The sequence below is a fragment of the Lissotriton vulgaris genome, chromosome 5 (genome assembly GCF_964263255.1).
Source record: "Lissotriton vulgaris chromosome 5, aLisVul1.2, whole genome shotgun sequence".
In the NCBI taxonomy this organism is placed as follows: domain Eukaryota; kingdom Metazoa; phylum Chordata; class Amphibia; order Caudata; family Salamandridae; genus Lissotriton; species Lissotriton vulgaris.
Genome location: NC_141693.1, coordinates 1,446,118,172 through 1,446,262,350, shown reverse-complemented (window position 1 = coordinate 1,446,262,350; position 144,179 = coordinate 1,446,118,172). Strand labels below are relative to the sequence as shown.

Genomic DNA, 144,179 nt, shown 5'->3' with positions numbered 1-144,179 from the left:
CAAATAGGAGGGTATGTTCTAATCAAGAGTGGTTTCTATTACTCATAAGCCAGTGATTGATTCCTATGAGCCTAACTTGTGTATTTGTTTTGAATAGGGAGCTGATAACTCGTGATAGTACTTGGTGCTAGAATAAGAGGAGAGCGGTGGCTTCAAAAGGCACAGGTGAATATTTAGATTAGTTAGGGTAGCGAGAATGAAATGAGAGTAGGATTATTGAATGTGTTGTAATCCTGTGTGTTCTCTCATTTCAGCTATCCCTTCCCAGCTGTCCCCTACCTTCCCCTCCTGTTTGTTATTTTACTCATATTTTCCCTTACCTGATCACTCGAACACCCTGTGTTATACTAGGGGTGTTGGTGCGGTCTGGAGGTGGAACGCATATTGCATCAATCGAATCCTGCGGAGCTCAACCCTGACAGTATGTCTAGAACCAGAGCTTCAATTCAAGACCTATGTAAGATGCATGGTCTTAAAGATGTGTGGAGGTGCCTATATCCAGACGCTCCTGATTACACATACTATTCAGCGCCACACAAGCTATGTACTCGTCTAGATATGGCTCTTGTATCAGACCTCTTGCTGAGTACTGCATCAATAGCAATCTTTCCTCGTATAACATCTGATCATAATCCCATTATGGCAGATATTACTATCACATTGGATCGCAAACCCCCTAGACCTTTCACGTTTCCCAGGAAATTAATATCTGACCAGGTCTACATTACACAGTTAAAACATCATATAATTGAATTTACAGATTTTAATAGAAATACTGCACCGTGTCTAATAGTGTGGGATGCATGTAAAGCAAGCATCCGGGGGTTTACGCAATCTTACGTCTTGAAACAAAATTCTGAAAGACGTAAGAATGATGAGGCCTTGATGACTGATATCGCAGGTGAAGAGATGCGATTGGCTCTGGCTCTGTGAGACAACTTACCCACGTTGGAGATCTGTGCACAGCTTAGCCAACTAAAATGTAAGACTAAAGAGAAACTACTTAAAAAAAGTAGTGCTCAGAAACATAAATATAAATTTATCAACTACGAGGTTGGAGATAAAATAGGCAAAAGTTTAGCATTTAAGGTTGCAGAAGCTAAGGCTGACTCCACGATTACTCAAATAACAGGTCTTGGTAACAAGAAATACACTCAACTTATTCATATCGTCCAACAATTTGCCAAATATTATGAATCTCTTTATACCCCTGAAGACACGCCGAACAGTCTTTTAATCGATGAATATCTAAGGGAGAATCATGCTAATCAGCTAATGGCGGCAGAAATCGCTTCTTTTGCAACTGGGATAACTAAAAAATGAACTTAGGTTAGCTATATCATCACTGCCCTCAGGGAAAGCCACAGGGGAAGACACTATTCCACTAGAAATTTATAAATTATGCACAGACGAACTAATACCTCTTCTTTTAGAAATCATATTACACATTGGGATAACAGGTTCGGCCCATAACTCATGGAACAAAGCTAAAATAATATTTTTTCATAAAAAGGGAAAACTCAAGGAAGAGATGGGGTCATATAGACCCTTATCTTTGATCAATACAGACGCTAACATTTATGCAAAATGTTTGGCCAATAGACTTGCTCCATTTATGCCGAGAATTATAAATAAACAACAACATGGGTTTATAACAGGGAGGGACACGCCGGCACATGTTAACACCGCAATTACAGCATTTGATACAGCAGAGATAGAAAACACCCCACTGGCTATGATTATGCTCGACGCCGAAAAGGCATTTGATCGGGTGGGGTGGGGCTATCTCTGGCAGACACTGGGATCTATGGGTTTTGAAGGGCGCTCTATGACAAACCAACAGCGCACATTAGCTATGGAGGGCTTATCTCGCCATGCTTCCCAATTCTGAGGGGCACTCGTCAAGGGTGTCCTTTGTCTCCATTACTATTTGCTTTATCACTTGAACCTTTTTTTTTAAAAGCTTTGGATGCCCAACCAAAAATAACTCCATTTCTGACTGGCCCGCATACTCTAAAAATTACTGCATATGCAGATGACATTGCCATCTATTCCTCTGAAATAGTCGAGACTTTAAAGGCCATCAATCTTGAAGCACAAAACTTCGGCAGAGTATCAGGTTACAAATTAAATATACATAAAACTCAAATAGTAACCAACTTTAAACCCCCGACACCAGTTCCTGAAATCTGCAAGGTTGCGACTTACCTCGGAGTCAAAATCATATCAAATATCAAAGAACTTAACAACATCAACTATAATGAGCTGACTAAAACAACCATTGCGACTTTAAAAAAATGGCATCAACTCCCATTAAACTTAATAGGTAGAATAAACCTGATCAAAATGAAAATTATACCCAAATACCTATATCTGTTTAGGTCAATTCCCTTGGCACTGAATAGGCTTTTTTTTAAGCAACTAGATAGTATATTCCGAAACTTTATATGGGGATACAAGAAAGCTAGGAGGTCATTAAAATTACTGAAAAATCAGACTGACCTAGGCGGTCTTAACGTCCTAGACTTAAAATTATATTTCTGGGCTTCATTCGTTAAACGGCTACGATCATTATTAAATAATGACAACACACTTTATTACCACCAATTATTGCTAAAGAATGACTCGAACCAATTCCTATATCACATAACCGACCCAAACTACTACAAACAAGTTAAATTTAAGACGGCACGAGACATAATCAGAGTCTGGAAAGACATTCTCGCTTATTGTAAAACCACCATCTACCATTCCCAGCTTAAATTATGGGATAACCCAGGGCTGCCGGACATATTTAGGGATGGTTTAATACGTGGATGGCAACTGAAAGGCATAACATGTCTTAGTGATCTGTATAATTCTTTAGGTATGTTAGATTTCTCCACCCTTAAGTGCCTATATGGTTTGTCGGAAATACATAGATTTAAATACATACAAATACACGACTTCTTGGTGCGCAAAAATAAAATCAATAGCGTATCTAGCGGGGGCATATGGGACTGCATAAACTCTAGGAAAGAGAAGGCAATTATTAGCCTGGCTTACAAATGTTTTATAAGCTTTAGCTCCGACGATAGAGAGTCAATTGCCAATAAATGGAACTTGAAACTTGGAACAAGTATTACAGGGAAACAAATAATCAAATCTTATACTGATATACACAACTCTGTGCGATCGTCCAGTCTCGTCCAGTCTCAGACTGCAACAATATAGAACTACCTATCTACTCTATTATACGCCAGAAAAGATCTCGAAATGGTCTAGTAGTAACATCCAAGGTGATAAGACCAAGTGTCCAAAATGTGCGGCATACGCGGCGGATCTAACGCATATGCTGTTCTCATGCCCAATGATCGGGAAATATTGGGAGGAGGTGGGAAAAATCCTAAATACAAAAAATATCCTAAGCTCCTCTATAACGGCGCCCATGGTGTTACTTGGTATACATATAATAAAAACCACCACGCCCATTACTGGCAGCGATATTAATCGCTGGTGCTAGATTAATCTTGGCAAGGGACTGGATCAACAGCAATACTCCAAAAGCTACAGAATGGTGGTACTTAGTTACAGAAATTAAAATAATGGAGAAGACTCTAGCGGAACTAAGAGGGACACGCTCATTAAAGAAATTTGAGAAAATCTGGGGGGATCTGGAATGAATGCAATCAAAGGAATTATCAGGTTTTGAGAAAGGGAAAATTATTGTTAGAATTTAATTTTTGTCTCACTGTACACTCTGTCGGCTTATACGAATCTTTCTACCCGCCTACTAACATCTGGACTATATCGGATCTAGGCGGTAAAATATTTTGGGCAAGGGTTTTATATTTTAATTCCTATGTAATAACAAACACTAACTCCAATGTAAGATGTATGCTGAACCAAGTTTACTAATTACAAAGTGTAATATTTGTATATATTATTGTCTTATACCAACAGGAAATAAAAAAAAAGAAAAAAAAAAGAAATGCATCATTAACCGCAAATAGGCATATTATATGGGACATTTAAGCACTGATTAATACCCTATACAGGGCTTTATTTAAGTGGGCCGGGTCCTGCCAGTGCTCAGCACCGGCTGTTCTGAAAAGCAGGTGCGGATACAGGTCTCTATTGGGCTCTCCAATTTTGCCCTCACGGTCTGCGTGAAAAACAAGCATTTGCAATGCAATAAATAGGTGCTATTGGCATTGTAAACGACAGTGCTTTTTATTCATGTTTTGAAAACCGGCAAGCGGTGCCTAAACACACACTTTGTACTCATAATCATTGCTTATGAGAAGTAGGGCTGGCAGTAAAAGAGGTGCAGTTACTGCCAGCCTTGCTTCTTATAAGCAACAACTATAGTTACTTGCTGTGTCCATTTTTACATATCTTCCATTTATCAGCATTCCCAAAGTTATCACCAGAGTCAACCAAAGTAGAAGAAAAAAAACACCCAACAGATTCCATGGTGAAACCAGATAAATCTTTTCCAGGTGACAAAAAAGTTCTATCGCTTGTTCTTTGAAAGTTCTTTTAGCTAGCATCGTTTCAGGTTCACTGGGACCCTCAGAAAACGTATCAAAGTTAATGAAATAGCCAGAGGCAGTTCTGTCAATTGTTGGGATTGCATCAGGATCCGTTGAAATCGCTGGAACCACAGGATCACTTGTTACATTTGTATAGTCAGATGCTATTTCATTGTAGACAGGCGTTGCTTGACGAGCTGTTATTTGGGTTTCAAGAGGTACAAGTTCCATAGCTTTGTTGCTTAGTCCTTTATTTCGCGCTGCAGATTCTTCAAAGGTGATGAGTCTCTAAGTTTGAACCTCTTGGATAGTAGCCAGATTAGACGCTTTGCTACATCAGCGGAGTCCACTGGGCCTACTGCTTATGATCGGCCACATGATGTGGTTGTACCAGGTCGATTGACACGAACCTGTTCTCCTTTTTACCAGCAAGGGGCGGCAGTAATACTGTTCTTGATCCATGGATTTCTAGGACAGGTACTGGTTGTCTGTAAGAAGGCCCAAATTCCTTCTTGTCCGTGATCTTTTCTCTGACCTGATCACCAAGCTTTGGGATCCAGACAGGCATTGCTGGGACGGTCGGTTTCTCTTCAGTGGTGGTTGGCTTCAGGAACACGTTACTTTGTTTTGTTCTTATTTCATTTAAATCCTGTAAAACAGCCAAACGGTCTTTGATATCAAAGGGTTTTTGCTCTACCACTGAAGTCTGACAATCGAGGTCCGCTACTAACATTCTGGTCCCAAAAAGAACTTCATATGGAGTGATACCCCCTAGAGAACTTCTTGGCAGATTGTTAAGACTACGTTGGACACTTATTAGATGTTTGACCCACCCGTCACCCGAACCTAATACCCTTGCTGTTATAGATTGCCTAATGTCCCGTTTTTTTCTCTCCACAACCAAATTTTCCTAAGGATGGAATGGACTAGAGTACCGCAATGCAACGCCCAGATTGGCCATGGCCTCCTTGTAAGCTCGAGAGCTAAACACAGGACCCTGGTTAGAATGTAGTGTGCTGACTGCGTATGTGCCAATAAAGAGTCACAAATCTTTTATAACAGTTCGAGCGTCAGCCGAGCGCTGAGGCCACATCCAAATGAATCTTGAACACGTATCCACTGCGACCATGATATATTTATAGTTACCATCCCTCTGTAAGGGAGCACATTGGTCCAGGTAAACGCAAGCTAATGGTTTATCTGAAATTAACAGGGGCGTCTGCGCAGGACGTTTCACTATAGAGACTTTCATCTTTAGGCATATATTCACATTCCAAAACATAGTTTCAGGCTTGTTTCCTAGTGCGCGGCCACCAGTTTCTCTGTTTTAATAATGATGCTGTGGCGGAAACACCTGCATGTGCTGCTAAAATTAGTCCTAATCTATGTTCCTTGTTTGGAATTACTCTATCCCCCACTCCAGGGATTCGATCAAACGGAACATTGTTCGCATCAGTTAAATATGAGTATTTGAGTGAAAAGCCTTTTGGTAATGTTTTACCACTGTCTTTGCTTGTGGCACTGACAGCTAGCATTATTTCGCCGTCTATTTTAAGTATTGTACGAGTGATTGCAGCTACAGAAGCCATTTGCACAGCTGCCTTCGCGGCTTCGTCAACCAATGAATTCCCTTCAACGTGAACACCATCATGTTGATGACTCAGCATATGCATCACATGAGTATTTTGTAGTTCTTGTTGTAACTGAACTACGTGTTTCCAAAGCAATTTATGCTTGATTGGGCCACCTTTTGCATCTTTGTAACCGTTTTCAATCCAGTTCTGCAAGTATTCATTGTAAGATTGAACACAATGTTACGAATCGCACAGTATGAGGGTGGGGAATTCGCAGTCCGTATTCTCAAGCGCCATCTTAAATGCTTGTAGTTAAGCTCGCTGAGCTGTACAATCTCCTATTGATTGAGTTTTAGTGACCATTGGTCAGAATATTCCTTCACGCCAGCAACTTTTAACTATCGCGCATGCAGCACTATATGCTTGTTTGCCCCCCGTAGCCGGGTGTGCTGATCCTTCAGAATAAATTATACATTCATACTGCCCCAAAGGCAGAATTTCAGTAGGCAGAGGACATTCTTGTTCATATTGCAGAAATTCTTGTGTTTTCAAATAAGGATCAAAATCGTATTCGACGTCTGTCGCAGTAAGAGAATTAACCCATTGTATCCATCTTGTGTGTAAAGCTTTAGCATTTGGAATGCTCGCTTTTGTCACTGCTTCTAAGGCCGGTACAGGTGTAACAACCATTATGTGCTACTGTGCGAGGGCTCTCTCTTTTTGCTACCGCAGTTTGAACTGCTGTCAGAATTTTTTCTGTAGAAGTGAATTTCATTTCAGCTTGTGTATACAAATGTGATTTGTAAGCTATTGGTACTTTTTCACCATTGTTAAAAGTTAAGTATGTGCATCCGCATTTTCCTGGAATGATCCGGATCACTAAGTTGCGTACATTTACGCGTGTTTGCAAATGTTTCGTCGCTAACATGTCTGTTTGCAATGAATGCAAAATTTCAGTGTGTTTTTGTGTCCAATTATTTGTTTTAAAATCAGGTTTGATTAATTTGTAGTGTGTAATTTAGAATGTAAGTTCTTCTGAAGTTTAGGAAACCTAGAAACGACTGTAGGTTTTTCAGCGTTTTTGGAGGTTGAAACAGCGCACACTTTTCTAGAAAGTTTGCTGCCAGGCTTTTGCCTTCACTTGATAATTCATATCCTAGAAAAAGGATGTTGAGATGGACAATTCTCAATTTTTTAAAACTTAATTTGTACCCCCCAGTATAATGGTGTTCACCCTGTTCAAGTGTCCAACTCATCATCTGTTAGATAGATGTTATCGACATGTAACAATGCTTCATCATCATAAGTTTGTAGTAACTCGGTTACCCTCGCTGAGAATAACCCAGGACTATTCTTGAATCCCTGAGGGAGACGACAGAAGTGACGCTGTGTCCCCATGATTGAGAAAGCGGTCAAATTCCTATTTTCTGGTGCAATGTTTTGACAGAAGAAACCGTTAGAAATATCTAAAGTGGATTTATATTTTTTACGCGCAATATTTTTCATTAATGCTGCACTGTGTGCATTTTGTACTGCAAAAGTGCAACAAGAGTTTAGATGTCTGTAATCCAAAACTAGACAATATGTATTGTCTGGTTTGGAGACAGTAAACAAAGGATTGTTCATTGACGAGGTGCATGTTTCAATCACCCCTTGGTATTCAAGTTGATCTAAGATCTCCCTGACCTCTTTTTTAGCTTCTTGCTTAACTGGATACTGCCGTGGTGCAGTTGGTTGATTTTTTTAACTGTATTTTATGGTGAGGAGAATTCTCATCCCATCCTACATGATTTTTTGTATAATGCAGGAGCTTGGGCATAAGTATATTTTAAATGAATTGGAATGTGGTTGGAGAAGGCTGGCATAATGATGTCTTCACCATGTGAGCACTCCCTGACAAATTCTGGTGGCCAGTCTTGTTCAGCGAGAAAAATATCATAGCCCTGAGAGAGTCGCTCCCAAAAGAGTGCTCTCACTTTTCTTGGTATGTCTCCCTCCATCCGGAGTGTTACTTCATATAACTTATGTGGAGAACTAACTCTGGTATCTGCAGTTTCAACTTGAATGTACTCATTCGAGTCTACTGTCTCCAGATGATCCTTCAAGTTCTTGCGAGCTATGGTGACTCCTGCTGCGCTGTCCAACATTGTCTGAGCCCATTCCCGTTCTTGAGTTGTGTCCTCAAGATCCTCTGCATGTCTGATTTTTAGACCTGCTACCTTCTTTTTGGTGAATTGAGGTTTATTGTTTTTCTGAACGTGCTGTTTGTCTTTGGACTTCACGCCTTCTAACTTGTTTTCTAACCGTCCTCTTCGTTCGGATTTCTGTGACGAAGTCTGAAAGGTACGAGAGGAACGTGTATCAGTATCTTGATATCTATCAGGTTTTCTCAAATTATCCCTATTCCTGAGGTTATACCTCCTTTCAGAGGGCTCCTTTTGAGGAGACCTACCCCTGGAATGAGAACGCTTCTCTTTAGAAGTTTGTTTAGTGTTTTCCCACTTCTTTTTAGAAGGAGTAGCAGTGTTTTTAGTAAAGACCTTTTCAGGACTTTCAGACAGTTGTGGTTTCACTGGTTTTCCACCTAAACTGTCTCTGCCTAATTCTTCATAGGATTTTTCAATTCTTCTGGCTAGTTCTTGAGGTTGCTCAGTTACATCGAATTCCCTTAATTTCTGGTGTATTGCCACGGATGCTGCTTCACCTTTTATATTAGCTAATATTATCGTTGAGATCTGTTTGAAATCGCTCTGTAATTTCATATCTAGATTGAAAGCAGGCTCTGCCCCGTATTCATTTTCAATCTGTTTCAGGACGGTATTACCACCATCGACAGAACACCATGTGTTTTAGTGTAGATTGCAGCAAAGACTGTACCCCAAGTTCCGCAGTCTTACAGATGTGGTATGATCCCCATTGTCCAAATTCGGTGTTTCTCATGAGGGGTAGTATTAGGAAATACTGCTTCGCTCTAAGTAATTTTTTGAGCTATCCAGAATGAATTTGTTCCCTTTTGCGGGCAATTTACCAACGACTGAATGTAAAGTCTGAGGTGTAATTGTATTTGTGTTCCCCTGGTGAGGGGGATGTTGTGGAATCGTTATTTCAGGCTGGACTGTAAGAGTCCGCATGACAAATTGAACCAATTGTCTATAGATGTTAATTAGCTCTGTGAGTTGAGCTCATAGTTCCACATCTATCATTTCATTAATTTCAGGATGTGGTGTATATCCGGCCATGTTTCTCCTGGTGTACCTAGTGGACCGATTTATATGTTTTAGGGCGCCTTTAAACCAGAGCGCATGCTCTTGGTATGTTAGTGGAATTTCAATATCCTCGAAGGGAATCTATTCCGTTGGTGGTTCATCTTCTTTGTAGAAGTGAAACACTTGTGTTCTTTGAACTACTTCAGGGAAGATTATCCATGAATAGAATACCTCTGTCTGGTGTTATTCATGTGCCTCTATCACAAAAACGACCCTATCACCTCTTGCTGATAGGCCATTTTTCATAGGTTTTATAGTGATTGCTTTCCTTAAATTTGGAGGAATGATTTTAGCATCCTCATCGGATTCTTGGAAACCTGTATGTCTACTGCTTGTACGGCGTCGTCGCCTGTAGCTCCACCGGCCTCGGTGTTGTTGCCGTTATTCGACGTTGTTTAATGAAAGTTGCAGAGCAAGTTTCAAGGAAACAAAGATAAGGTGCACAATATTTTGGAGCACTGTATCCTTCAACGTTGAACAAACCAAAAAGCTAATACATAGGATTTTTTGTTCTACTCAGCTATGGCGGATATTATCCCTTTACCCACTCCAGACGTCTATTGGAATATTGCGGAAAAAAGGGGTCGCTGAGAAAAGCACGACTGAGTTACTTTAGTGGCTAACGTTAAATTAGTGCCTTACCAAATGTTGGGCGCCATATAGTGTAGTTCCTATATTCCCAATAGTCTCTGCGCATTGGAATAATATATCCTATAGAGATGACGTAGGACTTAGGTCTTAGGTCAGTAGGTCTCTATCAAATATACTAAACTTAATTGTGAGTGCCAGGTAGCTCAGAGGTCACTAGAAACTTTCTCGAATACACAAGAAGGGATTCGTTTCTGACAACTGCATAAACATGACAACTTTGTTTCCCTAGGACTGGAATAACTATCTTCAGAGTTGTGGAAACAATAGATAAGTATTTCACTCAGTCAATCGTGCATGCTTCGTTTCTACAGAGGGTGCACAGAAATAGAGAGACCGGCGTTTCAATAAAAAAGGGTTTATTGAACGGTCTTCTTTCTCATGCAAGAGAGGTGAAATGCTACAATAATTAGGGCAGAATGCAAAAGTATAATGCGTACGGCGTAAACAGTAATATGAAATAATACTGTAAGAGCACTGCATGGTTTCTAAGCCATAAAAAAATACATACATAAATAACATAGGCTGAAATACTCAACTGGTGCTTCTAAAATATGCCTACCCCAATGTACCTAACCTAAGTCTAGTACGAGGGAAGAAGTAAGTATGGTCTTTTAGCATAGGTTTAGTTTTGCCAAGAATTTGCAGAAGGTTTCTCTAGGTTCTAATCAGCTCCATACCTTTAGAATGAAGGAGTGTGGTATCTCTGTCTCAGACTCAATTTCCCAACACCCCGCTAGGGGAGTCAGAAACACTGGAGCTGGAATCTCGGCAGAGGAGGGCAGCTTCCTGATCAGTGCGTCAGCTGGAGAGTCGGCTTCCTTCGGCACTTGCTGTAGTGAGCTGCGTCGGGCAAGTAGGTTGTCAAACTGCATTGAACCACATCGTGCTTTTGCCATAGCAAGTGAAGGTATATTTATACCTTGAAGGTGTTTAGGAATGCCAGAATTGACGTAAAGTCGGGCATATGAACGTCATGAATGAACCCCTAAGGAATAGATGTTCATTGTAAAATAACTGAGTTATTGGAGAAATCAATATTCAAGCAAGGGGAAGTCCCTAACGGCTTTAAGCTGGTTTTCTAAGAAATCGTTGTGACGTAGATGAACGGATGCAAGTATTTGGGTAGCACTGGCTATGCCTAAATAAGGGCTTGATTTCTATGCCTATATAAGGGCAACATGAATTGTACCTATATAAGGGCATGAATCGGGAAAATTCATTCGGAATCTAAAACGCCATACAACACTCCCCTACCTGTTGGAAAAATGCCATGGCCCATCCGTGCAATAAATACTGCCTGAAGTGCTTAGAGTGCACTTTGGCTGTGGCCTTACTGTGGGCGGAGTTCCAAGTGCAAAAAAAAACCTCTGCTGTGCCACGCGGAGCTCCGCAAGTGCCAGAGTGTGTTGAATAAATGCCGTTCGCGGTGATTGTCAGTGCCAGATGCTTGTCCGCACAATGCAATCATCGTAAACGGCACCATGCACAGCGCAAGTGGGTGCTGGCTTCCCTTTCTGCCGCTCAAGTCGATTTTTACTCGAGAGGCAGCTTTCTCAACGAGAACGGACAGTTTCTCAATGTGAGCGGTCGCGACCATACACAACCACTCGTTGAGAAATCTGACCCCTCGCATTGAGAAAGCTCACCGGGAAGTTGATTTTCCGCACTCGCCAACTTGATGTTGACGATTGCGAATGAGCAAAAATCTCGCGGTAGGTGGATTTTCCTTGCTTGCGCTCGCAAACTTGAGGTTGACGAACGCGAGCGAGGAAGAGCGGAGCGGAGTTCACTGTCCAGGGTTATGACCCATGGCTATTTCTGCATTAAATGTTGGGATCCACCAGGCCCACGCACTGCAGGAACGTAGCATGCACCAGTCCTCTCCCCCTGCCCACCTGCTACTCACAGAATCAAAACTATAAGTGCGCAGATGAACCTGAAAAGAGGGTGCTATATGATAAGACACCAAGTCTTCCACCCTGTAGATCACGATAGGACACCGCTCCCCTCTCCATGCCTCTGCACCTGTAGAACACCAAAAGGGAACACACACTTCACAGTATATGTACTACTGTATTCAATCCACGTCAATAACCATGTCCTGCCATGACATCCACAACTTCTTACCATTGGTTATTGCAGTCTCAGCTTCGTGGAATCACCAAGGAGCATGTACAGGTAATAAAAAGTAACCGTTCACCACGTAGGTCAGCACCCCAGAAAAGCAATCGTGAATAAACAGGTGGGAAAAACGGGCACCCAGGAAACAGAATGTCCCAAAAAAAAACCCTCTATGGATAGCAGCAGGTTTCAATGTGCAGGGGACAGACAGCCTACCACTCGGTACACCGAGTAGCCCAGTATCCGTAAACAAGACTGCAAGCGGAATGACCCAAAACGTCACTTCCGCGTGCAACGAGGCAGATAGAGAAGCAAGTGAGGACGCGCGTAACCGGAGCTGAACGCTCTGAATGTACCAACGCGTATCCCCGCCCGACCTCGGCCCTTAACAATAATGCCACAAATGCGAACGGGAGCCCCCGAACACCAAGGCATCCACGGGTACTGGGAAAAACAATGGAGGGAAGGAAAAAGGCGGGAGTGAATGGAAAATTCTAACCTGACTAACTAACCTTACCGGAGGGTAAGGAAAACAGGACAGGGGTCAAGGGATCCAGAACAGGAACAGCAAAGAATCCCTCACGAGCCCGTGAGGGATATAAGGAAGGTCCGAAATTCAGCACGGTCAGCCAAACACAGCAACCAGGAAACAGGAGCCCATACAGAAGGCAATAACGAGCAAAGAAGTAAAGGTAGGACCATCTTTTATCCTACTGCCCGCAGTCATGTGATGCCAGTACATGGTTACTGAAAGAGGACTAGCCCCCAATTCCTAACATTAAACTCTCTGTTCTAGTGCCCCTCAGTCATGCATTGAAAGGCATTTATTAAAAGTTATAGTTTTTTTTAATCAACTGAAACATTCATGTCCCCCTACTCAAAGCTTTTAGCGTCCTACTTGTGGCTTAGATTCATAATACACTTGAAGTACCATTATAGTATACTAAATTGAACTGTTTTTGTACACTGTACATCTTGAACACGTGTTTGAAGGTGCCCTCTTCTGTGATGATAAATAAAGGAGGCTCAGGGAAATAAAGATTTGGCTAGTATGATAAGAAATCAGCACCCATCCAAAAAGTATTATCTTTAAAGTTTCAAATGTCCACAGTACATATAAAAATGCACAATCTTGTGAAAAAAGGTCCGAATTCTTGCAGATTTTCCTATTCAAATTCTTTATAATAGTGTTTCAACACAAGAAAAATCTAAGAACACAAATGGATTTCCTTCTTAGCCAGCCAGCCAACGCGTTTCGTCTCTGACAATGAGACTTCTTCAGGCTTCAATGTAAATTGGTAATCATAAATCAGTACATCATGGTAGATTTCCTCAAAAACAGCCTATTATGGTAATTTCTCTTTGTCCTGACGAGAAGTGTTCCAGAAGACAGAACCCATACACAGTCAGGATTCCCTGCCTATTAGATAGTTGTATTTCTTACACTGAAAATAAATGCCATATTAGCATTAGTATCATGACTTTACTCATTGAACTGAGATGGTGAGTTTTTTTGAATCATGTAGTCAATAGACACATTCGAAATTAGAAAAACTACCTGTTTTTGCCGTGCTTAATCTTGATAGTCTTAAAAAAGGTATGGTGATCACTTCTAATTATAAGCCACAGGTGAAAGCAGGTGCAATTTGTTTTACCTCAACCCTTGTTTTTTCACATAAAGATTTGGCTAGGATCACACAATTTGGTCAAGCATGGAAGCCAAGATTATTCCCAGGTTTTCTAGTTTCACATTGTGCAATTAAGCCAATATATGGGTATCTCATTCTCTTGTTTTGCATTACAGATTAATGCTTTATCTTTCATACTTGTCATATGATGTTACAGCCTGGGCAAGTGGCAAAAGCCAAATGAAAGGTAGGCTTGTTATGGGATGCGAGGGTCCAAGAAGATGTTGAACTGAACCAGGAATCTGGCTCAAGCCTTCAATGGCTTTCCACCTCTATCCAGCTCCTATAAGGTGGCCCTGGGCCTTCAGAAGCAGGGCTCAATTGTCCTCAGACCCTCTGAGTTCCCCACACCCCATCGTGGGGAAATACCCAAAGAGGTAAATTGTCAATCTGCCCCTTCTACCACATACAGGAGTCACTTTTTTTCTTTCATATGCCCTTAATTTCACTCTTCCTGCCTGCTCTATACCTCTGCCTCTCTCTGCCTTGTCCAGTAGTGTAGCCAGTGTATCGTGGGCCCTAGTGCGGGAAGTAAATAAACACCCAGGCTGCTACTTGCATTTTAAAATACAACAATAAACAGGGTTTAGTGAGCCCACGGTGCCACTGTACCTGCTGCAACAATGGAAGCTATGCTCCTGCACACTTTTCTCCCGCTCTCTAATTTCACCTTTAGGGAATCCTTTACTGTGATTGACTACACATCTCTAGCCTCTGGTTTGGTTTTTAAGACATTTTGTTTGTAGACCTACAAACAGAACAGCTCATAATTATGTGTCAACTACACCCCTACTTAAACCGTGAAAGCAGTGTTGGGGGAGAGGGTCAAGATGCCACTGCCTAGATGCACTATATAATTGAATGACATTGTGCTTTGTACAAATTCCTTAAAGTTACAATGGTAACCTGTATCTGGTGAAAGGATTAAGATACCCCTCTGTCGCACTTGGGTGGATGCATCGTGCATTTGCGGGTGCCTGTAATGGGTGCACTCCTTTGGATCGCTTGTCATCACTGCTGGTTGGACTCAAGATTATTTGCCATGGCTAGCTGTATACCGTTCAGGCCTGTGGGTATTTATTTGTCAATCTGGGGGTTTATAGAGCTATACCATGACTGCCATTCTCGAGCATGTGGTGGATCCTAAGGTAACCTGCTCAATCACTCACAACAATAAATGTATTTAATTTTCATGTATTCCATCTCGTTCTCCCCTCCTTGCTATTAAATATCTACTTGCAACGACCTAATAAACCATGAGAGCTTCACTCTGATCACTCCTGCACAATACTGAAACACTTCTCAAGCCGGCCACACTGCGCTGCACCACTCTTATAACTAGTCCTCAACAGGATAATTTAGGAAACCATAGGCAGATAAAATGCACGATAGTGCATTGTGACTGGGAAAGACTTCAGACAAATGGATCATTTGATAGAAAACAAATCCACAGGAGACGGTATTGGACAAACATACCTCAGACAGTTTACGTATCCATGAACCATACAGAGATGTACACAGCTCAACAAGCCTACAAAATGCAAATGTGGAATGCCTTGGATTGAGGGACAGAATAGAAATGGGTCCCATATAACACATAATCACTTCATTGCCTATACAGCACTGCACCCTCATTTGGCCATTCATAATTGAAAATTATTATTTTAAATGCAATATGCGACACATGGCAACTGGAGTTGGAATAGTAAATTATACTATTCCAAAGTCCAGCACCCCCTAAGGCAAGTCGTTGTAACAACTTGCAATGTAAATGGAATGCGACGTTCAGACGCATTCGTTATTCTACCCGCATTGTTAAGGAACGCGTGGAAAATGAATATGTGGTTGAATCATACAACCGTATCAGCACCCCCATGGAAGTTGAATAAGAAAGAAAAATGTATGCTTACCTAAATCTTGAAAATCCTGTGAATAAAGACCTTGTTGACATTGAAAAGAATCAAGGTCATCTCAGCAGCAATGCTACTGATCTGAATAGGGATAAACCATCCAAATCATTTCTTAAATCTTATCCATGAAGTAAATTTGGCAGCTGTGAGAGGGCATTCAGCTTGGACTGGCACAAAACTCAACCATGGCTAGAGTACTCTGTTAGTCTAGATGCTTGCTTTTGTTTTCCATGTTGTGTGATTACTAATGGGAAAAATGATAAGGATACAGTTTTTACTGTAACTTGTTTCTGTAACTGGTAAAGTGTGTTAGCATCTAGTACCAGTTTTTCTAAACATGTGGCCAGTCAAACACACACACACACACATATACTGGCATCTAAGAGAGGGGAAAGAGGAGATATAATAGCCTTTATATTAGATACAAAATAATAGAAAATAATCGATATTAATTAAAAAGCATTGGAGAAGTCATTCAGTTTCTTGTTGTTAATGAGATTCCGGTGAGTAGCTGCACAGAAGATGCTTTTGATTCAACAAGTGGTTTATTTTTAAAGCTGTTCCCATACACTGAAAAAAGATAAAAAGCTAGCCGGAATTATACACTATATTCCCCTAAATGCAAAATATACATCTAAATGTACCCAAAACAAAGTAATCGATACTATAACTGGCATGGTTCTCTTACAAGTCAAAAAGTAGTACAAAAGTTGTGATTCAAAAGGTTTTTCTATTAAAAATGATTGCACCCATGATAAATATAAGATTGAGAATCTGTACCTCATGGTGTGTTTTGTGAGCAATGCTAAACCGGAGGACCATTTAATTGGTCTTTTACAGATGGAACAATCAGATGCTGAATATATAACTGAGCAGATTTTAAGCCACTTAGTAGTCTGTGATTTCAAACCAGAAGTCTTTTAAAGTCAGTGATATATTGGAGCATCTGTGATGAGTGGATGCAATAGGGGTGTTCAAGCTGTGATTCAGAGAAGATAAAATACATATTTCCTTGAATACACTGTTACAATCATCAGTTTCATGTTATGTTATGTTAAGGAAATTTGTAGAGCGCATGGCTGTCCTGGCAAAGGGACGCCCCAGCGCTAAATGTCAGAGGTGAGGATGCGAGAGGGACTGACGATCATTGAAAGAGCTAGGTCTTCCCTGCCTTTCTAAAGGATAGAAGTTTAGGAATGTTTCTGATGGAAAGAGGCAGAGAGTTCCAAAGAGTTGGTGCAAGCACCTTAAATGAGCGTCTGCCTGCTGTGGATCTACGGAACTGGGGCAAGCGTGTCAAATGAAGGTCAGCCGAGCGTATGGCACGAGTCGGAGTGTAAGGGTGGCCAGGTCACTCAGAATCGCAAGATCTGTACTTTCAAGAATTTTATGCATAACGCAAAGCGCTTTGAACTGGATTCTTCATTCTATAGGCAGCCACTTAAGGTGGCGTAGCAGAACAGAAACTGAACTATACCTAGGCAGGGCAAACAACATGCGGGCTGCCGCATTCATAGTACGCTGCAGCCTGTTAATCACAGATTTATTTGAACCAAGCAGCAGATTGTTGTAGTAGTCCAGCCTGGCCAAAACCGTAGCTTGAACGACCAGCTGGTGGGTATGGGGGTCAAACAAACCCATTATGGGTTTGAGACCGCGCGGCAGGCCGAAACAAGTCCCAGCCATGGACTTAGTGTGACCTCCAAAGGATAGGGCGTTGTCGACTCGTATGCCAAGGTTTTTTGCAACGACTTTTGGCACAGGAGGGGTGTCCAACTTCGGAGGCCACCACTTGTTGCCCCAGAGATGAGAGCCTCTACCTAGTAGGAGGATTTCGGATTTTGAAGAATTCAACTGGAGACAGTTTGCCTCCATCCAGACTTCTATGGCGGTCAGGTCCTCCTGGAACTTAGCAGCGTCCAGGCTAGGGTCCTTGGTAAAGGATCGTATCAGCTGTGTGTCAACCGCATATGACACCAGCGAGATATTGCGGGTTTTGGCCAGCACAGCCAACGGCCAAAAATATACCTGGTCGGACTCAGTGCTGATCCCTGAGGGACGCCACAGAGTGACAAATGAGTCTGAGAGTGAAATGGAGGGGAAATAACTTGAAAGGACCTATTGGACAGGAAAGATATGAACCAAGCGAGGGCTTTGCCGGTGATACCGATCTCCTCAAACCGGAGGAGCAGGATGTTGTGCGAGACCGTATCAAAGGCGGCACTTAGATCTAGCAGGATAACTGCGGATGTTCTGCCCTCATCCATGGATGCTCTAAGTTGCCCCATTACTGCCAATAGGGCTTACTCTGTGCTGTGACTCGACTGGAAGCCATTTTGCAAGGGGTCTAGTATGGAGTGAGATTCCAAATATTGCGTTAGAATGGTATTCACATGGTACTCCATGAACGTAAGCAGAGAGATCGGACAATAGTTCTCCAGCCTGAAGGCATCTAACGATGGCTTCTTTCGTAATGTAATGACTTTTGCGTGCTACTAGGATTGCAGGAACTCTGCTGATGATAGGCAGAGGTTGATGAGTTCCAAACTGCTGGGAAGAAGGCAGTCTTGGAGTTTAACAAAAAGTTCCGGTTTGAGGGGGTCTTCTAGAGACCCAGATTTATCTTGATGAACCAGGCCTTGAGGCCAACAGCCAAGATAGATGGGGACGCAGAGAGGGAATGGATCTCGCTGCCAGTGAGATCTCCCCTCATCGGGAATATGGCATCACTCTTCGGGTGTAAGCTATAGTAGATGCCCACCACTTTATTGATGAAATAGGTTGCCAAAGTTTCACATTGAGCATTATTAATATTATTTTCAGATGTCAGCAGAGATTTCATCATATCCTTTAACAAGGAGAAAATAGTTTTCGAGGGGTTATTGCTGGTGTTGATTTTGTTGGCAAAATATGTGGCACAAGCTTTCCGTATCCGTTTATGATAGACTTTCCTGGCCGTCTTATATTCAAGTTTATCAGTGGGACTATAAGCGTGTCTCCAAGTTTGTCTTGTTGTCATACATGACATCCAAAATTCACCAAGGGCAAAGCAATTATTTGATCTTTGTAATATGCTGTACAATTTCTTTCATCTTCATTATGTGAGTCAACAATGTAATAGACCGACATTCAAACGTCTTCTTGAAATTTGATGGACTAGCCATTATGAGAATACAAAATGTGTGGTTGAAAACATTGGCAAAATCTCTGATCTTATATCATATATATATATATATATATCATTATGACAATGCTACATCTGAGTTGAAGGCAGAAGTTGTGGTTTATTATCTCATATTCAAAGAGAAAATGTTCATGTTATTGGAATTTTTTTTACAAGATCTACTTTTAGCTTTAAAACCTGCTAATGCTGTGTTTAAAACACAACAAACAAATTTGTCTTATGCAGTAGAAGTTGTATAGTCCACACTTAGTGCCCTGAGAGCAATGCATGCAGATCCAATGTTTTCTACCAAGTACTGTTCTTCTGATGTGTTAGACGAAACTACACATGTTAATCATGGATCAAACAGGAGAAGGACTCTCAACTGCCAATTTGCAGATTCATTGGTACGGTCAACAGTTGGACAATCTGCAGATGAAACTTCCTTTTCTCAGCAGCAAGTGCTTAGGCAGCCCATCTTGAACATTTTGTTCAGAGCAATAGCTGAAATGGAGACCAGATTCCCCCATAAGAACATTAAAACTATCTAAGCCATTTCTATCTTGGTTCCCACATCACCTCATTTTCTTGATGTGAACAATTGTGCACCCATTCTAGACCTAAATAATGTAATCGAAGCTACTCTAGTAGCAGAACTAATGGTTGCAAAACCATTGTTACAAGAAAAAGTCACAAATGGTGCAGATGTTGCCACCATTTGTGAACAGGTGCATGATTATGCTGACGCTTTTCCAGTACATTATGAAATGTATGTATCTGCTCTGGTTACAAGGGTTTCAACCACAGCCTGTGTGGAGCACCTTTTCAACCCTATCTTGTGTCCCCACACCTTTCCGACACACAATGAATCATGATCAGAAACAGAATTTGACTATTTAAGCACATGAGGAGTTCATGGCAAACCTATGTATGGATGAGTTTGTAAGGGAATTTTTTAAAGAACAACAAAAGGTTACCTCTATGACTGCAACGGCTAATTCTGCAATTGTCAGGCATGAAAACTGTTGGCAGTTTTCAAAAATACTCCTTTCTCTTTTTTCAAATGTGTTACTGTTTTTCACGAATTTGTATCTATGAAAGTACATCGCAAAAGAATGACCGTCACCAAACCAATGTACCCCACCACCACCCTCAACGCCTGGACCCCGATCAGCACAGAAGACACCACCCACATCATGAACACCATCCACTCTGGCTCTCCCTATGACCCATGCCCCCATCACATCTACAACAAAGTAGACATTGCACCCCACCTCCGGAACATCCTCAACAACTCCTTCGTGTCAGTCACCTTCCCTGAAATCTGGAAGCACGCAGAGATCAACGCCCTTCTGAAAAAACCTACAGCAGACCCTAAGGACCTCAAGAACTTCCGCCCCATCTCTCTTCTTCCCTTCCCGGCGAAAGTCATCGAGAAGATCGTCAACAAACAACTGACAGCATTCCTCGAGGCAAACAAATAGCTTGACCCTTCCCAGTCCGGATTCCGAGCCAACCACAGCACCGAGACCGCCCTAATCGAAGCCATCGACGACATCAGGACCCTGTTGGACAACGGGGAAACAACCGCTCTCATCCTCCTAGACCTCTCAGCCGCCTTTAATACCGTCTGCCACCGCACCCTAACAACCCGCCTCTACAACACTGGGACCCAAGGAAGAGCCCTGGACTAGATCACCTTGTTCCTCTCCAACAGAACCCAGAGAGTCCGTTCTGCTCCACGGCGTACCCAAATGCTCCTCGTTCAGCCCAACCCTCTACAACATCTACATGAGCTCCCTCGCTGGCATCGCGCGCAAACACAACCTCAACATCATCTCCTACGCCGAAGACACCCAACTTATACTCTCCCTCACCAAAGACCCAGCCACTGCCAAGACTAACCTCCAGGAAGGAATGAAAGACGTCGCAGAATGGATGAAGCTCAGTCGACTGAAACTGAACTCAGACAAGACAGAGGTCCTCATCCTCGGACAACTCATGGTGGCCCACAGCACTGGGCACCGCACCGACACCCACTGACCACGCACGCAACCTGGGATTCATCCTGGACTCCTCCCTCACGATGACCAAACAAGTCAACGCCATCTCATCCTCATGCTTCAATACCCTGTGCATGCTCCGAAAGATCTTCCGGTGCATCCCCACCGAAACCATAAAGACGGTCACGGAGGCCCTCGTCACCAGCCAACTGGACTGCGGGAATGCCCTCTACACTGGAACCACGGCCAAACTTCAGAAACGACTTCAGTGCATACAGAACACCTCCGCAAGACTCATCCTTGACATCCCTCGCCACAGCCACACATCAGCCCACCTGAGACTGGCTCCCCGTCAGCAAGAGGTTCACATTCAGGCTCCTCACCCATGCACACAAAGCTCTCCACGACATAGGCTCCGAATACCTCAACAACCGCCTATCATTCTACAATCCTACCCTCCAGCTCCGCTCCGCCAGCCTCACCCTCGCCACCGTCCCGCGGATTCGCAGAACCAGATCCTTCTCCTACCTAGCTGCCAAGACATGGAACTCCCTCCCTGCACACCTACAGCTGACCCAGGACCATCTCACCTTCAGGAAACACCTCAAGACCTGGCTTTTCGAGCAGTAGCTGGCCCCCCCTCCCTTCAGCTCTTTGAGACCCTCGCGGGTGAGTAGCGCGCTCTATGAATGTATTGATTGATTGATTGATCTCGTCTCTGCAAACAGACTCGGCGAGAATTAACCAGTCTCCCAACAAATCATGATACTCAGCATAAATAGGAGGCCTGCTTATTTCCCAAAATAACAATTTGTTACAAATACATTGAATAACAACTATGATGCACAATTAGAATGTACAATAAGTATACAAGTTGAAATCACATACAATCACTAGTGCGCAGGATGCACGGGACAGGGGTGGGTTTCAAAGTGGGATAAGCTCCTTTGAAGGCATTGTGCCTACTTCTTGGGTGACGTAACAGATATCATGACACCTGGAGCTGGGCCTGGGATCATGGTACCTTTTTGTTGGGGTTGCGAGCCCAGTCCAGTTGCCAGTACCCCCAAAGCAAGGAACGAGGTGAGTCTTTGGTCATGGTTGTCCTCAGCAAAGGGGGTAAGGGGGAGACAGCGCACTATCCCGGCATCTCTGGCCTGCCCTCAGTTACAGGGGCAACGCGTCTATGGAAAAGGAGAGGTGCGCCTGGAGCCACAACTTCAGGGGATGCGCTGAACTCGATCAGTGCAGGCAGGGAATTCTCCAGCTGCAATGAAGTTGAAAGGTGGGATTTTCACCAGTGCCGCTCATGGGTGACTGGATCTCCTACAAAATGCAGTTTGCAAATTGGAACCAGGCTGGGCTGATTATCAGATTCGTTCTGACCCATGATCCCAGTCAGCTGCTGGACTTGCAGATATCGGAGTATACTGCAGCGGAAGGGAGAGGAAACCTTTGATGGCCCTGAGGTGTCTGGAACAGGGGGCAAGCAAACAAGCCCTTAGAGAATAGTTGGGGGAACAAACGGAGCAGAAGGCAAGCAGGACAGCACATCAAGTCAATTTGCAGAGTGACCATACCATCACCAGCCCAGCAGGAAACAGGCCTGCACAACAAGGCAAGTGGTCAAAATGGCGGTTCCTCCTGGCAGCACAGCAGTTCTCTGCAATGTGCAGAATGTAAAGCCAGCAGAGTCTGCTTACAAGTCCCATGCAATGTCTAAAATCGTGGGGTCAGAGCCCCAATACTTATACTCAAAAACAGCTTTGATGAAAGAGTGGCTTCAAAGGATTCCTTAGAAGTGCACAACAATCCCTTTCAGCCCAGCCCTGGCTCCAGATGATCAGTAGGCGATAAATCAGCCCTTTGTGTGACAGCAGGACACAGCCTCTCCCTCTCAAAGCCCAGGATGACTATCAGTATGCAGATGAATTCAGATGTATCCAGTGTCACACCCAGCCCTTCCTGTGCTGTGGCTGTCTGGAAAGTATGAACCAAGTGTAACTGTAACCTAGCTCAGACGTGTCAGGTTGCAAAGCACAATGAGTCATAAGCAGAGAGAAATTCCCACTTTTGGAAAGTAAGAACAAGAAAGGCTTGGGTCCTCTCACTACCTGGCTTGGACACTTTAATATTGTCAAACAAACAAAATGACCAGGTAGGCTGTTACTACCAAGTTGAATAGAATCTTAGACATACTGTTCTAAAGTCTGAGGGATTTATTTCACTTTTTAAGAAAAAAATGGTACCATTCATTTCATCTCATGAGATGGACAACACATCATTTGGATTAGGTGTAAAATATTACACAGATAATACACAAACACATTAAAGCAACATATTTGTGATAAGACATAGTATGAAATGATCAAAACAATGACGAACATACATAAACACTCATAAACAGTGCGAATGACCAGTCCTTATTTGTAAGCTAGCACTAGGCGGACACTGTCTTGTTCAGCAATAAGGATTGCGCTTAATGTCCTGCCCGTGTCATGAGTAGAAGGCTTACACATTTATAACAGGTGTTGTCTGAAGGGCGGAACAACAATTCAAACTGATCGTCCATTCTTTGGCTCTGTTATGTGTTGTCCATTCCTTGGCTCCGTTATGTTAAAATTGCATTCAATAAGATTGGTCTGGGAAATTATTATGACAATCCTGAAAGCATACCCGCTAATATAAAAACCAATCATAAAAAATGCTTATTACAAAGAATTAGGAATGCTTTTAGTTTATAGGCAGCCAAAAGGCCAGGAATTGTATCTATCTTATACCACCCAGACACAATCACGCTTCCTTATGACTAGGTTTCGTTTCTGCACAGTGCACTTTCTTCTGGCCTTTCCTAACCAAGTGAGCTGGTGTGAGAGACTGACTCCCTGTCCATGTAATATTTTAGCCCAACAAAGCACAATGCACTTTATGCTCTTTTGCACATTATATAAGGATATAAGGGTCCGTTTTATTAGGACAAATTTGAAGGAAATTTGTCCTAGTTCGCATCAAGAGGGTTTTATTATTTATTATCTTTGTCCTCGGTTGCCATCTGTAGTGATGTGCCTACTTTTATCAAAACTGCATTATCAATTAGGAAACGTTATGAACTGTGTTGGGAAATCCGGTTAATGCGATTGAAGGGTTTAAATCCATGCAGTTATTTTCGGATAGTGATAGAATACGCTGAAAGCTTAAGATCATGTTTTAATTTTTATTGTGAAATCTAAATATTTATCCACCCCAAATGTTGTATTGGAAAATTTTAAAGATGTTTTATGTACGATGCTTACTTTTATGATTCAATAATTCGAATAAAGTTTATTTGATGGTGATGACTGATTCCCTTAAGGCACACCCTGTGCTAGTTCACCCGTACTCTAGAGCCAACGCGTTTCAAAACACAACTTGCTAGGGAGTTCTCCTCAGGACTAGGACTAGGTCTCGAGAAACTGATTGTTGGCGTTGAATGAATAAAAAGTTGTAAAATCAGTGAAGTGATGATGCCACTGTTCGAATGGTGACTCTTCAAGGTACCTGCAGGCAATCTCAGTGAAATGTCGGGGTTCAAGGTGGCTAAAAGTTTAGCATCTACAACTACATGAGTTGGAAACAGAATTCCTTCTCCTCTTATCTAGAACTAATTTCATCCAAAAGAGAACTGAATAAAAGCAATTCAGTATGTGGGCTTTCAGGAAATGCGAGTCCTAATTGGAGTCTGGAAGAGGGTTAATCCATCACAAATGTGAGGGCTATTTCATTTGTGGTGTTACAAGTGCAAGAGATGTGGCCTCATGGCCAGAGTTACTGACTTTGGACCTGGACATCCTGGTGTCAACTCAAGATCCTGTGTTTCTCGGCTACTCACTTAATATCCCAGTGCCAAAAGAAAGGAAAAAATAATCTATCCTTGCGTCATTTATTCTGGTGATCTGGTGCTCATGAAATGGTTGTGTGATGGAACCATGAATGCGTTTACCACGCATGCCACGTCCATGTGTTCTCAACCACTAAAGTCTTAACCACATATATGCCTTTACCACGCATGCCTGTACAACAAAATGTGTGTTGTTAAGGCATGTATGGCAAAGACATATTTGTGGTTAAGAACTTGAAAGGTAAGTCTTACCCTTGACCCCTTCCCTGAGTCTTAAAATTACCCCCTCCCTCCTGAAAACCAATCCCCTCCACTGAGCCCTAAAAACTTCCCTGCCTCTAGTCCTAAAAATGGCCCCGCCCTTCCCTAAGCCTTAAAAACTACTGTGATCCCTGCCCCCGCCCTGAGCACCAAAATGGCCCCTAAGACCCTGCCCTGACACCTAAAACTACCGCCATCCCTCCTAAAAACAAATCCCCTCCCCAGCCCTAAAAACTTCCCTGCCACCAGCCCTAAAAACGACCCTACCCTCGCCTAAGCCCTAAAAAGTACTCTGACTCCCCCCTGAGCCCTAAAAACTTCACCGACCCTAACCCAGCCCTGAAAACAACCCAACACCCCCAGTCCTGAAAACTACCCAGACCCCCCCACCGTGAAAACTGGCCAACCCCCCAGCCCTGAAAACTACCCCGACCCCTCCAACCCTGGAAACTATCCTGACCCCTCCAGCCCTTTAAAACTTACCTGACTCCCCCAGCCCTGAAAACTACTCCCCAACCCATACAAACTACCCAGCCCCGCTTATCTAACCACGTCCCCTGGTTCCCCCGATCCTTCCTGCTACCTGCACATGCTTGGTTAAGGCAAGCGTGGTAGCGCTTGCGTTGTCGGAACACAGATGGCTGAGCCCACGGTGTTCCGTCTGTTTCCCCATGTAATGTGCTATGATCCATTCTAGCCAGATTCACACTATATAAAACCGCAAAAAAGTATATGCTAATGCATATAACAATATATATCAATATATTTATTTATTTATAGAGTTTTATATAGCGCTGGCTAGACGCATCGGTATCAGAGCGCTTTACATAAGATCAGCAAAGTTACAACAAAAATAAAAATTTCACGTTACATCAAATATATGAGACACATTACCGGGAGATAAGGAGAGACCAGTAGAGAGGAAAGCGGGAGAGGGGGAGTGAGAAGGGAGGTAAAGAGGGGGAAGACGGAATAAGAGACAGAGGTAAAGTCAGCCCAAAGACCGAATGGGTAGGTGACGGCCTGGGAGGTAATCCAAGGCCAGTCTCCCCTATAGCTCTCAAAGAAGCTCCGACGGGTATTGGTCAGACAGGTGGATAGAAAGGAGACAAGGCAAAAATACGATGAGGGGGAGGTTGGGTGAGACACGGAGTAAGGAAGAAACTGGGTAGGTGACGGTCAGGGGGTGAACCAAGTCTGATCTCCTCATTAGCTGAACTGAGCAGCTCCACCGGATATTAGACAGCCGTCAAATTTGTGATGGAGAGCCTGTCCCCCAAACTCTAAATCAGGCTCTTAACTGTGAAACTTGCATTAAGAATGTAGCCAAAGCTGTATTTTCCTACTCATGCTTCTCATAAACTGCTAAGCAGTTTATTCCTACAACTAAATGATAAAAAATTACTGTGTAATTCCTTGTAGTCTCGGACCTGGACTATGACAGTGCACTTCTCACTTGATTGGTAAAAAAAAGAGTTTTGTTTCATTAAGGCTTTCTTCATCCTAGAGCCAAGCTTGTCTCTAACTCTGGCAAACATGACCATATCTCTCTGGTCTACATCTTGTTAAAGTGACTCCAGATTAAAGCAAGATGCATTCATATAACTGACTGTTTAATACACAAGGCACTAATACTTCTGTCAAGAAACAAATCAAATTATAGCCTACAGTGGAAACGGTTTAAGAACAAATGCCGCAATGCCATATTTTATTTTAGGTATGCATCTAAGATCTGGAGCTGCCTACCAGTATCATTTGACTGCTCAACTCTTTCAGCCTTTTTAAGTGTTCGCTGAAATCGCAACTTCTCGAAAAATGCTTTTATACAGATACTTTCAATTCTGCTTTTGGTGTATCGGTTGCCCTTCTCAGTTATCTATCTACACACAGGTACCTTTCAAAACCAAGGAACAGTTACCGTCTCAGGGGATGGAACTCTACCAAACTACTGTGATCACACGCCTTGTGGTTCGGGATGCAGCTGACACTACGACGTCACACCGTATGCCACATTTAGCGATATGTGGTGTAATTGTGTATGATGTTTGTGTTGCAAGAGCCCATCTAAACCCTTAGGCGTGGCGCCACTGCACCTCAAGTTATACATTTAGTGTGACAATAAATATGGCTGTATTTTTACTATCTTAATGAGGCCACTGGGGCTCATACTATTTGCATTATGGCCCTTGGTAACTTCGCTACGCAGCTGCCATTAGTAGGCATTCATATCCACATTATCGAAACTCGTTGGTAAAATATTTTCTCAAACATGAGCAACAACCATTAGCATTGGCAATGTTTTTTTTTCCTGCCCAATGAGAAAGGAAATCGAAACTTCTGCAGCAGTCCGTTTCTTTAGAGAAAACGCGTAAGTTTCGTTTCTTCTGCAAGAAAGAAGTCTGGGAAACGCGTTGGGGATCTGGATGATGAGGAACGGGAGAGCCCAGCGGAGGACAGCGAGCGAAGGCTGCGGGAGAGCAGGAAGGTAAGCGGAGACAGCAGCGAATGCTCGCGAGAGGTGGGATGGGGTCAAGGGACGGGAGCTCTAGGCAGAAGGAAGGAGGAACCAACAAGGGCGCCGGCAAGTTCGTTTCTTGCGTCCCGACGCAAAAGTGACATTTTACCGCCTGGAGTCAGTTTTCGTGATATGGTCGGGTATTTCAAAACCGCCAACGCCAGTTCAATATGACAAAATAAAGTGAGGTGAGCACTGTAGTGTCTTGGTGTGGACACGTTCTAGTGTTCCTGTGAAATGTAATACAATCTACACCCACCCACCACAGACGTCATGGTGTCACATGACGCTGCCAATAAAAGAGGCTGAGCGCACGTGCTCAGGACCTTTCCTACCACTCTATCCTGGTGTCCGTGTCGTCCTTGCTGCACCCACCATGAGGGCCCAGGGCCCACACTTTCAATCATTACAATGGCGACGAGGTCGGTAGTGCAACCCTCTTCACTGGATTCTTGTAGGTGACGTTCATGGGATGGTGTTTAGAGACCTTTCCTACCACTCTATCCTGGTGTCCGTGTCGTCCTTGCTGCACCCACCATGAGGGCCCAGGGCCCACACTTTCAATCATTACAATGGCGACGAGGTCGGTAGTGCAACCCTCGCGTGCCACTACCAAGACACTACAAGCACCGCTTGGGGAGGGAGGGCAGAGTGAGGCAGGTGAGGTTAGCATCTTATTGAGAGATCGAGATGTTACGTTTGGGGGGGGGGGGACGATCGACGAGTAGAGAGATGCAGTGTCATGTAGGCAGTAATAGTATTAATCATTTTTTGGATGCCACAGAAATTAGGTAAAAACTGTGCTAAACCTATAAATAAGTAAGCCAAAATAGGCACTAATATGGCATAATATGACAAGTATGTACACGAGACTACATAAGTTAGTGCAGAGGCGCAACTAGAGCCAAATTTTGGGGGGGGGGGGGCTAAGAAAAAATGTCGGGGGGGGGGGGGGCTGAACCTTTAATCAGTAGGCAGAGTGAAGCTGCAGGGGCTGTTAGAAGGGGTAAAACAACTGCAAGGCCTAATTAACATTCAAGTGGTCTTTTAAAGACCTGTGAAACATTCGGGTGCGGCTCTGTGTGTGCCAGGAATCTGTCTCATCCCGGAGTGCCACACACGGCGGGGGGGGGGGGGAGGGGTGGGGGGGGGGGGGTTGGGGGGTAAATAACAGGACAGCAGCTACATATTCCATAACATAACATGAAATAACAAAACAGGTAGCAGCTACATATTATATAACAAGAAATGACATGACAGCAGCTACATTACATTACATAAAATAAAATCACTAGGAGGATGTTTGGGTCTATCAACCGTGCTGGTGTGTGATGCTGCAGTGGTCTCCTGGATTTAGTGATCTCCTAGATTTTGTTACAGGTGCAGTGGCACCAAGACCCACATTTTTTTTAAAGAGTCCTCTGCACTCCAGTTATGGATATTTTTACTACTCGGCCATAGAAGGTAACAGAGGGCCCATATCCTACTGTGGACACATTCGAGAAAATGCTAAAATGCATCTTTTTTAATATTTAAGCCACTTGCTATCTCCCCCAGCTCACAGCGCCCGGTCACTTCTTATGGAGCAGCTGTTGCAATCTACAAGACTGTTCCAGTCATTCAATCCCATGAGTGACTCTACAACATATACATTTCCTTTTCTGCTATCTGTATCTCTTCTTGGTGGGACTCTTCAACTCGTTGACTCCCTCCCTTTGTTCTCCCTGACCCCTGCCTTTTGTGGATCCTGTCTTTTTCTGGATCGCTAATTTATCCTGGTATTGAATGTGTTATCTTTCTTTAATTAATGTGATTTTTCTTTTGCCGTTTGTTACCCCTCTGTTGACCTTCCAGTTCGGACCCGCCTCCTAGCCCCCTGTCCCTTGTTGCCTTTGACTAAGCACTCCTTCTCCCCTTGTTGGGAAAAGATCCAATATTTTTACCCTGGAGTCTGAGACCCTACTGAGAGAGTCCACGGCGTCTACAGAGCCACGCACAATTGAGATATGGTATGGCACCCCTAGGCAAGCACTCCCTCTCCACTTGTTGGGCAAGGATCCAGTAGGTTGAGGTCAGGGGCGGCTCTAGACTCATGGCGGCCCTGGGCAGGGGAGGTAGGGGGCCCCGGAAGTGGGGGTCCGGGTGGGGCAGAGCGCGGAGGCCAGTGAAGAGGGGCAGGAGGTGGTCAGGGTGTTTGGAAGTGGAACAGAGCCGGAGGCCGCCAAATCCCTGCCAGGGGCCGCCACGCAAATATGTATCCATCCTTAGAGGATTATTATATTAAGGATATATATTGGCGTGGTGGCCCTTGGGGTTTGGCGGCCCTGTGCAGGTGCACAGCTTGCACATGCCTAAGGCCGCCCCTGTTGGAGTCTCAGAGACCTCTCTGAGAGTCAACTGCGTAAAGGGAGCCTCACGCAGCGGAGATGTGGGAATGATACCACTTCCCCTGTTTTCAAAGCTTACTGGACCTTGGACGTAGCTTTTACTCGTCCACCAGTTTGTGCCCTCCTTCACCCTCCCTCTCCTCTTCCATGCTCTGCCTCTCACCCTCCCTCACCACTTTCCCTCTTTCATTTTATGTCTACTCCCTCTGCTCCTATTCCTTCTACCCTGAATCTCTCCCCTTGCCTGCACCACCACCTTGCCCCCTGTCCCTTGTGCCCTTTGACTAAGCACTCCTTCTCCCCTTGTTGGGGAAAGATCCAATATGTATACTCTGGAGTCTCAAGTGATCCTCTGAGAGAGTCCACAGCGCCAAGGGAGCCACTCACAGTTGAGGTATGGTATGGCGCCCCTTGCCAAAGCACTCCCTCTCCCCTTTTTGGGGAAGGATCCAGTAGGTAGGCCTTGGAGGGATAAACTCAGACCATATAACATAACACCCAGACCAACGCTGCCTTATCTACAATAAATCCCACTTCATCTACTTCAGTAAAGCCAAACCCTTGCACGGCACCAAATCATTTTCCCCCAAATGGATGATCAACACATCCGGGTAAATGTTACCCCTAACTAATTCATTCAACCTGGGAATCAACTCGTGCCACCACATACCCCCTTTCCCAAACCAAGAACACGTAAACAATTCTGCAGCAAGGCCAAGACTCAAACCCTTCCCTTTATCCAATTTGTGACACTCCGCCCATTTCACGAAGGAATGGCCAACAATCCAAATGGATAACTCAGTGGACGCCAGGCCCGCCCCCATACCTGCAAAGACACGTATGTGAGAAACCAGAAATCAAACCTATCAGTTCCCCTCCCCCAGTTGCTGTAACTGAATATATCTTTTAAAACACTTCGAACTCCAACCCCCCAGCCTCATAATCTGTTCCCTCCCACAGCCCGCTTGGCCGCTTCAGTGGTTGCCCTTGTGCGGAAAGAATGGGTACTGAAATCGCTCGGCGTTCTCCTATGGACAATAACGCACGCCGCATAACCCACAGCAGCTGTGCCGCTGTCACTCGAAGGCCTGATCTCCTACTAAAAACCGCCCCGGAGCCTGGCACCCGCCACCAACATAAAGTCCTACCCCACCGCACTGGACACACATTCCTGTCATCCGCTGCATCCAGAAAGACCTACCTGACTGCTCCCCTCTGATCTGTCTTAGATTGGGTAATCAGCAACGCCACCCGCTCCTCCCCCAGCTCCACATTGTCCCACTGCACCCCTTGTTCCCCTTGCGCACCAACAGCTCCGACACCCGAAATGCCCCAAAATACATCCAGGACATCCAATAGGCAAGCAACAGTACCTCCTCTCGTGATTTGCATACCTGATGCACTGCCTGTATCAAATGGACCAACATGAATCATCCGAGGCTGAAGGCCCCTTTCCCTCACCCAGCCCTCCAGGATGCGTCCGCCTAGCTCCCCTGCCGATGGGGCGTAGCCCCACCATAACTTACCCATAAAAGCGATACCTGACAATTTGCCCGCTATGGTGACCCTTGATAAGTCTCTGTCAGAGTGATAAAATTGACTGGACCACTTCCTCCTCCCTCGCCCATCTCTCTGTTTGTCCCTGAGGCCCCCCCTCCAGCCATGCCTGTATATACGCCTTCCGTGTCGATGGTGCCAAGGATCCTACCACCAGGTCAAGCATCCTTTATCGCCTACTGACCACATCCCTGCTGGAACCGCCGTCTTGCCTTCGTCCGCATCTGTGACTAGCCCATGGAACCTCTCCCACTGTCAACGAGACAAAGCGTCTGCTATGTCATTGTCCACACCTGGCACATGTCTGGCTTGAAACAAAATGTCGTGTTTCAGACAGCGCAAGACAACCACTCTCATTATTTAAAAAACCTGTGCATCCCTTGCAGATTGCCTATTCACCACCTGCACCACTGATATGTTATCAACCATGAAATCACTTTCTTGTGCGCCAACTCATGACCCCAACTGTCACAGCCACCACCAGCGGAAAGAGCTCTGAAAAGGCGATACTTCTCCCCCGTTCTTCCATTGTACCGGCCACTCCTCCGCACACCACCTCTCATCCCTGTAGGGCCCAAAACCATGAGCCACCGCTGCATCCGAGTATATCATGACCTCCCACTCCCACTCCTTCGGTGTTGCCATGGGAATGCCATTAAAATCCTCCAGAAATGTTCTCCACATCCGCAAATCTGCCTTTGTCCCTGCGGACGGGCATATGTGATGGTGCGGCAATGTCAAGGCTGCCAGAGACCTCCCCAACCTCCCACAGAAAGTCTGTCCTGTCCTGACCACCTTACATGCGAAGTTCAAATGTCCATGCAGTACCTGCACCTCCCTGACCGTTACCTTTTTCTTGGCCAGTATGTCATCAATCAAAATCAACATGTGCAGCATTTTGTCCCCCTGGAGGCGTGCCTCCATCGCCTACGAATTCAGTTCAATGGCAAGAAATGACAACACCGTGCTGGGACCGTGCGTCTTCTCTGGTGCCAGGAGCACACCCAAGTGGCCCATGAGCTCTTGAAAACATGCCAGTTGTAACTGACAGTCCGTTGAACCAGTCTGGCCCAACAGGAAGAAGTCATCCACGTAGTGTGTCACCGTCTCTTTACCTGTGTGCCAAGTGAAAACCCATTGCAAAAATGTACTGAAGCGCTCGAACAAAGCACAGGAGATCAAGAATCCCATTGGCAGCACCTTGTTAACAAAGAAAAGCCCTTCAAACTTTATACCTAGCAGCTGGAAATCATCAGGATGCATCGGCATTAAGCGCAAAGCTGACTTAATGCCACATTTCGCCATCAAACGCACCCTTCCCTACTGATGCCACCAACTCCCGGTCTACGTCCACGGAGGAATACAACACTTGTCAATTCATTCGCAATGAAGTCGTTCACCAACCAACCCTCCGGCCAGGGGAGATGTTGTATGAGCCAGAATTGCCATGGCTCCATTTTGTTTGCAAATGGCTCCATTTTAGGCACAATCCCTGTTGGTGAAATGATCAAATCCTGAATGGTGGGAAACCCACATGGTCCTTCCATGCACCCTTTGTCGACTTCCTTGAACAGTTTATCCCGCACCACCCCTCTGTGTGTTTTGGCTGATTTCAAATTCTCGGCCTACCTGGCGGTGTGAGGACACTCATACCTAATCCGAAAACCCTCACGGAAACCTACTCTCAACAGTTCTGCGTCCTCCATGAAGGGGTAGGCTGCCAAAAACAGTTCCAAGCATTCCTGCCTAATGGGCGTAGGAGCCTTGGGCTCCCCTGCCACCCCTATTTCCAGTGGTCTGGGGAGGCCCGTGGTTGAACTGCTGTCCCTGTCCACTGAAGCCTGGCCCGTGTCATTGCACCAATGGATGTTTGCCAGCACACTTTGAGCATTTGTGCCTGAACTTGCAATATTCTCTGGCACATGTAACCTTGTTAAAGTCCCAACATGCCCCCTGGACATTTCTTGTTCCTTTTGCTGCGTATACCACCCCCCCGGGTGGGGCGGATTTGAAAAGGGTGGTAAACCAGAGGGAGGCCGCTGCCGTATACGTCGTTTTGCCGAACTTCACGCCCCCATCGTCTGCTGATACAGGTCCGTATCTATCTCCCCCCCTCTTACCTCCGTGTCCCAAGCCATTCTAGCCCTGAACTCCTCAACATATTGTGACTAAGCACATCCACCGTAAGTCAGTTGCACCCGCCACATCACATCGATGTATTTGAAAAGTGTCACTGACCTGTCTGGGTACTTTTCACAGTACACAATGGCGACTATCAGAAAAGCTGCCGACCAATTCTCAATGGTCATGGGCACCCTGGGCTCCTGGCCAGTTCTAACTCTTCCTCCTTCGACCCTTCCTTTGCCCTCAACTCTCTATGCAGCAGCTTTAACATGTACACATATTCCCCTTTCCCAATCTTTTCTTTAGTGGACAACATCAGATGCGCGCCCAGTGGCTTAGTTACTCCCATATATCGGAGGTGCTTGATTTTGACCTTGTGGCTCTCCTTTGTCCCGTCCACCTGTGCCCCTTGGTCCCCTTTGTCCTCTGCATCTGTAGCCTTTTTGGACCTGTCTACCAGGTCACCCAGCCCACTGTCAGTCGCCTTTGACTTCGTCTCGAACCCGGGAACCCCGGTCACCTCTGGCCCAATCCCTGTGTCCCTGACATAACGCCCTTTGCGCAAGCGCACATTTCCCTCTTCCCCTTGGGCATCCGACCCCCTTGAAACAGTCCCCGCTTTGTACCGTGCCCCATATCCCTCCTCAAAATCCTTACCTGGCGTCAAGGTCGGCATCCTCACCGGATCCCGCAGACTAACCAGTTGTGCAGGAGGGGGCACCATTCCATGAGTCCCGGCACGCCTGTCATCCAAGGCCATCTGAAAAAAAATAGCACAACATTATTCGCATCCCCCCTGTCACCCCCATGCTCCCCTTCAACCCATATGCTCTCCCCCTCTTCATAGCTGTTCTCATCATAATCCAACTGCACCTGGTGCCCAACCCGGACTCCCACGTGCTTGACTGTGCCGCTTCTCTTCCGCTGCGTTTCAAGGCCTCCACACCCCGGCCTGTACCACCGTGGCCAAACACCTCTTTCCCCTTCATACACATGCCTCTGCCCCTCCACCCCGGAGGCCGCATCGATCCACCAGGGGTTGGGGACCGCTGCATGCGCTTCCATCCTCGAATTTACGTTCTCTTGCAAGTCCCACGTTTGGGGTCTGACTGCCTCCATGGGAAAATGCCTACCCATCATACTGGCGCCACGGAGCCGCATGTGACTCACCAGAGGACCTGGCCTGGTGCCCCTTCAAAGGAAAACTAAGGTCCAGCGTGCCAGGTTAATTCCCTAACCTGAACCTGGCAAATAAGCACACCACCGCCCGTACCCTCCCCCCCACCTCCGTATCTCCAACCCCCTCTTCGTGCCCCCACCCACCGAATGGCACCCATGCCGCGCCGCCCCCCAGGCCACCCATCCCACTGGAAACGCGTCCAGAGCCCAGCTCCCACACAGCCCCCCTCAACTCCTCTGTCGCTCCACTCCAGGACTTCCACCAACCTGCTACCTGCGTGGCCCGCCTCTCCCCCACCCCCCCAGGGCTGTGTGGCCCTTATCCTGAGCCTCCCCAACCCCCATAACCGGAGGGACCCTGTCCCCTGCACAGCCCCTTGCCTCTGACCAGCAGTGCCTGAGCCCCTCCGGTGCCCTGTCCAGCCACCCTCCCAATTCAAAGTATGGCATCAGCCCCCACGTGGACCCCCTGCTCCCTCAAAGGCCACCCTTGTCTGCCTGCTTACCCTCCAGCCCCTGTCTTCATGGCGTTCCGGGGTCCCCTGCTCCTGCCACCTTTGCCCACAGGGATCTGTTTCCCACCGCTCTCCCCGCAGGTGAGAGCCCCCGAAGGGCCCGACCCATCCCCCTTCCATCTCTTGGCCGGACAGCTACGCGGGGCCCATTCCCCCCCCCTGCTCCCACCTCCCTGTATGCCAGCCCTGCTTTCTGGGAACCCCCGGCCCCCCTCCCCCTTGCTCCTCCTCCTCAGAGCTGATGTCATAGACTACCAGGTCTATGGGTGGCCCGGTAGACACTCCCGCCCCCCCACCTTTTCCTCCCTCGTGCATGGCCCTTCCTGCAACATGCACCGCCCGCCCGCCCATCTGGTAAAACAGCCCGCCCGCCCCGCCTTAAATACGAGAGGTGAACAACTGGTAGCGCCGCACCCCCGGCTTCTTCACGCGTGCCCCCCCACTCACCAACCTCTTCATCGTCTGCTTTCAGGGCCACGTCGGCAAACATGCCAGCACCGCCGCAGCCACCCCATCTGATGCCCTACGCAAAAGCCGGCTGCAACATCAGTCTTCAAGAGGTCCATGCGGCCTGCCTCTGCGAGCAGCCGCATGGCCTCCCGCACTCGTGGATCCTCCCCGCATGACATGACCAAGCAAAGAGACGCTCCTGATCCCAATGACAGCACACCACAACAAGGATGTCAAGATGCTAAGAGCAGCAAAAAACTGCCACGCCAAAAACTGCCAACCCATCAAAACTAGAAAAAACTTACCGACCACCCAGCTGCCCCAACCGGCCGACGTGTCACATTATTAAAAAGGTGACACAGCGTCCTAAAATGGCCGGTTTTAATGAAACCCACCCAATGTGTTGGCCAACTAGCCCAATTGGACTCTGGGCTGCACCATGCCCAAATTCCCCGCGGGGCAAGCTTCCCGCTCGTCGGCTGCCCCCCAAAGCCCTATTGGTAAATCTCTTTCCAAATCGCATAATGGAATTATCGACACGTTGCAAATCACAATTAGGAAAGGGCATTAAAGGGTTTTCCACCCTCAATGCGAATAGTAATGAGATGTATTAGTGGTTTGTGACCCAAATGGGAAACATGTTTTTATAGTAGCGCTGGTTCCCTTAAGCAACACAAGCTGCTTTAAAAACAAAAAGTTTTCTGTTTGTGAATATAAACATAGGAAAGGTATTCTCCTGTTCTCTGCAAGCCACGTCTGTGTTTGTAGCCGTCTAGGTGTTTGCAGAGTGCTGCAAATATATACTGACCTAATTTAATATTCATTAGGCTGGCCATTTTGTGACCTTTGAGGCTGGAAATTTTGCAATGGGTCAGATTAGTACACAGGTCACATCGCCACATCGCAAAATTACAGATTAGTCGCAAAAAGTCAGTGTAAGATTTACTACCTCTTTTTGGGACCGTCTGTTCATACAGCTTGCCCATTATCCTGTTTTTGTACTTTTATGAGTCCAGTTTTCCATTTCAAGTTAGAAATGCAGAATTACTGGTACCATAGGGCAATGTGAGAAAAAAGAAAATGCTCTACCACACCTTGCATGGACATATTGAGTTCTCTATTTACATATTAATTCGTTTGTAAACCATGTATGTCTGGAAAAGGCTTGAAACCATAGTTGTCAGTTCATTTTGAGTGTACTTGGAAGACAATCCATCAAAAATGTAAATCATATAGTTTTATATTACTTAAATCCCTTTTCAACTTCAACTGAACTATATCAGTATGTTAGACATATTACTTAATTTATTGTGTACCTTATTACTTTGATTTGTAGCCGAAAACATGGTCGGGCAAAACCCTGCTGCCTTTTATGCGAAAGAAACATTCTCCTGATTTTTATCAAGCGTTCTTTAAATTAAACGTTGTACAGCGTGAACACTTATTTTGAAACACCCACAATTTGTGCTCACTTTCTTGCACATAGCAATTTATAACTTTTTTATGTTTAAAGATTTTATTGGTTTTCAAAACAAAACATAGAAGTTGGCATAAAGAGGAGCAGCACAGACCACGTACTCGCTTTCTTAGTGTATGAAAAAGGCCACTCCATTGAAAACAGGTGCACTTAACAAAGTTCCCCCTAGGCCTTAGCCTTACAAAAGCTACACCTCACCATACACCAGATCACCTACATCATAATCCCCCTCCCGTTTACATCTTTTGTCTTGCAACTTTGTACATCCTATCCTGTTATATAACTATTGACTTTAATCCTTTAACACTTTAACCTACTTCTATTAACATCTAATAGGTATCCTAAACCATAACTTTAAATTTCTTACTTCCTCCAGGTGTAACGTTTTTGCCACTCCCCATTGTCCTGATTCACCTTTGTTCACAACAGTAATCTAAATCTATCAACATGGCTATTTAAACTGCCAACTGCCACTCAGGAAGGCTTTTCTTTCTGACCTGCCCCTCCTCTGCCAGGTATCCCTATCAGCCTCTTCAAACAAACATCTGGTGGTGTACACTCCTTATATACTTTTCAAAGGACCTCAAAAGAACTTCTTCTGTTGATCCAGAACTATTTAGGCATATATACAGCACTGCTGAGTTCTTACACAACGTCACACTCCCTTTTCCTTTACTTTGCTCTCTCTGTGATCTGCTATTTAGCAATCCAAAGTGAAGAGAATACATTGGTTATATTACAAAGTTCTTTCCTCACAATGTCACAGCTTATGCCAACCACCTCCGCATATTTTCTTAGACAAAATGGGCGTGTGTTGCCCCCTCTCGGCAGTCCGCTATCTCGAGTACAGCGCACGCTTAGGAGATTTTTCAATCTCGATAGTTGTGTCAAGAAGCATCAAATCTTTGCTGCCGAACGAGTTTACCTAAACCTATCTCTTTATATGGACCGCAAAATGATTTTGATTCACCAGAATAAACAATGAAGATTTTAACCGGGTGTGTTTAATGTACCACAAATAATAATAATAATAATAATAATAATAAAGGGGTTTGTAGAGCGCATGGCGACGCCATCCCGGCGTGTCCCCGCGCTGTGGAGAAAGAGGAGGCCGTGATTGAGGACCTGAAACTAGAGGGTATACAGGTAAGCCTTTAGTAGTTTTCTAAACTTAGTTTCAGTATCCGCTAGCCTGATGTTCACTGGAAGAGAGTTCCATTTGTTAGCCGCTAACACTCTAAAGGAGCGGCCTCCCATTCTGGCTTTTTTTACACAAGGGATTTTGAGTAGGCCAGTTCCCCTAGAGCGGAGTGTTCTGTTAGGCTCATAGGTGATGGCTAGGTCCGCCAGATAAGGAGGGGCTATGTGCGAAGTGATCCTATAGCACATTACGAGCGCTTTGAAAAGAATCCTTTTTTTATTGGTAGCCAGTGAAGAGCAGCCAGAGTAGGTTTGGAGGCTGCTCTTTTGGGTAGTCTAAGGACCAGTCGTGCTGCTGTATTTTGGAGAACCTGCAGTCTCCTGATGTTTTTTTCCGTGGTTCCTAGGAGTAGCACATTGCCGTAGTCTATGCGGGAAGTCACTAAGGCTTGGGTCATGGTTTGTCTGGCCTCTAAGGGTAGAAGGTCCAGGGTGCAATTGAGGGTCTTCAGAACCCCGAAGCATTTCCCTACTACTCTATGAATATGGCCATCGAACGAGAGTTTGGGATCAACCCAAATTCTTCGCCTCCTTACAGGGAGTAGGTACAGGACCAAGACAGGTTGGCCACCATTCTCTTGTCCAGCTTGCATCATTTCCTCCTATCACTAATACCTCAGTTTTAGAGCCATTTAGCTTCAAGCAGTGTTGGTTCATCTAGCCTGCAAGATCCTGCATACAAGCTTTGAAGTTGGCAGCTGCTGTGGTGGGAGCTTGGGATAGGGAGATAAGCAGTTGGGTATCGTCGGCGTAGGATACTAATTCAACACCGTACGATTGAACCACATCTGCCAGAGGAGCCATGTATAGGTTGAACAGGGTGGGGCTCAGGGCAGAGCCCTGAGGCACCCCCTGTTCTAAGGCTATAATAGGGCATATAATTGAAAAATAAAGGGAAGCTTAAGGTTATATAGTGAAATCCATTGTCCACTATAACACGTGATCGCTTAAGAGTGGAGAACGGTCCGCTCTTGATATGCAATTGGTTTAACCAATCTTTATTTGAGGAACATTGCTATAAAAAAGAGATCTTGTTGGGATGAAAGCCATTCTGCCCCAACCCTGAAAAATTGTTGGGAGAAATAAGTAGTAAAGCCTGAAGAAGGAGGTTGGACCTGTGCATGCCTCTGAAACGCGTCGCTTCTTGGCCTACTTTGTAATAAAAGTGTTATTAATCATATGGACTGCTATGGAACATATGACAAGGATAATTTAACTCATTGTGGAATAATTGTTTTTGATTTTTTTTTTGCACTGATTGATTTAAAAAAAATATTTTAAACATGTGATTTTAATATTGCATATTCATGTGAATATTGTATTTTAAATGCATTTTATTAATTATCGATTAATCAAAAATAATACGTTTTGAAATCAACTTAATAAACATTTTCATATTGGATTTTTGGCTACTGCGATATTGATTCGATGAGAGTTGAATGCTGTATGTGGAAAATAAATAATTTGGTGTGCTATTGAAGTATCCCAAAGGGAGCTTGTTTCAGAGCTACTAAAGTGGGGGTAACCATGCTAGAAGGATCAAACCTTCCAACAAACCCCGTCCCCTCTAAAAAGAAATTCCGGGCATCATATTTCAATTATGGATGCTCCATCCTTCCAAAACCCTCGTCCCTACAAAAAATGCTTCTTTCCCAATTAATCTTGCACATGACCTTATCAACAGCTGCAGGCTTGTTCAGCCCCTCCATTGTCTCATTGGGACAAACTCCATCCGTAGGGCGAAGCTGCCCACTGTCTCCTAATCTCTAAGAGGTATCCCTTCAACTCCTTTAACAAAACCAAGCCCTTAGTCACCACCATGTCATTCTCCCCCCCAGCGGAGCACCAAAATGTCCAGACGTGTGCCTTCTCAACAACATATTAAAAAATGTCAACAGTTCATCCCACCGGGTTTCCAACTTTTCCGTGCCATGTAACTTTAAATAGGCGATAATCAAGCCCAAGATTGTCACCTTGCCCCTTCTGTACTTTGTACCGCTCCGCCCATTTAACAAAAGAATGCCCTACTATCCAAATCAATAGCTTGACTACCTCCGGACCAGCCACAGCACCTCAAAAGAACAGTATATGTGCGATACAAGCAAAAACGTGGTACTATTAGCATCCCCCCTCTTCTAACCTCACATAACGACTAAGGCAATCTGACTACCATCAACCCAGTTGCATGATCCTACCTCTAAACCATCTCTGCCATGCAACTTCCATGGCCATCTGATCCTGAAGGAATGGGAACCATAATCTCCTGGCAGTTCCCCCAAAGCTGTCCATACTTTCCTCAGCACCCATAAAAACTGAAAGGATGTCACACCTGAACCATTTATGTGTCAGTAAACTGACCCCTGAGGTCATGCACTAAGTGCCCTCAGTTTTGTAGTCAACCTCACTTGGCATACACCCTGAACTGGGAAAGGATGCAACACTATGGCCACTGATCAGTTTTAGAATGGTGAAGGCATAGCTGTAAGCTGTCATCCGTACCTCCAACATCCTCCCAAAGTAACCCTGGACCCCCCCTTTCCACAACAGTTCAGACACCCTGAAAGCCCTGAAAAACATGCAAGACATTAGCGGTGAGAACAAAATAATTTCTACGCTGCATATGACCGGCAGGACCTCACTAGTTTGTTGAAAAATTGTCTAGACAATGGCTTCTGAACTTGGCGTTGGCAACACGAACTCTGTGCTGGCCAACCCGTTCTCTCACCCACCTCTTGAGTATCCTCCTCCCTAGTTTCCTGGCTGATGGAGTATAGTCCCATAAGTGCTTGCCCACAGAAGCAATCCCTGCCAGCTTCCCCGTAATCGTTACTCTAAACAACCTCTTATCAATCAGTGCTAGTATGTACTGCACCATGTCCTCGTCCCTGCTCCTAATCTCTGATTTCCAACAAGACCCTCTGGCTAGGAACTCCCGCCAAACCTGCATATATGACTTCCTGGTAGATTCTGCTAGAGACCCTACCACCAACTGAAGCATCCTTTCTCGCCCATGTTCCACATTTCTGCTGGCATTGTCGTCTTAATTTGGTCTGCGTCCATGACAAGCCCATGGAACCTCTCCCACTGTGAACGAGACGGAGCATCTGCAATGTCATTGTGCACCCCAGCACGTGTCTAGCCCTGAAAACTACATCATGTCTCAAGCAAGCCATCACAAAAACTCTCAACAATATGAGCACCTGCTCGTCCTGTGCAGACTGTCTATTGACCACCTGTAACACAGACATATTGTCAATTCCAAACAATACCTGCTTGTGCGCCAGTTCCTGACCCCAGAGTGTCACCGCCACTACCAGGGGGAAAAATTCCAGAAATGCGATGCTCCCGCGCGCACCCCGCTTCCATTCCAAAGGCCACGCCTCTGCGCTCCACCTGCCCCACCTGAACAATATGAAACCCAGACCTCCCAAAGCGCCGGAGTACATCTGTACATCCCAATCACAGTTCCGCGGTGCAACCATTGGAGGCCATTGAAATCATGCAAAAACCTGTGCCACATATGTAAATTTACTTTGGTGCCCACTGACAATCTGATGTGGTGATATGGCAGTGACAGGCCCGCAAGTGGCAAGTCTAGCCACTTGCAAAAAGTCATCCTTGTCCTCACTACCTGCTTGAAAAGTTGAGATGTCCGAGCAGAACCTGTACTTCCCTAACAGTTACCTTTTGCTTTCCTAGCATGACATCTAGCAATAGATGCTTATGGACTTTTTTGTCCACCGGGAAACGCGCCTCCATGGATACTGAATCTAGCTTAATGTCCAGAAATGAAAGCACTGTGCTTGGCCCTGCTGTCTTTTCCGGTGCTAGCGGTACCCTGATGTCACCCATGAGCTCTTAAAAACAAACCAACTGGAGCTGGAGGGTTGACCCTCAAAAAAATAAATCATTTATGTAGTGCGTCACTGTTCCCCACTCTGTCTTCCGTATGAAAGCTCACTGTAAAAACAAACTGAAGCGCTCAAAAAGCACACTGGATATGGAGCATTCCATTTGAAGGACTTTGTCCATATGCCAGGACCCATCAAACTATATCCCCAGCAACTGGAAGTCTTCTGGGTGCACCAGCAACAGGCTGAAAGCCGATTCTTTTTTTATCACACTTAAAATAAAAAATATTACCTTAACCCCTCTCGCCATATTGCGCTTTGCTGCTTCTGGGCACCGGCTCCCAGACTGCCCTGTGGCCAATCCTGATGCTGCATTGAAGCAGCATCGGGATTGGCCGGAGTACTGGCAACTTGCGCTCCCAGGCAGACTGGAAGCTTGTGCCTGCTCTCTCCAGCCCTAGCAACCCGGCTGGAGAGAACTTCACTGCGCATGAGGAATTAGCCAGCCTGAGACGGCCGACCAAACCCTCATGCACAGTGAAGGGAGTGCACTACCACTCCCCCACCAGCAGTGTCATCCCTTGGACTCACTCCCAAGACTCGTCTGAGTCCTGGGGGCTGGTCCAGGGGATTAAAATAAAACTATAACAAAACTGGGTTAAAACCTATTTTATTTGAGGGTGGTGACGTGGCGGCGCTCCTCTGCCCTAATGGAGGGTCCGCCAATGTTTTGCTCGCAGTTCCCTATGGAGCAGCTTCAATACTCCACGTAGTCCCCCTTCCAAATTTTTTCCTAAGTCGCCAGCATTAAGTGTGTGCACAGAGGTTTCATCGTAACCATATAAGGAAGCTTCTTAATCTTTAGCTCTTTACTCTCCTTGGCCCCCCTGCACTCTCTTATTCTCCTGCGCCCCATTCCCTCCCCTCCCCCTGTGGCATAATCGGTGCAGTCGGGTACCCCTGATCCAACACCCCAGCCGGTGTTGCCTTTACTCGCTCCACTTTTTGGACTCTTTGCTGACAGCTGTGTCTCTGTCCCCAGCCACTGTCTCTTCCATCCCCTGCCTCCACCCCAATGGACACCTTCTTCTTGTCCCCCCCCCCTCCATTTCTCCTCCCAACTAACGTCCTCATGTGGCTTCAAGGACCTACTCCACTTGCTTGCTTGCACTGGATCCAACTGAAAGGGTTCCAGATTCACTATCACCTTGTGCAGTACTCTCTATCAGCACGACACTCCTGTAATACACTACGTACAACATTAGCGGACCCCGCCCGCATGGGCGGGGTCCACCTTCAAGGGCACATCATCTATCACTTCAACTTCTTCAAGACTCCTTCCATTGTAATCCAACTGATGATGAGGGTTTAAACCTTCCCACACGCCTGTGGGTAACTTGACCTTTGCATCCAAACACCTTGATTCCGAGGCAGTAGGCCCTTTTTCTCCACTGAGGGGCACCAAAGGGCCATTATATGCTCACCTAGCTACCCCCTGCTGTTTTTCACGGCCCTGCATGGCGGCCCTCCCTCCCGGCAATGTCCTCGTCCTCCCCGCCCCCAAGCCATTCCCCTGGCCTGTTTAGGTCCTTGGCTTCTTCGCAGTGGCTCTCACACCACTCTTTGAGCCATGGGCTGCTCTCATTGCCCTCAAGCAGCCCCTAGTGCTCACCTTAGATCGCGGCTCAACAGAACACGTGACTACAGCTGCTGAAACTCCTTCTTCCTCGCGCCTTGCCAGGTGTGCTGCAGTACGCACGCTCGGCATCAAAAGATCCATGACATCTGCTTATGCCAGCAGGCGCATGGCCTACCTCGCACTCCTGTGTGCCAGCATTTAAAACATTTCTCCTGACTGACTAAGCACCGGCCACTGTGTCACTTTACCCAAAATGGTGGCTGTACTAGAAGATGGATCACCAGCCCAACCCAATACCAGCCAAATGTCCCATCTGCTAAAACCCCCGGAGGGGGGGTACACCACCCAAGGTCGGCAGCCCTCAAAACCCATTCTCCACAAGGAAGCAGAGAAAGGATCAGTCAGCACTAGGTACAGTTTCAATTGCTATGAATTACTGACTTCCTTGTCTTGAATAACACAGAGCAGTATGACATGGGAAACAAAAAAGTTATATATTATTAGAGAGCATAGAGCCAGATGCACTAGATAATGGTCACAAATAACTTTTCACAATTCATAAGCAGTGCTGAATTTTCTGAGCTGAATTATGTATAAATAATTTGATTCAGAAAATTATGAATCAGATTGCGACCTTCCTCATTAATATTCATGTGAACGGTCACAAGCTGCAACTCACTCCAATTATTGGCCATCTCCGCGATGGTTATTTTAAGCCTAAATCTCATAGGCAAAGTGTTATAATTATAAAACAATAAATTGTGATTATAAGGCTAATTATATTCAGTGTATAGTTCTTTTCTATATATCATGTCACATTAAAGGTGCTCCAAGGATGCTCCTGTTTACCTATCACTACCACTACCAGGTTAGTGCCACGAAGGCCCTTATCCCTTTGGAATCAGAATGGTGCAGAGAAAGAATATCGCGGAAGAAACATCGAATTGCACAAATATTGTGGTTAAAAATATCATGGAAAACAACAGTTGATGGACAGAATGTAGAACAATGTCATACATTCACCCCAGTACAGAGATCTGGGCCTAAATCCATCGTTTTTTTTGCACTCCACACCACCCCAGTTCAGACATGGCCATATGCATATCGGCCTTGACCCTGTGCCTCATGGGAACAGTCCAGCCCGAACTGCCAAGCCATGTCTTTTTCTGGACCGGAATCAAGCATCCTAGGACCGGTTTCTGGGCATCAGCCGTCTTCAGCCAGGATAGCTTGACTCCAGTGGTGTGGAGAGCATAGGACTCATGTCTGAGCATACCCATCCCACTCGGGGTGACAAAATGCAAAAATTATCATGGGTCAGGAAGATTGACCAAAAAACCTCATGGTCAAGAATATCAATTTTAGGTAAGTAATATTGATTTAAAAAATATCGAAGTGTTTAATACCGTTTGTAAAAATATAGTTGTTAAAAATATCGATTTTTTTTATTTTTTATTAATGTTATGTATTTTAGTATATATTATATATATGTGTGATGTTTGTGTTTTGTATAAGTATTTTGTATTTTTATTATACATGTTCAAATTGTATTAGTTATTAATTATTTTTTAAATTTAATTTAGCGTTTTTAGTTCCGTTGTAGTTTTATAGGGGAATAGGGTGAGAATTAATTTAAATATATAAAATATATTGAATCATTTTTATTTAATATTTGTTTAATTGTGATGTTAGAATGTTAAATGTGTAAATGTATTAATTAATAATTGTTTAATAATTAGTACAATTTAAATTAATTAATTATGGTAATAGTGTAATCAATTTTAGGTGTGTGTTGTGGGGTTTATAGGTGTAAATGGTGTGAAGTAACATATTTATTAATGAATTATTAATTAGCTGTTAATTAATTTTAATTAATGAATTAGTAATTAATAATGGTAATTTAAATTCATTAATTATGGTAATTGTGTAATTCATTTTACATGTGTGTTGTGGTGTTTATAGGTATAAATGGTGTGAAGTGTGTAAAGTAATTTATTTTTATTGATGAATTATTCATTAGTTGTTAATTAAAATTATTTAGTAATTAAAGTGTTGTAGATATTATAGTGTTAAAGAATGTGTACTCAATGTTATCTTTTTATTAATATATTTTAAATTCATTAATAATTATTAAGATTATTTAACTTTTTTGATTGTTTACATGTTATTAGTAATTTTTGTTTATCTGCTATACAACACTTTCTGTACTGTTGCACTCACTGGAGTGGGAATGGTAATGTTTACCCCTCCGCTATCCAGTACTTTCCCTACTGTTGCACTCACTGGAGTACGAATAGTAATTTTTACCCCTCTACTATCCAAAACTTTCCCTACTGTTTCATTCATTGGAGTGGGAATAGTAATTTTTACCCCTCCGCTATCCAATACTTTCCCTACTGTTGCACTCACTGGAGTGGGAACAGTAATTTCTACCCCTCCGCTATCCAAAACGTTCCCTACTGTTGCACTCGTTGGAGTGGGAATAGTAATTTTTCCCCTCCGCTATCCAATACTTTCCCTTCTGTTGCACTCACTGGAGTGGGAATAGTAATTTCTACCCCTCTATCTAATACTTTTCCTACTGTTGCACTCGTTGGAGTGGGTAAAGTAATTGTTCCCCTCTGCTATCCAGCACTATCCCTACTGTTGCACTCACTGCAGTGTGAATAGTAATTCTTACCCCTCTGCTATCCAACACTTTGCCTACTGTTGCACTCTTTGAAGGGGGATAGTCATTTTTACCCTTTCGCTATCTAGCACTTTCCCTACTGTTGCAATCGCTGGAGTGGGAATAGTAATTTTTACCCCTCCGCTATCCAATACTTTCCCTACTGTTGCACTCGTTGGAGTGGGAATATTAATGTTTCCCCTCCGCTATCCAATACTTTCCCTACTGTTGTACTCACTGGAGTGAGAATAGTAATTTTTACCCTTCCGCTTTCCAGCACTTTCTCGACTGTTGCAATCATTGGAGTGGGAATAGTAATTGTTACCCCTTCGCTATCCAATACTTTCCCTACTGTTGCACTCACTGGAGTGAGAATAGTAATTTTTACCCTTGCGCTATCCAGCACTTTCCCTACTGTTACAATCACTGGAGTGGGAATAGTAATTTTTACCCCTTCGCTATCCAGCACTTTCTCGACTGTTGCAATCATTGGAGTGGTAATAGTAATTGTTACCCCTCCGCTATCCAATACTTACCCTACTGTTGCACTCACTGGAGTGGGAATAGTAATTTCTACCCCTCTGCTATCCAAAACATTCCCTACTATTGCACTCGTTGGAGTCGGAATAGTAATTTTCCCCTCCGCTATCCAATACTTTCCCTACTGTTGCACTCACTGGAGTGTGAATAATAATTTGTACCCCTCTGCTATCCAACACTTTGCCTACTGTTGCACTCTTTGAAGTGGGAATAGTAATTTTTACCCTTTTGCTATCCAGCACTTTTCCTACTGTTTCAATCGCTGGAGGGGGAATAGTAATTTTTACCCGTCCGCTAACCAATACTTTCCCTACTGTTGCACTCGTTGGAGTGGGTAAAGTAATTGTTCCCCTCCGCTATCCAATACTTTCCCTACTGTTGCACTCAATGGAGTGAGAATAGTAATTTTTACCCCTCTGCTATACTATACTTTACCTACTGTTGCACTCACTGGAGTGGGAATAGTAAGTTTTTACCCCTCTGATATCCAGAACTTTCCCTACTGTTTCATTCATTGGAGTGAGAATAGTCCTGTTTACCACTCTGCTGTCCAATACTTACCATACTGTTACTCTCACTGGAGTAATTATAGTAATTTTTACCCCTCCGCTATCCAAAACGTTCCTTACTATTGCACTCGTTGGAGTGTGAATAGTAATTTTTCCCCTCCGCTATCCAATACTTTCCCTACTGTTGCACCCATTGGAGTGCGAATCGTAATTTTTACCCTTCTGCTATTCAGCACTTTCCCTACTGTTACACTCCCTGGAGTGGGAATAGTAATTTTTACCCCTTCGCTATCCAGCACTTTCCATACAGTTGCAATCACTGGAGTGGGAATAGTAATTGTTACCCCTCCGCTGTCCAATACTTTCCCTACTGTTGCACTTGTTGGAGTGGGAATATTAATTTTCCCCCTAGGCTATCCAACACTTTGCCTACTGTTGCACTCTTTGGAGTAGGAATAGTAATTTTGGCCCCTTCGCTATCCAGCACTTCCCCTACTGTTGTAATCACTGGAGTGGGAATAGTAATTTTTACCCCTCCGCTATCCAATACTTTCCCTACTTTTGCACTCACTGGAGTGAGAATAGTAATTTTTACCCTTACGCTATCCAGCTGTTTCCCTACTGTTGCACACACTGGAGTGGGAATAGTAATTTTTCGTCCCTGCAATCCAGCACTTTCCCTACAGTTGCACTCCCTGGAGTGTGAATAGTAATTTTTACCCCTCTGCTATCCAACACTTTCCCTACTGTTGCACTCACTGGAGTGGGAATAGTAATTTTTACCCCTTCGTTATCCAGCACTTTCCCTACTGTTGCAATCGCTGGAGTGGGAATAGTAATTTTTACCCCTCTGCTATCCAACACTTTGCCTACTGTTGCACTCTTTGAAGTGGGAATAGTAATTTTTACCCTTTTGCTATCCAGCACTTTCTCTACTGTTGCAATCGCTGGAGTGGGAATAGTTATTTTTACCCCTCCGCTAACCAATACTTTCCCTACTGTTGCACTCGTTGGAGTGAGAATAGTAATTGTTACCCCTCTGCTATACTATACTTTACCTACTATTGCACTCACTGGAGTGGGAATAGTAATTTTTACCCCTCTGCTATCCAGAACTTTCCCTACTGTTTCATTCATTGGAGTGGGAATAGTCATGTTTACCACTCTGCTATGCAATACGTATCCTACTGTTACTCTCACTGGAGTGAGAATAGTAATTTTTACCCCTCCGCTATCCAAACGTTCCTTACAATTGCACTCGTTGGAGTGGGAATAGTAATTTTTCCCCTCCGCTATCCAATAATTTCCCGACTGTTGCACCCATTGGAGTGAGAATAGTAATTTTTACCCTTCTGCTATTCAGCACTTTCCCTACTGTTACACTCCCTGGAGTGGGAATAGTAATTTTTACCCCTTCGCTATCCAGCACTTTCCATACTGTTGCAATCACTGGAGTGGGAATAGTAATTGTTACCCCTCCGCTGTCCAATACTTTCCCTACTGTTGCACTTGTTGGAGTGGGAATATAAATTTTTCCCCTCCGCTATCCAACACTTTGCCTACTGTTGCACTCTGTGAAGTAGGAATAGTAATTTTGGCCCCTTCGCTATCCAGCACTTTCCCTACTGTTGTAATCACTGGAGTGGGAATAGTAATTTTTTCCCCTCCGCTATTCAGTACTTTCCCTATTGTTATGTTATGTTGCGGGTTTTATAAAGCGTGCAGCTGCCCTACCAAAGGGGCGTCCCATCACTAGAAAACGAAAGATGTGAGGCTACTACCAAAAGACCAGGCCTACAGCAAAGGGAAAAGTGAGTTTTAATGGCCTTGGAGAAAGCCAGAAAGTTGTCAATGCTGCGAATGTGCGCAGGAAGAGAATTCCACAGTTTAGCAGCCAGGTTGTGGAAGGAGCGTCCCCCTGAATGCATCCTCCTTGCTCGGGGACAACCGCCAAATGCTGGCCCATAGATCGTAGAGGACAAGTGGGCGTGTAGGGAGAGAGCAAGTGCACCAGGATAACTGGGGAAGAGAAGTTAATGATTTTAAAAGCAATACATAGAAACTTAAATTTGATACGCCTCGCCACCGGCAGCCAATGTAGTCGACAGATGGCGTTGGTCGTAGGGCAAGTTCTATGGAGGCCAAGAAGAGTTCTCGCAGCTGGGATTTGAACCCTTTGTAGATGAAGGATTTCAGCCATATTCACCCCCAGGTAGAGAGAACTGGCATAGTCCAGCCTAGACAAGATGGATGCCTGGATGATAACTTGACGGACTCTGGGATCAAAAAAGCCCAACAGCTATTTGAGCCCACGTAGGACTCCATATCAGGTCCCATCAACTTTTTTAGTTTGGACCTGGAAGCTGAGAGCCGGGTCCACCCATACACCCAGGTTTTTGATCACCTGTTTGGGGGTAGGTGTGCTGCCCAAGGTTGCCGGACACCACCTCTCACTCCACAGCACGGGATCTCTCCCTAATAGCAAAATCTCAGATTTGCTAGCGTTAGGCTGGAGGCAGTTGGCAGTCATCCACCCTGCGACGGCATCAATATCTCACGGGAGTGGGAATAGTAATTTTACCACTCCGCTATCCAACACTTCCTCTACTGTTACACTCTTTGTAGTGGGAATAGTAATTTTTACCCCTTCGCTATCCAGCACATTCCCTACTGTTGCAATCACTGGAGTGGAAATAGTAATTTCTACCCCCTCTTCTATCTAACACTTTCCATACTATTGCACTCACTGGAGTGGGAATAGTAATTTTTTCCCTCTGCTATCCAACACTTTCCCTACTGGTGCACTCACTGGAGTGGGAAAATTAAATTTTACCCTTCTGCTATCCAACATTTTCCCCGCTTTTGTACTCCTTGCAGTTGGAAAAGTAAATGTAATTATTTCGCTATCCAACATTTTCCCTACTGTTGTGTTAATTGTATTGCAAAATGTACGTTTTCATTTTGTTTTAATCGTTTAATGTTTTAATTAATGATAGGTTTTTTATTTGAAATTATTGATATATGATTATATAGTTTTTTATATAATTCAAAAGTTTAAAAATTAAATAAAGATAATTGTAATTAAATTATTGTAAAGTAAATTATGTACAAATTATTATGTTTGCATGTTTTTTTAAATTAAGGTTAATTTTTATATTTAGTTAAAATGTATATTAAATGTAATTAATTTTGTTAAAGAGAATATTCATATTTTATATATTTAATATATATTTTTAAATCATTATTTTATACAGCTGTATTTTTAACTTCAATATTTTTGATTCAATATTTTTGTACTCACCTGTTTAACCATAGGGAGTCGATATTTTTACAATCTATATTTGTTTTCTTGATATTTTTACTATCAATGTTTTTGCCATCGATATTTTATCAGTGAACCAGGCAAAATACATTCACATGTGCCAAGTCTACTCATTCTTTCCTCACCACATGTGGATAGTAATACTGCAGCTCATTAAAGAACCCTTTCTCCCGGGGGTCAAAGATATGCCTTGAGAGGGTTTTGCCTTTTCCATATGTTTCTAAACCCTGGCTATGCAGACCTGTAAAATGCTTTAAAGAAGGCTTGTAGCACTTGGCGCTGAAGGGTGCCAAAGATGTTGCTGTGAAGTCAGAATCCAATTGTTGGTCCTAAGCTGAAGAAGAGTGCATGCACTGTAACCACAACCTAGCTCATAGCAGTGACGCAAAAAAAGGTTTTGTTTATATCACAATACCACCAGGTCTGCCATGGGTCACCTAAATTCCTTTTTATCAGCACAACCACTCAGTGGATGTTATATGTCTTGGTGGTTGTACAGCCTATCCATGGAGAGCTGGTGTGCAGGGTGCTGAGGTGGCCTCTTTCACGACTGCCTCCGTTGTTCTATGTTGTTCTCCCTTGCTAACCTGAACATACGCAACTGCTGTACCAATAAAATGTCTGTTGGTGAAGAGGAAAAACTCCATACCTCAAGACACTCAGTCATGAGGGATGGATGACTTACAGTGGATGGCTCTAACATGAGACCAACATGTGAATGGCGCCTAAAAATCCTAATGTCTGAGGGGGGTGACAGAGGAGAAATGTGCCAGAAAATGCTGTTTAGGAACCTTTTTCAGCAAATCAAAGACACTCAAGCCCAAGCCTGGCCAAGCCTGTGCAAGTCCTATATAAAAACTTAAACACAATATGTCACTAAGCCCCTTCACTTCAGGGAGTTGTGGATACTTCAGGTTTGTATCACAGCTACAGCAGGTGGTTGGCACTGGGAGGCCTTAAAGCAGTGAGGCCCAACGAAAGATCTAAAGTTTACCAGTACCAGGTATGATTAGCTCATTTAATACAGATTTATTTATACTCGTATTAGTCCTGGCCTTGTAATTGGATAAAAAGGACCACAAGTATCAGAATGCGCTAGTAATATTAATAATAATAATAATAATAATAATAATAATAATAAGAGGAAGAAACTGCATAAGCTCCTGCTGCATGGAACTTGGACATTTAATGCTATGTGCAACTTGTATCAGCTATTCAGAGAAGTCATCTTTCATCAAGGGAGGCTTGAGAGCCTGTTTGGCTGTGGTGGTCCAGTCCAGGGGACTGTGAGGCCCACTGGACAGTAGCTGCCTGGGGACAGGGTAGAAAAAGGATAAAGGAGGAGGCGTCCGATCAGTTGGTCGCCATTTTAGGGTTTGGCAAAACCGCAGTTGATTTTGTACAGTTTAGTGGCAGTTGGTCTGTGTATGAGAGTGATTGGTCCTTGAGTGGGTGAGATAGATTGGAGCTTGGGTTAGTGAGATTGCTGGGTAGGTGTAGCATTGGGGTGGGCAGTGTAGGCAAGGTTAGATACACTCTTAGAGGGGCACTGCCAAAGTGGGCCTGGAGCAAGATGCAGGTGTGATGGAGGCCCTGAGCATTCTGAAGGCAGCAGGTTGGGAGGATTTGTTGATGCCTTGGGCACTCCCAGTGATGGGCCTAGTGGAGTTTACAACCCCAGCGCAGCCCCCAGCTTAGAATGTAGCAGTGGCTGTATTCACCTGCTTGCCACCATGTCAAAAGTTGAAGAAGAATGAGGCAGGTGAGTGGTACGCCTGGAAAGGTGCTGGTGGAGGGTGCTAACAATGAGATCCAACGCCGTGGGGGCGTTAGAAGAAAATGGTGGGGGACGGGAAGATGTGCAGGGGAGAATGGAGGCTCCTAACATGGGAATTCCTATCTGCCGAGGGGCACACTTCGGCCTTGTGGGCAGGGCAGTGCCATGAGACAGGCTGCGATATCAGCAGTAAGCCACGAGAGGGCAGGGAACATATTTGAGTGCTCTGCCCTGAGCATGCAGCATCCGAGACCATGGTGGCATTGGCACATGGGCAGGGCCAGGTAGCTGACCGGAGCAGTGAGGGGCAGCTGAACATGTTATTATACCAGCATAGTGGATAAACAACAGTGCTATAGTGGAGTGAAAAAGCGAGGGGATGTGGAGAGGAGAGTGGGGTAGAGATCTAGGATGCAGTGTTTCAGTTATGGAAGGAAAGGCAGGAGAATGAGAAGCCCTGAGTGTGTATGAGAATCCTTGAATGCGTATGGACAAAGTAGCAAGGATTTCACTAAGGAAGGGGCAGACGGGTTTGTGCGCTTGGCAAAGGGATTCTGCCAGGATAGGGAGAGATGGGGCTGCAGGTGCACATGGGAGTTGATTGTGAGTGCTCAGAGTATCATGTGCTTTGTTCGAAAGCTTCAGTGCAAGATTTAGGAGTAGAATGAGCTTCTATAGTCAGGAGCGTGTAGTTGACAGGGAAGTGGTAACTGCTGTAGGAGGTGGAATGATGTGGTGCAGTTTATCATGGTTTTGATCGTAAAAGGTTTGTCAAAAGAGACCATTGCGGGAAAGCTAGCAATTTATGGTGAGTTGTTATGGGGCTATGATCCTACAGTGGGGGAAATGGGAGGGCAGGATACTGGAGGGTTGGACTGGGAAGGTGAGAAAGACCACTGTCTTGTCTGGTCTTGTGGTGTGATGGTAGAAACAAAGGCAGTGCCTTGATACCCCCTGCCTGCAGTATCATCTGCCTATGGCGGCTTTATGCATTACTTTGCCTTCAAACCTACACACTGTAATTCCCACACAAAATGTATCCTACTTTGTAGAAATGCTCTTTATTACGTAGGTTTTGTTTCAAAATTCAATATATGACTTTGACTTATCCAATTATTTAATTTTAATTTCAAACATCAGTTCACATCCAAAGTTTAAAATACCCCAGCCACTTTTCTTTAGTCTTGCATTATTCTAATCATATAATGAAAAGGGTGGCTCGGTTGTATGTTTGCGCAAATGTGTGTCTAATTGCGTAGCGAAAGTTCACATTAAAAGGGTGCTCCAAGGAGATGCAGTGGCCACCTCACACTCCAAAAGGGGAAAACAGTACTTCCAGCAATAATTTGTCAGAACTCCTGAGCACCAGTGTTGGAAAGTGGATTATTGGTAGGGGCAAATGTATATCTGCCACTGGCAATAAGGCCACTTACACAGTATAGGACTCAGAATGGAGAGATAATGTGACCATATTGCTAGGGCGGTCGACCTCTAAGCTGGAGAACCGGGTTCGAGTCTCAGCAGGGACGCTCAACATTCTGTGATTCTGGACAAATGACTTAATCTCCCAGTGCCTAACAAAAATGAATGTGGCCATCTGTAATGCAACTGGTGCTTATGTGAAGTGCTCTGATACCTTCGGGTCAAGTTTGTGCTATATAAAACTCCACAAAAAAAAGTGGGACTTAGAAAATTATCCCCATGCTCAACTCTTGGTAGCTTGGCTGCAAGCAGGCAGGTTTAACTTCAAAGACTGGTTTGTAAAGCATTTAAAAACACTAATTCTTTAAGACACAATGCAGAATAAAAATCCAACAGCAACTTAATCAAAATAGGAATTCGTTTTATCTTAAAAGTCACACTAAATAGACAAAAATCCAATGTAAGGAACCGGAGATATGAATTTAATTTTGTTTAGCAATTTCTAGCACATAGAAACCTATAGCACCTTATCGGGACATCTGGTCGCGATAGACTGGGTCAAAATTTCAGGCCGACCGCAATGGACCTCCCTTGGCTACCACTCGCGGTATGTCCCAGTCACAGTTTTTATCTTCGGACTTGGAAACTTTTCTTGAGCTTTTTCTCGCAGGGTCCCCTGATGCTCTTCACCAGTTCAGTATTGGTGAGGGTTCACTGGCCTCGGATTTAGCCTACTCCCGGTCAAACTCTGGTAGTAGGACCCACAGAGCTTTTCAGCGCTACAAACCTGGACGGCAGGACGGCTCTGGATTGAAGGCAGGCAGCTTGGCTGGCCAGGGTGAGTTGGTCCCCTTATAGAGCTTTTTTCCAAAGTTGCTCTAAAGTAAAGTTGCTCTAAAGTTCTCCAAACTTCTGGAACTTCTTTCTGAAGGTCTCCAAAGGGTCCCAAACTAAAAATCACTCCAAGGGCCTGGAAGCTCCAAGATGGTCCTTGAAAATTGAGGACTTCAGTTCCCACAATTCACTTGGACAAAACCCTTTCAAATCCACTGGTCGTGCTCCAGGTTGAGGATTCTTGAGGTGATGTTCCATGTGAGCTCTGTTAACCTGTAGCTTGCAGGGAGTCCACTCATTAGTCCTTTTACAGCAAGGTAATCCACAGGCTGTAGTTTGAGATGGTGCAGCCTTCAGAGTGCAGGCCTTAGAAATTGCTCATCAAACTTCCAGCATGGCCTGTCTTGCTTTCTTAGGTTTCAAGCTGCAGATCTCAGAAACTCTGTCCTTCTCAGATACTTATTGCCACTTCTCTGGGTCAAGCAGGAGGTCACTCCTGTCCAATGTGCTGCAGGGTATCACCCAAAGGTCTGACCACTTCCTGCAGAGTGTGGCACACTTTTGTCCCAGAGTGCACCAATTTTTCCAAATTCATAATGACTGATTTTCCAGCAGGGAGAGAAGAGCTGGCTAAATACACCCCTAGGATGGCTAATCTCCATAGTCTCTCCCCCTTGTATCTGCTCATTCCTTCCTTAATCCTAGTATCTGGCTGGGGTTCACAAGGGTAAAGTAGTAAATGACACTGAGGTCCTCCCCTTCCCTTGAAGTCCATGGTTTACGACTCCTCCCCCTGCTCTGGCTTTTGGGCAGCACTTTATCACAACATGGGGAGTGAAATGTGCAATTTCACTTAACCCAGGGCATATAAAACTAATTTTTTAAGGGTCCACCTTATAGATACGTGACTCCCCCACCCCGGGTCACCTAGAGGAGACCCTGGGGTACCTAATATGCCCAAACATTGTAGGGTATACATATTTAAGTGTCCCAAACACCAAAGTCGAGTTTGGGCAAAATTTACTTTTTAAAAGCAGTCCTATAATGCACAGCAACTTTTAAACTGACCTCATGCTCAGCAGAGCACGCATGCAAGTGCAGAAAAGGGATGCTGTCTCTAAACAACCATGCCCTTTTATATCCTAGGACTGAGAGGGAGTGTCAATCCCCCTGCCCTATTATTTATTAGGGCCCTATGGGGTAGGTCATGCCAATTACAGGGGTACCCCAACCCATAGTGTACCCCAGTGTATGTAGGTGTTTTCACTGTATTCTAAATGTCTTTTAGCATAACACTGACCCTGGGTCTGGTTAGGCAGAGCTCAGGATCAGACAGTCAGTTACCACTAGTACCAGTTGGCAAAAAGTTGGAGGATGCCCAGGGCACAGCATGACTTTGCACCAACCAGAAAGTATAATTATTCAAAGTCCCTATGGTAAGCCCAAGGTACCCCCCTCGGCAGGGTGCAGTGTATGTAAAAGATAGGACATGTACTGGTCTGTGTAACATGTCCAGATAGTGAAATACTGCCAATTTCGTTTTTCACTATTGAAAGACTATCTTGCCCATTTGACATAATGGGGACTGCTTTGTAATATTTTACAAGCATATCTTCCCATAGGGATAAGCTTAAAAAAATTGAGTTTATTATCCCTGATCTCGGAGATTTGATAACACATCTTTTAGTAAAGATGTTTTTTAATTTGTGTGTTTAAAAATCCCACTTTTAGAAAGTGGCTATTTTCTTGTTCAACTTTCCTGTGTGCCTCTACCTGTTTGTATATTGACTGTCTGGCTTTGGAGTGACAGGGGCTGGGGAGGTGCAGTGGCTCCAGGAGTCTGGATGAGTCCGCACTTGTCTGAATAGGCCTGATCTGCATTGGGAGTGGTGGGAGGAGTAGCACTTGTACCTGAATAGGGCTGTGCCTGCCTTCCACAATGCTGGCTCCGCCCCCCTGTGGTATCTCTGGAGCAAGGCTCACTCTGACAATGGATGTTGTTGTGCACTTGCAGAGTGCCCCCCAGAACTGGTTTCTGTTTCTGCCAAGAAAAGGAGAAGGACTTTGCTGAGTGCTGTGTCCCTTGCTTGAAGGAGATCTCCAAGGGCCTGAAGTGTGCTGGCTTCCTGTTCTGAAGTCTCAGGGACACAAATACTTTACCCCCAGCTCCCCTGAACTCTGCTGCTGTGAGTTCTAGCCTACCAAGAGGTGCTTGTGCCAGTTTTGGGCCTATGGAGGTTGTTGCTGCTGTTTGGGAGCTAGAAGAAAGAAGAAACGTGAAGAACTGCTAAAATCGCTGCATCGCTCTTCTTGCAGCTGTTTTCTTGCTGCATCTCCACAGCGCGAGAAGAATTTCCACGCATCGCTATGCAGCTGGGAAAACCGTAGCATCACCTACCGCTGCTGCAAGAATCGACGCATTGAGGGATCACAGCTGAAGAGGACCTACACAACGCCGCTAGATGCCGCTGCATCGATCACAGATGCATCCTGGATATCCAGGCATTGTACCTGTGCAGCACACTTTCCTGACGCATCACCTGCTATCCGGAACCGTAGCAAAGAATCACTGCATCACTCCCGATATAGATCGGATTCGACGCAGCGCGTCCTCTATGTGTCGCAGAACTGTCGCATAGCCTCCCCAAGGTCTCGGGAGTGTCGCATCTCTGTTTTCCGACTCTGCTGCTGTTTGGCTTTTGGAACTTTGTCCCATCTACAGGTACTTTGGTGAAAAGTCACGCATCTATAGTTGTCTATGGTGCAAGGTCTTGAAACCTTTTGAAAGTCATAGTGTGTTGGATTCTTTTTGTTTTGCTCTTGTTTAGTTTAGAGAAAGATATTTTATTTTTCTGAACTGGTGTGGTATCCATTTGTGCTGTTTTCACTGTGTTACTGTGAGTGTTGGTACAAATACTTTACACATTGCCTTTGGGATAAGCCTGTCTGCTTGCACCAAGCTACCAAGAGGGGGTGAGCAGGGGTTATCTAAAGTGTGTATCCCCCTTACCCTGACTAGAAGCAAGTGTGTGAGAGAGTGCAGCAGCAGTCGGAGCGGGTGCCGCAGTGAGTACGAGCTGGAGCAGCAACGAGCAGGAGCAGCAATGAGCATGAGCAGCTACGAGCGGAGCAGAGTGAACATTGCTGAAAATACCAGAACAGTGACCGCAGCAGTGACAGACTTGAGATCAAGACGAGTGGCGAGGGGGTCACAGTGCTCGGCACCCGGGTGAGTGAGAGCGGAGAAAGCCTGCGGAGCCAATATCACGCTAACCGCCCTTCCCCCTCCCCTCTATCTCAGCCAGTTAACTCCTGCCAAACCCACCACTCCCTGCTAAAACAATAATACCAACACTCTTATCTCTTGGCTATTTTTCAGAGGAAAGACTCTTGCCGGGGGGTTATAGGAGCCTGCTACAGGACATCTCACTTCTGGCATCCCGGGGCTTTCCTGGAATGAGCAGCGCACAACCAGTGAGAGCAGAAGCAGTGAGACAACAGAGAACAGCAGAAGGGAGGCAGGTTAAGGCGCAGCGCTTTGGCACAGCACAGCACTGTAGGGTGAGGAGCACGGCCCAATCAGCACACATAGAAGAGTGTGCACAGGAACAGATCAAAAAAGTAAATGGAGCCACTTATTCAATTCCCAAAACACCCTCTCTTTGGTGCGGAAGGAAAATGCTCAAGGGAAACCTGACCAAATTAAAGGGGATGGATTCTGATGAAGATGCCCACAAAAATCAAACAACAAGGGTCACAAGAAGTACAGCTCAGAACTCAAGAAAGGAGTCATACACAGCAAGCCCCCTTCTCCAACCCCCCCAACAAGGACTCATTACCCATTACTTTCAAGCACCGGGCAGCTCGCCACCCCATAAAACAATTTTTCGTAATACTTTATCAGCAGTTCGGTTTCTTTCTGTTTACTGCCATGTACCTGACTTACCAATCCTCGTTCAGGTACCTAAGACCACAATGGGTCGAGGAGCTAGCTGTAGAGAAAGTAGACAACACAAATACCATATACCATTTCAATTGCGTTATACTCTTTATAATAACCACAAACGTAGGCAGTTTCAAAAACCTTTATCTAGTTATCGTTTTCTTCAGTTTCAATGAGCCACAGGTTAACACAAATCAAACTATCTATCACTAAGATTAAGAAAATAGTATAACAATGAATTAATGTGAGAAACATTTAGAAATTTGGAAATAAAAGGAAGGGGAATATAAGGAACACGCTATGTTTAGATCAACAGTAGTTTCACAGCTTCACTAAAGGCGGGTAAGAAAAGGGAACATACTAGTCAAAGCCAACTTTCGGTTATCACTAACAGTCTATAGAAACTAAACTTATGCAATTTGACTTATCCAGATGTGCTTATTCTGTAAAGAGAGGGTAAGAATGGGACAGACTATATATGCTTATGATTCTTGATTCGACTAAGGGTAGGGAGAAAATGGAACATGCTAATACACCTAGTTTATACGAGAAACTTATTTGTTGAGAAACAACAGGGTAAAGGGCAAATAGGTAATTTGCTTTATTCGTAAAGAGGAAGAGAAGTTTGGACAGACAAACACCTACGCAACTTTTATATTTACCTAGGACAGAATGAAGACCAACCCTAGCCACTGGTCGGTTGGAAAAGGCGGGAAAGGACCCTCAAGGACTTAGGCTGCCAGTAGGCGAGCAGGTACAGCTCATAGACAGTCAAGATAGGATAACCTCAGGATTGGGATCAGGACTGGGCTCACCAAAGGGTACGACCAACACCTGCAGCTTCGGATGCAACGCCTGCGTTACCCCCTCTCTGCAAGGAATCTGCCAATAACCCCGATTTGGGTTCTCGAATCTCCTAGCAAAGTGCCTCGCCAGCACTTAAAGTTTCTCAAACTCTGGCTGAGTCTGGGAATTTACGGACAGAGTGCTCCGCAGCTCTCTGTATCAATCACCTATAGAGTTCGTTGGATCAGTGACAGGTCAGCTATTCGGACAAGTCGGCCATATTTAGCAATACTGCGCATGAGCGACAAATTCCCTCCAGAACTGCGAGTGCGTCACATCACGTGGGCATGACTGACGCATATGCAGACTAGATTCCCGCAAAGCAGCAACCTTATTATTAGCAAGCTTCATTATCATGAGTAAACACATAGGCAAGCGTCCCTGGGACACCCCATGTAGTGTAAAATGCAATATTAGAAAGACAAAACATATTGAATTAGTTTCATTAATGTTATTCGAGGTTCTTGATACAAACAAGTTGCGTCACATGCGAATACTTGCTCCATCAGGTACATCAGCTACCGAGCACGCCTTTCCCAAGAACACCTGGGAAATAGGTACTCACATAGACACTCTCTCCAAGCACATATATAAAAAGGATCATTATTGAGAGAACTAGAGGACTGGGCTAATAACAACGAAATACTACCATTCTACCAGACCGGCTTCAGGACAAACAGCGCAACAACGGACAACATCATGGCCCTGGCCTACCTCTCAAAACGAGCTGTGAAAGACAGGCTTTACTGTTTTATTGATTAGAGCAAAGATTTTGATAGAGTTGATAGGGGAAAATTCTGGGGAAAACTGTCAGCCTGGGGGTTCCATCAAAGCTAATAAAACCCATCACATCCCTTCATAATGGGACCTGGGTTTAGGTCAAGATAAGCCCCACAGCGCTATCATAGAGAGTCGAAACCAGCAACAGACTGAAGCAGGCCCCCCTATTATTCAACCTCTACACAGAAGACCTGGGCGGAGCTCTGAAAGAGGCAAGTCTAGTTCTACCAAGACTGGGCACGGCTAGACTGGCAATTCTTCAGTACGCAGATGATACTGTATTGATGGATCCTACAAGGGTGGGCCTCAGAAGAACTTTAACAGAGCTGGGAAAATATAATAAGGGAAATTACTTGACAATCAACCAGAGTAAAACAATAATAATGATATTCGCCAGATACGCCCACAAAAACAAGCAGTCTGGACTTTGGGAGATCACCAATTTGGGACCACCACAGCCAATAATTATCTTGGGGTTTGGCTACATGAGAGGGCAACACCGGCAACTCATATAAAATACTTAACTGCCAAAACCAACAGTGTAATTCTAACAATGAGACACCTAAGCCAACAATTGACCAGCCCTACAGCAGACCCCATGTTGAGGGGCCTCAAGGCAAAACTAATCCCGGCCGTTAACTACGGTCATTTGACATTTCCAGGAGCCTTAGACAAACTTATAGCAGCAGCTCAGGTCGAGGGCCCACAAGATTGTGCTGCAAGTACCCAGTCATGCACGTAAAACCAGGCTACTGTGGAAACTAGGGCTCTTCAGACCTGAAATGGCCCTCCAGGAGGACCTAATTAAGTATTATATTAGAGTCCTTAAAGCACCGTATAATTCTCTTAAAACATCACTTGGTAACAATCTTCAGCAAAGAGGACTCCCCTTGGTTCACCAAGCTGGGCAAAGCAATAGGGACCCTAAACATTGAACCCAATAGTCTATCTCTATTAGACATCCTGCATAAGGCTTAGTCACATATCATGAAACGGCAAGTCCGCTCTATTTCATATGAAAAGGTTTTAACCGCACTTCGCCATAACATCCTCACGAATGCATTGGACGAATCTTACACCATGGGGAAAGCTCAACAATACCTAAGGAAAGCATTAGGAGCCCATGCTCACAGGAAAATCCTTTTTGAGGCTAACAGCTGTTAGAACTGCGGACTTTAATCCAGCACGGGCGCAAGCAGACAGGGCCGTCTCTTGTCGCCTATGCAACTACCAAAGGGAATCCTGGCTCCACCTATTATGTTGCTGCCCCAAACTGATCAGTGAACAACAAAGGCTGCTCCGTCCCATTTTAAGAGTCCTCAGCATTAGAACGTGCAAGGAGGCCTCAGATTGGTGCCTTTCGGAAACAAACAACTAGTACCTCGCAAGAGGGGGAACATTTGTTCACCAGATCGGACAGGCTTAAGACGCAAGTGTATAAATGATTTTCTACAAGCTCTTGAACCTCAGGGACCGATTAATGTGTTTCAATTTTAGCTTTTTACTGTAATGATTTTAAATAATTGAACGGTTAACAATAAAATCAAATCAAGACTAGAAGCAAGGGTCCCTATTTGGACAAAGGTACCTACCTCTGCCAACTAGAGACTCCCATTTCTAACATTATTACTCAGCGGTGAGGATTTAAACTTGTATTTGTAGTTGACCCACATTGATTGGTGCACATCACTAGTTTAGTGCAGACCACTATGCAACCACATACCGTGTTTTGTTTTTGGTTCTATTTTTGAGTGACCCTTAAAGTATCCACGCATCATGTCTCAGAAGGGTAAACAGGTACAAAAGGGTGTGGTGACGGACGGAGCATCTGAATCAATCAAACACTCACACCCAGTCAAAAGATCTGGGTTTAATCCATCACTGTTCTTTAGCCCACTCTGCCACCCCAGTTCAGACATGGCTATATGCAAATCAGTCTGACCCTGTGCCTCATGGGAACAGTCCAGCCCGAACTGCCAAGCCATGTCTTCCCTGGACCGGGATATAGAGCTTAATCCAGTATAAAGCAAGAAGAAGAAAAGATGTGGATGTAATTGTAAATAGAATATGTAAAATGAAAAGGTAATAATATGTTAACTTTATTAAAGATTGAAAAGTCCTGAGTATGGCCTTGAGGATTAATCAACAATAAGGCCGAAACGTCGACACATCAGTCCACATCTTTTCTTCTTCTTGTTTTGGTTACATTGACATTGTTTCGTTGTGTGATTACTTATAACAAGAGTGGACTACAACGCAAGTGGACTTTAAAGAACAATTTATAAATGTCTTATCCACTTGTACATTGCTGATTATTCATTATTGTTTTTTAACAAAACTGTACCTCATGAAATGAAATTTGATATATAAAACTTTTTTCATAAAACTACTCCCCGTGTAGCATTTTCTATAGTGAGTTGTTACTCCTTTGTCTGTTGCGTGTTTATCTAGGTTCCTGATCGATACTGTGACCTTATGCCCCTATTCGGCTATAAAGCCATTTATTCCCTATATTGGCATAACCGTTCAAGTGCGATTTTCTGAAAAGTCATCTCTGGCCTCACACGAACAGAGCCACATTCCAGCATAGTTCCCTCTGCCACTTCCTTTGCGACCAATTAGTGCAATGACAGAGCAGTAGTCACTATCTGATATTCCTATATAACACTCCGAGTTCTTCAAACAAGATAAAAACTTAGCAAACCTGGAAATCCCTGCTTGCTATGTTTTGATTAGTAATGGAACTCTAATGAGCAACTGATAACTATCACTTCCTAGTGACATCTTTAATTGACGTCTTATGTCCAGCAAACTTGCGTCAAACCCGGCACCTGTCAGGTATAAATATTACCAACGTTGCCTTAAGCAAAGAGAGAGCTGTGAGCTGCAAGACCCCGTGTTGGTAAATCTAGCACTCTGTCGCTGCAGCCTGCTATCCCGTGGTGGTGAAGCTGCTGATACCATTATCGCCGCTAAAGCGCGAACTATGGTGCAGTACGCTTAAGGAGCTGAACAGCCGTCCCCCTGCGAAGACATCCAGCAGATTCCAGCTGCCCGCGGACGCTGTCCCCCCTCCTTCCTCGACGCGCTGAAGAGAAGCCGCTGCCTTTCTCGTGCAGAGAAATCCAGTCCCAGCGCTTCCGGTTTACCCTCGCGGGTGACTGGGATATCGAGAGAGACCCCTGAAGGAGATACCAATCCTCCATCATTCTATTCAGAGGTATGGTGTTGACTAAACCCTTAGACGAGAATTCTTGAAACAAACCTTGGCAAAACCAACTTAACTTAAAGCTACTTACTTACTCCCCTTTTCACGTGTTAGGCTTAGGTCAGGCACACTGGGGTAGGCGTAGTTAGAAGCACCAGTTGAGTATGTTAGCCTAATGTATATATGACTGTATATATGTTTTATTACTTTTAAACCATTGTATGGCTAAGAAACCATATCAATGCTTTTACAGTTCTATTTCGCAATACTTATCTTACTGTACGTACTTTTTATAATAACAATTATTGCAATTGTGGCAATACATTTCTCTTGTACGAGAAGAAAGACTGTGCAATAAATGTTAACCCTTTATTGACAAACGCCCGTCTCTCTATTCTCTACATCTCGTGAAAGTAAACTGCACTAGACTGACTGAGTGAAATACAGGTCTATTGTTTCACAAGACCCTAGAGATCGACTCTTGATCTGAGGAGCAAAGTTGTCATGTTGCACGGTTGTTGGAAAACTGAATCCCTTCTTGTCTGTGCCAGGGAAGCTGATCACTTCCTATGCAGAGAAGAAAGTTTCCAGTGACCTCTAAGCTAGTTGGTAACACAACCCAATTAAGTTTAGCATAGTCAGTGGAGGCCTGGAATATCCGCAGTTCCACGTCGATACTACTGTTTATGTTATTCCAATGCGCAGGGCCTAGTGGGAAACTAGGAACTACACTACATGGCGCCCAACGTTTGGTAAGGCGATAAACTAACGCAAGACAGTAGAGTAACTCAGTCGTGCATATTTCACACAGACCCCTTACTCCCGTAAATACTCCAATAGACGTCTGGAGTGGGTGAAAGGTTAAAATCCGCCCGACCTTAGTAGGAAGAGATTCCTATGTAAAGCTCTGGTTTATTCAACGTTGAAGGATACAGTGTTCCAAAATATTGTGCACCTAATCTTTGTCTCCTTGGAGACCTACTCTGCAAACCTTGCATTTTTACAATGCCAGAAAATAACGGAACCTCTGGGGCCGCAGTAGACGCGACTCAGCAAGGTCCCGAACAAGCAGACCCGGATGCTATCGACATCCCGGTCCACTTAAGAAGATCTATAACTTTAAAACTTATAGAAAACGGACTGACACCTCAAGGTGGTACAGTAATTTTCGTGATAGAGGCTCACGAGTATCGGCAGACAGAGGTATTCTATTCATGGATAAACTTTCCAGCGGCAAACGCTACAACACAAGAGTTTCACTATTACAAAATAGAGGAACCTCCGGGAGAGTACGCTCCTTTCGAGGAGATTGAAATCCCACTTAAATTTCAAGAGCACCTGCTCTGGTTTAATGGCGCCCTAAAACACAATAATCACATAACTAGGCTCGGTCCTCTAGGGAGACCAGGAGCAACGTGGCCGGTTCTAGCCAGCTACACACCACATCCTGACATTGCAAGAATGTCTAAGGAAGAGCTGTTAGCACAGCTCAAAACACTAATAAAAATACATAGGCAATTAGTCCAATATGTAATGCGGACTGCAACAGTCCAGCCAGCTGTTAATTCACACCAGCTGACCCCTCATCAGGGGAACACTAATAAAATTACACCACAGAACATACAGTCATGTCTTGGTAAAACACCCGTAAAACGGGAACTAATTCCTTTCTGGTTAGCACAGAAAATCACTCAAATAGAGGCAGTATTTCCTGATACTACCCCTATTGAGAAACACAGAATCTTGACCATCTGCCTTCCTATGGGCATCGCACCACACGTGGAGGACTGTGACACTTGGGGTACAGTCTTTGCTTCCATTTATACAAAAACAACAGGTGATGGACCGAATGTGGATCAATGTCACACACTCAACCCAGTCCAAGGATCTGGGCCTAAATCCATCGTTTTTTGCACTCCACACCACCCTGGGTTAGACAATGGCGATATGCAAATCAGCTCTGACCCTGTGCCCCATGGGAACAGTCTAGTCCGAACTACAAAAGCCATGTCCTTCCCAGAACGGAATCAAGCATCCGAGGACCGGACCGGTTTCGAGGTAACACCTCTCATCAGCCCGGCTAGCTTGACTCCAGTGGTGTGGAGTGCCTGGGACCCACGTCTGGGCATCCCCAGCGCACTTAGGGCGGAATATGCAAAAACAACAGGTGATGGACCGAATGTGGATCAATGTCACACACTCACCCCAGTCCAAGGATCTGGGCCTAAATCCATCGTTTTTTTGCACTCCACACCACCCTGGGTTAGACAATGGCGATATGCAAATCAGCTCTGACCCTGTGCCCCATGGGAACAGTCTAGTCCGAACTACAAAAGCCATGTCCTTCCCAGAACGGAATCAAGCATCCGAGGACCGGACCGGTTTCGAGGTAACACCTCTCATCAGCCCGGCTAGCTTGACTCCAGTGGTGTGGAGTGCCTGGGACCCACGTCTGGGCATCCCCAGCGCACTTAAGGCGGAATATGCAAAAACAACAGGTGATGGACCGAATGTGGATCAATGTCACACACTCAACCCAGTCCAAGGATCTGGGCCTAAATCCATCGTTTTTTTGCACTCCACACCACCCTGGGTTAGACAATGGAGATATGCAAATCAGCTCTGACCCTGTGCCCCATGGGAACAGTCTAGTCCGAACTACAAAAGCCATGTCCTTCCCAGAACGGAATCAAGCATCCGAGGACCGGACCGGTTTCGAGGTAACACCTCTCATCAGCCCGGCTAGCTTGACTCCAGTGGTGTGGAGTGCCTGGGACCCACGTCTGGGCATCCCCAGCGCACTTAGGGCGGAATATGCAAAAACAACAGGTGATGGACCGAATGTGGATCAATGTCACACACTCAACCCAGTCCAAGGATCTGGGCCTAAATCCATCGTTTTTTTGCACTCCTCACCACCCTGGCTTAGACAATGGCGATATGCAAATCAGCTCTGACACTGTGCCCCATGGGAACAGTCTAGTCCGAACTACAAAAGCCATGTCCTTCCCAGAACGGAATCAAGCATCCGAGGACCGGACCGGTTTCGAGGTAACACCTCATCAGCCCGGCTAGCTTGACTCCAGTGGTGTGGAGTGCCTGGGACCCACGTCTGGGCATCCCCAGCGCACTTAGGGCGGAATATGCAAAAACAACAGGTGATGGACCAAATGTGGATCAATGTCACACACTCAACCCAGTCCAAGGATCTGGGCCTAAATCCATCGTTTTTTTGCACTCCACGCCACCCTGGGTTAGACAATGGCGATATGCAAATCAGCTCTGACCCTGTGCCCCATGGGAACAGTCTAGTCCGAACTACAAAAGCCATGTCCTTCCCAGAACGGAATCAAGCATCCGAGGACCGGACCGGTTTCGAGGTAACACCTCTCATCAGCCCGGCTAGCTTGACTCCAGTGGTGTGGAGTGTCTGGGACCCACGTCTGGGCATCCCCAGCGCACTTAGGGCGGAATATGCAAAAACAACAGGTGATGGACCGAATGTGGATCAATGTCACACACTCAACCCAGTCCAAGGATCTGGGCCTAAATCCATCGTTTTTTTGCACTCCACACCACCCTGGGTTAGACAATGGCGATATGCAATTCAGCTCTGACCTTGTGCCCCATGGGAACAGTCTAGTCCGAACTACAAAAGCCATGTCCTTCCCAGAACGGAATCAAGCATCCGAGGACCGGACCGGTTTCGAGGTAACACCTCTCATCAGCCCGGCTAGCTTGACTCCAGTGGTGTGGAGTGCCTGGGACCCACGTCTGGGCATCCGCAGCGCACTTAGGGCGGAATATGCAAAAACAACAGGTGATGGACCGAATGTGGATCAATGTCACACACTCAACCCAGTCCAAGGATCTGGGCCTAAATCCATCGTTTTTTTGCACTCCACACCACCCTGGGTTAGACAATGGCGATATGCAATTCAGCTCTGACCCTGTGCCCCATGGGAACAGTCTAGTCCGAACTACAAAAGCCATGTCCTTCCCAGAACGGAATCAAGCATCCGAGGACCGGACCGGTTTCGAGGTAACACCTCTCATCAGCCCGGCTAGCTTGACTCCAGTGGTGTGGAGTGCCTGGGACCCACGTCTGGGCATCCCCAGCGCACTTAGGGCGGAATATGCAAAAACAGGTGCCCAGACGTGGGTCCCAGGCACTCCACACCACTTGGAGTCAAGCTAGCCGGGCTGATGAGAGGTGTTACCTCGAAACCGGTCCGGTCCTCGGATGCTTGATTCCGTTCTGGGAAGGACATGGCTTTTGTAGTTCGGACTGGACTGTTCCCATGGGGCAACAGGGTCAGAGCTGATTTGCATATCGCCATTGTCTAACCCAGGGTGGTGTGGAGTGCAAAAAAACGATGGATTTGGGCCCAGATCTTTTGACTGGGGGAATGTGTGACATTGATCCACATTCGGTCCATCACTTGTTGTTTTTGCAATTGCCGCCCTAAGTGCGCTGGGGATGCCCAGACGTGGGTCCCAGGCACTCCACACCACTTGGAGTCAAGCTAGCCGGGCTGATGAGAGGTGTTACCTCGAAACCGGTCCGGTCCTCGGATGCTTGATTCCGTTCTGGGAAGGACATGGCTTTTGTAGTTCGGACTGGACTGTTCCCATGGGGCAACAGGGTCAGAGCTGATTTGCATATCGCCATTGTCTAACCCAGGGTGGTGTGGAGTGCAAAAAAACGATGGATTTGGGCCCAGATCTTTTGACTGGGGGAATGTGTGACATTGATCCACATTCGGTCCATCACTTGTTGTTTTTGCAATTGCCGCCCTAAGTGCGCTGGGGATGCCCAGACGTGGGTCCCAGGCACTCCACACCACTTGGAGTCAAGCTAGCCGGGCTGATGAGAGGTGTTACCTCGAAACCGGTCCGGTCCTCGGATGCTTGATTCCGTTCTGGGAAGGACATGGCTTTTGTAGTTCGGACTGGACTGTTCCCATGGGGCAACAGGGTCAGAGCTGATTTGCATATCGCCATTGTCTAACCCAGGGTGGTGTGGAGTGCAAAAAAACGATGGATTTGGGCCCAGATCTTTTGACTGGGGGAATGTGTGACATTGATCCACATTCGGTCCATCACTTGTTGTTTTTGCAATTGCCGCCCTAAGTGCGCTGGGGATGCCCAGACGTGGGTCCCAGGCACTCCACACCACTTGGAGTCAAGCTAGCCGGGCTGATGAGAGATGTTACCTCGAAACCGGTCCGGTCCTCGGATGCTTGATTCCGTTCTGGGAAGGACATGGCTTTTGTAGTTCGGACTGGACTGTTCCCATGGGGCAACAGGGTCAGAGCTGATTTGCATATCGCCATTGTCTAACCCAGGGTGGTGTGGAGTGCAAAAAAACGATGGATTTGGGCCCAGATCTTTTGACTGGGGGAATGTGTGACATTGATCCACATTCGGTCCATCACTTGTTGTTTTTCCATTTATACAAAAACACACGGTGTTCCGTCTATGGCGGTAATACCAGAAGTGCTAAAACAGATTCAAAATGAATTTGGTCCAGAGCCCGCTTTAAATCTAGGTATGAAATTACTGAAAGACTTCAAGCAGGTCTCGGCTATATTATTAGCCAACATAAAGGGAGAAGCAGCATCTGTGGCGATCCGCCAGAAGGTGAGGGAAACAGATATAAAAGATCCTGTTGAGCTTGCAAAAATCATAGAAAAATGCTATGAAGAATTAGGTAGAGACAGCTTGGGTGGGAAACCAGTAAAACCCCAACTGCTCGAAAGTCCTGAAAAATTATTTATTAAAAATAATTTAAACACTCCTAAAAAGAGCTGGGATGGAAATAAACAATCCACTCCCAAGGAAAAAGTTTTCCAGTCCAGAGGAAGGTCTCCTCGACGGAGGGAAAGAACTCCGACTCGAGAACGCCAGTCTCCCCAGAGGGAGCCCTCTGAGAAAAGATATAACCTTAGAAATAGGGATAATCTGAAAAAACCTGATAGATATCAAAGTATTGATACACGTCCCTCTCGATCTTCTCCACAGAATTCGGAAAGAAGAGGACGGTCAGACCCAGGAGAGCACACCAAGTCCAAAGACAAGGAACCTGCTCAAAATAAAAAATCTCAATTTTCTAAAAAGAAGGTAGCCAGTATTAGAGTAATCAACCATGCCGAGGATACTGAGGACACAGTTGAAAAACGGGGAGTGGGCATTGACAATGTTGGACAGTGCAGCAGAAATCAGTATAGCGCGCAAGAACTTGATGAGTCATCTGGAGACAGTGGACACGAATGAGTACATTCAGGTTGAAACTGCCGACGCCAGACTTAGCGAGCCCCATAAAATATACGAAATAACATTGCGTATAGAGGGTGATAAGACTAGGAAAATTAAGGGTCTATTTTGGGATAAGCTCTCAAAAGGCTATGATATTCTGTTAGCTGAAAAAGATTAGCCCCCAGAGTTTGTCAGGGAGTGCCCTCGTGGCGAAGAAGTGATTATGCCTGCCTTCTCGAATCACATACCGATTCACAAAAAATATACATATGCAAGGAAATGGGCAGTAGCCCAGGCACCTGCATTATATAAAAATCATGTAGGATGGGATGAGGATTCACCTCCTCACAAAATCCAATTAAAAAGTGAACCAACTGCCCAACGGCAGTATCCCATAAAGCAAGAAGCTAAAAAACAGGTCAGGGAGATCTTAGATCAACTTGAGTACCAGGGGGTGATTGAAACATGCACCTCTCAAATGAACAATCCTTTGTTTCCTGTCTCCAAGCCAGACAATTCATATCGTCTAGTTTTGGACTACAGACATCTTAATACATGTTGCAAAACTTTTGCAGTACAAAACTCGCATAGTGCAGCCCTAATGAATAACATAGTTGGGAAAAAATATAAAACAACATTAGACATATCTAATGGTTTCTTTTGTCAAAACATTGCACCAGAAAGCAGATATTTGACCGCTTTCTCCGCATTTGGGTCGCAGAAAAAATTCTGTCGACTCCCACAGGGGTTCAAGAACAGCCCAGGACTATTCTCAGCTAGGGTAACAGAGTTACTACAAATCTATGATGATGAAGCATTATCTTACGTAGATGATATTTATCTCACAGACGACGACTTGGATACTCACTTGAAAAGAGTGAACACCATTATACTTGGGTTCGCAGCAGAGGGTTACAAATTCAACTTTAAAAAGTCTCGAATTGCCCATCTGACAGTACTATTTTTAGGGTACGAATTATCAAGTGAAGGGAAAAGCCTAGCGGACAACTTCTTAGAGAAGTGCGCTGTACTCCAAGCTCCAAAAACGCTGAAGAATTTACAATCCATACTAGGTTTTCTGAATTTCGGAAGAACTTACATCCTAAATTACGCAGAGAGGGTTAAACCTCTCTACGAACTAATAAAACCTGATTTTAAACAAATCAATTGGACTCAAAAACACACAGAAATTTTGAGATCACTGCAAACAGACATGTTAGCAAAAACAAAATTAGACACACGTGACAACACACGTGATCTTGTAATCCGAGTCATCCCAGGAAGATGCGGATTCACATACCTAACCTCTAATGAGGGAGAAAAGGTACCAATTTCAATTAAATCTCACTTGTACACACAAGCAGAAAAAACATTCAGTCACACAGAAAGAACTGTGAACGCAGTGCAAATCGCATTAGCAAATGAACGAGAACTAGCACACGGCAAAAGGATTAACATCCTCACAGCGGAATCCGCCTTCGAAGCGCTATTCAGCCCAGTAAACCTGCCTACAGTGTCACTGGATCCGAAATGGATACAGTGCATAGATTCTCTAGGAGCGGAAGACGTGAAATACTATTTCGCCCCGCAATACGAAGAACTGAATGATTTAGAGTATGAAGAAGAATATCCTCTGCCAATCGAAATTCTGCCTCTCCCACTATATGCCTGTATAATCTATACAGATAGCTCTGTACAGCATTTCAACGTAGAGAGAAAATCCTACGACGCAGCATGTGCGATCATTAAATGTTGTTGGCTGTGCTGTAAAATCAGACCGAAAGTAACAAAAACTGAATCTGTAAGAAAGTGTTCGATTCAGAGAACTGAAATCAGATCTTTAAAGATGGCGCTTGAAAATGCAGAACGCGAATTCCCGACACTTATAGTGTGCGATTCTCATTTTTGCGTCAACTCTTACAATAACAAACTGCAGAGTTGGATTGAAAACGACTACAAAGATGACACAGGTGCCACAGTAAAGCATAAATTGCTCTGGAACGAGGTAGCTCTTTTAAGTAAAGAACTACAAAAGACTCACGTGATTCACGCACAGAGTCTTCAACGTGATGGCGTTCACGTTGCAGGGAATTCATTGGCTAATACAGCCACCGCGGAAGCAACTAAACCGGCTTCCGTAGCCACAAAAAAGCGTACAGATAAATACATAGACGGGGAAACCATGCTGGCAGTAAAAACGACCGTAAAAGGCGACTGTGCAGCGCTACCCGTAAACTATCCACTCAATTATGCATACATAATCGATGCAAACTCCGTTCCTTTTGCTCGAATCCCTGGAGTGGGGGACAGAGTAATTCCAAACAGGAGCAGGAGGGGCTTCCTCTTACTGGAAGCGCACATGGGGTTGGGTCTGAGACACCAAACAATCAAAGCCTCTCTGAAAGAATTAGAGTACTGGTGGCCAGGAATGAGTATAGATATTCAATATTTTGCTCAAAATTGTGAAAACTGCAACCGAGATCGCAGTAATGAACAGGCCAGTGTAGTTTCAGGATCCCTTCTAGACAGCATAAGGCGGTCTATCTGCGCAATCAAAGAAGAGAAGCGCGTCCCAGTGTACACCATTAAGACGAAAAGCACTTAAAAAATGAGGCCTCCAGCGCTCGGCTGACGCTAGAACGGTTATAAAAGATTTGCGAGTCCATATCGGCATATACGCAATTACCACGTTCCATTCTGACCAGGGTCCTGCTTTCAGCTCTCGAGCTTATAAGGAGGCCATGGCTAGCATGGGAATTGGGTTGCGGTATTCTTGTCCGTCATACCCCGGAAGGGAATAGTGTGGTAGAAAGAAAAAACCGGCGCATAAAGCAATCTATAACAGCGATGGTATTAGGTTCAGGCGCTGGGTGGGTCAAACATTTAATAAGTGTCCAGACTAGTCTTAACAACATGCCAAGAAATTCTCTAAAAGGTTTCAGCCCATACGAACTATTGTTCGGAATTAGAATGCGAGTTCAGGACCTCGATAGTCAGATGTCAGTGGTACAAGAAGAAACAAAGCACTTTGATGTAAAGGATCGTTTGGCTGTTTTACAGGAACTGAATGAAACAAGAAAATCATTAAGCAACATAAAGTTAAAGCAACAGCCGAGTACCACTGACGAGGCACCACCCGCAACAGCCCCAGCAAGGCCTGTCTGGATTCCAAAGATTGGGGATCTAGTCAGAGAAAAGATCGCGGTTAAGAAGGAATTTGGGCCTTCTTACAGAAAAGCAGTACCTGTCTTGGCAGTCACCGGAACAAGATCAGTTGTGCTACCGCCCCTTGCTGGTAAAAAGGAGAACAGAGTCGTGTCCATCGATCTGGTAAAACCACAAGCATGTGGCCTATAATCAACAGTAGGCCCAGTGGACTCCCAAGAAACAACAGAATACCCAAACTTGCAACAATCCAAGAGGTTCAAACTGAAAGACTAATCACATTCGATCAGCCTGCAGTGCACAATGAAGGACTATGCAATAATGCCATGGAACTCGTGCCTCTTGAAACACAGATTGAAACAGTTCGTCAAGAAACAACACCAGTCTACAATGATGTGGCATCAGAAAGTGCTACCGAGAGACAGATTGAAAGAACAATCCCATCAATTGACAGAACTGCCTCTGGTTATTTCATCAACTTCGACAACTTCTCTGAAGATTTAAACGACCACGAAGTGGTGCCAGAAACAAAAAAGTATTCTAAAGAAAATACAACAGGACTCCTTCAACAAATCAAAGAACTATATCTGGATTCACCGTTGATTGAGCATTGGATTATCTCAGGGGTATTCATACTCCTATTATGCCTAATTTTAGTTTTAATTTTAGGAAAGTTTATTACAATTGAATGGACACAGCAAGTCAGAACATCAACCTAGTCCTGAAACCACACAGATCATCACACGTGAAGAAAAGAGAACTGTCAACAGTAAATGTCACAGCAATTCCAATACCTGGTGGGGTAGTATGGGAGAAAACAGACTATGAGATCTATGGTCCGGTCGAAATCCTGAAGTATCCTCATCGACTAAAGGTTTCCTTAAGTGACTTTGTGACACCAAGTACATTCTCTGATGATTGGGACTTTAACAGTATTAATGACATGATGTCTGATTTAGTAATGTCAGCTAGATTCACAGATCATGATTATTTACAAGGTTCATCTAGTTATGAGCAATTGTTCTGTTACACCCACTATGGGGATCATTACTTGCATAAATCTGCACAGCCTAGAAATGTTTTTATGTATAATCAATGGGAACATTGTTCTACACCACCTAAAAGCAGTTCTAAAGCATTTTTTGAGAAATTAAAATACTTCTCAGGGTTTAACACCAATGATGCAGAAACGTTTTATTATAAAAACAGGAATGAAAACAATGCTGACAAATTCTAAATTGATATATTCAGAAGCATTTTATGACAAAATGATGACATTTGGTTTTGATTATTGGAAAAATAATATTGAAACGAAAACAATTTGGGGTACAAAAGATTGGCAGGTGCAAGGCATTGAAGCACTATTTAGAACCTGCATGATACCAGAACAAATGTTGTTTTTAAATGACACAATACACCAAACATCTTGTCTTGGCCTAGCTAAGATCAAAGACCTTAAAACACCGTCTATACCAAAGCCAATACCTGAGAATGCAACCACAGATATTGAGTTAGACGTGTCAAACATTTTACATTTCAACAGAACATATCCTGATTGGAAAAAATGGTTAATCTGGCCTACAGACACAAATAGCTGTCAAGATAGATTCCTGAATAAAACACAGGGGTTAAAAATGACCAGATTAGACTCGAGATATTCCCAGAGACAACATCCAGGGATTATAACAACATACAGTCTAGGGAAACTCTGCCTCGAATGGCTTACTTCGTCCACACTGGCTGAAATTAAGCAACACTTGTCTTTACTAAAAGATGGTGCTGATTTGCGCGATTTCATTCTTGGACCACGCAAACAGCGTCAAAAGCGTTTCATAGCGACCAGTATCTATGCTGCTTACAACGAGGCTTGGAAAGTAAAGCAAATTGAAACTGCTGAAAAAATACGAGAAATTGATCGTATTAATTTGGAGAAATCACTTTCTGTGGTAGACAATGGGTTAACGACTCTGTCTTCCAGAATATATTCGTTGGACAATATTGTATCCTCTGCCTTTGATGTGATAGACAGAGATTTGCTAATGTTACAACATGGCCAGTCTCAATTACGCTCTATTATAGAACTAGGCTGGACGCTGCAAAATCTTCGTTCAGGCTATGTGCCTTGGCGTTTAATCAACACAACGTCATTATTTTCCAGTTTTAACCTTACTGATAAACAGATCAGTTTGGCACAGAAAGGAGCAGACTATACAATCCTGAGCATCGAAAAACTCGAGAGATTACCATTGACAATGTCAGAGAGTCCTGTCATTGAATGGATAATACACGGAATTATCACAATTCCGATAACAACTTTCCGATTTAAAAAGTGCCTTGAATACATACCTGCTGGCCAATATGAACAATTGGGTAAAGGATATGTAAAATCTATATGGAAATTACCATACACTCATTCTTGCTATAGTGACAGTGACAAAAATGTATTTCTTAGTGGTGAGAACTGTAAACATTCACTAAGCGGTATACTTTTGTGTCAGGGTATTAATTTACACGGCGCATGTGATGGAAATTCTAACAACCTTTCATGCCACCAGCTAGTCACACCTGCAACTCAGATAGAGCCCTTCTTTATGCAACTCGCGAACGGGAGTTACATTCTTAGAACGGATCACAGATGTTGTGGCCTCGCGCCAGGGAAAAGTTATCTAGTAGAAGTAACATCCATGGTCAAATGCTGTATGCAAGCATTGTTCCCGAGTGGGCCTCCAGACATAGTGACTCCCATCTGGCCTCGTCTGAATCTCTATTCTATACGAATTGATACATTAAGCAAAGTTAAATCTGTACTTTTACAGACAACAGTGCCTATAACGTCATCAAAAGAGACGTATGATCTTCTAGTTGCAAGGTCAGCTACTGAAGTTCATGACCTTTTATCAACAAATTGCCCCGTGCATTTCGTAGAAATGTTCAGCCAACTCCTTAACATGTCTAGTGCAACAAGCATCCCAGGCATATTTAAGACAGTCTTTACGGGACTGCTAACACCCTTCCAGGCAATTTTGGGAATCTTTCCTAATTTTGTGCACTCCATTTTTGGCGGCATACCATTATTTTTGGGACTCGTCGCAGGGATTCTATTTTTGACCCTCCTGCTTCGTTATGGCAAGCCTCGGCTCAGACATAGCTCCCATGGGAATGGAAGAGACAATCCTAGCAATGCGCTACCGGGACAGGATAACTAACGTCCTTGGATTGACCAGGCTGAGAGATCTAAACATGACCTGGTTCCTTTCATTCAGACCAATATGGCAAAATTGCATTTTTACCTGTGCTACGGTGTATGCTTTGCGGCGATGAATGCGTGTTGGACATCTGTCTTTCACTTCCATCAGCAGTACCAATGGACGTCGATACTTTGCTCAGTCCAATAACGGCTCACGCATTGTGTTGTCCCCAGCGGCTACCAATCCTGATGCCAGCGTTCGTGGAGACTCCTGTGCTACAGCCAAGTGGTAACAGTGGAGCAAGTGACAAAAGCAACATCACCCAGGTACAACGTTCTGTGAGCATTGCTGGTCCTGCCTTCGATGACAGCAATCATTCTCACACCTGCCAAGTTACAGCGCTATCTAATTTGGTTGAACTATCACCTGAATTTGTAGACCAATTCTTTGAGAGCCTGTCTGATACGATGTTCTCACCCGTAGAGAAAAAATAACTTTAGAAGCTTTTCCGACACACAGCGTTCCATGAACTCTGAATTCGGCCTTCAGTTTTGATCAACAATAACTGCCAAGAGCTTTGGAAATCTATTTTCTTTGAATTGGACAATTTTTCTAACATTTACCTCTTTTTGGCACGAACAATTCTTTGCTTAACGTAAAAACTATTCTTAGAGAACAGAAGCTTCACACTTCTATTTCTAAACACATCTAGAGACATAACAATACTACACCAGCCTCTAGCACACATGTTATTACAATGCATTTTTATGTGATGATTTATCTCGCATTTCTTCTGTCAGAGATACGTCCTGTGTAATTCTTTATGCATAATCGTTCATTGATTTCATATGCAATAATTTTTTTGAATGATTTCTATGCTTTTAAAAACGTACAGTACCTAAATTCCATGTATTACAAGTACGCCTATTTCGAATGCATTTATGTATTTTGGGGTGGGCAATGTTACACATGCATCTAATTGCTTTAGTTTTAGTAATTTTGATGGACATTAACCCGTGGAGTGGGTGTTGCGTGTTTATCTAGGTTCCTGATCGATACTGTGACCTTATGCCCCTATTCGGCTATAAAGCCATTTATTCCCTATATTGGCATAACCGTTCAAGTGCGATTTTCTGAAAAGTCATCTCTGGCCTCACACGAACAGAGCCACATTCCAGCATAGTTCCCTCTGCCACTTCCTTTGCGACCAATTAGTGCAATGACAGAGCAGTAGTCACTATCTGATATTCCTAGATAACACTCCGAGTTCTTCAAACAAGATAAAAACTTAGCAAACCTGGAAATCCCCGCTTGCTATGTTTTGATTAGTAATGGAACTCTAATGAGCAACTGATAACTATCACTTCCTAGTGACATCTTTAATTGACGTCTTATGTCCAGCAAACTTGCGTCAAACCCGGCACCTGTCAGGTATAAATATTACCAACGTTGCCTTAAGCAAAGAGAGAGCTGTGAGCTGCAAGACCCCGTGTTGGTAAATCTAGCACTCTGTCGCTGCAGCCTGCTATCCCGTGGTGGTGAAGCTGCTGATACCATTATCGCCGCTAAAGCGCGAACTATGGTGCAGTACGCTTAAGGAGCTGAACAGCCGTCCCCCTGCGAAGACATCCAGCAGATTCCAGCTGCCCGCGGACGCTGTCCCCCCTCCTTCCTCGACGCGCTGAAGAGAAGCCGCTGCCTTTCTCGTGCAGAGAAATCCAGTCCCGGCGCTTCCGGTTTACCCTCGCGGGTGACTGGGATATCGAGAGAGACCCCTGAAGGAGATACCAATCCTCCATCATTCTATTCAGAGGTATGGTGTTGACTAAACCCTTAGACGAGAATTCTTGAAACAAACCTTGGCAAAACCAACTTAACTTAAAGCTACTTACTTACTCCCCTTTTCACGTGTTAGGCTTAGGTCAGGCACACTGGGGTAGGCGTAGTTAGAACCACCAGTTGAGTATGTTAGCCTAATGTATATATGACTGTTTATATGTTTTATTACTTTTAAACCATTGTATGGCTAAGAAACCATATCAATGCTTTTACAGTTCTATTTCGCAATACTTATCTTACTGTACGTACTTTTTATAATAACAATTATTGCAATTGTGGCAATACATTTCTCTTGTACGAGAAGAAAGACTGTGCAATAAATGTTAACCCTTTATTGACAAACGCCCGTCTCTCTATTCTCTACATCTCGTGAAAGTAAACTGCACTAGACTGACTGAGTGAAACACAGGTCTATTGTTTCACACGACCCTAGAGATCGACTCTTGATCTGAGGAGCAAAGTTGTCATGTTGCACGGTTGTTGGAAAACTGAATCCCTTCTTGTCTGTGCCAGGGAAGCTGATCACTTCCTATGCAGAGAAGAAAGTTTCCAGTGACCTCTGAGCTAGTTGGTAACACAACCCAATTAAGTTTAGCATAGTCAGTGGAGGCCTGGAATATCCGCAGTTCCACGTCGATACTACTGTTTATGTTATTCCAATGCGCAGGGCCTAGTGGGAAACTAGGAACTACACTACAGTCAAAGTAATGAATGTGGAATCAGATTAAAAACAGGTTTTTTAATTAATTTAAGTTGATCACAAAATCAAAGTCAGTCAAGCTTGATCAATTTCCTGTTTCTAAATCATTTTGAAATCAAAAGACATCAGAAAAAATCCCTTGCAAGCAACTTGCATTCATTATACCTGTGAAGCAGACATTTTACACTGTCGCTGACAAAGTCAGGCCCAGCATCAAGGAAGAAGGTTTCAAGATGTTGGCGTTAAAGGGGATAGAGCCCTCAAGCAGCCCCTGGACTAGCCCAGTGGTCTTACTGCCAAAAGCTGCTGCGCCCGGTGTTACTGCAGAACTCCAGTCTGTGTAGACTACTGTGGGCTCAATGCGGTCACCAAGACTGATGCACACCCCATCCCCAGAGCTGATGAACTCTTTGAACGGCGCGTAGCTGCCCGGTACCTCAACACCTTTGATTTGACATCCGGGTACTGGCATATTGCCTTAACCGATGGGGCCAGAGAGAGGTCTGTGTTCTCAATGCCAGAGGGACACTATCAGTTCCGGGTTATGCTCTTTGGGTTGAAGAACGCCCCTGCCACTTTCCAGAGACTGGTTAACCAGGTACTGTCCGGGCTGGAGAAATTCAGCACTGTTTATCTGGATGACATTGCTGTGTTCAGCTCCAGTTGGGAGGAACATTTGCAACACCTTTGTGAAGTGTTGAAGGCTCTGCAAAGGGCAGGTTTCACTATCAAGGCTACTAAGTGCCAGAAAGGGCAGCGGTCTGGGGAGTAAATGGGACACCAGTTAGGGAGCGGCCAGGTGATTCACACCATTCTCGCTTGGGAGCTCCCCAAGACCCAGACAGAGATGAGAGCCTTTTTAGGTCTCACTGGGTACTACCGACGGTTTGTCAAAGGGTATGGCACCATTGTTGCCCCATTGACAGAGCTGACTTCAAGGAAGCAGCTCAGGAAGGTGATTTGGACTGAAGACTACTAGACCGCTTTTGATGCCCTGAAATCTGCCATGTGTACGGCTTCAGAGCATGGTGTGGAAGCAGTACTCCCACAATTGAACGACGAGGGCTTGGACCAACCTGTAGTTTTCATCAGTAGGAGGCTACTTCCCGGGGAACAGAGTTTGAGTGCACTTGAATGAGAAGCTTTTGCTGTGGCCTGGGCGCTGAAGAAGCTAAGGTCCTACTTGTTTGGGACTCACTTCTGGGTTCAGACAGACCAGAGACCCTTCAAATGGTTAATGCAGATGGGGGTGAGAATCCAAAACTGTTGAGGTGGTTCATCTCCCTACAGGGAATGGAATTTACGGCGGAACACTGCCCTGTAACAGAACACACCAATGCTGATAGTCTGTCCAGATTCTTCTGCCTTAGTGATGAGAACTCACAAGAGAGTGGGTAGTTCTCACCACTTTTCCGCTGGAGGGGACACGTGTTAGACTTGGCATCCTTGGCGTGGTTTTTCCTGACTTTTTGCCTCCCCCTCCTGTATTTTTGATGCTGTGCTGGATTTTGTTTTTGCTTGCTTTGATGCTTTGGGTACTTTGCCACTGCTGTTCAGTGTCAAAGTGTGCATGCTCCCTGTGTAAATTGATATTGTGATTGGTTCTCCCGATTGGCATATTTGTTTTACCAGTAGGTCCATAGTAAAGTGTACTGAGTGTGCCAGGGCTGGTAAATCAAATGCTACTAGTGGGCTTGCAGCGCTGATTGTGCCACCCACATGAGTAGCCCTGAAAAGAGGTCTCAGGCCTGCCACCGCGGTGCTTGTGCGCAGTTTAACTGCCATGTCAACTTGGCTAGTGCACCAACTTGCCAGGCCCTACCCTTCCCTTTTCTTACACATAGGACACCCCTATGGTAGGTCCAAGGTACCCCCCTGGGCAGGGTGCAGTGTATGTAAAAGGTAGGGCATGCACTGGTGTGTGTAACATTTCCTCATAATGAAATATGCCAATTTTTATTTTGTTTTTCACTATTGAAAGGCTATCTTCCCAAAGGAAAGAATGGGGAATGCTTTGTAACATTTTACAAGCATATCTTCCCAGAGGGATAAGATGGAAAAATGGAGTTTAGTATCCCTGAACTCAGAATTTAATAAGACATCTTTTAGTGAAGATGGTTTTTGAATTGTGTGTTTGAAAATACCACTTTTAGAGAGTGGCAATGTTCTTGTTCAACCTTCCTGTGTGCCTCTGCCTGTTTGTGGATTGACTGTGGCTTTGGAGTAACAGGGGCTGAGGAGGTGCAGTGGCTCCAGGAGTCTGGATGAGTCAGCACTAGGCTGAATAGGCCTGACCTGCATTTGGAGTGGTGGGAGGAGTATTACCTTACCTGAATGGTAAAACACCTTTACAACGCAACTTTCTTTCTGTATACCTTCCCTCCGCATACCATCACAACAAAAGTACCATTACTCCGCAATACTTTTATAACGCATACCATTACATCTTATATGCTTTTATCACGCATGCTTTTGCAACGAAATTCGTTGTAAAAGCATGAATGGTAAAAGTATATGTTTTTAATATTTAAGTTTAAGGTAAGTATATGGTTTTAGTTTGGGGGTGTTGGGGTATATGTTTTAAGGGTTATGGGGTATTTTAAGGGTGGGTTTCGGTTATGGGGTGCACAGTGTATTGTTAGAGTATGGTATTTTTAGATTATAGACTTGGTTTTTGGGTGCTTGGGTATTTTTAGGGTTAAGGGGTAGGTTTAGTTTTTGGGGTGTAGGGGTTCTTATTAGGGTTCAGGGTGGGTTTTGGGTTATGGGGTTCAGGGGTATTTTTAGGGTTTAGGGATAGGTTTGGATTTTGGGGTACAGGGGTATTTTTAGGGTTCAGGGCTAGGTTTTGGGGTACAGGGGTATTTTTAGGGTTCAGGGCTAGGTTTGGGTGTTGGGGTACAGGGGTATATTTAGGGTTTGGTGCTAGGTTTGAGTTTTGGGGTACAGAGTTATTTTTAGGGTTCGGGCTAGGTTTGGGGTACAGGGTATTTTAGAGTTCAGAGATAGGTTTGGGTTTTGGGGTACAAGGGTATTTTTAGGGTTCAGGGCTAGGTTGGGTTTTGGGGTACAGGGGTATTTTTAGGGTTAGGGCTAGGTTTGGGTTTTGGGGGTACAGGGGTATTTTTACGGTTCAGAGATAGGTTTGGATTTTGGGATACAGAGGTATTTTTAGGGTTCTGGGCTAGTATTGGGTTATGGGGTACAGGTTTTTTTTAGGGTTCAGGGTTAGTTTTAGGGTACAGGGGTATTTTTAGGGTTCACGCCTAGTTTTGGGTTTTTTGGGTAGAGGGTTATTTTCAGGGTTCAGGGATAGGTATGGGTTTTGGGGTACAGGGGCATTTTTAGGGTTCAGGGATAGGTTTGGGTTTTGGGGTACATGGGTATTTTTAGAGTTCAGGGATAGCGTTGGGTTTTGGTGTAGAGGGGCATTTTTAGGGTTCAGGGCTAGGTTTGGGTTTTGGGGTACAGGGGCTTTTTTAGGGTACGGGATAGGTTTGGGTTTTTGGGTGCAGGGTGTATCTTTAGGGTCAGGATAGGTTAGTGCTTAAGGGTGCTGGGGTATTTTAAGGAGTACGGGTGGGTTAAGATTTTGGGGTGCTGGGGTATTTTAAGGGACCAGGGTGGGATTTGTTTTTAGGGTGAAAAGGGTAATTAAAAAAAAAATATCATATATATATCTATACTACTATAATAAAGGATAAACTTTCAGCCTTTGAGGCGGGTAAACTCAGGAACCACAGCGCCAATCCACACACGCGATACACAGTTGGAATCGTCAGGGTGTGTAGATGGTTATAGGCTATATAAATAAAGAAAAAAAACGTTATTTAAAAAATTTACAATAAAAAAAAAGTAGTCCCTCCGAAGTAGCGCCGGCCGCGACGTGCGTGCTCACGTCAGGAGCGCGGGGAGGAGCGGCGTTCAGGAGCGCGACGAGGAGCGGCGGACATGGCGCGGGGGAGGAGCGGTGGCGTGTGGAGCAGTGGACAGGCCAGCAGCGGTGCGAGCAGCAGACAGGCGGGAGGAGCGGCGGCTGAGGTAAGGGGACCCATGTCGGGGCAGGCTGGGGTCGGGGTAGGCGGGGACGGGCCGGGCGGGGGCCCGGCTGCTGACAATGTCGGGGCGGGCGGGGGTCGGGGAAGCCTGTTGCTCCCGGACAAGGTCGGGACGGGCTGCTAGTGTGTGTGTGTATATATATATATATATATATATATATATATATATATATATATATATATATATATATATATATATATATATGAAAAAAGCAGTCCAGGTTCCACAAAGTGCTGGAACCAACGGTCGAGACCTCGTAACTCCTCACAACCAGCAAACAGTTGAGCCTCAAAGAAATAGATCCACAATGGATATCAGGGTAGACGAATTTTTAATCGGGATGACGCGTTTCACTCTACAAGAGAGCTTGATCACACAATGCGCCCAAAACAGAGAAGTGTTTAAATACTCAACATAAACAAAGGACTTCAAAGAATACCACTAATGATACACGCCTTCTCCAATTCATAGCAACAGAGGAAGGACTAAACATATAAACAAAAAATATAAACAAAGTAACACAAAATGCAACAATATGGATGCTTCAGCTTAAATGGTTACAAAAATTACGCTTAACAAGACGGCCTGCCTGTTTAGCGTATGGATGATATTTACAATGTTATGATTATTAAAGGGGTATCGTGTATTTACAAGTAACAGTGACGGCAAGTGCCTAAAAAACCAAGATAAGGTTATACTGTTATTGTCAATCACAACAGACACAATGGTGACCTAGTGTCAAAAAATTACATTTACATATTGACAAAGTGCCCATAAGTATAAAGAAACCGCTGAACCTATAATAAGCAGCTAAGAATCATAACAAGTGTGCTAAATACCATATATATATATATATTCAATCACCTCCTGGAAGTTCTGAGCATACAGAAAGAACCAGAGTCGAAGCCCCAATACTGTGCAGACGGGTTTATTAGGCACAAGGAATACTACCCAACGCGTTTCGAAGTCAGCAGACTTCTTGCTCACGGGTCCAGGTCTGTTCCAATACCATTCCATTTAAAGTGATACATTCACAATATTGTTGCGTGCATGTGACTAATTGACATAGACAACATACTTCACAATGATACAATGTTGCGAGTTTTAACCAAGTGGTTTGTTACATTGTTGCAGAGGTAATTATTTGATGACACTGTATTCTCACATGTTACATCACATGTCTATGCATCAAATTAAATTTTGAAAACTCCGTTTTAAAGTAGTTCCAATGCTGGTTGTTATTACCAAAATTATTTTTACAGAAAATTAAAGTCACAAAATTGTGCCCCAGTGGGCATGATGCTCAAGGAGTTGTTTTGCCCCAGTGGGCATATATCTTGATGTTTTTCCGGTCAGTGTCCTCACCCTGCAAAGTAAAAGGACAACATTGATATTCTTACTTGTGATAGTCTAGGTTATGTCTAATCATACTTATTAAAAACATAAAAAATCCATCGGAATGGAGAAGTTGTTGTGGCGGCTGTCAGATTTAACATTTCTATAAAACATTGCTAGCTGTACAGATGAATTGCCAACTCTTCCCCCACATTGTGACCTTTGGGTTGTAAAGTGTCGTACTGAATGATATATTTTGACTCCAATTTGCGGAGTTCAAGCCATCTGTTTCCTCCCCTTTCTCTCTTTTCAATGCAGTCAATTACTGTAAATTCTAACAGATCAGGGTTTTGTTTGTGTTCTGTAGAAAAGTGTCTTGCTATTGGGTACTGTTGATTTAAATTCTTGATTGCCCTTAGGTGTTCAAGTATTCTCATTTTTGCTGGCTTGATAGTACACCCAATATAAAATTTGTTACAAGGGCAACGGAGCGCATAAATCGCAAAATCAGTGTTACAGTGAAGATGTTTATTGATTTTATGCGGTTCGTGATCCAATGACAGTTTGAGTGTTTTACACTTATGGCTGTGCCTACAGGCCTTACACTTTCGACAAGGAAAAAACCCTTGAATCATGTTAGTTTTCTTAGGGTCCTTGATTAAAGTAGAAGTTAGACAGTCTTTCAATGATTTTGCCTTCTTGTAGGTTATTGCAGGTTTTTCATTGAGGACTTCCTTTATATCACTGTCTAATCTAAGCACGTCCCAATATTTGGTAAGACTGCGCCGGACCTGCCATGCTTGGCTATCATATGTAGTTATAAATCTTATTTGTTCTTTACCTGTATCATCTGTCTTAGAGGTAAGTAGATCTTTTCTGCTGAGTGAGTCAACTCGATCCTCTGCTTGTTTTATTGCGGATCGACTATATCCCCTTTCGAGAAATCTTTTGATCATACAGTTTTTTTCTCGTATATATCCTTCTGGGGTGCTGCAGTTGCGCTTAGCTCTAATAAGCTCTCCTACAGGGATACTTCTGATCAGGTTAGGAGGATGGCAACTCTGCGCATGTAGCAAACTGTTCCCCGCTGTGGATTTGCGGAACAGTGTACTACATAGACATTCATTCTTCACTTCTAATCTCACATCAAGGAACTCAAGTTCTTTTTGACTCATTGTGCTGGTAAAAGTTAGGTTCAGAGAATTATCATTAAGGATCAATATAAATTCTTCTGCCTCCTCCAGTGTGCCGTCCCAGACACAGAAAATGTCGTCAATATAGCGCGACCAGAGGACGACGTGGGCACTAAAGTGGGAGATGTTTTGTACCACTAGCTCCCCCCACCAGCCTAGGTACAATCCCGCCAGGCTGGGGGCAAAGCAAGTACCCATCGCCGTCCCCCTGATCTGTCTATATAGTTGTTTATTAAAGATGAAAAAGTTATTTTGGAGACAAATTAACATCATCTCCAAAAGCATGTCCGTATGCATTAAATGTGAAAGTGACCTGTTCTTTAGAAAGTATTTGCTAGCATCTATACCTAGGTTCTGTGGAATGCTAGTGTGCAGGCTAGACACATCAAGACCAATTAGCCAATACCCCTGCTTCCATTTAAAGTTGTCAATGATACGTAGAAAGTCAGAGGTGTCCCTTACATATGAGGGCAATGAGTGCACAAGTGGCTGTAAAAATAGTCGATGTATGTGGAAGTGTTTTCCAACAGGCTTCCTATTGAAGATACAACAGGCCTGCCCGGGGGCACATTTACATCCTTGTGTAGCTTGGGTAACAGGTATAGAGCTGAAATTTTAGGATTCTTGCATAGGAGGTATCTATATTCCTCATCCTCGAGGACACCCCTTGCCTTCCACTCACTTAACCTGTCGTAATATTCCTGTTTAGAATTATTATATTCCAGCATAGTAGCTTTAACATAATTATCTTCATCCCCAAGTTGTTTCAAACCTTCATGTAAATACATCTCTAATGGCCAGATCACAATGTTACCACCTTTGTCACTATTTTTTATAGTTACATCAGACCACCCTTCCATCTCTTTTATAGCCAAAAATTGCTTCTTTGTCAGGTTTAAATTTTGTTTAGTGTTTTGCCTTTCAATTCGCCTGAATTCCTGTACCATACCTACTTCAAAACTGTCAATGAAGTTGTTAACAATTTGTGGTACAAAAATCGATCTTGGCTTAAAGCCACTTGAACTACACATTTCAATATTGATATTCGAGTCAATTACATTCAAAAAGGGGTCCTCATTAATGTCCTCACATTCTGCCAGTTCGTGAACCGTTTGTAATAGTTCAGCATCATTCGCTGTCAATGCACTTGGTTTATCCTTTATTTGGTCTTTTTTAAGTTTAGGTTTAGTGGCATGCCACTTCCTTAACTTAAGTTTACGTGTAAATTTAAATAAATCAATACGTGCATTGGCAAAGTTAAATTTGGCAGTAGGACAAAAGGATAATCCCTGTGTTAAAACTTCAAATTGATCAACTGAAATAATATGTTTGGACAAATTTACCACTGTCATGTTGGCGTTCACTTGCGAGCCGTCTTGCCTCTTGTTCGGAATCCCACCGGGCTTGTAGATTTGTTTGATGCACTTTTTCCTCTTACTTTTGATGCGCCTTTGCCTCCTCTTCCACGATTTCTTTGTGGGGTGTTCATTTGGCGGCCCCTTGCAATCATGGTAAACTCGTTTAAAATCTGGTCGTTTTCCGACGGTTGATCCATCATGGTTGAAATGTCGCTTTCAGCAGATTCACTGGTGTTTTGTTCCGTTAACGGTGTGTTTTCCGCCTCATTTTCTTGTTGCGGGGCGGACTTCTGGGCGACCGTCTTTGTCTTTTTTCTTTGAGTGCGCAATGCATCAAAACGTTTCGCAAACGTTAAAATTTGGCCTTTCTTGTAGTCCACCTCGTCCCGATGGAACTTTCTCTGTTTTTTGGCTTTTATTTCATCTTCAACTTTGCTCAGCCTTTTATCCAGTTTCGCCATTTCGATGGTAAATTCACTTTCCGTGTATTTCTCTTTTAGTTTTGCAATTAGAGACTCACTTTCTGTGTTCAGTTTGGCGCACTCTTTCTCTGCATGTCTGATAAGTATTTTCAACATGTTACAAGAACACGAATGATTATTTTCCATCCACTCTTTGACCAGTTCAGGGTCGGGTTTCTGAAATGTTGGGGTTATGAAGATTCTCAATCCGCGTGGTATCCGGTCACATTCTACGTACTTGGTGAGGGCAGCCGCCTCCCACCACTTGGATTGTTCGCGTTTAAGCGTTTTCCACAGCTTATCCCAAAGTTGTTTCAGTTCGTCACCTTTGCTCCTTTGATCACCCTGTGGGGCCGTTGTTTCCTCATCCCCCAGATTAGCTTCGGTGAACAGTTTGGCAGCCGCCTCCTTTCTCCGACTGTTCCTTGTTTCTGCCATTCAGCCTCTGAGCAGTGGGCCAGCCGGCGCACACTTGCTACTATCTGCACCTCTCCGATCAGCCAGGAAGCCAAGATATCAGGAATTAGTCGGACGATTCCACTTTAGCAGCAGACGCTCTTAATGACTCCTACGAGCCTGTCCTTTGCTGACAAACAGTGTTTTTTCGCCGTGCTGCATCCGCTAGCACTTCTCCTTCCTCGGCGGCTCCCGGCGGGCAGGAACTTTGTTAAAGGTACAAACACGTTTTAGTGGCGAGTTCCTGCCGCTTGCAGATGGCGGGCTTTCGACTGGGTCGCCGACCCAAAAGTATTCAATCACCTCCTGGAAGTTCTGAGCATACAGAAAGAACCAGAGTCGAAGCCCCAATACTGTGCAGACGGGTTTATTAGGCACAAGGAATACTACCCAACGCGTTTCGAAGTCAGCCGACTTCTTGCTCACGGGTCCAGGTCTGTTCCAATACCATTCCATTTAAAGTGATACATTCACATAATTGTTGCGTGCATGTGACTAATTGACATAGACAACATACTTCACAATGATACAATGTTGCGAGTTTTAACCAAGTGGTTTGTTACATTGTTGCAGAGGTAATTATTTGATGACACTGTATTCTCGCATGTTACATCACATGTCTATGCATCAAATTAAATTTTGAAAACTCCGTTTTAAAGTAGTTCCAATGCTGGTTGTTATTACCAAAATTATTTTAACAGAAAATTAAAGTCACAAAATTGTGCCCCAGTGGGCATGATGCTCAAGGAGTTGTTATATAAATATTTGTAAATAAAATATCTATAAATAATAAATCTATATATACATATGCATTAAGATGTGTGTGTGTATATATATATATATATATATATATATATATATATATATATATATATATATATATATATATATATATATATATATATATATGTGTGTGTGTCCCTAAATCAAAAAGAGGGTATATATATATATATATATTCACTTAAAAAACCATAGGTTTCAGGCCTTATATAGTTAGGAATTAGCATTTAAAAAAACATTGAAATTGCTCCTATATAGTTAGTTGTACTAACTATATTTTCCGCACCCGCAATCCACTGCTGATGATGTCACATATTACATCATTCATGACATGGTCAGTGACATCACTGATTACATCACTGATGACATCACTGATGACATCATCCAGTGACTGTGTGTTTCTGTAAAGTTTAAATATGTTTTACATATTGAAGAATGAGTGGATTTATAAGTGTCTGGATGAAGGATTTAGTAGGTGTGTGTCTGACTGTATGAGTGAGTGATTAAATGTGTCTTACTAAATGCATGGGTTAGTGACTAAACTGTCTGAATGTGTGCATCAGTATGTCTGTTGTTGTGTAAGCTGCTGCATTTGTTGATCAGTAGCTATATGAGTGGCTATATGGGTTATTGATTGGTTGCCCAAGTATTTGAATGGGAGACTGAGTGTGTGTGTGTGGGTGGCTTGGAGGTGTGTGACTGTGCATTGATGTGTGAGCAGTTGATTCACTAGGTGTATGAGTTCAAGAGTGCATGTGGAAACAGCTATATGAGCGGTTGATCGTGTGCATGGGTGTGTTGGTGAGTGAATGGATATCTCAGTGCTACATGTGCAAGTAAGTACATATGTAAAACACAGGGCATGTGAGAGTTGGCATATATAAATGACTATACATGAGAGCCAGTGAATGTGCGAGTGGCTATATGGATCATTGTGTACTTGTATCAGTGATTGTATAAGAGAGTAAGTATGTGTTAGTATATGTTTGAATAAGTAAGGTGTTGTGTGTATAATTGTATAGTTGAGGAAAAGGAAGTGTGATTGATTCTTTGCATGACTGACTAGGTGTGAGAGTAACTCCATGGAAGAGTGGCAGTGTGTGAGTGTCTGTATAGGTGTATGAGTGCATATGATAATGTTGTATTGATGAGTGACTGTATGTATGAGTGATTCTATGGGTGAATGAGTGAATGTGTGTGTAGACCTAGGGATCAGTGAGTGCGTATGTAGTAACTGGTATTGGTGTGTCAATGGTTTCAAGAATGGTAGTCTGTATTTAACACTGGGTGTATCAAAAGTTATATTAGTTTGAGGAGGTGCATCGTATTATCACATGAATGATATCATCAGTGATGTCATCAGTGATGTCACTGACCATGTCATGAATGATGTAATATGTGACATCATCAGCAGTGGATTGCGGGTATTTTAAATGCTAATTCCTAACTATATAAGGCCTGAAACCTATGTTTTTTTTAAGTGAATTTGCAAGGTTTTTAAAATGTTAATTCCTAACTATATAAGGCTGAAACCTATGGTTTTTTAAGTGAATTTGCAAGGTTTTTAAATGCTAATTCCTAACTATATAAGGCTTGAAACCTATGGTTTTCTTCAGTGAATTTGCAAGATTTTTTAAAATCTAATTCCTAACTATATCAGGCGTGAAACCTATATTTTTTTTCAATAAATTTCAAAGGTTTTGAAAATGCTAATTCTAATAGCGGATAACGTTTATATATGTTATCCGGTGCTCAGGTGGTCCTTCTAGGACCACCTGAGCAGCCATCTTGTTTCTCAGGAGAAGTGAGGCACAAGAGAGCACAAAACAAGAGTGGAAAACGCGAAAAGGGGGCAGGGTTGAGACCCCCTGACCCCCTAGCCCTTCCCAGGGGGTCTCAGAAGGACCACCAAGTGCAAAAAATTATTATTATTTTTTAAATCGCGGGGTACGTGCACGGTACGCGTACCCTCTGCGTACAGTGCGCGTACCGCACGATTTTCTTTTTTTGTTTTTTGTTTTTTTTGCCCTTGGGGGTCCTTTTGGGACCCCCTGAAAAGGGCTAGAGGGTTGGAGGGTCTCTACCCTGCCCCCTTTTTGTGTTTTCCACTCTTGTTTTGGGCTCTCTTGTGCCTCAGTTGTCCTGAAAAACAAGATGGTGGCCAACACTTCCTGGTTTGGACAGTTTGGAATGTTGATAGTCGACTGCCAGCCAATCAGAAACTCGCTCATTGCACGTAAGGGTACGCGCACGTACGCGTACGGTACGCGTACCGTACGCGTACGGTGAGCGCATATGGATATATAATTTGATCAAATTCAATTTTCTCAACAACTACTGGAGGGATTTTCACCAAATATAGAAAAGGCATTACTGCATACCTGTCCCTACTATTTTGCCAAGTTTGGTGTAATTCCGTTTAGCCGTTCGGGCTGTAGCCGTGTCTAAAGGTCCCATAGAAATGCCATTTGAAAAATTTCAAATTCAAATTTCTCAAGAACTACTGGCGGGATTTTCACCAAACACAGCAAAGGCACATCTGCATACCAGGCCCTACCATTTTGCCAAGTTTGGTGTAATTCCATTCAGCTGTTCGGGCTGTAGCCGTGTCTAAAGGTCCCTATGGAAATTAACATGGGGAAGACATGTTTTGGGACCCCCCTTTCGGTCCCTGTCTGACGATCCCCCCGAAACTTTCAGGGAAGGAGCTGAGCGGAGCTGGCCAAAATTCTGGAAAATTACACACAGATTCCTCAATCGGCGCCAAAGTTAATTCCAATAGAATGTTGAGCGCATATAGATATATAATTTGCTCAAATTCATTTTCTCAACAACTACTGGAGGGATTTTCACCACATATAGAAAAGGCACTACTGCATACCTGTCCCTACCATTTTGCCAAGTATGGTGTAATTCCGTTCAGCCGTTCGGGCTGTAGCCGTGTCTAAAGGTCCCATAAAAAATGCCATTTGAAAAATTTCAAATTCTATTTTCTCAAGAACTACTGGAGGGATTTACACCAAACACACAAAAGGCACTGCTGCATATCAGTCCCTACCATTTTGCCAAATCTGGTATAATTCCGTTCAGCCGTTCGAGCTGTAGCCTTGTCATAATGTCCCAATGGAAATTAACATGGGGAAAACACGTTTTGGGACCCACCTTTTTTCTTGGCCCCCGCTTCACGAATCCCCCCGAAACTTTCATGGAAGGAGCGGAGCGCAGCGAGGCAAATTTAAGGAAAATTACAGGCAGATCCCTCAATCGGCGCCAAAGTTATTCCCAATAGAATGTTCGGAATTTCCTATGGTAACTAGGTCCTAACTATCCAAACATGTGCCCTGAAGCATTGAGGACGCCACTCCACGAAGGTATGTTCATCCAAAGACTTTATTTCCAAACCGGCTTTACAATTCTGAATTTCCATATCCCTTACGCGTTTCGGAGCTCCTGCTCCTTCATCCGAGGAAAGCCTAAAAAGTCTCAGAAATGCGCTGCACACCTTGCGCTAATTAATATCTCCGCCCTCTAGTGGGCCTCTCAATAGTCTTGCCTTCTGAGGTTTGTAGTGCAGCGATAATTTTTTCACCCATATAGGTTCTGTGTACTTGCCAGTTTATTTTGCAATGTCTTAACAAGCCCTCCAGTGGGCCTCAGAACTCCGTGCCAGTTTTCAATACTGATACCCTCGTGCTGACAACAGGAATGAAAAGTTCAACCTTGATGGAAGTATATGGTTTTAGTTTGGGGGTGTTGGGGTATATGTTTTAGGGGTATCCTCTTTACCCTGACTAGAAGCAAGGGTCCCTGTTTGGACAAAGGTACTTACCTCTGCCAACTAGAGACCCCCATTTCTAACAAGGTTGCTTGTAATTTTGTTTCTTAAGAGAACTAAAGTGTTCAGTAATCTTCTCTCGTAGGGGCCTGATTGTGTTCCCTACATATATTTTTTCACATTTTCTTATGATTATATATACCGCGTAGCGAGTGCTACAATCAATATACATTTGAATAACATGGTCATGAGAATTACAATCAATACATTTAGTGATACCGTCCACAGGTAACCTGCTCATATTACAGTGTCCACATTTGCATGACCCCACAGTTAATTTAGATAGGCATATGCTATCTGCACTTTCTATTGGGATTAATTATGTTTTGTAGCGAACTGCCTTTACGATATGTGATGGGCTGTTTCATGAGGCATGGCTGTAAGGTCTTATCTAGTTTTAAGAAATGCCAATGTTTGCACAAAATATTATAGACTTTATTCGGAGATGGGTAGAAATTAGTAACCAATCCAGCGAGGGATTTCAGTTTTTTTAGTAACACGCTCGGAGCATATTTACAGTAGAAGTAACAGAGCACTTTGCCACTTCTGAAATGCAGGGTTGTTCCATATTTACAATGATATGGTGCAGCCCTGCGCTGGCGCTATATTTAGCTGCCTAGCACCATAGTACAAGGGTGTCTTTGTTGCAGGAGAAGATGGTTTATGTGCAGGAAGGTGTCACTTCCTGCACATAAACAATCTTTAAATGGTGTTTTGTAGCTTCTGTGTGTCTTGATTAATGCACCACACATAGAAATTGCAAAACGTTATTTTTTTAATGATTGTTTATGTGCAGTAAGGGACACCTTCCTGCACTTATACAATCAATGGCATTTTGCTGTTTCTATGTGTACTGCACAATGCTGCACACATGGAAACAGCAAAAACGAGGAGAAATTAAACATATCTCATCTTTGCGCCAAAATAAGAGCAGGTCTTCCCTGTTCTTAATTTTGGCGCTGCCCCATATTTACGCCACCCTTGTAAATATGGGATCAATCAATGGATGTTGCGGTGAAATGCCCACCGCAACACCCATTGCCCTCCCCTTTCACGGTAAGTATAGCGTACTAGGGTGCCATATTTACAAGGCAAGTGGCTTAACGCTGCCCTGTAAATAAGGCAAAGCCCTTATCGCCAACACAACGTAGTGAAACGTGATGTTGTGGTGTTGATCGGGGCTTGTAAACATGCCTGTTGGTGTCTGAGATGGTATTAGAATGATTTAATCTATGTGACCTCACACTTGCTCCATTGGTTGAAAGGGAGGTCCCTGTAAGCATGCTTGTACTAGATGCAACTCCCAGCCCAAAACTGTTTTCTTACTGGCAGTCTACAAAGGGAAAAACTCCTCTATAGCCTTTCCGCATATGACTCCAGAAAACCTATTTCTCCCCAGGGTTTTCTAAACTCCTTAATAGTTACCCATTGAAGCTTCAGAGTGTGAGGCCTAAGTTAAATCCATCCTGAAAAATAAAAGAACTTTGAATCCTCACAAGTGGTAGAATCTAAATCCTTGGGGATACACCACTTTCTAAACAACTCCCTATGAAGAGCATAGGATCATAGAGAAAATCCCCTCCGATAACTGGAAGCGGCCACTGCAAGATTTTGTGAAAGGCCTCATATCTGTAAACCTAACATCTCAACTTCTAAACCGTTATTCTGAGCTGGGACAGGGACATCAAATTTAGGAAGTGATTTAGAAATGGAGATGTAAAAATTAGAAGAACCTACCTGTAAAAATTAGAAGAACCCACCCGATACCTCCCTATTTGACGAAGAAAAGGGAGCCAAGACGATCGAAGCCAAAAAGAAACAATTATCATCAGCACCATCTCCCAACTGATATTTATCAATACTCCTGGAATCAAAGGAAAAGGGGGAAAAGCATAAATAAGACATGGAGGCCTTTGTCTGGAGATTTTTATTTCTGGCATAACTCATTCTCTGTGATCACAAACATATCTGCTCCAGAAAATCTCACCTCCTACAAATTCTCCGGAACTACACCGGATTTAGACAAATATACTAAGATGAAGTAAAAACTCTGCAGAGGTTTCTACCACCATATTCTCTTTTTTTTGTATAAACTGTTGTAAGGGTACAAGATTCCTTTCCGCTCATCTGAAAATCAGCTCTGCTCTTACTGTTAGTGATTGGGAATGAGTGACCGCCCTACATGTTCAGAAAAGTTTTTGTCGTTACATTGTTTGTTCTTATCGACTCTGGAGATCAAAGAATTTCTGAGGAAAATCTTACCTTGCCTGCATTCAATTTCTTCCAATTTGAGGAGTGTCATCTGAGAGGGCCATATGCCTTGAATCTTTTGAGTGTTCAATATCACTCCCCGTCCATACCCACTAGCATCAATCTTGATTACTTTTAGTTGGGAAGGCCTCCAAGATGTCCAGTGCTCCCAGATGCAAATAATTGGGTTACCAGTTCAGTTCTGAATAACTTCATATGACATTAGAGGAAGATAATTCAGGTTCATCAATATCGGCTTCCAGAGTTTCAGTAGGTGACAGACAAATAATCCCAGATGAAATATCACCCATGGGATGAGAAACACTGTTGCTGCTTAATTTCCCTGCACCTGCAACCAACATATTTCTCTTGATGTCTTCTGACTTTACAACAAGGAAATATGATTTTGTCTCTTCAACTTCTTTTTGTCAGGAGACCTATCCCCACATCTGTCTGAAACCTTGCACCAATTAATTTAATTTTCTACGATAGAATCAGGTTTGAGTTTTTTTCCAGTTTTGAGAAACCCATGATCCTGCAAAAGAGTAATCCCTATCTGAAGATGATCTGCCATCTGCTGAATTGATGGCAAATGAAACTTCCAAGTAAGGGTGGACTTTTATGCTCCGATTGTGCTACTGGACAACCAATGGACCAAACACCTTCTTGAACATCCTCCGTGCAGTCTTTAGTCCAAATAGGAGTACACAAAACCGAAAGTGGTGATTGAGAATGTCAACCTGCTGATCGTTCTGTTGGTCTTGATGAATTGGGATGCATCCTGCAAATCCAACTTCTCCATAAATTCCTTGTGTGCAACAAAAGGATTTATTATCTCAAGGCAGTCCATTTTGAAATGAACCATATAAACCCATTTGTTGACTAATTTCATGTCTAATACCGGCCTGTAACTCCCGAAGACTTCTCCACCCAAAAAATGTTCAAGCAAATTCCCAAACCTTGGTCCTTTCTTGGAACTGGAAGAATGTGTTTACTCCCTCCCAAAGAGCATATGCTTTTTTCCTTGTTCCTTGGTATAGGTGTAGAGATGAAACCCCGTTCTAGAGGTTTTGATCAAATGTCTATACTGTAGCCTTGTTTCATGATATTCAGCAGTCCAAGATTCACCACATCCTGACTCCAGACTACTAAACCATCTCGCATTTGGCCACCCACACGGGGAGCTGTGCTTGAAGATCCTTGATTGTCAGGATCCCTGTGTTTTCTGGTTTTAAGGATGCTCGTTGGGACTTGCCTATTTGTAAATACTTCTTGGGCTGGATTCATCTTCTCCTTGACTTGCTCATCTTTGGCAGACAATGAATTAGACTTTCCTTTGTAATGACAAACATGCTAACTGTCCTTAAAGACTTTAATGACCATGGAATCAAGCTGGACTTCTGGCCGAAATGGAGCCATCAGCCACCATTACTGAAGCCCGCAGACCATCTCAGGGGACAATCAAAAGAAATCTAGCTGAAGCTCAATATTAGCTAGCATGTTGGAGAAGTCCTCCTACTGCTTGACTGCAGGCAGACCATCCAAATTCTTCGCAAGTAAGTGAACTGTGTAATCAGAATATATTCAAGTTGCCAAAGCCTAGTTCAGGGCCACATATGTTTTCTTTAGAGCTGACTCTGTTTTCTTGTCCAAACCATCTGAAGGGGTAAAGTCTTCCGGACTAACCGGCGTCTTCACATTCAGATTTCCCAAAATGGAGTGACTTTTTACGCTGTGTGGAAGGACTGGCTCTGCATCCTACAGCATATACATTGTCTGCATAAATCTAGGGATCATCAAGTGGTCTAACCCCGTCGAATTGCGCAAAATGAGAGTTCTGATCTTGTCATCCATTGGGAGAGCTGGTCCTGAAGATCCTGTACACCGTGGAAAAAGTATAGACATCTCATCCTTCACCATTTCCATTGTAGATATCTGAGAGGAGACACACTCTGTTCCATTTCCTATTTTCCTTTCGTAGAAGGACCAGCCATCTCTGGAGAGGATTTACTAGAAGAATAAATGTCTCCTTGTTTATGATGCTGCTTCCTTCTTTTCCTTTCACATTGCATTGGCATTTAAACAATTGCATTAAAATGGCTCTGGATGTCTAGATCCACAGCCTTCTTTCCCCCTGGACAGTGTTTCAGAAGAAGGATGTCTCCTCTAGGTGCATACTCAGCAGAGGAGAACACTTCATGATGATTGTGCTTGCCACCTCTTTCCAGCATTTATTGATCCAAAGAAGGGCTTATCAATCTTGTTAAATTGGAAAGACTAGACCCATGTGATAAAAACCAGACTGACCCATTAGCTGATTGCCATAAAACCAATCATGTGGTTCACCTGTAACGCTCCATGATGATTGCCTGAAAATATGCTCCCCAAACTGGTTAAAACATGGTTATTCAACTTGCCCAAACCTTAATTCCGTATGATTTAACCAGAAACCAGTAATTTCCCTGCATCCGTTAAACTTGTTAGAGCATTATTAATTCCTTTCTCTTTTTATTTATTTTCTTTTTTCAGTGTGATTGGTTAAAAACAGCCTCCAAAATTAAAAATATCTGGTGTATCCACATAGCTAACAAGCGTGGAACAAATACCTGGAAGGAGAGATGCTTCAGGCTCCTTTCGTGGAGTCAGATTGGAGTCCCTGCCTCCTGAAATGTCAAAATAGCACTCTGCACTAGCCACTCCAAGACAGGTAATGCAGCATCCTTAATCTGTGCTGACCTCCCTGCAGTATCTTCCTCACCAATGTATGCTTATCCTTCATAGGGAAGAGGGGAATCACGGAAGAGCTCAGAGATTTGAAACGTTTGCTTCGACACTACGAACGACAGTGGCGTAAAGACTATCAGCCACAGGCCACTGTAGAATATAGAGCTAAACTTGCTACCTACAAAAAGGCGCTCCTCAGCAGGAAAGCGGAATACTTTGAAAACAGGATCCTAGTAGGAACCAACAAACAAAAAGAAACGTTTAAAATCCTGAATGAACTAAGCCAAAAACAGTCACTGGTGACACCATCCAATCAAGAACAGTGCAATCAATTCTTATCATACTTCTCCAAAAAAATACAGGACATCCTGATTGAGATTGACAGTTCCCCATTTAAGCAATCCCTCAATGAAGAGGAAGTAACCCAGGGAAAGAGGGTAGAAGTGCTCCCTTCCGTCCAAACTCTCGACATTGAAACCCTCAGACGCATTGAGAAAGAAGTCCTTGCCTTGTTGAACCTCTCTCTGGCGACTGGAAAGGTTCCTAGATTCTTTAAGGAAGCCAGAATAATCCCCCTGCTCAAGAAGACAGGCGAGAATACTTCCAATATGAAAAGCTACAGACCCATTTCCCAACGCCCATTCCTGGCCAAAATCCTAGTGCAGTATGTCCTGCAAACCCTTTCTAGTTTTATCGAGGATCACCACCTCCTGGGGGACAGGCAGGCTGGTTTCCGAGCTCACGACAGCACAGAATTGGTGATGATATCAGTGGTTGATGATATCTGGATGGCAGCTGACAATAAAAAGCCATGTGTCCTAGTCCTCCTAGACTTGTCAGCAGCGTTCAACACGGTCAACCACGCCCTACTCCTGGAAAGATTAGGAAAAATTGGGATTGGGGGGGCCCATCTTACAATGTTTTACCTTATTCCTGACTAACCGCACCCAAAGAATTCAGATGGGTGACTGGGTCTCAAAGAGGGGGCCTATTCCCTGTGGAATCCCACGGGGGTCGGCTCTATCACCCCTCCTATTCAACATATATCTCAGACCACTGATTATTGCCCTCACGGCAATGGATTGCCAAGTCTTCAATTATGCAGACGATACAAAAATTATTCTGCAAATAGAAAACACCCCACAGGCCCACTCCCGGGCGAAAGGTGTTCTGTGATTTACGGTCAACTGGATGACGGCCAATTCCATCAAGATTAACCCAGACAAAACCGAGGTCCTGGCAATGACCGATTATCACTACCCTTGGAACTCCCTCTACTGGCCTCATGAGCTGGGTGACGCTCCAGCCCCTGCTCCAGTGGTTAAAAGTTTGGGAATCAAAGTGGATGCCAAGCTTTCACTGGCCAAACAAGTCTCCACTGTGTTTGGAGCTTGTGTGGGCCTACTCAGGCTATTGAGGAGGCTCTCGACATGATCTTGGCTCGCCTCGACTATGGTAACTCGCTCTACATCGGATTGCCAGACTCGCTAGTGGGAAAACTACAGATAGTGATGAATGACGCAGCCAGGCTAATTTTCAAACTTCCCAAGCACAGGCGAGCATCACGCCTTCTGCAACGTCTCCACTCGCTGCTCATAAAGGAGAGGGCCAAATTCAAGGGCCTCTGCATTGCTCACAAGGTGCTTCACTGTCTGGCACCCATCTACATCAAACAACGACTAGAGAAATACGTCCCAGGCCGTTCGCTTAGGTCCTCCATGGAGGGTCTTTTTAAAATGCCCACGCTCCAACTACGCCACCAAAGGTGGCCGATCCTTTTCCGCCCTCCTACCCACACTGGAATAAGCTGCAAGTCAGCTCCGCGCGGAAAGCCACCTTCGCCCTTTCCGAAAGAAACTGAAAAACATTCTTTTTTCAGAAGCTTGGGCCTAACTATATAACTATCTCCCTGGAACTGGTATTGATCTTCTTGAAGCGCTTAGAGACCTTCCGGTATTAAGCGGTCTACAAATCAAAATTAACCATAACAATAACAATAGGTAGGTTCCTTTCTTTGAAGTAAAACTGATGAAGGATTAGTAACTACGGGTCTGTGGGAGGAGGGGTGCCTCCTCGTATAGGACTGTAACGAGGAAGATAATAAGGAAATATGTCCTATTTCTTCACCCTCCTTGCTGTAAACAGTGGTGTAATGAAACTTGAGAGGACCCCCTGCAAAATACATGGAGGAGGCCTCCCATGCTCCGAACCCTGTCGTGAGCTCTCAGGCCAGAGGCCCCCTGGAGCTCAGCACCCGCAATGCAGGGGTTAATGTTACGCCACTGGCTCTAAAGCATGAGAGCTGATAGGTCTGCATGAAAACTGTGCAGTACCACTATCCATCCATCTGGCCTGCCTGCACCAGAGCTACGGGGCTGACTGACAGAGTGAGACACAGGGGAGGACATATGTGCCTTCGTCCCCCGAGATCTGACCATTCTTTACCAGGTGGCACAATTTGACAGCTTCAGTGTCGCCTTTTGGAGACTGTAAGGAGCTGAGCAGAGCCCCCCCATATTTCCGGTGCCAGTGGTCATGGCCAACTAAATATGTGTCCGTTGCTCCCTAGGGGTTTAGGCATTCTTCCAGCTACATTCAGTAACTTCTGAGGCTGGAGAACTTGACCTTGAGATCCAGAAGGGAATCAGACATCTCTTTTTCACTACTGTTGCACTTTCTACATTTCTAAATTATTAACAAAATCATAGGTTTTATCAGACATCCTCAAAGCCCACCATTGGGAAGCTCTGGACACCTAGACAGGATTCCCAGCATGATGGAGTCAACTATAAAGATTGTGCCGCAGGAAAGGAATTTTGTTGAGAGGTGGAAGGTCAAATTGGGTTATAAGGTCTCGCGGAGGAGACCTTTAGCCATCGGTTTCCCTTTTAAGCCACAACAGTGCACGCGTTCCATTGCCTTCAATGGAATGTGTGCCTATTCCCTTGCGGGCTTGAGCGCTGACACCATATGTTTGTAATTAAATTGCAAACATATGGTGTCAGCGCTCATTCCAGTAAGGGAAGCAGGCGCAGGTCCCCTCCTCTCTCCCTCCCCCCTGCTGCCAGCGCAAGGTGCAGCGTGCTTGTTTTTTTATGTCAGTCCCCCGGGGAACAAGCAGGCATCCACTCTGTCTTTTTGATGCGATTTGCTGCAATGACAAAAGTGGATGCCTGCTTGTGCCCCAGGGGAACTGCAGAACAGCAGAGAATCTGTCCCAAAACAGCTGACTTTAACCCCTTGCGTGCGGCCACGACTCTGCGCCTGTGCGCACTTCTAAAGAGTGGGCTGGTTCATGACGTCCCCCATCCGTCATCAGCACACGCCCACCGTGCTGCATGACGGACGACTTTTCTGACCGCAGCGCGCTGATATACTTGCTGTTGTACTGCTCATTTTTAATCATTTTAATTACCTGTATCGCGCTGCTGACCTCTGGTTCCAGGCGATATTTCTCCTCTTCTGCTTTCGGGGGTAACATTTAGATCAGCTCCTTACCACGCATCATAATTGTACCTCACCCCGCATTTTGCGGGATTTAGGGCGCTGCATGGCGTTCTAGGGCACGTGGGTACATCGCGCCGCGGCGATTTCGGCCGCCATTTTGGGTGAGGGAAACCAGGTGAGTGCCGATTAGCGGGCGCCATCTTGGTTGGGGGGCTAGTGCTTCCACCGCAGGACTCCCGCGTATACAGCTATATAAGATGCCTAATAGCCAAGCGCACAGCGGACGCGCCGCTGACGCGCCAGAGGTGAGCCAGAGGTAAGCCAGTTTGCGCCCGTTCGCGCACAGGTCGCGACCAGCGCCGGCCATTCTGCCCCTCTTGACTCTTCTCGCCTAGTATACTCTAGGGAGGAGCTCATGCGTTACGATCAACGGCCCAGTTCGAATGGCAGCTTGCTGTCATGCGGCTTGATCAATGTGAGATCGCTCAACAAACACCACTTGGAAATATCGCTCCTTATAGAGACACATGAGTTAGATGTTCTCTTTATGACGGCTGAAATGCCAGAAACCGGTCCCCGGTAGCTTGTCTCCTTTCTGGTGAAGAATTGGCTTGGCAGTTTAGTCTGCCCTGTTCCCATGATGCACTGGGCCAGGGACAGACTGATTTGCATATAGCCAGGTTCTGAACTGGGATGGTGCAGTGAGATAAATAACGGTGATGGATCAAGCCCTGATCTTTGGACTGGGTAAGAGTGGTCTGCTTAATTCAGACACTCTGTTCATCACCACCCCGTTTTCTGGATCGTTTTTGGCCACTATAGGTGTGGCAGGGTATACTCGGACATGAGTCCCTTTCTCACTGCACCATCAGGATTCAAGCAAGCCGGGCCGATGACGGCTGAAATGCCAGAAACCGGTCCCCGTGAGCTTGTCTCCTTACTGGTGAAGAATTGGCTTGGTAGTTTAGTCTGCCCTGTTCCCATGATGCACTGGGCCAGGGACAGACTGATTTGCATATAGCCAGGTTCTGAACTGGGATGGTGCAGTGAGATAAATAACGGTGATGGATCAAGCCCTGATCTTTGGACTGGGTAAGAGTGGTCTGCTTAATTCAGACACTCTGTTCATCACCACCCCCTTTTCTACTCCACCCCCTTTTCTGAATCCTTTATGACGGAGGCGTGGACCAGAGTTGACAGCGAGGTGGAATGGGGGTTTGCATGTCCACCAGGCTATAAAATTAGACACAACCCTCGAGTAGGGAGCCGAGGGGTAGGAGTGGATTTTATTTTTAGGGGCACTCTGGATCTTTCGCTGTTGGAGATCAAGGCAGTGTTGGGTTTTGAACTCATGGGTTTCTCTTTGAAAGGCCAAGGGGGTACATTGCACTCTGGGTTGTTGTGCTATAGGCCCCCTGGAAATGCCTTGTCGGCTCTACCTGATCTGGTAAACCTCATTTATGATCTGTCTAATGCCCACGCGAGACCTCTAATCCTGGGGGACTTCAATCTCTGGTCCAATGGGCCTTCGGATTCTGCGTTTAGAGATCTGTGTCAGGCCTGTGACAATGTCGTGTTCTAATTTAGGACCCTGATCAACCCTATGACCTTATGCCCCTATACGGCTATAAATCCATTTATTCCCCTATATTGGCATAACCGATCAAATGCAATATTCAGAAACTCGTCTCTGGCCTCACACGATCAGAGCCACATTTCAGAATCTCTTCCTCTGCAACTTCCTTTGCGGCTCATTAGTGCAAATGACACAGCAGAAGCCACTATCTAAGATTCCTAGATTAACACTCCGAGTTCTTCAACAAGATAAAAGCTCTGCAACCTGGGAAAGCCCCGCTTGCTATGTTTTGATTAGTAATAGAACTCTAATGAGCACTAAGAGATGATCACTTCCTAGTGACATCTTTATTGACGTCTTATGTCCAAAAACTTACGTCAAACAAGGCACCTTTCAGGTATAAATATTACCAACGTTGCCTTAAGCAAATGCTAGCAAGCTGCCTCATAGACATCGCTGCCGTTATCGCTGCGGATGCTATCGCTGCGAACGAGCGAACGATGGTGTGGTGAACAGAGGAACTGAACAGCCGTCCCCAGCAGATGCAACCAGCCCATGGACACTGCCCCTCCTCCTCCTCTTTGACGCGCTGAGAAAGACGCTGTCTTTTCTCCTGCCGAGAAAATCCAGCTCCGGCGTTTCCAGCCTACTCTTGTGAGTGACTTGGATATCGAGTCCCTGAAGGAGATAGCAGCCCTCCAACATTCTATTCCAGAGGTATGGTGTTGACTAAACCCTTAGAGAGAATTCTTGAAGCAAACCTTGGCAAAACAAATTTTACTTAAAGCTACTTACTTACTCCCCTTCCACGTTTTAGGCTTAAGTCAGGTACACTGGGGTAGGCGTAGTTAGAAGCACCAGTTGAGTACGTTAGCCTAATGTATATATGAATGTATATATGTTTTATTCATTTTAAACCATTGTATGGCTAAGAAATTTACAGTATTATTTCGCAATACTCATTTTACTGTACACACTTTTTATAATAACTTGCAATTGTGGCAATTCATTTCTCTTGTACGAGAAGAAAGACTGTTCAATAAATAATACCTTTTATTGACAACGCCCGTCTCGCTATTCTCTACATATTGTGAAAGTAATCTGCACAACAACTGACTGAGTAAAATAACTGTCTATTGTTTCACACGACTCTAGAGATTGACTCTAATCTGAGGAGCAAAGTTGTCATGTTGCACGGTTGTTGGAAAACTGAATCCCTTCTTGGCTGTGCCAGGGAAGTCGATCACTTCCTATTCAGTCAAGAAAGTTTCCAGTGACCTCTGAGCTAGTTGGTAACAAACCCAATTAACTTTAGCATAGTCAGTAGAGGCCTGGAAGATCCGCACTTCTACGTCGATACTACTGTTTATGTTATTCCAATGCGCAGGGCCTATTGGGAAAATAGGAACTACACTACATGGCGCCCAACGTTTGGTAAGGCGATAAACTAACGCAAGACGTTAGAGTAACTCAGTCGTGCATTTTTCACACAGACCCCTTTCTCCCGTAAATACTCCAATAGACGTCTGGAGTGGGTGAAAGGTTAAAATCCGCCCGACCTTAGTAGGAAGAGATTCCTATGTAAAGCTCTGGTTTATTCAACGTTGAAGCATACAGTGTTCCAAAATATTGTGCACCTAATCTTTGTCTCCTTGGAGACCTGCTCTGCAAAACCTGCATTTATAAAATGCCAGTAGAAAACAACGGAACTGATGCCGCAGTAGATGCGACTCAGCAGGGTCCTGACGGGACTACTGAACCGGGTGCAATAATCATCCCGGCACATTTAAGAAAATTTATAACGTCAAAACTTATAGAAAATGGACTGACCACACAATGTGGCACAGTCGTCTTCGTGATAGAGGCACACGAATATCGGCAGACAGAGGTATTCTATTCTTGGATAGAATTTCCAGCGGCAAACACCGCAACACACAAGTTCCACTATTACAAAATAGGGGATCCACCGGAAGAGTACGCTCCTTTCGAGGAGATTGAAATCCCATTAAAATTCCAAGAGCACCTGCTCTGGTTTAAAGGCGCCCTAAAACATAATGATCATATTACCAGGCTAGGTCCACTAGGTAGACCAGGAGCAACGTGGCCGGTTCTAGCCAGCTACACACCACATCCGGACATTGATAAAATGTCAAGTGAAGAACTCTTAGTTAAAATAAGAGAATTAACAAAAGCCTATAGAGAGTTAGTAAAATTATTTATTAAAAATAATTCAAACACTCCTAAAAAGAGCTGGGATGGAAATTAACAATCCACTCCCAAAGAAAAAGTTTTCCAGTCCAGAGGAAGGTCTCCTCGACGGAGGGAAAGAACTCCGACTCGAGAACACCAGTTTCCCCAGAGGGAGCCCTCTGAGAAAAGATATAACCCTAGAAATAGGGATAATTTGAAAAAGCCTGATAGATATCAAAGTATTGATACACGTCCCTCTCGATCTTTTTCGCAGAAATCGGAAAGAAGAGGACGGTCAGACCCAGGAGAGCACACCAAGTCCAAAGACAAGGAACCTGCTCAGAGTAAAAAATCTCAATTTCCAAAAAAGAAGGTAGCCAGTATTAGAGTAATCGAACATGCCGAGAATACTGAGGACACAGTTGAAAAACGGGGAGTGGGCACAGACAATGCTAGACAGTGCAGCAGAAATCAGTATAGCCCGCAAGATCCTGATGAGTCATCTGGAGACAGTGGACACAAATGAATACATTCAGGTTGAAACTGCCGACACCAGAGTTAGCGAGCCCCATAAAATATACGAAATAACATTGCGTATAGAGGGTGATAAGACTAGGAAAATAAGGGGTCTATTTTGGGATAAACTCTCAAAAGGCTATGATATTCTGTTAGCTGAAAAAGATTGGCCCCCAGAGTTTGTCAGGGAATGCCCTTGTGGCGAAGAAATGATTATGCCTGCCTCCTCGAATCACATTCCGATTCACAAAAAATATACTTATGCAAGGAAATGGGCAGTAGCCCAGGCACCAGCATTATATAAAAATCATGTAGGATGGGATGAGGACTCTCCTCCTCACAAAATCCAGTTAAAAAGTCAACCGACTGCACAAAGGCAGTATCCCATTAAGCAAGAAGCTAAAAAACAAGTCAGGGAGATTTTAGATCAACTTGAATACCAGGGGGTGATTGAAACATGCACCTCTCAAATGAACAATCCTTTATTTCCTGTCTCCAAACCATACAATTCATATCGTATAGTTTTGGACTACAGACACCTTAATGCATGTTGCAAAACATTTGCAGTACAAAATTTGCATAGTGCTGCACTAATGAATAACATAGTTAGGAAAAAATATAAAACAACATTAGACATATCTAATGGTTTCTTTTGTCAAAACATTGCACCAGAAAGCAGATACTTGACCGCTTTCTCAGTAATGGGGTCTCAGAAAAATTTCTGTAGGCTCCCACAGGGGTTCAAGAACAGCCCAGGACTATTCTCAGCTAGAGTAACAGAGTTACTACAAATATATGATGATGAGGCATTATCTTACGTAGATGATATCTATCTCACAGACGACGACTTGGAGACTCACTTGAAAAGAGTGAACACCATTATACTTGGGTTCGCTGCAGAGGGTTACAAATTCAACTTTAAAAAGTCTCGAATTGCCCATCTGACAGTATTATTTTTAAGATACGAATTATCAAGTGAAGGGAAAAGCCTAGCGGACAACTTCTTAGAGAAGTGCGCTGTACTCCAAGCACCAAAAACGCTGAAGAACTTACAATCGATTCTAGGCTTTCTGAATTTCGGTAGAACTTACATTCTAAATTACGTGGAGAGGGTTAAACCTCTCTACGAACTAATCAAACCTGATTTTAAACCAATCACCTGGACTCAAAAACACACAGAAATTTAGAGATCACTGCAAACAGACATGTTAGCAAAAACAAAATTAGATACACGTGACAATACACGCAATCTTGTAATCCGAGTCATCCCAGAAAGATGTGGATTCACGTACCTGACCTCTAATGAGGGAGAAAAGGTACCAATTTCAATTAAATCTCACTTGTACACACAAGCGGAAAAAACATTCAGTCCCACAGAAAATACTGTGAAAGCAGTAGAAACTGCATTAGCGAATTAACGAGAACTAGCACATGGCAAAAGGATTAATATCCTCACAGCGGAATCCGCCTTCGAGGCGCTATTCAGCCCAGTAAACCTGCCTACAGTGTCACTGGATCTGAAATGGATACAGTATATAGATTCTCTTGGAGCGGAAGATGTGAAATACTATTTCGCCCCGCAATTCGAAGAACTGAATGAATTGACTTATGAAGAAGAATATCCTCTGCCAATTGAACTTCTGCCTCTCCCACAGTACGCCTGTATAATCTATACAGATAGATTTGTACAGCATTTCAACGTAGAGAACAAATCCTACGATGCAGCATACGCGATTGTTAAAGGTCGCTGGCTGTGTGGTAAATTCAGACCGAAAATAACAAAAACTGAATCCGTTAGATACTGTTCGGCTCAGAGAGCTGAAATCAGATCTTTAAAGATGGCGCTTGAAAATGCAGAACGTGAATTCCCGACACTTATCGTGTGCGATTCTCATTTATGCGTCAACTCTTACAATAATAAGTTGCAGAGCTGGATTGAAAACGATTACAAAGATGACACAGGTGCCACAATAAAGCATAAATTGCTCTGGAAACAGGTAGCTCTTTTACAGAAAGAACTACAAAAGACTCACGTGATACACACTCTGAGTCATCAACGTGATGGCGTTCACGTTGCAGGGAATTAATTGGCTAATACAGCCACAGCGGAAGCAACTAAACCGGCTTCCGTAGCCACAAAAAAGCGTTTAGAAAAACACATAGACGTGGAAACCATGCTGGTAGTAAAAACGCCTGTAAAAGGCGACTGTGCAGCACAACCCGTGAACTATCCACTCAATTATGCATATGTAATCGATGCAAACTCCGTTCCTTTTGCTCGAATCCCTGGAGTGAGGGATAGGGTAATTCCAAACATGAGCCGGAGAAAGTTATTAATAGCAGACGCACACATGGGTGAAGGTCCTAGGCACATACAGATGAGGGAATCTCTGAAAGAATTACAATCAGTGTACTGGTGGCCAGGAATGAGCCTACACCACTACAGATATGTAAAGAACTGCCCGGACTGCGACAGAGATCGCAGCAATGAGTCAAGCGCATTAATGCCATGGTAGGCATAATGCTGCCTACCTGCCATCCAGCGTCCTATTAATCATTAAGGCTAAACCCACTTAAAAAATGTGGCCCCAGCGCTCGGCTGACGCCAGAACGGTTATAAAAGATCTGTGAGTCTTTATCGGCACATACGCAATTGCCATGTTCCATTCTGACCAGGGTCCTGCTTTCAGCTCTCGAGCTTATAAGGAGGCCATGGCCAGCATGGGAGTTGGGTTGCGGTATTCTTGTCCGTCACACCCCGAAGGGAACAGTGTGGTAGAAAGAAAAAACCGGGACATAAAGCAATCTATATCAGCGAAGGTATTAGGTTTGGGTGCTGGGTGGGTCAAACATTTAATAAGTGTCCAGTTAAGTCTTAATAACTTGCCAAGAAATTCTCTAAAAGGTTTCAGCCCACACAAACTATTGTTCGGAACTAGAATGCGAATTCAGGACTTAGATAGTCAGGTATCAGTGGTAGACGATAAGAAAACAGACTTTGACATCAAAGACCGTTTGGCTGTTTTACAGGACTTGAATGAAACAAGAAAATCCTTAAGCAACATAAAGTTAAAGCAACAGCCAGCTACCACTGACGAGGCACCACCAGCACCAGCCCCAGCAAGGCCTGTCTGGATTCCAAAGATTGGGGATCTAGTCAGAGAAAAAATAGCGGTGAAGAAGGAATTTGGGCCTTCTTACAGAAAAGCAGTACCTGTCTTAGCAATCAACGGAACAAGATCAGTAGTACTACCGCCTATTGCTGGTAAAAAGGAGAACAGAGTTGTATCAATCGACCTGGTAAAACCACAAGCATGTGGCCTATAATCAACAGTAGGCCCAGTGGACTCCCAAGAAACAACAGAATACCCAAACTTGCAACAATCCAAGAGGTTCAAACTGAAAGACTAATCACATTTGATCAGCCTGCAGTGCACAGAGAGGGACTATGCAATAATGCCATGGAACTCGTGCCTCTTGAAACACAGATTGAAACAGTTCGTCAAGAAACACCAGTCTACAATGATGTGGCATCAGAATGTGCTACCGAAAGATAAATTGAAAGAACAATCCCAACAATTGACAGAACTGCCTCTGGTTACTTCATCAACTTCGATAACTTTTCTGAGGATCAAAGCAACCCCAAAGTAATGCCAGAAACAAAAAAGACTTTTAAAGAAAAAGCAACGGAACTCTTTCATCAACTGAAGGAAATTTACCTTATTTCTCCATGGTAGGAGTTCTGGTTTGGTCTAGGTATATTTTTCCTCCTGCTTTGGCTCATCATGGTACTTTGTTTGGGAAAATTCATTGAGGGAAAATATAGTACAATGGACACAGCAAGTCAGAACATCAACTTAGTCCTTAAACCACACAGATCATCCCACGTGAAGAAAAGAGAACTGTCAACAGTAAATGTCACAGCCATTCCAATGCCCGGTGGGGTAGTTTGGGAGAAAACTGACTATGAAATCTATGGTCCGGTCGAAATCCTGAAGTATCCTCATTCAATTCAAGGTTTCCTTAAGTGAGTTTGTAAAACCTAGTACATTCTCTGATGATTGGGACTTTGAAAGTATTATTAATATGATGTCTGATTTAGTAATGTCAGCTAGATTCACAGATCATGATTATTTTAAGGTTCGTCTAGTTATGAACAGATGTTCTGCTTCACACATTATGGTGATCATTACTTGCATAAATCTGCACAGCCTAGAAATGTTTTTAAGTATAATCAGTGGGAACATTGTGCTACACCACCTAAAAGCAGTTCTAAAACATTCTATGAGAAATTCAAGTACTTCTCAGGGTTTAACACCAGTGATGCAGAAACGTTTTATTATAAACTATTAGATAAAAACAGGATTGAAAACAATGCTGACAAATACTAAATTGATATATTCAGAAGCATTTTATGAAAAAATGATGACATTTGGTTTTGATTATTGGAGAAATAACATTGAAACAAAAACCATCTGGGGTACAAAAGAGTGGCAGGTACAAGGCCTAGAAGCACTGTTTCGAGCCTGCATGATCCCAGAACAAATGATGTTTTTAAATGACACAATTCACCAAACATCCTGTCTTGGCCTAGCTAAGATCAAGGACCTTACCAAACCGTCTATTCCAAAGCCAATACCTGATAATACAACAACAGATATTGAGATAGACGTATCCAAAATTTTACATCTAAACAGAACACATCCTGATTGGAATAAGTGGTTAATCTGGCCTACTGACACAAACAACAGTCAAGATAGATTCCTGAATAAAACACAGGGGTTAAAAATGACCAGACAAGACCCTAGATACTCCCAGAGACAACATCCAGGGATAGTAACAACATACAGTGTAGGGAAACTCTGCCTTGAATGGCTAGGATCATCCACACTGGCTGAAATTAAGCAACACTTGTCTTTACTTAAAGATGGTGCTGATTTGCGCGATTTCATTCTGGGACCACGCAAACAGCGTCAAAAACGTTTCATAGCGACCAGTATCTATGCGGTATACAACGAGGCTTGGAAAGTCACACAAATTGAAACAGCAGAGAAAATACGAGAAATTGATCGTATTAATTTGGAAAAATCACTTTCTGTTGTGGACAATGGGTTAATGACTCTGTCCTCCAGAATATATTCACTGGACAGCATTGTATCATCTGCCTTTGATATAATAGATAGAGACTTGCTAATGTTACAACATGGCCAGTCACAATTACGTTCTATTGTACAGTTAGGCTGGACTCTGCAAAATCTTCGTTCAGGCTATGTACCTTGGCGTTTAATCAACACAACGCCATTGTTTTCCATTTTTAACCTTACTGATAAACAAATCAGCTTGGCACAGAATGGAGCAGACTATACAATCCTGAACATCAAAAAACTTGAGAGATTACCTTTGACAATGTCAGAAAGTCCTGTCATTGAATGGATAATACACGGGATTATCACAATTCCGATAACAACTTTCCGATTTAAAAATTGCCTTGAAGACATACCTACTGGCCTGTATGAACGATTGGGTAAAGGTTACATTAAGTCAGCATGGAAATTACCATGCACACACACATGCTATAGTGACAGCAACAAAAATGTATTTCTTAGTGGTGAAAATTGTAAACGTTCACTAAGCGGTATACTTTTGTGCCAGGGTATTAATTTACATGGAGCCTGTGAAGGAAATTCTAACAACCTTTCATGCCACCAACATGTCACACCTGCAACGCAGATAGAGCCTTTCTTTATGCAACTCGCAAATGGGAGTTACATTCTAATAACGGATCACAGCTGTTGTGGCCTTTTGCCAGGGAAAGCCTATCTAGTAAGCGTAACTTCCATGGGCAAATGCTGTCTGCAAGCATTGTTTCCGAGCGGCCCTGGAGACATAGAGACTCCCATCTGGCCTTGTTTGAATTTCTCTTCTATACGAATTGATACTTTAAGCAGAATGAAGTCTGTGCTTTTGCAGACAACAGTGCCCATCACGTCATCAAAAGAGACGTATGAACTCCAAGTTGCAAGGACAACTTCAGAGATTCATGACCTTTTATCAACAAATTGCCCCGTGCATTTCGTAGAAATGCTTAGCCAACTCCTTAACATGTCTAGTGCCATAGGCATCCCAGGCATAGTTAAGACGATTTTTACGGGACTGCTAACACCATTCAAAGCAATTCTAGGAATTATTCCTAATTTTGTCCGTTCAGTCTTTGGCGGCATACCCCTTATTTTGGGACTTGTAGCGGGAATTTTATTTTTGACCCTCCTGCTCCGATATGGCAAGCCAAAGCTCAGACATGACTCCTACAAAGATGGAAGAAACAATCCTAGCAATCCGCTACCGGGACAAAATAACTAGAGTCCTTGGATTGGCCAGGCTGAGAGATCTAAACATGGCCTGGTGCCTTTCATTCAGACCTATATGGCAAAATTGCACCTTACCTGTGCTACGATGTATGCTATGCGGAGATGAGTGCGTGTTGGACATCTGTCTTGCACTTCCATCAGCAGTACCAATGGATATCGATACTTTGCTAAGTCCTATAACGGCTCACGCATTGTGTTGTCCCCAGCGGCTACCAATCCTGATGACGGTACGACCTTCTGTGAGCATTGCTGATCCAGACTTTGATGATAGCAATCATTCTCACACCTGCCAAGTTACAGCACTATCGAATTTTGTTGAACTGTCACCTGATTTTGTAGACCAATTTTTTGAGAGCCAGTCTGATATGATGTTCTCCCCTGAACAGAAATAATAACTTTAGAAGAGCATTCCGACACACAGCGTTCCCATGAACTCTGAATTCGGCCTTCAGTTTTGAACAACAAAAACTGCTGAAAAGGAACTCTATTCCCCCGTTCACAAGAAAATATTTTTGGGATTGAACTATTTTTCATAATATTTTCCCCTTTTTTGGCACAAATTCTTTGCTTAGTTAGACCTATTCATAAAGAACAGAAGCTTCTACTTCTATTTTTAGATAAATCTAGAGACATAATAACTTTACACCAGCCTCTAGCACATTTCACTGCAATGCATTTATATGTGATGAAATTATCTTGCCTTTCTTTTCTGTATTAAGAGATATTTCATGTGTAATTTTTATTTGCAAAATCGTTCATTGATTACATATGCTATAATTTTGAATGATTTCTAACGTTAAAGACGTACAGTACCTATATTTTCACGTATTTCAAATACGCCTATTTCAAATGCAAATATGTTATTTTGGGGTAGACAATGTTACACATGCATCTTTTGCTATAGTTTTAGTAATTTGATGGACCTAAATTCGTGGAGTGGTTGTCGCGTTCTAATCTAGGACCCTGATCAACCCTATGACCTTATGCCCCTATACGGCTATAAATCCATTTATTCCCCTATATTGGCATAAACGATCAAATGCAATATTCAGAAACTCGTCTCTGGCCTCACACGATCAGAGCCACATTTCAGAATCTCTTCCTCTGCAACCTCCTTTGCAGCTCATTAGTGCAAATGACACAGCAGAAGTCACTATCTAAGATTCCTAGATTAACACTCCGAGTTCTTCAACAAGATAAAAACTCAGCAAACTGGGAAAGCCCCGCTTGCTATGTTTTGATTAGTAATAGAACTCTAATGAGCACTAAGAGACGATCACTTCCTAGTGACATCTTTATTGACGTCTTATGTCCAAAAACTTACGTCAAACAAGGCACCTTTCAGGTATAAATATTACCAACGTTGCCTTAAGCAAATGCTAGCAAGCTGCCTCATAGACATCGCTGCCGTTATCGCTGCGGATGCTATCGCTGCGAACGAGCGAACGATGGTGTGGTGAACAGAGGAACTGAACAGCCGTCCCCAGCAGATGCAACCAGCCCACGGACGCTGCCCCTCCTCCTCCTCTTTGACGCGCTGAGAAAGACGCTGTCTTTTCTCCTGCCGAGAAAATTCAGCTCCGGCGTTTCCAGCCTACTCTTGCGAGTGACTGGGATATCGAGTCCCTGAAGGAGATACCAGCCCTCCAACATTCTATTCCAGAGGTATGGTGTTGACTAAACCCTTAGAGAGAATTCTTGAAGCAAACCTTGGCAAAACCAATTTTACTTAAAGCTACTTACTTACTCCCCTTCCACGTATTAAGCTTAGGTCAGGTACACTGGGGTAGGCGTAGTTAGAAGCACCAGTTGAGTATGTTAGCCTAATGTATATATGAATGTATATATGTTTTATTCATTTTAAACCATTGTATGGCTAAGAAACCATATCAATGCTTTTACAGTATTATTTCGCAATACTCATTTTACTGTACGCACTTTTTATAATAACTAGTCTTGCAATTGTGGCAATTTATTTCTCTTGTACGAGAAGAAAGACTGTTCAATAAATAATACCTTTTATTGACAACGCCCGTCTCACTATTCTCTACATATTGTGAAAGTAATCTGCACAGCAAGTGACTGAGTAAAATAACTGTCTATTGTTTCACACGACTCTAGAGATTGACTCTTATCTGAGGAGCAAAGTTGTCATGTTGCACGGTTGTTGGAAAACTGAATCCCTTCTTGGCTGTGCCAGGGAAGCTGATCACTTCCTATTCAGTCAAGAAAGCTTCCAGTGACCTCTGAGCTAGTTGGTAACAAACCCAATTAAGTTTAGCATAGTCAGTAGAGGCCTGGAAGATCAGCACTTCTACGTCGATACTACTGTTTATGTTATTCCAATGCGCAGGGCCTATTGAGAAAATAGGAACTACACTACAACAACATACATTTACAACAGCTGGTGCTCTCCCAGACACATCTTAAGGGTCATGTTCTTGAGTTAGTCTTTGCGAACGAGAATCAGGTCTCTATCGGGAATAATATTCCCCAATGCTGGACTGATCATGCCTCGGTTCTTTTCTCTCTATCTCTCCCTGCCAGTAGGCATAGGCGTGATAAGACGGGAGTGACTAATCTTACTAGGCAATGATCCAGACTACTGAAACAGTCTAGTCTCCCCTCTTTGCTATCCAGCGGCTTTGTTTTAGGAGGAAGCGTGGATGAGAGCTGTTCGCGTCTCACCCAGCAAATCACTGATACCCTGGATAAAGCGGTACCTCTACGGAAAGCAAGAGATAGGTCCAAACTTGCCATTCATCAGAAGCTGCGGTGCAAGCAGGCGGGAGAGCCTGGCGGAAGCACTATTTAGATCCTTACAAAGTCCGCTATAAACAGACTCTTCTGTGCTATAAAGCGCAGATAAAATGTGCCAAAGCTAAGTTCCTTGAGGAGACGCTGACGCAGGCCGTAAATAAGTCCCAAACTTTGTTTAAAATCATCAAGGACTTGTCTCATTTGGCCAGTGTGGCTAACCGCATCCCGGTCTCTCAGTCCCTATGTGACTCCTTGGCAGCGGCCTTTGAAGACAAGATTGCCACCATTTTGAGTGGGCTTTCTGGTTCTGTCCCCTCTTGTCCTCAGTCCCAGATGGGTATTTTTCCTTCTCTGGGACCTTTGAGGCTACGAAGGAACAGGTTCGAATTGACAATTTCCCCCTCCCTCTCTATGAGGAGTTCTGCCAATTGGCAAATGGTGTCTCCTCTGGATCTCCTTTGGATCCATTGCCCCATAGATTGTGGAAGGTGTTTCAAGAGGAATTGTTGCTGCCTCTGTTTTCCATCTGCTGTCAATCTCTTAACACTGCTACGGTCTCGGATAGTTGGAAACTTGCCGTGGTCTCCCCCCTCCTGAAGAAGGCAAAAACTAGACCCCTCCTGCTTAGGGAATTATCGACCAATCTCGTTGCTCCCATTTCCTATTAAGATTCTGGAAAGATGGGTCACAAGACATCTGTCCAGCTTTCTGGAAACTAATTCCTGGTTGGACATGGCCCAGTTCGGCTTTAGGCCTGCACACGGCACTGAATCTGCACTAGTGGTTGTGCTGGACAATCTTCGCTCGCAGGTCGACTTAGGTCATGCAGCTTTTTTAGTGCTGCTTGATATGTCGGCCGCGTTCGACACGGTCAGCCACGATATTTTCATCAGCAGATTGGAGGATGCCGGGGTGGTGGGCCAGGCCAGAGACTGCCTGGTCTCCTATCTTCGGGATCGACACCAAGTAGTGGCTCTACCGCCTTTTCGATCTGGCATTAAAAGAGTGGGGCAAGGGGTACCTCAGGGGTCAGCCATCAGTCCCATTTTATTCAATCTCTACCTCCGCCCCTTAGTTAAGCTGATTAAGTCATTTGGTATCTCTGTTATTAACTATGCCGATGACACTCCGCTTATCTTTTCATTGGAGGGTAAAGAGGCTGTGTCTCAGACTTTTCATCGCTGCATGACAGCCACTGCAAATTGGCTGTGTACCAACTCCCTTCAGTTTAATGGCTCAAAAACTGAGGTGTTACACTGCTCCTTGGATCATATTCCACGGCCTCTGCCAGCGGATTTTTGGCCTACTGCTTTCCAGGGCACAGTTGCGGCAGCAGACTCCGCCCGTAACCTGGGCGTTACGTTTGGACCTGATCTGCAACTGAATGTTTTTGTAAATAAAACTGTTGCCACTTGCATGGGGCTGCTCCGCATTCTGCGCAAAATTCTCTCTATACTTCCGGCTCAAGCCAGACCAGAGGTAGTGCGTAGTATTATCATCAGTAGGCTTGACTACTGCTGTAACGAACTACTTCTGGGTGCCCCTGGCACTCTGATCGGAAAACTGCAGCGGATCCAGAATATGGCCGCTAAACTGGCCCTCTCTCGACAACGTTCGGCCTCTTCATCCCAGGCGCTTAAGGACCTACACTGGCTACCTGTCCATCAGCGCATCTGTTTTAAAGCGTTATGCATAATGTTTAGGGCGCTACATGATCAGGGTCCTGTCCTGCTACAAGATCTTTTCTCCTGGTACTCTACCTCCAGAACCCTGCGCTCCTCATCCGCACATTTGGTTACAATCCCTAAGATTCAGAGGATACGGAGGGGAGGCTGTTCCTTTGGATATACTGCGGCCAAACTCTGGAACTCTCTGCCAATGACCCTAAGGAGCACGGGGGAATTCTCTTCATTTAAAAAAGGGCTGAAGTCCCACCTATTCCCCAGGGCACTGTAGTAATGTGTTCTGTGTTGGTCTGTATAATTCAATGCGCCAGGATACCCTTTGGGTGACAGTCTGCGCGATACAAGTACGCAATACATACATACATACATACATCAGCACGCAAGGGCTTAATCCATCCTAACCACTGGATCCTCTGGGGTCCCCTCTAGACCTTTAAATGGATCCTCTGGAGTCCCTACCGGGCTCTCCAACCAAGTAGAGACAATGATCAATTCACTCTGTGACAACCCGTAAGTTATGGCTATGACAATGCTTGTTTTTTTTTATAACTTCTGCAAGCACGTTTGCAATGCTTAGTTTTAAATCTGATCACAGCGTCTTGCATGTATGTATATGTGTATTTACACGAAAATAAGCACAGAAAATTATGAAAAGTAATTTTGGTTTTGCATGTGCATTTCAGTAGAATCTTAGATCTAATCACAGGTAGCAATGAAAAAACATGATTATTGGGGGATCCTTTTGTTTTCGAGTTCAATGCCTCGCGGCCTTTGTTGCTGCCGCAAGCCATATCTCAGAGCAATGTTTGGCACAGCATTCAAGTGTGCCGTGCTAATGTTTTTTGGTGCCATTTTTCATCTGAGAATCAAATCAAGTGCCGCAAGAGATGCAAGGCATTCCGCCCAGTGTTCTCTTGAAGTGGTGATAAAATAAACTAATTACAACTCTTTATGCAACTCTTACCCACCTATTCAATGTGGGACAAAGAGAAGACGAATTAGCAACTTACTTCTTCTTCTAACGTGTTAGTGTCTTGAAATCTGCACTTAGAACAAACAATGACACATCAGCTGCCCTCTGCGCCAGGCTCAGCCCTCAAAAAAGAAAACCTGTGCTAATATACAACTTTTGTGGTCTGATTCATTTTACAAAAGGGCATCGAGGCGCAACACCTCCAATTGCCTTTCAGGCAGATCAAGATGAACGAGACAATACCTTCTCAAAGAGGAACCTGTCGCTATAGAAGAACAATTAAAGAAATGGCAGGAAGAAGTTACCACTTTAATTGCGGGCACATTAACTTCTTGTTTAGTGGACGGTAAAAAGAGAAGCAACGTCAACAATGCCCCAATGGGGTAACACATGTTGATTACAGAAAGTCATTGCATCTAAATCTGGACAGTTTGGTTTACAAAATTGTAACACATTTCTAATAGAAATAGGGTGCAAGCCTAAACATCTTGTTTTGTTTTTGGGGCTGTGCAGGGCCTCCGCTTGTCTCACTGTGCCCTGTTACTGCGATTAACGCCTTCTTCTCTTGTTTGTCAGCCCTCCTCCTCTATACGACGGGGAGTGCGGTTGCTTCAATACGAACGAGCAGCTTCCAATGCTTAGGCCTCTCCCCGCCGCTGGCTTGTCCTGAAGGTGTTCTCTCGGTTCCCTGGGCACCTCTCCCCCACAGGGTCCCACGCCCCCCCCCCCATTCTCACATACTTGGGCTTGATCACCACGCTGCTCCTTGCTGGGCTCCTGTTGCGCTTCTCACTTCTGCGGGCCTGGAGGCAGCTTTCCACCGATAATCCACTCGGGCTCGGCCGTAGGGAGCTTTGCCCACCGGCCACGGCGTGACTCCTCTCCCACAGGCCGTCCTCCGTAGGGGCCAAGCCTCGCCGATTCGCCGCGTACCGTGCCCGTGTTCCTAGTTCACCTCCTCTGGGGCTCCGGTAGCAGCACCTGTCCCACGGCAGTCGCTTTACCCGCAGTCTGTACGTCAGAGTCTAATGTGGCTGACAGGGCCTCACCTGCGGCAATAGGCCTCTCGCAGGGCTTCATTTCTGCTTCTCGTTAATATGGGGCCATTCCTTATGTGAGTGTCACCGTTCTCGCTGTTAGGCCACATCCTCTCCTTAAAATCAAAAAGTTACGCAAAGTAGCAAATATTAAAGACATTGGGGCATATTACCAAGGGTGGCGCTAGGCAATTATCGCCGGTTTAGCGGCAGTTTTCGGCTGCTAAGCAGCGATAAATCTATCGCTCTATTAGGCAAGCTGTCGCTAACTGATGTTAGCAACAGCTTTTTGGTGATAGCGAGCGGTTTGGGGCCCGCTTTGCATGTCAGCGATATTTATCGCTAATGACATGCAAAGTGGGCGTACCCAACCTGTTAGCGACTGAAAGCAGTCGCAAACGTCGCTATCGCCTATTAGCAAGTTAGGCGTAGCGATGGAAATATTCCCGCTAATGCCAAAAACTAACGCCTGCTCAGACTTAGCCAATGGGAGGTGGATAACATGGCTAAGAGCATTTCGTCGCAAATGCGTGAATATCGCTGTATTCTCAGCGGTATTCACGCATTTCGCCGATATCGCTGGATATTTTAGCACAATGGAGAAAAACGTTGCTAATAGCATGTTTTCTCCGCTAATGTATCCAGCGATAGGCAGCGATAAAAAAAATTGTCGCTAAGCCTATGTAGCGATAAATATCGCTACTTGTTGGTAATATGCCCCATTATGACCATCAAACACCGTACCTAGACTGATAACGTGAGCAGGGTGGCAAAACAGGCACCAGAAATGGCAAACAGCTACACAGGTTTTGTTCGTTCCCATCCAGCCCCCAAAGATGCCCTGGGTTCACCAGTACCGGACAGAGGGATTCGACCTTCCGGAGTATGGTAACCTATCTCTTGGCCTTGCCTTAGGTTTGAAGCCATATTTCAAAAGAATCTGTTTCGTGTGATCCTTTTTTATTACAATCAGACGCTGCCATCCTGAGAACAAACTGCAAACAAATTGTTTCTTATCGGGGACCTTTGAAATGCACATATTACTGGTTTGTTTTTCATTGGATTGGGCAAGGAGCTGCTTGTTTATTTTGCTTCCACCTTGTCAATATTTTGACAATTGCGTGCTTCCTTCACACCGCATCACAATTTCAACTGGCATACATGGCAATTGCTTTGTGTGCTCCTATATAGCACCACATCTCGGGCTGCCTTTTACTACCCAACTGAGGGCAGATGTCCTTTTGTTCCTCGCTTGTATTAAGGCCTGTAACACCAACTGCACATGTTCTAACTCACAGTTACTGCTTTCCAACCCTTCACTACCCCCTTCTTGAAGCGCCCACTGTTGTTGTAATGTCTCCTCTCCTGCCCTTAGTGTCTCCTAGAAGCGGTTCAGCCAATGGGTACACCAACTTGTGCAAGAAATAAGGCGCAAGTCCTAACAAGCATTTGCAATGCAATAGGTCTCGCATTTGCAAGAGTTTGAGCTTTTGGCATTGTAAATCACAATGCCTTTTTAGGTCTCGCTATTCGATGCGCATGCGCATCGAGCTTGCGAGACTATTGGGGCTTAAACAGTCTTTAACTAACTTGCAAAGAATCGTGGCGATTCCTTGCAGTGCCTGTGAAATTCAAGCTCAATGCGCATGCGCATTGAGCTTAAAAGCGCGTGCACATCAGTTCCCTCAGCCGCACTCCAGGCCCCTGCTGCTTTCACACCCTCTCCCAGCTCCGCCCCCTCCCCTGCCCGCCGTGTCGCATTTCTCCTCCCCACAGCAATGCCCTCCGCCGTACTTTCACTTTGACGGCCGCAGGCCGTCTCTCGTGTTTATCCTTGTTTCGCTCTGTCCCTCATACTTCTTTTGCTCCCTTCTTATTTAGAAGACCGTCTTCCCGTCACTTCAAACCCATCTCGCACACAGCGGCGGAGGAGGAGACTCAGCAGCAGTCTCATGCGGCACCGGTCACCTTTCCGCTTCCTCCCCCGGGTGCCTTCTCCCATTCACGACCGTCTTCCCGTCACTTCAAACCCATCTTGCACACAGCGGCGGAGGAGGAGGCGCAGCAGCAGTCTCATGCGGCACCGGTCACCTTTCCGCTTCCTCCCCCGGGTGCCTTCTCCCATTCACGACCGTCTTCCCGTCACTTCAAACCCATCTTGCACACAGCGGCGGAGGAGGAGACGCAGCAGCAGTCTCATGCGGCACCGGTCACCTTTCCGCTTCCTCCCCCGGGTGCCTTCTCCCATTCACGGACTCCACCTCCCTGCTGTGACCCTCCGTCCCCGGGAAGCCCCTCCGAGAGCCCAGACTCCGCCCCCCAGGCACCGACGGCAGCAGCAGCACTTTGTTTCATTCACCTAATCCACCCTCTGCTAAGAAGCTGCCCCTGCTGATAAAAGGCTGAGCCTAGTTTGGAACGTCACATTACCATTTTGTGAACAGAATTTTAACCGCTGGACCGGAAGCTGAGGTTGATAAAGTAACTTGACATGGATGGGGGAGGGGCAGGATGAATGGGGAAGGCTAATTTCTATCACTTAAAATTGAGTCACGGCCCCTCTGCTTTTTAATTTACAGATCTCTCATCTTTGCCGGTAGTTAGCTGCTGGTGATGTCTTGCCTCCACATTCGCATGATCGCCTTATGTTATTTGATATATGCAGGCAATTACATGTTGGATTTGATTGTGCTCGTTTTGTATTTAATGGTGCAATTGTTCTTCTTTTGAGAGGATTTTGGACGCAATGAGCGCTGTTCTGGTGTTTTAGCTTATTAAACGTAGCTTCGTGAAGTCACACGATGAATATTGACCCACTCGGTAACTTATTGTTTAGAATTCACCCCCAAAGATTTTCCGATTGAGGTGTTAAGCAAGGGCAAGTGCATCTTTCAAGACCGTTGATAGTCGTTGTTAATGAGAAAAGAATGCGTTAAATTTTTTTAACGCATAAATGCCCACCCTTCCTCTTCCGGCGGGAGAGTTATGATTTTAAGGCTAGTCTCCACTCTCTCGATTCCTGAATGCAGAAGCCCAATTCCTTGGTGTGCTTCTGCGGACAGTGACTGGTCTTGTCTGCCTCCGAGTATGCACTGCCGGTACACAGCATTTGTCATGCTCTTCCTGCCTCGCACAGCGCGTCCTCCCTGCTCCGACTAATAAGGAAAAACAGTATTTTTTGCATTTCTGATATCTGATCCTGCCGCAGCAGTTTACAGTCACATACATGACATGGACCCGATTCAGGCCCGAGTAGAAATCAATGAGAGAAATACGGGCTCTCGATTCTTTTTTTTAATCTCCCACTTTAATCTTCTAAAATGTAGTTATGTATGAAAATGAGTATACTTCCAGTTGCATTTCGAAAGCCAACGATACGGCAGCAAGTTTAGGAAACCTGATTAATGCTTTATCGAACAGCGTGTTTTTCCACCTTGTCTTTAACCTGGCCTGTAAACAAGTTAATGCAAAACTCCTTTGTTGCCATAGAAACATAAATGCAAAGCCTCATTGTGGAGCAGGGAACTTTGTGAGAACCACGTGAGGAAACTGGGGAGCATCTACTCCTTCCTAGCTATGTTTCGAGGGTTTGTTTTACCTTTAAATCACCTACAAGCTAATACATCAAAAGTGGAAGGTTGACTCAGTCATTGAAGAAGGGTGTTAGTAACTTTTCGCTGTTTTCCAGGCTTGTAAATTTCAGTGGAGTAATATTTCTGGTTACATAAACATGCACTCTCATCATAAAAAGTATAGATATTTCTTAAGTAAGAAAAGCACACTTGAATATCATAAATAGTAGAGCTGCCCCTCAAGATACAAAGAGCTACCCTTGGGTTGCACCAGCCCGCTCGCATTATGGACAGCAGACCACCGAACTGTTCCTTGGGTTACCAAGACACTATAGGCCCCATCAGACATCAGCACAGTTCCTTAGGTCCAATAAAGACAGCAGAACGGTCACCCAGGTTACTTAGACACTCTAGGCTCCCATCAGTTATCAGCACAGCTCTTTAGGTCATAGACACTAAAGGCTCCCATCAGTTATCAGCACATCTCTTTAGGTCATAGACACTAAAGGCTCCCATCACTTATCAGCGCAGCTCTTTAGGTCATAGACACTAAAGGCTCCCATCAGTTATCAGCGCAGCTCTTTAGGTCATAGACACTAAAGGCTTCCATCAGACATCAGCGCAGCTCTTTAGGTCATAGACACTAAAGGCTTCCATCAGACATCAGCGCAGCTCTTTAGGTCATAGACACTAAAGGCTTCCATCAGACATCCGCGCAGTTCTTTAGGTCATAGACACTAAAGGCTGCCATCAGACATCATCCACCATCACATCCACCACCACCACATCCACCACCACCACCACATCCACCACCACCACCACCACCACATCCACCACCACCACCACCACCACATCCACCACCACTGCATCCACCACCACCACCGCATCCACCACCACCACCGCATCCACCACCACCACCGCATCCACCACCACATCCACCATCAACACCACATCCACCACCAACACCGCATCCACCACCACCACATCCACCACCACCACATCCACCACCACCTTCTCATCCACCATGACATCCACCGCCACCACCGCCGCATCCACCACATTCACCACCATCACATCCACCACCACATCCACCACCACCACCATCACATCCACCATCACATCCACCATCACATCCACCATGACATCCACCGCCACATCCACCGCCACATCCACCACCACATCCACCACATCCACCACCACCACCACATCCACCACCACTTCACCACTGCATCCACCACCACCACATCCACCACCACCACCGCATCCACCACCACATCCACCACCACATCCACCTCCACCACCACCACATCCACCACCGCATCCACCACCACCGCATCCACCACCACTGCATCCACCACCACCTCATCCACCACCTCATCCACCAACGCATCCACCACAACCACCACATCCACAACCACCACATCTACCACCACGACATCCACCACAACACCACCACATCCACCATCACCACCACATCCACCATCACATCCACCACCACATCCACCACATCCACCACATCCACCATCACATCCATCACCTTCACATCCACCATGACATCCACCACCACATCCACCACCACATACACCACTTCCACCGCATCCACCACCACCACCACATCCACCACCACCACATCCACCACCACCACCACATCCACCACCACCACCACTTCCATCACCGCATCCACCACCATCTCATCCACCACCTCATCCACCACCACCGCATCCACCACCACCGCATCCACCACCGCATCCACCACACCCACCACCATCACTTCCACCACCACTTTCACCACATCCACAACCACCACATCCACCACCACCACATCCACCACCACCACCACCTCCACCACCACCACCTCCACCACCACCACCACCTCCACCACCACCACATCCACCACCACCCCCACATCCACCACCACATCCACCCCCACATCCACCGCCATCACCACCACATCCACCACCACCACCACCACATCCACATGTGTGTGGCTCTGTGTGTGTAGGTGCAAATGCAATGTTCTTGGATTGTCGTCACAATAAAATACACTGAACATAATCTTCACAAAAGTTATTTACAAACGTTTAAGCTATTGCCATTATAAATTACAATAACTTTTATTTAAGTATTAATTATTTACAAAATTAAAAGCCATTGTTATTTGTAATATCAATACATCTAAGTCACGTAAATACAACACACATTGCATTACAAATGCTATAGATGTCACATTTGCAAAAGTTAAAACTATTGACATTGTAACTGACAAAGCTATTAATTTTGCTACTTTCAAAACCAACACATAAATAAAAAAAGTGTCATTTACAATACCAATAGCTCAAACTTTCCTAATGCGAGACCTATTGCATTTCCAATGCTTGTATTTATGTGTTTTGAAAACCTGCCAGTAGTGCTTAAACACACGTACTTGCACTTATAGTCCTCGATTACGAGAAGCAAGGCTGGCAGTAACTGTGCCTCTTTTACTGGCAGCCTTGTTCTCATAAGCAAGGAGTATAAGTACAAAGTGTGTATTTAATCACTACTTGCAGGTTTTCTAAATACATAAATAAAGGCATTGTCATTTACAATGCCAATAGCTCAAACTCTTGCAAATGCGAGACCTAATGCATTGCAATTGCTTGTTTTTTGAGAGGCAGATAAAAGACAATTCCAAAAAATAGTGGAAGTCTTGGTTGCCCTACTTGGAGTGCATACATTTGTATGCATTTAAATATAGTATGCGGACATCTGCCAACTTTTGGGAAATGTCTTGCATCCTCCAACACCAGGTAACCTAAAAAATGATTTTGTTAGTGCAGAGGAGCAAGCTCGCTAGAGAGAGCAACTAGTCTTGTAGATCATTGTTTTGATTTTTATTATTTTCTCTACCAATAAATCAGCTTCGTCACTTTGCTTTTACCAGTCAGCATTCGCAGTGCCCAGGGTGCAGTGGGCAGGCGTTTAAGGACCCCTCATTTGGCACTGGCACAGACGTTCCATCAGACCAAGCTCCCTAAAATCAGAAGTCACTAAGGCTGACATCAATGTTTGACAAACTAATTGTTTTGCCAGTGCACTCATTCTTAACATCTGGGTGCTGCCCCGCTTGTTTTGACACAAACGGACAGGCTCACACAAACACGAACGCTCACAAATACAGTTAATCACATGCACACACTTTTTTGCATAAACACAGAACATGTTTATTTGTAAATCTTTTGGTATATATTGGTCCTGAATAACAGGTGTTTATTGCTATCCACATAAATGGAGCTTAGGATAGAGTTCAGGATGAAGAAAAGTGGAGTGGACCTGTCGGTATTCAAATACAGGCTCCTGCACATACATGCACATGCACAGTAGCACACACCTGAGTGTACACAACTACTTGTGCAGATACAATGATGTGCTCATATGTGCACATTCCCCTATGTACAATCAGATTGAAACAAGCACTCGTGCAAACACATATTCATAATCTCATAATACAAATCTTCATGTGCACACTCTCACTTGCACGCAGACATTCGTGCACAAACACTCATGTAGCTAAATTAACTGAACGTTCACTGCTGCAACAAAACAGTAATCAGCAAGTCAAGTATTTCAACCCTGACATGGCTGACTCAGCCTTCTACCTTACCATAGATCAGTAAATTGAGTACAAGTAATGGGTAATAGTGGCTGTGCTATTTAAATCAGAAATTTGGTAAGTTATTATTAAAATGTGCCCTCTCACATGCACACAAATGTACATACACTCAATAACATGCACTCGTGCAAACACACGCATGTACACACATCCACACACGGCACAGACTCTAACATGTAAACACACACACATGTTTCCACTCCTATGCTACTAATTCTCTAAAGCTGACTCAGATGATAATCTAACTCAAGGAGATGATGGACAGAGCGCTGAAACCTTTCAGACACTCACCCTCAGTCACAGATTAGGGTTGAATCCATCATCGTTCTTTAGCTCACTTGGCGACCCCAGTTCCGACCCAACTATAAGCAAATCAGTCTTGATCCTGTGCCTCATGAGAACAGTCCAGCCTGAACTGCCTAGCCAGGTCTTCCATGGACCGGAAACAAACATCCTGGGACCGGTTTCGGAGTATCGCCTCTCATCAGCCAGGCTAGCTTCAATCCAGTGGTAAAGTGAACAAGGGACCTACGTCTGGGCATACCCTGCCAAATTAGGGCGAACAAAGCAAACACAAGAAGATGATTAACAGAAAGCTGAAACTGTTCAAACACTCGCCCCAGTCACAGATCTGTGTTGAATCCATAGTCGTTCATTAGCTCACTTTGCCACCCCAGTTCAGACCCAGCTATAAACAAATCAGACCTGGCTTGGCAGCTCGGGCTGGACTGTTCCCATGAGGCACAGGGTCAAGACTGATTTGCAAATGGCTGGGTCTGAACTGGGGTGGCAAAGTGAGCTAAAGAACGATGATGGATTCAACCCAGATCTGTGACAGGGGGTGAGTGACTGAAAAGCTTCAGCGCTCTGTCCATCATCTCCTTGTGTTTGCTCGGATGATAATCTGACTGACTGAATCCCGTCTCCTTTACAAAGACAAAAGCTATTGGAGGGAGAGGAGACCCAATCACATATATTTCTTTCCTGTGACTCATACAGGTATTGTCCTAGATGCACTGCGTGGAGCCATGGTGGTGTCACTGCCAAAGGGGCATGCAATGCCAAGATTACACCCATAGTCTGCCCTGGGCCTTTGTCACATTTGTGTACTACGAAGTCAGGGAAACAGTCATCCTGCATAGTTTAGACTTAATTTCTATTGTTCAAATAGACCTGTCAGTCACCTGGGACATCATACTCGACCCACAATAAATATTGATACAGTATTCCACCCATCCACCACCCCTTCCACCCTAATGATACACCCCTGTTCATAGTGACGTGCCTATTACAGTGCGCAATTAGTGAATAATTACAAGTTGCACATGTAGGCAGCACATGAGTGTAGCAGAAATGTTCTTCCTGACCACAGATTACTAATGCATTTTAAATTGCATTCAATTTTCGAATGGGTCTTTGTGTTGGCACAGAACATAAAGATATCTTTCCCGTACTGCTTAAACTTGTGAAATTCTATTTTAAAGGTAAGGTGAGCACTTTTCTCAGTTAACCTCTGAATTAGAAGGAGGTGATAGCAGAAGTCAAAGTTGAGTTTCAAAATCCATCTTGATTGCTAGGTCTCATTCTTAGTTTATGTTAAGTGTCTATGAGCCAATCAGTGAACATAACTCGTGTCTCTCTCTTTCCGCAGGAACATTGGTGGGATCTCTGCCGCTATATTCCGTTTTCAACAATAAAAAGTCACTGTTGCAGTAAAATCGATGTAAAGGGCTCACCTTTTGAATAGACTGAAACTAGAAAGTACCACCCACACCACTAAAGTCATCTGCCCTGGGCAACAGCTTCAAAATAGCAGAATTTAGGGAAGACAAACTGTCTATGATGGCGAGCAAGATGGAGAAGTTTAAGAGTGCAGGTAAAGGATACGGTCTGAGGGCTACGTCCACGTTGTCGCCAGGGGAGGAGCTGTATGTCGCTGAGCCTTTTGTCTACACCGTCAGTGAGATAGGAAGAGGACTGGTATGTGAGTATTGCCTGTGCACCCCTGGTCACCTCCTTCAGTGCTCTCAGTGCAAGTTTGCCAAATACTGTGGCAAACAGTGCCAGAGAGAAGCTTGGCCTGACCACAAGAGAGAGTGTGCATTTCTCAAGAATCCCAAATATGGCGCCGGCATACTCAGACTTGTTGGCAAAATTGTTTTTAAGATTCTTCAAAAATCTTCTTGCCCTTCAGAAGAGTTGTATTCTGTATCTGACCTTGAGTCCAATGTAGAGACAGCAAGCAACAAAAATAGAATAGAGTTTGAAGTATTTGGAATGCTTTTGCAACACGTTCTGAAAGATGAAATCATTTCCCAGTTGCCAGCTCACATAAAACCTTCTGACCTCTTTGCTAAACAGATCTATAATGGATTTCAAATTGAAGATCAAATACTGCTAAAAGTTGCAACCGGGCTGTATCCCAGCATGTCTCTTCTGAACCACAGTTGTGATCCAAACTGTGTTACTGTATTTATGGGAAGACACCTCCACCTTCGGGCGATCAAACCTATTAAAGCAGGCGATGAACTCACCATCCAATACATTGAGACCATGAGGCCTACTGAAGAGCGCCAAAGCCAGCTGAGCCGCATATATTGCTTTGAGTGCGACTGCAAGCGATGTCAGACACGGGACAAGGATGACAAGATGCTGGCGGGTGACAAGCAAGCTTCAGCCGAAACCAAGGCCTTGGCATCCAGAGTGCTGGAACTGCAGAAGAATAAAAAGTGGGAAGAGAGTCTTACTCTGTGCAGGGCCCAGTTAAAAAGGAACTCAGGGCGGGTTCCGGATGAGAATATTTACCAGCTTCAAATACTGGACTTTGCCATGGAAGCCTGCATGGCTCTCAATCTGCTCGACGAAGCTTTACAGATTGGCTACAGAACTCTGGCACCCTATACACTGTATACTTCTGGACTCTCTGTACATAGTGCCCTCAAGCTTATGCACATAGGCTTCATACTGCATGAGCAAGGCAAGCAACAAGAAGCCATCAATACACTTAAAGAGGCTTTTGAAGTTATGAAAATATTTTGGGGGACAGATCATCAGATGACAAAAAATGTGCTAAAGATTCTCAAATAATGGCTGGGCAACAAAACAAGCGCTGAACCAAACCATCAGCTATCCTTATTTTCAAGGAAAAGTTTGTTTGGAAGCAGATGTTTGTACGCAGCGTTCTTCATTAAGCTTCCTAAACACTTTGATTGAACTTTTAATTTCAAATTCATCTTACTCGCTATCCCCCTAATTCAAGACAAGGATGACCTTTTTTCTACTCCCTGATAAGAAGACCTCGGCATGCTTTTATCCAGTGTTTCACTAACTGAAGTGAAATTACAGTCTCCTTCTATTATCCTGGTCCTTGTCTCATGTGGAGTTAGATCAGTCATGTGGATTGTGTGATTTCATGTAGGGTGAGTGGCCTGTAGATGAGGCCTGAGATTTCCATATATGTTACTTGTCCCTAAATAATGTCTGCAATGGTACCTGAATGCCTCCTGAACCTCCATACAGGTGTGCTGCTTCCAAATGCAACAAATGGCGCTGAGTGAACACTGAAGGTGTTAAAGGCCAGAGTGGAGATCTGTGTAACTGTGAAGTTGAAGAAGTGACCCCACTAGTGCTACAAAATCTGGCAACCCAACAACAGATTTCTGTATCCGTGTGGAGTGAGTACAGCAACTTCCAGCTCCTCACTTGGAAGAGTGTGTGCTGGAGAGAAGGGGAGGGGAAGCAAGGTGGTCCAAAGTATCAATCAGTAGCTCTGTGCTCAAGAAGGACTGCTAATTCCAATTCAAATGAGGTGCTGGAAGAGAAAGGGACTCCAATGCTTAAATCTGCTTTAGCAGTGCTGAGTTGCTCTGATCCAGGAGAAGTGTGAAGTAGTTCTTTTCTGCAGCATATACAATTTTACAGTCGGAAGATTTGTTCCCATTTCAGTTTAGGGTCACAAGGAGTGGCTGTTAGTCTCTGACAAATTTGAGGCCAGCACTGTGTTGAGACAGAGTTGCAGTGAGGTGCACAGAGCAAGCAAGGTGGTGCTTCTGCAGTGTGCATGAAGCAGTAACACGAAAGAAAAATGCAGGGCAGAGTGAAAAGGACCAGTTCTGTAACATAACATTGCTCAGATACTGTTTCAGTGGAAAAGTGTGGGCCCTGCAGCATTTTGCCTGCTTTTCACTCGAGAGCAAATATTTTCTTTCCTATATTTTAAGGAAAAGTCCTTCAACATTTTTTCTGCCCCATCTATGATGTCTAGCAACATTATTAGAAGGTAAAGCTCTGTTGCTAGACAGTAGTAGATTCCAGGATATTTGGAGTCGTTAACAGCCACTGCTTCTTTAGGATGTTTTATCACTTAGTGGTCGTATTCCACTATAAATATTCTGTGTTTTTTCTAGTCTAGGGTTATAGCAGCTAATCTTATTTCTGATTTGTAGCGTGTGGTTGATACTTTTGGTGGTTCAGTAGGATCAATGCTGAAGTTAAAGTACAGTATTGTTATTGGCTTTGCTGCATTGAAGAATAATCACAATGTTCGTGTCCATATGTGTGTGTTTGTGTGTGTGTGTGTATATTCAAAGATAATCTTCTGTAGACGGGGGGGGGGGGGGGGGGGGTTGGTTTCCATGGCTATTTAGTAAAAATATGTGATTCCTTCATTTGAATATTGCAAGTACATGAGAGAAGATGTTCCTCCTTAATCGTGCATGAGGAGGAATGTATCTATATGTATATGTCTTGCATTGCTCAGTGTTTGACTATATGTTTTATATACAAGTGGATACATACCGGGTAACTGTGTAGTATGGTCCAATATTGCCAATTAGGCATTCTGGTGACATCGTAAACCACTAGACCAAAAGCCAATGTGTCTGTAAATATCACCAGAATCCCCAAATACCAATGGACCACATTACATGTTATCGATTATGTATTTTTTATTCTAAGTGTTTTTTTTGGGTGGTTAGCTTGAAAAGTGTGTTTTTTTTACTAACCGAAAAGGTTACTTTAAACTGAAAAGTGTAATACAGGACTATACCCTTTGGTTTTCTGTAGTAAAAATAAGAGAACAATGCCTAATTATGTAGATAAGCATGTAGAATTTTGGAAAAAAACACTTCTTGCGTTATTAAAAAACATAATCTGTCGGTTGTAGGGTGAGGTTGCTGAAAGTGAGCTAAAAATGGGCACTGGAATGAGAATGTGTATATTTTGTTTACCTTTATTGAGTACTTTGTTTATAAAACAATGGAAAATTGGGCAGGGTTACCACACTGGGCACATAATTTGCCACATATTTTACAGATTTCAACAAAAGTGTTTCATCCTGATATGGAAATAAATAATGCTGCCAGAGAATGTGCCGCATAATTTGTCTCTCTTTGCTTCATAATTTGATTCTCCATTGTCGCCTAATCCTCATAGCCCTGGCAATGATAAAACTCTTCCAAGTGGTTTTAGGCCTTTTATTATGATGATGAAGCCCATATTTCAAAGGCGCCTGTGAAATATGTTAAATATTTCATGGGTCCCTATGAAATATGGATATTTGTGCTAGTGTATTCTGTACACTACAAGCATGAAGGGAAAATGTACTTTCAACTTTTGCATGAGAGAGGATGTACCTTATTGCCCATGCTTCATTGTGAATGTTTTTGCTAAGATGTTTGCAAAGTGTTACTGTGCAGGAAGACTGCTAGCATGCGTGGGAAGACAGCATGTGCAATGGTGAGTGTGCTTTGGTGAGTAACCACTGTGTTCACACTACATCAAGTAGCAGACGTTTTGATGAGGTGTGAGGGACTCTCAGTATTGTAATACCCATACGCTGTTGTATGGAGGGTACATTCTCCAGTGGGTTGAATGCCCATATGCTAGTTGCATGGAAGGTGTATGCTCAACCCTCTGCCCTTGTGCCATTTGCATGAAATGTGCATAACACACTGTCTTGTTTGCATTTGTGATTTTGGAGTAGAGGGTGCATACTCCACTGGGTGTCATGCCTTTGTGCTTTTTCCATTGATTATGCAAACTCCACTTAGTTTCTGCTTGTTTGAATCATCCATATTCGACCGGGTAATGCCCATGAGGGCCCATGATATGAGGCCCAGGTGGGTTTACATTTATGTGATGTGTAAGCGTCTATGCTGTTGTATGTATAACCCCTTGCCCTGTGTGAAGTTATGGAAGCTATTCAGTTTTAATCTAATTGCCAGTATGTCGTGTGCATAGTGTTTTAGGCTTAATCTTGCATTTAATTTAGCTAAATGTTGTAGTGATTTTATAGGTCTAATTTACCCATAAAATTGACCTATAGTTGCTGTCCTTTGTGAGTGGGAAGATGTGTGCTCTCCTGTCTCTAATTCTTGTCTGATAGGGACTATTGACACATGCTGCCTGTCCTGATCTAATCTATCTATTGGCAGCGACCATTTCAACCACTTCAGGCTTGCTTAGAAGAGGAGAAGGACCAAGTTGCTGATGCTCTCCAAGTGAGAATGCCTCTAAGATATTGGTACAAGCAAGAGGGAGGAGCACACACCCAAGGAGACCCCCAAGTCTGCTGACCTTACTGGATAGCCCATATAATGTGTGCATGGTGTTGTGACTGACAATAGTTAAAATGTACAGAGCTCCTTTGCAAATAGTGCACTTTCAGACCATCATGGGAAAAATGTGAGGAACTGGTCTGAATCAATAATACACATTAGCTTGGAAATTACAATGGGGTGCACTAGATGAGCTAGGTAGACAGTGAGTCTGGGGACTTTACACGTGGGTGCTGGGGGATTCCATGTACCCAGGAACTGTTAACGAGCAAGCCTACTACTGTACTTCAGCAACACCTGCCTTGGACATGTTAGACAAAAGGTTCACAGCAGTAGAAGCTACCATTGAGATTCTGGAACTCAAAATTGACACTTTTGCTCTGGATATAGTCCTCTCTTGTGAATACCAACAAAAACTGGCAGTGTTAAAACACAGAATAAGTCATTTCTTCAGGATGCTACCTCAGCACAAGCACAAATGCTGAAGCTAAGAGAGATTGAGGTTTTTAGAATACAAAGGAGAAGAGTCAGAAGGCGCAGCCATAGAAAAAATATGAGAATTGTGGAAATACCTGAAGGCATTTAAAATTCGGCCATGATCTCATAACTTGGATAACTGATATGGTGGCTCCAACAGGACTCCCAAAGATTTTCACTCTAGACTCGGGCTGATTAGGATGGCGGCCCTCCATCCTCTTGGTGCTGGGACCGGCCGCCAGATGTGCGGTGGTCCCGCACAGCTAATTGGGATGCGACCGGCACCCTGGCGGTCACATTCCGTATTGTTGACATTTCGGCGGGTGCTGTAATGTACCCTCTTCTACAGCCCTCGCGTCCATTCCATTCACACTTGGTCCTCTCGTCTCTCGTGTATTCACTATTAATGCACCTTCATCTGTAGCCCTTCGTTCTATTACACCCACACTTGGTGTCCTCTCTTCTTGTGCATTCACTATTCAAGCATCCTCCTCTGTGCCCCTTCTTTCTCTTCCATTGACGCTTGGTGCCCCATCTCTGATGCATTCACTATTAATGCACCCTCTTCTACAGCCCTTGGGTCCCTTCCATTCACACTTGGTCTCCTCGTCTCTTGTGCATTCACTATTAATGCACCCTCCTCTGTGGCCCTTCTTTCTCTTCTTGCACCGATCCCGTCAGGTGGACATGGCCGGGCTGCTGCAGGAGGGCTGATTTCTGACATCAATTTGAGCCCGATCTTCGCCACAGCATGCAGACAAAGGATTATTTGTCTGCAATCTGAGAGATTATCGGATGGCTAATTAAAAGTATCTCTTCACAGAGACCATGAGCGTGAGACGGCAAGTGTGACAAGTTCGGATTCTAACTATATTTAATCAGCATTAAGGTATTGCTTGTCCTTAAGACCTTTGTCTAATGGGGTTACTGGATGCTTTTGTAAGTCTAATGTTTCCTTTTTATCATATACTTAACTTTCAAAAGCACAATTGGGGCAGGCATCGCATAAGGTGCTGCATAGCTCAATACATATAAGGTTCCAAAGCCGAGACTGTTTGCATTGCAAATGCTTGTTCTTCTGGGTCCACACGAACTTGCCAGGGAGGAAGGAACACTAAGAAAGGACTATGTTTCGTCCCCGCAGGGCCGTAGCCCCGAAGCCCCGCCTCACGCTGGTCGGACCAATTCTGGATCGCGACGGTACGACCAAATGACTAAACACCGGTCATAAAGGACAAGAGGATTCAAAACAAGGAAGAGCGAGCACCAAGGGAGAAGCGGCAAAAGGCAGCCCCACCGGAGAAGACATGACCAAGACGGGCGCCGACCCAGAGAGAGCTGAAATGGAGGAAGCCCTGGACGTATGGAGTGAGGAGTGGTGATCACTGGAGGACGCCCAAAGAGCCGCTGCAACTCAGGAGAGTTGCGGCTAAACACGGTACGTGAACGCTCAAAGGAACGGAGGTTGGAGATAAAGGAAGAGGTCGTCCGTTATCGTGTGGCTACCCCGTTTACTCCTTGTTATTCATGGGCACTACCTATACTCCACCTCACACTCTAAGAACTTAATAAGGAGAAACAGAATCCCTAGCACTGAACCCACATCAAAATCGGCACAGTTAATTTCTATGTTCCTTCACCTTATTTTCGGTATATTGCTTTGCGTGGACGCTCTTCCCACCCAGGTGTGGTAAAGGGTAGCGCAAGGCATCCCCTTCTTTTTCTACTTACTGTGTCCTTGTCCTTTGTTGCTTACTTCCTCTTCAAGCCTCCGGGGATCCCACCAGCATGACAAGGGACCTAAAGGCAATGAGAGAGAGGAAACAGTGAAGACACCAGGAAGAAAGGACAGGGGCAAGAAAGCCTATTTTCAGTTGGGAACCTGTTTGAAACTGAACTGACGGTAAACTTTTGTCGTCATGATTGATACCTATTAAACCCTTTTTTTTTTGCCATTTACTCTATTCAACCGTTTGAACAATAAAACGCTCCACTATTGCCCACATCCAGCCTCCTCGCTTCTGTTTCTTCCCATCCCTCCCACAAGTGGTGTCAGAAGTGGGTTCGGGGGAAATGGAGGCCGTGGTGACCAAACTGGTGGAGGGACATGGACAGTTAGAAAGAATCCCTTGAAAAAACTGCTTGCTTGCCAGCTATTCCTCAAGCCTCTTGCTGGACGGGTCGTCTTTAGTGCGAAACTGGCAGCACATGAAAAATATCACCAAAATGACCACTCCACTCCTGGGCAATCGAGGACACAGAAGGGGAATTTCTGGGAGACCATTTTAATCACAGCTATTTGGCACGATGCTTTTCGGCGTCACTCGCCTTCTTCAGATGCCGGTAGCTCAGGGATATCCCACCTCCCTCCTTTAAATATCATATTGGCTCTCCCATTGGACGGAGTGAAGCTTGTCCCAACTGATTTCTTTGCTGTAGTCCTGTGTTGAAGACTGCTATACCCAGCATGCACTATTGTGGAAAATCCAACAGCGGGACAGATTTCTGCTAGCAGTGAGTGCTGCCTTGCCAAACCAAGCAAGGGGGTTAATGCTTTGGGAGTGCCCTGTAATAGTGTGTTCATGGGCTCCCCGAGTCCCCTACATCCAAGCCCCCGTTTCAGATGTCAAGCCGGGCCGTAGATCGACGATGCAATCACCACGATCCTCCGTGAAGTCACGGACTGGCAGCTGGCAGCGGCCACTTGCCTGGCCTGATCTTGAGGCGGGCCTGTGGTATTTAATCCCTTGAAAAACTGCTTGCTTGCCAGCTATTCCTCAGGCCTCCTGCTGGACTGGTCCTCTTTAGTGCGAAACTGACAGCACGTGCAAAATATTACCAAAATGACCACTCCACTCCTGGGCAATCAAGAGGACACAGCGGGGAATTTCTGGGAGACCATTTTAATCTCAGCTATTTGGCACAATGCATTTCGGCGTCACTAGCCTTCTTCAGATGCCGGTAGCTCAGGGATATCCCACCTCCCTCCTTTAAATATCATCTTGGCTCTCCCATTGGCGGGAGTGAAGCTTCTCCCAACTGGTTGCTTTGCTGTAGTACTGTGTTGAAGACTGCTATACCCAACAACAACAACAAAGGAGTTTATAAAGCGCCTGGTGACGCCATCACGGCGTGACCCAGCATGCACTATTGTGGAAAATCCAACAGCGGCACAGATTTCTGCTCGCAGTGAACGCTGCCTTGCCAAACCAAGTGAGGGGGGGTTAATGCTTTGGGAGCGCCTCATAATAGTGTGCCCATGGGCTCCCCGAGTCCCCTAAGTCTAAGCCCCCGTTTCAGATGTCAAGCCGGGCCGTAGATCGACGATGCAATCACCACGATCCTCTGTGAAGTCACAGACTTTCAGCTGGCAGCGGCCACTTGCCTGGCCTGATCTTGAGGCGGGCCTGTGGTATTTAATCCCCCAAAAAACAGCTTGTTTGCCAGCTATTCCTCCAGCCTCTTGCTGGACTGGTCCTCTTTAGCGCGAAACTGGCAGCACGTGCAAAATATCACCAAAATGACCACTCCACTCCTGGGCAATCAAGAGGACACAGCAGGGAATTTCTGGGAGACCATTTTAATCACAGGTGTTTGGCACGATGCATTTCGGCGTCACTCGGCTTCTTCAGGTGCCGGTAGCTCAAGGATATTCCACCTCCCTCCTTTAAATATCATATTGGCTCTCCCATTGGCGGGAGTGAAGCTTGTCCCACTGGTTGCTTTGCTGTAGTCCTGTGTTGAAGACTGCTATACCCAGCAGCACTGTTGTGGAAAATCCACCAGCGGGGCAGATTTCTGCTCGCAGTGAGTGCTGCCTTGCCATACCAAGCGAGGGGGGTTAATGCTTTGGGAGCGCCCTGTAATATTGTGTCCATGGGCTCCCCGAGTCCCCTACATCCAAGCCCCCATTTCAGATGTCAAGCCGGGCCATAGATCGACGATGCAATCACCACGATCCTCCGTGAAGTCACGGACTGTCAGCTGGCAGCGGCCACTTGCCTGGCCTGATCTTGAGGCGGGCTTCTGGTATTTAATCCCTTGAAAAAAAACTGCTTGCTTGCCAGCTAATCCTCAGGCCTCTTGCTGGACGGGTCCTCTTTAGTGCGAAACTGGCAGCACAAGAAAAATATCACCAAAATGACCACTCCACTCCTGGGCAATCGAGGACACAGAAGGGGAATTTCTGGGAGACCATTTTAATCACAGCTATTTGGCACGATACATTTCGGCGTCACTCTCCTTCTTCAGATGCCGGTAGCTCAGGGATATCCCACCTCCCTCCTTTAAATATCATATTGGCTCTCCCATTGGACGGAGTGAAGCTTGTCCCAACTGATTTCTTTGCTGTAGTCCTGTGTTGAAGACTGCTATACCCAGCATGCACTATTGTGGAAAATCCAACAGCGGGACAGATTTCTGCTAGCAGTGAGCGCTGCCTTGCCAAACCAAGCAAGGGGGTTAATGCTTTGGGAGTGCCCTGTAATAGTGTGTCCATGGGCTCCCCGAGTCCCCTACATCCAAGCCCCCGTTTCAGATGTCAAGCCGGGCCGTAGATCGACGATGCAATCACCACGATCCTCCGTGAAGTCACGGACTGGCAGCTGGCAGCGGCCACTTGCCTGGCCTGATCTTGAGGCGGGCCCGTGGTATTTAATCCCTTGAAAAACTGCTTGCTTGCCAGCTATTCCTCAGGCCTCCTGCTGGACTGGTCCTCTTTAGTGCGAAACTGACAGCACGTGCAAAATATTACCAAAATGACCACTCCACTCCTGGGCAATCAAGAGGACACAGCGGGGAATTTCTGGGAGACCATTTTAATCTCGGCTATTTGGCACGATGCATTTCGGCGTCACTAGCCTTCTTCAGATGCCGGTAGCTCAGGGATATCCCACCTCCCTCCTTTAAATATCATATTGGCTCTCCCATTGGCGGGAGTGAAGCTTGTCCCAACTGGTTGCTTTGCTGTAGTACTGTGTTGAAGACTGCTATACCCAGCATGCACTATTGTGCAAAAATCCAACAGCGGCACAGATTTCTGCTCGCAGTGAACGCTGCCTTGCCAAACCAAGCGAGGGGGGGTTAATGCTTTGGGAGCGCCTTATAATAGTGTGTCCATGGGCTCCCCGAGTCCCCTACGTCTAAGCCCCCGTTTCAGATGTCAAGCCGGGCCGTAGATCGACGATGCAATCACCACAATCCTCAGTGAAGTCACAGACTTTCAGCTGGCAGCGGCCACTTGCCTGGCCTGATCTTGAGGCGGGCCTGTGGTATTTAATCCCCCAAAAAACAGCTTGTTTGCCAGCTATTCCTCCAGCCTCTTGCTGGACGGGTCCTCTTTAGCGCAAAACTGGCAGCACGTGCAAAATATCACCAAAATGACCACTCCACTCCTGGGCAATCAAGAGGACACAGCGGGGAATTTCTGGGAGACCATTTTAATCACAGGTGTTTGGCACGATGCATTTCGGCGTCACTCGCCTTCTTCAGGTGCCGGTAGCTCAAGGATATTCCACCTCCCTCCTTTAAATATCATATTGGCTCTCCCATTGGCGGGAGTGAAGCTTGTCCCACTGGTTGCTTTGCTGTAGTCCTGTGTTGAAGACTGCTATACCCAGCAGCACTGTTGTGGAAAATCCATCAGCGGGGCAGATTTCTGCTTGCAGTGAGTGCTGCCTTGCCATACCAAGCGAGGGGGGTTAATGCTTTGGGAGCGCCCTGCAATATTGTGTCCATGGGCTCCCCGAGTCCCCTACATCCAAGCCCCCATTTCAGATGTCAAGCCGGGCCATAGATCGACGATGCAATCACCACGATCCTCCGTGAAGTCACGGACTGTCAGCTGGCAGCGGCCACTTGCCTGGCCTGATCTTGAGGCGGGCCTCTGGTATTTAATCCCTTGAAAAAACTGCTTGCTTGCCAGCTAATCCTCAGGCCTCTTGCTGGACGGGTCCTCTTTAGCGCGAAACTGGCAGCATGTGCAAAATGTCACCAAAATGACCACTCCACTCCTGGGCAATCAAGAGGACACAGTGGGGCATTTCTGGGAAGCCATTTTAATCACAGCTATTTGGCACGATGCATTTTGGCGTCACTCGCCTTCTTCAGATGCCGGTAGCTCAGGGATATCCCACCTCCCTCCTTTAAATATCATATTGGCTCTCACGTTGGCGGGAGTGAGGCTTGTCCCAACTGGTTTATTTGCTGTTGTCCTGTGTTGAAGACTGCTATACCCAGCATGCAGTATTGTGGAAAATCCAACAGCGGGACAGATTTCTGCTTGCAGTAAGCGCTGCCTTGCCAAACCAAGCGAGGGGGGGTAATGGTTTGGGAGCACCCTGTAACAGCAGCGGCCACTTGCCTGGCCTGATCTTGAGGCGGGCCTCTGGTATTTAATCCCTTGAAAAAACTGCTTGCTTGCCAGCTAATCCTCAGGCCTCTTGCTGGACGGGTCCTCTTTAGCGCGAAACTGGCAGCATGTGCAAAATATCACCAAAATGACCACTCCACTCCTGGGCAATCTAGAGAACACAGCGGGGAAATTCTGGGGGACCATTTTAATCACAGCTATTTGGCACAATGCATTTCGGCGTCACTCGCCTTCTTCAGATGCCTGTAGCTCAGGGATATCCCACCTCCCTCCTTTAAATATTATATTGGCTCTCCTATTGGAGGGAGTGAAGCTTGTCCCAACTGGTTGCTTTGCTGTAGTCCTGTGTTGAAGACTGCTATGCCCAGCATGCACTATTGTGGAAAATCCACCAGCGGGGCAGATTTCTGCTCGCAGTGAGTGCTGCCTTGCCATACCAAGCGAGGGGGGTTAATGCTTTGGGAGCGCCCTGCAATATTGTGTCCATGGGCTCCCCGAGTCCCCTACATCCAAGCCCCCATTTCAGATGTCAAGCCGGGCCATAGATCGACGATGCAATCACCACGATCCTCCGTGAAGTCACGGACTGTCAGCTGGCAGCGGCCACTTGCCTGGCCTGATCTTGAGGCGGGCCTCTGGTATTTAATCCCTTGAAAAAACTGCTTGCTTGCCAGCTAATCCTCAGGCCTCTTGCTGGACGGGTCCTCTTTAGCGCGAAACTGGCAGCATGTGCAAAATGTCACCAAAATGACCACTCCACTCCTGGGCAATCAAGAGGACACAGTGGGGAATTTCTGGGAAGCCATTTTAATCACAGCTATTTGGCACGATGCATTTTGGCGTCACTCGCCTTCTTCAGATGCCGGTAGCTCAGGGATATCCCACCTCCCTCCTTTAAATATCATATTGGCTCTCACATTGGCGGGAGTGAGGCTTGTCCCAGCTGGTTTATTTGCTGTTGTCCTGTGTTGAAGACTGCTATACCCAGCATGCAGTATTGTGGAAAATCCAACAGCGGGACAGATTTCTGCTTGCAGTAAGCGCTGCCTTGCCAAACCAAGCGAGGGGGGGTAATGGTTTGGGAGCACCCTGTAATAGCAGCGGCCACTTGCCTGGCCTGATCTTGAGGCGGGCCTCTGGTATTTAATCCCTTGAAAAAACTGCTTGCTTGCCAGCTAATCCTCAGGCCTCTTGCTGGACGGGTCCTCTTTAGCGCGAAACTGGCAGCATGTGCAAAATATCACCAAAATGACCACTCCACTCCTGGGCAATCTAGAGAACACAGCGGGGAAATTCTGGGAGACCATTTTAATCACAGCTATTTGGCACAATGCATTTCGGCGTCACTCGCCTTCTTCAGATGCCTGTAGCTCAGGGATATCCCACCTCCCTCCTTTAAATATTATATTGGCTCTCCTATTGGAGGGAGTGAAGCTTGTCCCAACTGGTTGCTTTGCTGTAGTCCTGTGTTGAAGACTGCTATGCCCAGCATGCACTATTGTGGAAAATCCAACAGGGGACAGATTTCTGCCCGCAGTGAGCGCTGCCTTGCCAAACCAAGCACGGGGGGTTAATGCTTTGGGAGCACCATGTAATAGTGTGTCCATGGGCTCCCGAGTCCCCTACGTCCAAGCCCCCGTTTCAGATGTCAAGCTGGGCTGTAGACCGATGATGCAATCACCACGATCCTCCGTGAAGTCACGGACTGTCAGCTGGCAGCGGCCACTTACCTGGCCTGCTCTTGAGGCGGGCCTGTGGTATTCAATCCCTTGAAAAAACTGCTTGCTTGCCATATATTCCTCAGGCCTCTTGCTGGAGGGGTCCTCTTTAGCGCAAAACTGGCAGCACGCGCAAAATATCACCAAAATGACCACTCCACTCCTGGGCAATCAAGAGGACACAGCGGGGAATTTCTGGGAGACCATTTTAATCACAGCTATTTGGCACGATGTATTTCAGCGTCACGGCCTTCTTCAGATGCCGGTAGCTCAGGGATATCCCACCTCCCTCCTTTAAATATCATATTGGGTCTCCCATTGGTGGGAGTGATGCTTGTCCAAACTGGTTGCTTTGCTGTATATATATATTACCTACTGGTGGTCGCCAGTAGGTAGTTATAGTTAGGACCTATTATGCATAGGAAATCCGCAACATTCTATTGCCAATAATTTTGGCACCAATTGATGAATCTTCTCGAAATTTTCCAAACATTTGGCCAGCTCAGTTCCGCTCCTTCCCCGAATGTTTGGGGGTGATTGGTCAAGCGGGGGCCAAGAAAAAAGGGGGTACCAAAACGTGTTTTCCCCACGTTTTAGCCACGGCTACAGCCTGAACGGCTGAACGGAATTACACCAAATTTGGCAAAGAGGTAGTCCTCAGTTCAGACTCATGCCTTTTGCTTATTTGGTGTAAATCTGTTCAGTAGTTTCTGAGAAACTGACATTTAAAAGTACATGTATATCTATGGACGTGGTGGATCCGCAGATAGTCCGCGTACCCTAAGCGCAGCCTACAAGCACCCTGCCGTGCACGAGCAGAACGCTAATTGGCTGACAACTGTCAATATCAATAAGTGCTGGCAGCCAACTTGTGGCTCGGTAGAACCGAGGCACAAGAAACCCAAAAGAAATGCCGCAAAATACAAAAAGGGGGCAAGGTAGACACCCTGGCGCTCTAAATCGCGGGATGCACGTAGGATCCGCGCATCCTAGCGATATTTTTTTTAAAAAAGGAAAGCTGGCTCCCGCACTTCTTTGGTACTAAGGGGGGGGTCCAAATCCCGGGGGCATTATTCAAAAAATAGGTTGGGGGGGATTGGGACCCTCCACACTATTTTTTTAATAATGCCCTCGGGACCGCCACCCCGGGGCTCTAATTTATTATATGCGGGGGGCTCGCAGGCCCCCCGCAGCCCCGGGGACTGCCAGCCCCTGGGTCCTCTATCAAATAGGTGGGGGGTCTCGCAGGCCTCCCCAGCCCCGGGGACCGCCACCCCCGGTGCTCTAATGTAATATATGCGGGGGGCTCTCGAGGGCCCCGCAGCCCCGTGGACTGCCACCCCGGGGCTTCTATGAAATGGGTGGGGGGACTCTCAGGCCCCCCCCAGCCACGGGGACCGCCAACCCCGGGGCTTCTTAAAAATGTGGGAGGGGAGCGGTGCACCCCCCTCCTGGTGCCCTTGATGGCCCTGGGAAACGCCACCCTCCAGGGCCGGCTCCTGCAGTGTCCCGGGGTGCCCACCCCCAGGACACTGCTGTTTGCAATGGCAGGGTGGGAGCCTCGCGGCTCCCACCCTGCCTTTGCAAACTGCTTTGTTTCATTGAAGCGAGAGCAGGGAAACCTGCTCTCGCTTCAATGAAGCAAAGCAGATTGCTTTCCATATGGGGAGCAGCATGTTAGCTGCTCCCCATATGGAAAAGGAATGCCGGCTCCCGCAGGAGGCGGGGAGCCAGCGGGACCGTGGGGGTATTGGGGACCCCCCACGGCCCCCAACGGCGAGGACCAGCACCGGGGGATGGGGTCCCAGGGCTACCAGTGGCCTGGGAGGGGGGCCACGAGGCCCCCCTCCCCATTAACAAAATAAAATTTAAAAAAAAGGCCGGCCCCGGGGGATGGGATCCCCGGGGCCTTGAAGTGGCCTCAGGAGGGGGGCCATGCAGCCCCCCTCCATAAAAATAAAAAAATATTTGCCCATGCTCCGGGGGATGGGGTCCCTGGGACCCAGAATTGGCCACGGGAGCGGGGGGGCCACGCGGCCCCCTTCCCATAACAAAATTAATACATTTAGATTTGGGGGTCAGGCCCTGGGGGATGGGGTCCCCAGGGCCCAAAAAAAGTAAAAGGAAAGGGGGCCACACACCCCCCCTTTCAATTGTTTTTTTTTTAGACGTGATCGTCCCAGGCCCCGACCCCTCAGAGACACACTCTGCAAACGCCCCTCGTGGTGCGTTTTAAATTGGGGAATTAATTCCCCTTCAATACTAGAGGTCCCTGAGGGCCAACTAGTGCACCAGGTACCTTGCAGTAAGCGCCACAGGGCTGCGTTGCAGAGAGGTGCTCCAGGCCACGCCCCTGTTTATACCTCTCTGCAACACCAGAACCCTTCCACCAACATGACGGACCCTAACCCAGAACCCTCCCACCAACACGACGGACCCTAACGAAGCAGCCCGCATCTTCCCACAGTGGCTCATCAACTGCGCCGACGACCTCGCACCACTGAAGAACCCTCCCAGCAGACACGGCAGCAAAAAAGCCTTGTGGTTCACCAACGAACTCAAAACATCCAAGAAAAACTGCTGCACCCTCGAAAAAGCCTGGCGCCACGACCAGACCACAGAAAACATGACCGCCCTCAAGAACGCCACCCGCACACACCACCAGCTGATCCGCACCACCAAAAGGACATCATTCAAAGAACGGCTGGACAACAACACCCACAACAGCAAGGAACTCTTCAGCATCGTCAAAGAGCTCTCCAACCCCAGCGCCGGAAACAACGACATCACACCCTTGCAAGACCTCTGCGACTCTCGCCTCTTTCTTCCACCGCAAGATCGCCAACATACACAACAGCTTCGACGCACCAACCATGCACCCAACCACCGAAACAACCCCACCACCACCACCCTCTGCAACTGGACCCCGGTCAGCACCGAAGACACCACCCGCACGATGAACACCATCCACTCCTGATCCCCTACCGAACCCTGCCCCCACCACGTCTTCAACAAGGCCGGCTCCATCATCGCACCCCAGCTGCGGGACATCACCAACATCTCCTTCAACACCGCCACCTTCCCGGAGAGCTGGAAACATGCCGAGCTCAGCGCCCTCCTGAAGAAACCGACAGCGGACCCCACCGACCTTAAGAACTTCCGCCCCATCTCGCTCCTCCCTTTTCCTCCCAAAGTCATTGAGAAGACCGTCAACATACGGCTCACCGCCTTCCTTGAGACAAACGGATCCCTCGACCCCTCACAGTCCGGTTTCCGAGCCAACCACAGCACCGAGACCGCCCTCATCGCAGCCACCGACGACATCAGATCCCTGCTTGACAACGGGGAAACAGCTGCCCTCATCCTCCTGGACCTCTCTGCAGCATTCGACACAGTCTGCCACCGCACTCAAATACAGCGCCTCAGCAACATCGGAATCCAAGGGAAAGCACTGGAGTGGATCACCTCGTTCCTCGCCGGAAGAACCCAGATAGTCCGTCTCCCCCCGTTCCGATCCGCGGCCACCGAAGTAATCTGCGGGGTACCTCAAGGGTCCTCGCTCAGCCCCACCCTCTTCAACATCTACATAAGCCCCGTCGCAGCCATCGCACGCCAACACAACCTTAACATCATCTCATACGCCGACGACACCGAGCTGATCCTCTCCCTCACCAACGACCCAGCCAACGCCAGAGTCAGCCTACACGAGGGAATGAAGGACGTCGCCGAATGGATGAAGAACAGCCGCCTGAAGCTGAACTCAGACAAGACGGAAGTCCTCATCCTAGGATCATCCCCCTCCGCCTGGGATGACTCCTGGTGACCCCCTGCCCTGGGCACCACCCCCAAGCCAACGGACCACGCACGCAACCTGGGCTTCATCCTGGACTCCTCCCTCTCAATGACCAG

General features: G+C 45.0%; 1 pseudogene across 1 annotated transcript; it reads left to right on the top strand.

Moving 5' to 3' along the window:
• The first annotated feature begins 27,630 nt into the window (after positions 1-27,630).
• Positions 27,631-129,765, top strand: LOC147712714 (histone-lysine N-methyltransferase SMYD3 pseudogene; annotated as a pseudogene). The gene is made up of 2 exons (XR_015295764.1): positions 27,631-27,731; positions 126,800-129,765. The product of XR_015295764.1 is annotated as a histone-lysine N-methyltransferase SMYD3 pseudogene (transcript).
• Positions 129,766-144,179: the final 14,414 nt, after the last annotated feature.